The sequence below is a fragment of the Myotis yumanensis genome, unplaced genomic scaffold (genome assembly GCF_028538775.1).
Source record: "Myotis yumanensis isolate MYYU_CA2020_CCGP unplaced genomic scaffold, mMyoYum1.0.hap1 SCAF_12, whole genome shotgun sequence".
In the NCBI taxonomy this organism is placed as follows: domain Eukaryota; kingdom Metazoa; phylum Chordata; class Mammalia; order Chiroptera; family Vespertilionidae; genus Myotis; species Myotis yumanensis.
The window spans coordinates 10,939,451-11,083,629 of record NW_027223763.1 but is presented as its reverse complement, the minus strand read 5'-3'; positions in this window follow the sequence as shown (position 1 = coordinate 11,083,629).

The following is a 144,179-nucleotide window of genomic DNA, read 5'->3' as shown; positions in this document are numbered from 1 at the left end:
ATGACCGCTGCTTTAGAAAGTGCCACATTTCCATTGTTTCCATCTCATCATAGGTATGACCATTTTTGCAGGCTTAGTAATGGTCCTCCTTTTAAACTTTAGTCTCAGTGATGAGGCCCTTTTAGGAGAGAACCAAATGTCTTCATTTAACTCTTTAGCAAAAGAAAGTGAGGGGTGCGGGGGGGGGGCGGGGGGGAGGAGTTGAGCTTAATATATGGTCCAGAAACAGCTAATACTGCAGCAAAAACTAGGTTTGAGAGACTGTCAATAGTCTTAGAATTGGGAAGTAGGCATGTCAATAACTTAGGACTTTGCTTTTCCTTGATTATTTGGTTTAATAATTGCATCAGCCATTTTCTTTGTTTGATCTCTTTTAATTCATTTTGTGTTTCTTTCATATGTTATGACATTAAAAACCAAAATGTCAAAATGAACTATAGATGCCTTAGGCACAAGTTTTCCTTTTTTCATATTTTTCCTTGTTCTTGATTATGAAAGGAATAGAGGCTCAATGGAGAAAATGTAAAAACTAAAGAAAATAGTAAAAACAGTATAAAACATCTATATGCCATGAACCGGAACATACTATTATACATATTGTGGCTTATTTCTTTCTAGTTTTTAATTTGTGTGGTTTTTTTTATCATTCATACTCTTTGTATAAGTTTATATTCAGCATTTTTGTTTGTATTGCATTGCTTTTTTAAAATCTCAGATAAGGCATGTAATTGAGTCAATTATGACTCTTTATTTCATGGTAATTATCAGTGATTCTTTCAAGGCTTCACAGTTGTGTTATTTTACTTTGTATTTTATGTTCTATTCATTTCCTCTCCCTCCCCATATTCCCTTCCTTCCCCAAAGCATTCAGACTAGTGTATTTGATGTTTCCTTAGTTATACAGAAATATTTAAAAAGTATTTTACATATGTATATATTTTAACAGAAATAAAATTATACATTTTCTGCTTATTTTACTTTGTCTCTTAATTTACTCAATAAACACTGTTTTAAATGTCTAACAGTTTTCTTCTATGTGCATCTAATTTATTTCTTCTGACTGTAACTCTACTCTGTCATGAACATCCTCTTCTTTTTAACCTGTCCAGTCTGCTGTCATGCATAAAAGTGTCATGTATGTGCCTTAACAGACATGAGTACAACTTTTTCTGGAGTAGTTACAAGAACAGGAGTCCTGGGTCCCTGTACATATACATGTGCAATTTCACTTAGTCCTACCAAATTTGCTCTGCAGAATGGCAGCATCTCAAGCTCCCACCTGCAGTGCAGGAGGGCAGGTTCTCAATTCACCTCCCCCATCAGACACAGCAATATGCAATGCTTTCTGACTTTTAAAAACCTGCCAACTGCCCTAGATGGTTTGGCTCAGTGGATAGAGCGCCTCCCTGAGAACTGAAGGGTTCCAGGTTTGATTCCAGTCAAGGGCACATGCTCAGTTTGCAGGCTCAATCCCCAGTAGAGGGCATGCAGGAGTGCAGAAGACAGTTGATCCATGATTCTCTCATCATTGATGTTTCTATTTCCCTCTCACTTCCTCTCTGAAATCAATAAAAATATATATTTTTAAAAACACCTGCCAACCAACTAGGTATAAAATAGTATATGTTCTCTCTGCTTGCAATAATCTTTCCTAGACATTCACAAAACTCACTCCCTCTCCTTTAAATCTTTGTTTATATGTCAACTTGTAAGTGAAACCTTCATGGAGACCCTTTCAAGATTGTAACCCCCACATTTTCTATTGCTTTTCTACTTCTTATTGTTTAGTTGGATTTTGTAACCTCTTGTATGTTAATCTTTGCAACTATTTCATATGTCCTTGAAAAAATGTATATTCTTGGTTGGTCATAAAATTCTGTATGTACCTATTGATTTGCACCTACCATTTTATCTTTGCAGTTTTAAAAATAGTTTTACTTTTTAAGTCTACCTGATCTATTAGAGGAATGTGTTAGAACCTCAACCTACATATTGTTGCCATATGTATTTCTCTCTGTTGTCTTCCTAGCATTCCTTTATTAATTTTGAATCTATCTCCTTAGGCCCATATATATTTATGAACATTGTACCTTTTTGATATATTGTTCTTTTAATTATGCTGCTCTTTTACTCTTTATGCCACTTTTACCTCAAATTATATTTATCTGTTATGAAAACTGTTACCCCCGGCTCCTATGGTATACATCTTCCACAAGGCATGTTTCCATACCTTTGTGTACACTATGCATATTCCTTTGTTTTAAAATTTACTCTGAAAGGTAACCAATTAGTGGGCCTTGGCATAAGAAATACAATGTTAAAATCTCTGGCTTTTGAGAATTTAAGCCACACATTTAATGCATCATTGTTATATTGGTAACAAGCCACTTATTTCTGTAATTTTATTTTGTATTCTTTGCCATACTCTTTCTATTTTTATTTCTCCTTTTCTAATGTCCAATGGACAGAGTGAATTTTATTCTACTCTTCTGGAAGTTATGTTTCTATTGCTTTCTTTCAGAGAGTTAGAACGAATTCATTAAGAAAAATCATTGTTTTGTATTTATTTTCTCATCATTGTTAGGTCTCAGAATGTGTATATTTTCCACTGATCAAGGTCCCTTCACCCTCAGTATATTACGTTTGCTCTGAATTCCTATGTTTTCTTATCTTTTCCTTTTTTTTTTTAATGTGTAGGAGCATTATCACTAAGTTCCACAAATCTTCCTAGATAATTATCTACTTGTTATAATAATTCCTATACAAATATCACCAAACAGTATTTTTGTATTTAATCTATGACTCTTTGTATGCCTAGGACTGTTTATTTCAATTATGCATTCGAACTTGACACACAAGATCTTTTTAAATCTCTGAATATGTTTTTCCTACTCTCTTGTATCTAGTAATGCACACCAAAGAGTTGATTTCAACCTGATTTCCTATTTCCCTGCAAATTATGTATTTATCCTCTAGAACTGGATTGAATTCTTCTGGTCTTTAATTTTACTGTACTATGATTAGTTATTTGTTTATTTCTTTGTTTCTTGTTTGGTTTGCGTTCTTTATCCACATTATTTAGACTTTCCTATCTGAAATGCTACTTTTAAAAAAATGCTTTGGGGACATTTTCAATTGTTATTTCTTCAAATATGACCTCCTCTCCCCTTTTGACTCTATCCTGATACTTCTGTTACATGGATATTAATACTTCTGCTTTTCTCCCCTGTATTTCTTAACTTAAAAAACTATTTTTTATCTTTTTATCTCTTTGATGCCTTCTAGGAATCTTCTTTGACCTGATTTTCCAGTCAACTACTTTATTCTCGACTGTATCCATTATGTCATTCACTCTTGAGGACTTTATTTCAATTATTTCATTTTGCCTACCTGATACCTCCATTTTTAAAATTTATTTTCTTCCAAATAGACTTTCTTATTACTTTGGGTATGGCTATTTATGCTTTATGTCTTTCTTCTCAAGCAGATCCAAACTTCATGAAGGCAGAAGTCATGTTTTATTCACCCACTTCTACATCCCAGTGCCTGATAAATATAAGGAACTCAAATAATATCTCAAATTGGCCAAGTTAATGAATGAAAGAAAAGCTACACTGTATCTGTTCAATAACTTTTCAAATGATCTGATTATTAGTATTTTCAAAGCATATTTATTGGTCAGTGGCAAAGTTTTCTTAAGTTCATTCTGCCAAAATTTTATTTGTTGCTGAGTCTCTAGTACCTAGAATAGTGCTTGGCCTACTACAGCAGTGGTTCAAAGACATTTTTTGAGTGATATGGAACCTAAAAGATTAGTTCCATAAAAAATAGTTCCATGGAACAGTGAGCTAAATGGTGGCCCCGAAAAGTAAAGTCCCACCTTCTAACCCCTGGGACCTGGGAATATTACCTAATATGGTAAAATAAAAAATACGATCTTATATTGCAAAAGATGTGATGAAATGAAAGATTTGGAGAGGAGGACCTTGTCCTGGATTATTTTGGAGGGCCCTAAACCAGAGAGTCAAGGGAGTCAGAAGGAGATTCAGTAGACACACAGAGGAGGAGGCAACGTGACCATGATGCAGCCACACACCCACGAACGCCAACAGCCACCAGAAGCTAGAAGCTAGGAACAGAGTCTCCCTGAGCAGTTCTACAGGAAGGGTAGTCTTGCTGACACACAGATTTTGGACTTTTAGCTACCTGAACTGTGAGAATAACTGTTGTAAGCCACTAAGTTTGTGGTAATTTGTTACAGCAACCACAGGACACTAATAAATATGGTAAAATGTTTTGGGAACCTTTTATACAATGCTCTCTTACCCCACTCTTTTAAGATTTATAATATACTTTCATATATTAAAGGATCTATAAAGTCCAGTGCATTTATTTAGGTCAATGTTTCCAACACTTTTTTGAAATTGGCATTATTTTCTCCCCTTAGTCTTTATAGCCTATGTGTCCATGGTTTTGCAGACTACACTTTGAAGAATACTAATTAAATATTCTTCACCCTAAGGACAGGTCAAAAATAGCTGCAAAATCATGACATTCTTTTTAGTACTCTTAAAACAATCAGTATATTGTTAGTGATACTTCTAATAACCATATTACGGAATGCATGTTTTTTAACATCAAAATGAACTTTGTAAGACATCATTCATAGAATGGAATCAAATAAATTCTGAAAATTTTACATGAATTTTGTTATTACTATCTCTCATTTCATGAACATTAAAAACATTCTGTATAGCATATGGATCAGGGCATTTCTTATACACTGTTCCAATAAAAACTTCTATTACTGCCATTTACCTAGAGACATTGGATTGTTACTCCAATAAGCAGATAACTGAAAATTGTACTTGATTCACATATCCATCATAGTTCACAATAAATTAAGTCAGGGTATGTATTTAAGCGAGGACAAGAAATTCTAATCCCTAGTCTATTGCATTTTGGAAGGACGACATATGTATAATCCAGAAATGTAAAGGGTGAAATGGGGCACAGTTATGTTAAGCATCTCTTAAAATCTAAGCAATTATTAATTCACTTAATGTTTTTTGGACAAATATTTGTCGAGATGCTCTTATAACAGGCATCGTGCTAGGTGCTGGTATCATAAACAATAGTGAAAAGAACTTAAAGAAACATTGTCTAGTGAAGACCAAACATTAATGTTCAGGAAAACTGAGATTCAGGGATACAACGAAACATGCCAGTGGTCACACAATGAGTTAACAGGATAACACGTTTTAACTGTAATATTAATTTAATAGTTCTACTGACATAATGCATATACAATCAGTTTATGTTGAGGATAAGAACAGATTTTAATCCTATCCTCATTATTGTTGTTTTTAACCCAATCATTTATTGATACTTTTTTATTGCCCAGTAAATGATTTATCTTGGTGAACAGTTCATGTGCATGTGAAAGGAATGTGTTTTCTGCTGTTGTTGGGTGGAGTGTCCTATAAATGCCAATTATAATAAGTTTGTTAATAGTGTTATTTGGGTCTTCCACATTCTTATTGATTTTCTGTCTACATGTTCTATCAATTACTAAAAGAGGAATGTTGAAATCTCCAACATGGATTTGTATGTTTCCCTCTTTATCCCTATTAGGTTCTGTTCATGGATTTTGAAACTCCACTATTTTGTGCATGCACATTTAGGATTAAATTTTTCAGGCAAATTAACTGGACCACCTTTATTGTTATGAAATGCCCCTCTTCATCTCTAAAAATATTCATTTGTTTGATGCCTATTTTGACCAATATTAGTATGGCCACTCTAGTTTTCTTATAAAACTAGATATTGTTTGCATTGTACATATGTATTTTTTATACTTTTACTTGTACTTTTCAGCTTATATTTCTTTTAAACTTCAAATTTATTGCTGTTGTCAACAATTGATTGGGTCTTATTTTGATTCCCATGTGATAATCTCTGAATTTTTATTGGAGGTTTTTTTTTTATCTTTAGGTCATTCACATTTAATGCTAACTATTGATATAGTTGGGTTTAAATCCACTGTGTGAAAATTTGTCTATTTTGCTCTTTATTCCTTTTTCCCCACTTTCTGTCTTATCTTGTAATAAATGAGTACCTTTTATTTACAATATCAGCTACATCGTATCACTCACTATATTCTTTTTAGTCCATGCTCAGAGGTTATAATATGCCTTTTTTATTGTATTACAATCTACCATCAGATGATATACCAATGCAAAGTACCTAATATCCCTTTCCCTGCGTTACCTGGCTAACTCCTAGAAATCTCAGTTCAGGGATTACCTCTTTCTCCTAGGATAATACAGACATTTCTCCTTCTCTGATTACCCAAAGCCTGTTGTACTCGTAATCCTACTTCCATTATTTACTGGACATAACCTTAAGTAAATACTCAAACCTCTACATTCTTGATTCCTCTCACATATTTAAAACAAGCACAAATGAGCAATGCAAAGAAAGGGAGCTTTCATCAGGAATCAAAGATCCAGCGCTAAAGCTAACCTGCTGTGGGCTCTCAGGCAGGGCACTTACCTTTCTACAGATGACTCGACTGGAAGACGGTTAGGACTCCTTCAAATTATACGATGCTATTAAACCTATCAACTACAGGACGAAATACATTGGTGATTTTCATATTTCTCTTCAAAGAGTTTATTCTAACTTCAGGGTCTAGTGCCATCCAAGTACAGACTCTCAGAAGGTCCCTGGCAAATCTGGGAATCCCACATACTGAGCGGCGAGAAGGCCACTGAAGCTGATAACTCTTAGCCATGTGAGTCCTGACCACTTACCAGAGCAGCACTTGGGCACACAGAAGCCCCCTTATCCAAGGGGGACACGTTCCAAGGCCCCAGTGCATGCCTGAATCTGCAGATATTACTGTACCCTGTAGATACAGGAAGTCCTCCCTGAGGTCCGTGATAGGTTCTTGGAAGCTGCTACTTTAATTAAAACCACGTGTAACAAAACCAATGTTACCACAGTCTAATTGATATAAACAAGAGCTAAGCTCCTATGGCATAATTCTGCTCACAAAAACATCACCAAACTCTTAGAGACCCAAACGCTGCTAATGTTAAACATTGAAATACATGTGAGCTATGCATACATTTAAGAAAGATGAATGAAAAGAAGATAATTCGTTTAAAACCACTGATTCAGGGTAATGGGGGAGGGCGGAGCTTCTCCCAGCAGCTCACCTGTACCAGGCAGGACCCACCCTGGACAGGACGCCCTGCGCACACCCACACCTGCACTCACTCACCCCGGACAACGGAGCCACGCCCATTCCCTCACGTGCACCGCTTTGGGACGCGGAAGGAAACCCACGCAGACACGGGGAAAACGTGGACACTCCACACAGGCAGTGGTCTTGGCTTCCAGTGTTTTCCCCTCATCGAGGAGAGAAGGAAACGACGTTGACTAAAACGACGATATCCAGAGACCTGTTGTATGATGTTTTTTCCCTAGTCATAGCTACCTATGATGAAGTTTAACTTATAAATTAGGCACAGAAAAAGATTAACAAAAAGAATTAATTAAAAAAATCTCGGAGGGAAGGAGAAGGAGGGTGGGTGGGTGGGAGGGAGGGAAGTAATCAACCAAGACCTTGTGTGCATATATGCACGGCCCCTGGACACAGACAATAGGGGGTGAAGACCTAGGGCGGGGGATGGGGGCGGGCTGGAGGGGGTCAATGGGGGGAAAAGGGACATATGTTATACTTTCAACAATAAAGAACTATTTAAAAAAAAAGAATAAAATAGAACAATTATAATATACTGTAATAAAAGCTTAGTGAATGTGGGCCCTCTCTCTCTGTCTCCCTCAAAATACCTTGCTGTGCCCACCCTTCTGACTACGATGTGAAAAGATAAAATGTCACTGCGGCCATCACTCTCGCAGTGTGAGGTGCGGCAGCAAAGGGTTCCTTTTTCCCTTCCCAGTTTCAGAAATGAAAGTTTCAGCCTTACCGTGGGTCCCCGCAACCGCGCACACGACTTTTCCTTCCACGCCAAGGAAGCAGGTCCGAATGCCGTGGGGGCCCCGTGAAGTGCAAGCAGGGGACGTGCCTGCAAGCACCCCGACACCTGAACAGTCGCTCTGGTAACTGAGTTGACTACCAAGTGACCAAAGGGCGGAGCGTGGGGCCGTTGGGAGAATAAGGCGTGGGGACTTGGGGGTGTGGGGGGCTTGGGGCTTGGGAGGCATGGCTTGCGAGGGGGCGGGGGGCGTGGGGGACGTGGGCACGTGGGGGCGTGGGGAGCGTGGGCACGTGGGGCGTGGGCACGTGGGGCGTGGGCACGTGGGGCGTGGGCACGTGGGGGGCGTGGGGGCGTGTGAGGCATGGGGGAAAGGGAGCTTGCGAGGCATTGGTGGGGCGAGAGGGGCGTGGCGGGCATGGGAGGTGTGGTGGCTAGGGGAGCGTGGGGTCGTAAGGGGCGTGGCGGGCGTGGGGGCGTGAGTAGCGTGGGGTTGTGGGGAGCGTGGCGTCGTAGGGGGCGTGGCGGGCGTGGCGGCGTGAGGAGCGTGGGGAGCGTGAGGACGCAGCAAGAAGGACTGAGTCACGTGCAGCGCGCGCGAGCGCGCGTGAAGCTGGCCTGGGGATTTGCCATGCGACTGGGAACCGGCACGGCTGCAACTGAGCAGGTATGGACTGTTTATTTCTGGAGTTTTCCATGTGATATTTTCAGACCATGGTTGCCTGCAGGTAACAGAAACCGTGGAAAGCGAAACCGCGGAGAAGCGGGAGCGGCGGTCCATCGTTCCTGTCTTTCAGAAACACCCGGCAGGTGCGTCCATTGTTCAGTGTGTCCACGTCACACTCAGAGGCTGCTGTTTGTAACGCTCACATGGAAGGTGCCTACAAGTTGAGCTGACAGATGAATAAGGCCCTGTTTCTTATTTTGTGTCCCATCTCCAGAAACCTAATTTAAAAAAAAAAAAATTAAGACCGTCCCTGAACTAAAGCTGTTGGGGCCTGGATAACGCTGCAAGAAGTATTTCCCCGTGACAGGGGAGCCAAAGGTGAAATTGTCCCTCGGGGAAAATTACAAGAACGTGCGCTTGCTATTTGGGATTAAGCACACTTGAGTTCTGCATGACTGTGCTCTGTCATTCAATGGCTGGGAAATGTAGGGTCATCTCTATGCCTCAATTTCTGCATCTATAATGTCTACCTTGTATATTACTTGGAAGAGTTAAATATGACAAGTTCACAAGCTCTTGGGCAATTCTGTATTACCAGTGAACATAAGAGAAAGTCAGACTTGGGTTTGGCACACTTAGCAACATTTACAAACAACACAATTCCAGGTTTTATTCAGGGGATACAGATTATATTGAACGTTTATTTTATTTGAACATTTTAGATCTTACAGGGCTTTGAGAACTTTTATGTGAATGGAAATTTTCACTGTTCTGGAATGAAGAAGCAGAAGGAATTGGGTTTATTCTAACTTTGCTCCACTGTGTTTTTGAGAACTTGAAGTGGGGAGGGGAGTTGTGTTGATTAAACACACACACACACACACACACACAATTCCGTCCTTCAACTTTATACAATTGTCATATTTCTGCTAAATAGGAATAGAAAAAAGAAGAACAACAACAAAAACAAAGAAAGCTGTATACCTTGGTTTTAAACAGGGACACTCATACCAATCTCATATAGTTGTGAGGAATAAATGAGCTAGATTAATATGATTACTATTACTGCTTTCCAGATAGTCCCATTATGCACAAAGGTGCTTGTCTTGGAGGTTAATGTGGGACATGAAGAATCAGCAGGGGCTCTGTGGTCCAAATCCCTGATGTCAGGTTCAGCCTCTGCTTCTCTGCCTGGTCTTCCCTGCATGACGAGGACCTGCCTTTCAAATTCTGTTTCTGTCTCCTTGTGTATAAACTATGATACCCACACCTGCCTCGCAGGGCTGTCATGAGGAGGAAGCAAGAAGACAGACATGACCTTACTCTGTAATGGGCAGCATATTCTGCAAATGCATGGTGAAAGTGGGTTCTACTCTAATTACAAGAAGAGCGGAGGAGCCCTCCTGGTAGGTGGGGAATGGCTTCCCCCTCCACTGAAGCCTTGAAGAGCCTGCTGTTGCAGGACTCAGCCACCAAAGGCACAGAGGAGGAGGAGCTCATTACTATACAGCATTCACACCCTGTCTCCCTAGCTCTGTTTTTCAGACTAATGATCTCACATGTGCAATCAGCAACAAAGAAGAAACAAGCGTTTGCTGCAAAGATGAGTTCCTTTGCAAAACGGAATGCAGCCTGTTGGTTCACCCTGGGTTGCGTGCAAACACCCTTCTCGCCCTGAGTCTCAGCTGTGTGAATTCGCACAAAAGAAAGGGCTTAATGAAACGAAATTTCTGCTCAGAGTCCTTAGCTATCCCTGACTTAAAAGAGGAAAAACGGCAAACAAAAGGAATGATATAACGGGTCTGGACTCTGGGAATGCATCTATTTCCCTTTAATATTCACGTGGGTGGCATTCATTCGCAATAAATATAGACACCCATTTCATGAAATGTTAGGAACAGAATAAGAACATCCAGAAACTTGAGAATGCAAAAGATGTTCTAAGAACTCTATGTCTGCTATATGGGCTATATTCTGTCCTATCCATGAAAACTAATCTTCTTGCCTTTTGTTTCTGTTTGTGTGTTTATCTACCCGTGATAGCTTTGTTATGTAGAATGAGCTTTTCAAAGACAGGCCGTGTCTTTTTCAAGTCCATGTTGTCCTGCTTAGCACAGAAATGGCCACAAAGAAGTTGCACAGGGGCACCTGGAGACCAAGCAGTTCTGGTCACCACGGTCCAGAGAGGACACTACTGGAGAAGGGGCTGGACACCGTGTCACGTGAGGACCTAGTAAAAGAATGGAAAGGGCTGTAACCTAGGGGAATGGAAGGTGGGGCAGGGATGACAAGGCCACATGAGAACTGGTCAGTTGAAGAAGCCCCTTGTGACTTGAAAGACAAAACCTTGAGAGATGCAGTTACAGGCAGGGTTCTGTGCCCACGCTTGTAGATGTCTTAGTAACCCCTCCAATGTTGATGGTTCTGTATAGTGTGAGGATTTTTACTTTAGGGACTTACACTTTTTCATTCAGAAACTCTGATCTCTTCTTGAACGTTACATGTTCTTGTCTACTCTTAAACATCACTCCAAGAAATTCAGGGTCACCAGGGAGGCTGCTTGGCTTATATGAGCATTAAAATACAAAACAGTGACAAAGCTGCATCTGGGCACATGATCTGTTTTTCCATTTTTTCCTACCGAGAACCACTGGTTTTTTTCCTCTGATAGTAAAGACTTTTTTCTAAAACAGCATTGGCATTTCTTTTCCCTGAAGTCCCAACCTCAGAACTTTCCAAAGAATACACATTCCAGATTCAGTCTTCAGGGACCCCTCATTGGACAGCAGATGTTTTTGGTACAGAGGAACCCAAACAGAAGCAGTGCGGGAGATGGTCCAGTTGCTAACAAGGGGCACGAGAGGAGAGAGGATGGAGTTAGGTTTTCTACATCTATAGGAAGTTAGGCTTTCCTGAGGTGCCTCAGAGAGCGATGGACCTGGGACGAGAGGTAGTCCCTGTGGACTACAGCAGTAGAGTGCTGTCAGAAGGTCCATCCTCAGGACTGGACTTCGCCATTGGACTTCACTTGGCTATCCTAAAACTCAGAAACAAAGCTTGACCCTGAATTTTGTGGGGAAACCAGAGATGGCGAAAAGGGTAAGGAGAAAGGCATTAGAAACATCTGTGCTCACCCTGCATAATTTCCTAAGGTCAGTGAGCAAGTTAACAGTAAATCTGTCATAGCAGGACAGTGCCTCAGTGTCCCTCTGTCACCTCCCCAGGACCAAACCCAAGGCCAGATCCTCAGTAGGAACACAGACCAGCCCCTGGACCTAGTAGGGTCTCAAGGACTGCTTGTTAACTGAGAACACGAGGAGTAAAGGAGTAAATAATTTACATACTATTAATTTTTAGAAATATAGTCTGAATATGAAAAGGGAAAGAAAGATGACATGTAGTAGAAACCATAAATCAATACTCTCTTAACTAGCCCCAGGATCTTAGGGGGTAAGCAAAATCAGTACACTCTCTGCCCTCATGGTATTTGCATTCTAATATCTTGTGCACCCTTTAATAGAAGAAAATATAAAAAACACACACATTGATGTATTTCACACTATGCTAAATTGAGGGACAAGTTCCATTACCTGGGTACCAAATAATGGCTTTTTTCCTGTCTGATTAGTGCTTGGGACGTTTATGTTCTCCACTGTAACTCCCTTGGCAGGGCATGCCTTGTCTCTAAGCCTCAGTGTCACCATCTGTAAAATGAGTAGATTGGCCTAGACATCTTCTTAATTCCCAGGTGTGGGATACCAGAGCCTCACCTGGGAGCTGGAAGGAGGTTTGTGGTATTTCACTTTAATCTGCAATGCCACCTTGTGGTTACCAACAAGTACCGCACTAGGGACCCCGAGGCTGAGTGATGGTCTGTAACAGAGCAGCCAGGTCAGAAGGTAGCCAAAGGGAGTGCATGCTCATCCTTCCTTCCCTGGGGCTGGATCCAGTGAACGATGGGCACAGGAGTTTTCGTTCAAGTCCACATCCCACAGTCCTTGGAAGCCCAGTGCTGCATAGAAACACCCAAGAGTGTCCTCTGGTAACATGGTTTGGGGCTGCCCCCATCACTCCACACTCGTATGCCCTTTCTAAGTTTGCTGGATGGTGACAGATGGAAGGAGGCCAGAGCAAGACACTGGAGACAGAGATGGAAACAAGATGAGCCAGGTTTCCAGGCCAAACTCCTCTCAGGCTATGGGAAAAGTATGTCATCGTTTCCAGGGTCCAAGAGGTCTGAACATTTTCAGGCTTCTGGTTCCATTCATTTCTTCTTAGAACCACTTTCTCTTTCTCATGAATACACCATAATGAGGAATGGCCATGTCCTGGGGAGACCATAGACCAGGTCTCCCGCCTCAGTTACATACCAGGCAGCCCTACATCCATGATATTCTACCAAACACCTAGCTGCAGGTTAGAATTGACCATGTGAAGCTCTTAGTAGGGTGAGCGCACATGTATTTGCACTCTGATGTCAGAGAGACTAGGCTTACAGGAGAAAAGAGAGCCAATTTGAAATGATCTCATTCTTACAAACATCAAGAACTCTGGAAGTTCTTTGTTTTGGGATGAGGAGCAACATGGCACAACAAAGCAACAATGACAGTGACAAAAATGTCAACTAAGGAATCCTCACTGGGCACTGGGCACTAAGCTAAAATTTGATATCATCATTCATCCCCATAACAATGTTATAAAGTGAATAGTTTCATTATTCTAATTTTTATACTACAAAACAAACAAGGCTTAGTAAAGAAAAAGTAACTTAGCTGGGAGACTTCCCAGCTAAGCAGAGATGCCACCAGGATTTCCACCTCTCTCTACCTCCTGGTCTCATGCTCTGTCAACACTGAGAGGAACATGAGACCAGCATACAGAGACTTCTTTTCTGGTTCTCACTCTGTTACCCTGGGAGCTTGGACTGGTACTCAGCATCTCCAGCTTTTGGTTTCCTGAGACCTAGCAAGGAGATGATACAACAAAATCAGGCAAAAGGCAAAACTCTGCATCAGATCCTGCTATCAAGATCCTACTGCAGGGCCAGCACGGCTCAGTGGTTGAGCATCGACCTATGAAACAGAAGGTCACGGTTCAGTTCCCTGTCAGGGCTTATGCCCGGGTTGCGGGCTCTATCCTCAGTGTGGGGTGTGCAGGAGGCAGCCTGTCAATGATTTTCATTTTGGATGTTTCTATCTCCCTTCCTCTCTGAAATCAATATATATATATATGATCCTACTAAAATCTAGGACTATTTTTTGTGATATGTTGATGGGCCAGCACCCTATAAGGACATTCAGGTCACCAGTTTGTTTTGTTTGTTACAATCTCTTAAAATTTTGCATTTGAAAGATTGACCCTCTATTTCCTCCTGGCTTCCATCTCTCTACTGTATCATGCTAGGTCAGTGGCCGGCCTGAATATGGTAGTCATGAGAGTCTGTGACCTTGGTTTAAGCCAAACCCAAGGTTTGATAGATTGATAATCAGAGTGTCGGATCTTGTAGGGGCTAAGCTCACTGCCAAGCTGCGTCTGGGTGTGTTATTATTAAGGTATTGGTGTCTTCAGTTCTGTTTTCTGCTCTGGGTAGCTTAGGGGTAAACCAGGCTAAAATTATGATTGTAGAAAATATTCTGACCTAGATTTCAGGAGACCTGAATTCCACTCTAAATTGTGTGATTCTGGGCAAATTTAGGAAATTCCCTGGGCTTCAACTTCCTCATCTACAGGAAGAGTAAACCTTGCAAGTTTCTGAAAAACTGACCCTTCCATTCTAATTAGTTAAGCAGTACTTTTCTATCTGAACTTCACCTTTGGGTTGTATTTTTAAATACCTAGGTTCTACATATAGGTATTTATTATTATTGCCAATTCATGCATCTTTATATTTTTTAAGTTCCCAAGGCGATTCTCATATGCAGGTAAAATTGAGAGCCACTGCACTAAAGGATGAATTTTTAAGCAGATAGCCATTCTCATAACAGACACACAGAGGTTAAAAACTGCCCAAAGTTGTGTTGTTTTGTTTTAATTAAGTGATACAAAATCAAACCTATGACTAACTCCAAACCCAGGTTTTCTCCCATTATATACTCACTATGCCATAGCCCTTAAAGAACTCTATCCCTCTTTCCTTACTACAACAAAAATTAAAATACATGTTTAATGCTCAACAAATTCTTTCTTCAATGTGTACTTTTTAGAAATAGTTACAGTATGGCTCTCCCCAAGTTCTATAATTTTCAGCAAAAGCATACATGATGTTCTCTAGGTGAGTCTTTCTAGGCCATGGGGCCTCATGACCTTATGTCTGATGTGCAGCTACCAGCCGTGGGCAAACTACGGCCCGAGGGCCGGATCCAGCCCATTTGAAATGAATAAAACTAAAAAAAAAAAAAGACCGTACCCTTTTATGTAATGATGTTTACTTTGAATTTATATTAGTTCACACAAACACTCCATCCATGCTTTGTTCCGGCCCTCCGGTCCAGTTTAAGAACCCATTGTGGCCCTCGAGTCAAAAAGTTTGCCCACCCCTGATGCTAGACAGTCCTCGTTGGGAAGAGAGGAGCTAGAACTAGGTGGGAAGGATGAAGAGAAAACTTGCCAGATTCCCACAGTTAGCTGATTCTAATATACACAGGAAAACATATCAGGCAGCACTTGTGAGATTTTTCTAATCAGTTAAAAAGCCCAGATTACCACCGTCCAAGAAAAGAGCAATGGCTCAGAAGTCGGTTTCTGCCGACACCTGCAGCTTTCAGCAGCTCTGCTCCCCCGCTCTGGGTTCCAAACCCATCCGTCAAGTCACACCGGCCCATTTGCAGAGGCTATCTGGCTTCCCAAGGACTCTTTTATTCATCACACTTATTAAGTAATAGAAAATGAGTTATAGTCGCTAGAGAATATAAAAGTTATTTTCGTTCGGGTGTCCAAATGAGTCTCTTTGGCTAGAACATGAATAAGGAACCCTGGCTGACTTCTCCCTGTGCCCAGCCATTGTGCCAGGAGGTAGAGAGTGTTGGGCAGCCCTTTCTAGAAGATTAACTCTGCACTTAAGCGAATTAAGTTTCATTCCTTCAGATTTGTTTACTGAGTGTCAAATATATGCCTGGCCCTGTGCTAGACAGGGTGACTTTGGAACAGTACTTAATTGTTTTGAGCCTCTTTTTCCTCATTTGGAAATGGGCGCAATAATGTCTATATTATGGTGCTATAAATGACATAAGAAATAGTAAAGCTTTGTCAATTGTAAAACAACATTGGCAAAGCTTTATTTTCTTATTAACTTTTATTATCTAGAAGTACCTTTAAGATGGGGTCCTTTTTAATGCACTGGACAATTACCTGTCTGATGTAACTTGAGGTTCCTAACTCACTTGCCAGGGTACCTCATTCCATTTTGATTAATGTTCTATTTCCCTGATTGAGGCAATTAAACTTCTGGTTTTTTTACACAATCCCTCAAAATCTTGACCTCTTCTCTTGATCTCCTTATGTTAATTCTCAGTGCAACATTAATGAACCTTAGGGATATAAATCTCTCCAAGGTAGTGATTTATATTCCCAGGGAATTACAGATCTTACACTTGGATGATTCCTTAGAGTAAACTAGTGTAATTTTCCACCTAGTCTGGAAGGAATTTGGATTAGTTAGCTGGAGAAGAGGAGATCCAATGAGTCCATTGGAGTTATCTGAACATATTTCAAGTTTCGGCATGGGAGACAGATCACACCTATTGTTTGAGATGAAAGGAAGGAAGACACAGATGGCAGATGGTAATAATTAGAACTATGCCACATGGGCATGGGATGTCTGGGAATTCATTCAGTCCTCTGTCTCTGTTACTATCTAAGTAATAGCTATATTAAATAACCTTGGGCATGTTATATGCTGGGCTGAATTGATCCAGTTGTAATTCATAGCATTCAAGCTACAGGTGTGCTAGGAATCTTTGATTTCATCCCTCTAGGTATACTTCCTACCCTTCTCCAGATGGGAGGGAGAAACGTGAGATTAGAGAATTTATCTCACCAGCTCCCTGCCTACAGGTTTGCCCTGGGCTGGCCATGATTTTGGATGATGGTCACAGCTCCTCTCAGTCAGCTTTCCCCCTCTTTATGGGTATGTGTGTTTCCAGGACCCCTTAGGCACTCCTTCCTCTCACCCCTTTGGTTGTAGGTGTGATGCAAGCATCTTGCTGGCACCAGACCTAGAGGGCTGGTGGGGTTTCCCTTCACCCCACCCTTACCTTAGTCCATAGTTCCTTCATCCTTTTCTCTTCAAATTCCCACATCCTCCTTTCTTGTGGGACTCTGACTGGTAAAGTGGGGAAAATAAAATGTGACAATATATAGTATAGTACTTCTCCATTATTCATGGGGAATACCTTCAAAGACTCCCAGTAGATGCCTGAAAGCACAGATAGTACTGAACCCTATGTTTTCTTGTGTACCTTGATAAAGTTCAATTTATAAATTAGGCACAGTAAGAGATTAACAACTAATCATCAAATGGAACAATTACAACAGTATACTGTAACAAAAGTTACATGAATGTAGTCTCTCGCTCTCTCAATATCTGTGGTATGTACTCACCCTTCTTCTTATGATGACAATGTGAGATGATAAAATGCAAACCTTTTTCCTGGGTCTGTGTAACCATCCCTCACTGGCAGTAAGTAGCATGGTGTTACTCCTACCTGGGGATCCCTTGCTGAAGTCCCTGTATAGGCTCCATGCTGTCTGGTGTCATATGTTACTCTTCAGTTGGAACCCATTTTCTGTTCATTTGTCTTCCACCCACACATTTAATGCCTTTTCCATCTTAAGTACGCACTTCTCAGGCACTGAGGCCTTGACTTTTACAGTTTAAGGTGTGACACCAAAACTAGCATAAATTTCTTTTTCTTTCTTCATAATCTCACAGATAAAAGATTTGTTCCTACCATAAATCTTAGAAATTTTGCATACGAATGTTTTTCTTAAGTTGATTACTTTTACCATTTTACTTAACACTTGGAGTGGGGGAAACGAGTTAAGTCGGCTCGCGTGAATTGCGCGTACTCCGCGGGAGCCGTCTTAACTCGGTTCATATAGATTTGCGGTGGAGTGCGGGAAACGTGTAAACTCGGGCCGATTGTAACTGCGTATTACCAAATATTTGTTTGTTTGCCGTTCACAAAGATACCTACCTGCGTATGCGAACCGTTTCATACCCATTGGGGTAATAGGTATCATAAAAATCCCTGATTTTGCGCGGGAAACCTAAATAATTGCCCTCGCCATCTTATATTTTGGCGGGAAATTCACCCCACACCGGAGTGTTAAAGGAAGCACTTTGTGACTTCTCTGTGGCATATCTGAATTGCCAGCATCACATCTCTTATGTTTTGGGGGCATTGTGAAGTAAATTTAGGCTGACTTCACTATCAGCACTGCCATACCTCCACAGTGGATCTGATAACCCAAGGGGGAGCTAACTACTGGGTGGAGCTCCTACGGCATGGAGACACTGGACAAAGGGGATGAGTTGGTTCCAGGTCTTGCGAGATTTCATCATGCTGCTCAGCACAACACATGATTTGAACTTCTGAGTTGTTTATTGCTGGAATTTTCCATGTAATATTTTTAGGTTGAAGTTGACCCTGGGTACTGAAACCACAGAACACAAAACTGCAGTATGGGGGACTGCTGTGTGAGAAATAAGACCTCAGAAGATTCTCCTCCTATGTTTTCCCTGATCCCCATAGATTATAGGTGAAACCTGGAGAGTGAAGTGACTCGGGAAGTTAGTGTCGGGGCCAGGATTCGAAATTTCTATTTCCTGACTTGAGCTCAGACACCTCAAACCTTTTCCCTGTTGCCTCTCCGAATATTAAAGAGTTGGTTGAAGAGTAATCCATTTCCAGCCTGGCAAACGCTAGGAATGCCAGGTCATTAAGGTGGACACCCCTGTGATAAATCATGCTGACAACATGTGCCCTTAATGTGATGAGAATGCCCTTCAACTCTGAGGTCTTCCTCCCCACAAACCCCAAACCCCATGAGGAAAACATCAGACAAACCCACACGGAGGGACGTTCTACAAAATGCCCAACTAATATTCCTCAAAACTGTCAAGGTCATCAAAAACAAGGAAAGTCTGAGAAATTGTCACAGGGCAGAGTCATCTAAAGAGACTTGCCAACTGAACATGATGTGGTAACCTGGATGGGATTCTGGATCAGGAAAACTATATTAAGGAAAATCGGTGAAATCCAAATAAAGTGCGCATTTCATTAATAGTAATGTGCTTATGTTAGCTCCTTAATTGTGACAAATGTATCAGGGTAATGAAAGATGTTAATAGTAGGAGAAAATAGGTAAGGGATGTGCAGGAGCTCTCTGTCTTACCTTGAAAATTTTCACGTAAACCTAAACTATTCTAAAATAATAATAAAAAATGTTTTTAAAAAAGAAAGAAAGTAAGCTGCCACTGTCCTCTGAGAAAGGACCTGAGTGTGAAGTGCCTGAACTACACCCCCCACCTCAATTCTGAAAAAAATAAAAATAAAAACTAGAAACTTTTATGAAACACAAAAGAAAATAAGACTTTTCATGAGTTTACTGGCCACTTGTTTATCTTATTTAATAAAATGTCTCTTCATATATTTTACCTCTTTCAATTGGTTTGCTTTTCTTTTTATTATTGAGTTATATGAGTTTTTAATATAGTCCGGATAAAGGTCCTTTATCAGATATAAACTTTTGCAACTATTTTCTTCAAGTCTGTAACTTGCATTTTCATTTTTATAATTTGTTTCGCAGTAAAATATTTAGTTTTCTGAAGTCTAATTTATTGGGGGTTTTTTCTTTTATGGATTATGCTTTTGGTGTTATATCTAAGAACTCTTTACTCAATATCATGAAAATTGCCCCTGAGGTTTTCTTCTAGAAGTTTTATAGTTTTAGCTCTTACATTTAGGTATGTGATCTATTTCAACTTATTATTATTATTATTATTTGTATGTGTGTGATGTGAGATAAGGATTGGGCTGAAATTCATCATTTAATTGTTAGAGTTTATCCATTTTTTTTTCTTGAGTTAGTTTAGTTCTATTGTGTTGTCATTGTGGTTCAGACCTAAATATCTTGGTTTCCATTGTGTATTCTTAACTGATAATTTAATTTTAATCTCCCCAAGAATGTTGGTTATCTTTTTGTTATTGATTTTTATTTTGTTTGCAGCATGGTCATCTATGATGGTCTTTTGATATCAGGTCTTTGGGATTTGCTTGGAATCTTTGTGTGGCCTAGTTTATAAAATATTCTTTATGGACATTTCATATGCTTAGTCTTTTTACTTCTTTGCCTACCTGTTTCTGAGAGAAGTAAATTAAAATCTTTCACTGTAATTATAATATATAGTTCTCTCCTAATGATTATGATACTTAATGTAATTTAAGGTTATGATGTTAAGGGCACGCTCAGGAATCTTATCCTGGGGGATTATCATTTTATTGCTAATTAATGTGCTTTTTAATCTCTAAATATGCCATATGTCTTAAAGCTCTTTCTGTGCAAAACTAATTTTTTATTCCATCTTTCTTTTGGTTCTATGTGTCCTGTGTATCTCATTCTGTCTTTTTTTATTTTTTTGACATTTCTGTAAATGGTTTTTGTTTTACTCTCTTTAATATAACATTTAGCTCCCATTTTTAAATCCAGTCTGAGAATTTCTGTCTTTAATCAGATGAAATGAGTATTGTCACCTTTCTGATGATTAGTGACTTCTTGAATTTATTTCTGGTATTCTATTCTGTGTTCTCTGTTTAATATGATTTTCCAATTTTTTTCTCTTTTTGTCTTTATTTGGGTTATTGAAATTTTGTTTATTTTCTCTACCAGTTTTGGATGTATTATATGTATATAAAGTTATATATAGGGTATGTATATATACATGTTTATACATATGTATATGTAACATTTCTGTTTTTTAGTGTTTACTTTTAAAATGTTAAGATGCATACGTAACAATAAAGTCTAAGTTTTGTCAATAAATCTAAACTCCTACCAAACAATTCAAAGAGCCTAGAATATTTATCTTGTTCATATCATCAACCCAACTTTTCACATTTTTGTTTTAGAAATACTTTCTACTTCATTTTTATTTACCTCAATCATTTATTTTTGTTTCTGTTTTTTTAAGGTTATTAACAACATGTCTACTTTACTCATCGTTATTTTTGTGCATATCCAATTTCTCCTTGATAAAGTTTTCTCCTTTCTGACATAACATTTGTTACAACACTTTTTATGATGATCTATAAGTCTTCAGTATTTTCTGAAAATTATTCAGTTATCAGTCTGGAATGGCATTGAGGTCTTATATAGTCATCACTTAAAATTACTATCCTTTGGCTTGTGGAATATGTTATTTTATTTTAACCTCAGTTTTTGCTGATAAGAAGTCTACTGAATATCTAATTTCTAATTTTGTTTTTGATATTAATTTTTTCCTTTATTTCCTCTTTAGGAGTTTTACTATGTTTACAGTTTCACTATATTGTATCTAAGTGTATGTGTGTTTTGACTTTTCCTCTTCAGTATTTCCTATATTTCTTTTAACTGATGTCTCATATCTCACTCCAGTTTGGAAACATTCAAAGCTATTATCTCTTTAATTTTGATTTCTTTGTCTTCTTTTTCTGGGACATCTTTCCATTCATTCATTCATACTTTCAACAAATATTTCTAGGGTACTTTTTATGGGCCACATAATGTTTTAGGTAATTACTAATATATCACCAATATAAACTATTGAAACTTCTAACTTTCTGCTCCATGAGCCTTAACATCTTTCTTTCTTTTCTTTTCTTTTTTTTTTTTTTTTTTTTCATATCTCAGCCCTACAATCTAGGCAACTTCACCTTTAAAAAAAACAAAAACCAAAAACCCCCCACAAAAACAAACTTTATTGTTAAAAGTATTACACATGCCCCCCTTTCCCCCATTGACCTCTTCTAACCCCCTTCTGTCACCCCCCTCCCCCCCCCCCCCCCCCCCCCCCCGCCAGGCCTTCACCACCCTATTTTCTATGCCCATGGGTTATGTATATATGCATACAAGTTCTTTGGTTGATCTCTTCCCACCTTTGCTGGGGCTGACCTGCAGACCCTGAACAATGGTTGAATGATTAACACACGTTTCAGTGAAAGAGAGGGTTAAGGTACTACTTGGCTATCCCTGCCAAGTAGCCCTGTTCACCTGCTTCCTTTGGCTTTTGTAGTCTTAACAGCTTGAACTAAAATTAACCTCTAGTTACAATCAGCAAGGTAAGTATCCTCGAGAAAGTATATGCTTCTACAAGGTCAGGTCTTTAAAGACTAAACATAGAGATTCTAATAAAACACCCCAGGAGATCAGACCTGTTTGGAAAAGTCAAGGTAGGGGCTGCCACCTTCAGCAAAGTCCCCTCAGAGGCCCCTGACCTTTCAGAGAATCCTTACAGACAAACATTCCAACCAAATCCCGTGCTTCCTCACACCCATGCACCCACCCTCCCCCACCCTCCCTCTGAGATTCCACAGTCTATTCCATGCTTCTTTACCTCTGGATCTTCTTGGTTCATCAGTTTATTTTGTTCATTATATTCCACATATGAGTGAGATCATGTGATACTTGTCTTTCTCTAACTGGCTTATTTCGTTTAGTATAATACTCTCCAGGTTAACTTTACCTTTTTTATCTTCCAGTTCTTTACTTCTCTCTTCAACTATGAGTAATCTACCATTTAGTCCAGAAAATAATTTTTTACACTTTTTTTAAAGTATAAGATTATATACAATATTTTTCCTTTATATCTATTTTTCTAATTATTCATTTTTTAGTAACTTCTTGTTTAATTTTGTTTCTTGTATGTTCTCTTTAATCATTTAAAATATACTTATTTAATAGCCTCTTTCTTATGTTCTGTAATTTCAGTTTCTTGGAGGTATCAATTTTCTGCTTTGTTGTTTCTGTTGATCTCCCATGTGGTAGATCATTTCCTCAAGTAATTTGTATTTTTGGATTATGTGTTTCTTTTCCATGGTGGCCTTGCCTCCCTCCCCAACCCCTATTCTATCCCCTCTGGATTTTGGAAGTGTCTCCACAGTGTGGTTTCTTTCATTTGTTTCTGCCAAAATCATGGGGTTTACAATGGTCTTAGAGTATGTTTTGCATTATTTTCCTCACTTGTGATCCCTACTCCATGTGCATAACATAAATTTGGACCTGTCATGCGTGTGTAGCACATGCTAGATTTTTCAATTTCTCGCTGTAGATATATTTTCTTTTTCTCCTTGAGCACAGGCAGAAGCTTTCTCGCTATGTTATTGGACTTGTAGGAAAGCTTTTGTTTTTCTTATTACAAGGATTCTGCAATCTTTCAGGGACCTGACTTTATGTATAGCACCTAGTTTCCAATTTTCCACAGTCATAACTTTATACTCCTGCCCTACAGATTTCAATTATTATCTTGGTTACTGTTTTAAGACACCATTGCATCAACTTGAAAACACATGCATTTGGCTTATCTATCTCTTAATTCTCATGCTTCAGAATTTGTGTTTGCTTTCATTTTAGCTATGTATGACTATATTATTGTTACTATAATTGACACATCATTTCTCTGTGTTCAGAGTGAGAGTGGGCCTCTGAAGGCTCACCCCATGATTTTGCCAGAGATGTGAAGTCAGGCCAGAAAGAAAAACGTCTAACTGATGGTCTTAAGCATGCCTATCACAGAGCCAGGTCTCCTGACTCTTGGCTTAGTCCTCGTAATTCTACGACAGAGTGGATGAATATGCTTACTTTAATTGATACTTCCTTCCCCCATAGCTTACCTGCATTCGTGCTTTCCAGCTATTCTGCCGTTGTCACTGCATTCTTTCCAAAGATCGTTCGAAATAAACCTTTCTTAAGCCCATACTTTATGAAGTGCAGTGCATCATATTACATCTTTAAAGCAGTGGTCACGTCTCTGCACAGTACTATACACAGTATAACAATAAATCCCCCACCTCAGTACTGTGGTGGCGTGTAAAGAAGCCAGGAGAATGAACATGCAGGAGGCATAGACTGTTTGGTATGTAACTTTATAACAGGAGAACTGCATTGCTCAGTGTAGGAGCTATTACTGGAATGTTTGAAGTGTAACTACTAAGACTGAGGAAATACATGTTAAATGCTTAGGTAATTTTAATTAACTTAAATTTAAAGTTATAAATGGATGCTCAATTCAATTATAGAGAATATTTCAGGTATATTTGGAAGAACTTGATATGTGAATCTTCTCTTCTAACAACAGATTTGTTGGAATCTAATATAGATCAGTTCTTTCTGATGATGACAACTTAGTGTTCCAATTAAGATGAGCTCTAAGGGTGAGGTACCTAACTGCCTCAGTTTTCCAAGGACTGGGAGGTTCCCCAGGGTGAGAAAAATCCAGGCCTAAAACCTAGGAATCCAGATGTTTTTGTCACCCTATTTAAAGGCAAACACAAAATGCTTTTCAAGCGAATACAAAGTATTTCATTTATATTTGTATGAAAATTACATGTTGAAATGATAATATTTTAGATGTAATGTGTTAACGTATTATTAAAATTATTTCACCTGTTTATTTTTTGTTTTCACTTAATGTGGTTACTAGAAAAGTTAAAATGGCGTATGTAGTGCACATTATATTTATATTGGACAAATGTGATGTAGAACATAGACCACTCACAGTGATTTAATCTATCATCTCTTTCTCTCTCTCACTGTCTCACTCTTCTCTCCTCCCCCTCCCTCTCTCTTTCCATCTCTTTACTGTGAGCACTCATAGGTTAATATCCAGAGTTATAAAATTCTTGAGTAGAGCATACAAATCTGAATTGATTTTATATTCCCAGTGTCTGACATCTATTATTGTTCATAACTGTCATCTTTTGAGCAGTTATGTTCCAGCCACCATGCTTTCCTACACTCTTAAACTCTATGTATTCAAATAGAATTGGACCTTTAAAATAGCCACTGACATAGCCCAATGGCATCTTCACTATATTTCCTTTTTACATGTAAGAAAATTAAGGCACACATAGGAAAGAAACTTTCTAGTGGTCGTTTTTCTAATCATTGATAGAGCCTAGGTCTCCAATCCTGAATGATGATTCTCACCAAGGTGACTGACACACTTCAATACAGTTGTGGTCACCTGGGCTCTGCATGGGCATTTATGGGACTGGAGTTGGGAGTGGCACACAGGAGCAGAAGTAAGAACTAGGAGCATTGGATCATCTGGACATGTGATTCCAACCAATAAATGCCAATAATGAAAATAATGTCTTTTTCTTTTTTGTTTTGAGTTTTCTATTTGGTGTCTGTGGTGACCTAGCTTGTGTCTAGAGAAGACGTTGGTGTTTCTAACAGTTGGCTGCCTCCTCCCTCAGGGTTTGCTGTGATCAAGAACAGAAACAGTTAATATGTTCCTGGTACATAACATATGCCAAAAAATTACGCTAACTACTGAGTATGCATTATGGATTATTTTATCTCATGTTGGCCTAAGACATCTGAGTAAAGATATTATTGTTCCCTCTTATAGATCACAACATCCAGGGCCAGAGAAGTTAAGCAATGTGTTGAAGATTGTACCATTCTGGGTGGAGCCAGAATATTTACCTGGTTTCATCTATTTCCAGAACAGGAAGTTTCTGCCCTCTTATGTATTAAAGATGTAGCTGATGCTCTCAGGATTTTGGGTCCAGCGAGTCTGAATCTTGTTCGACAGAGTCTAGCCCAATGTTAGCTTCATAAATTGCACCTTCTGGGGGGATGTCACTAATGATTGGAAGTTCACACTGTATCAATTTCCTATTAATGCTGTTACAAGTGACTACAAAGTCGGTGGCTTAGAACAACACACATTTATTCTTTTACAATTCTGGAGGTCAGAAATCTGGAAGCAGTTCCTCTGGGCCAAAACCAAGGTGTCAGCATGGTGTTTTTCCTGAGGGCAGCTCTTGGGGGAGAATTCACTTTCTTAGTTATTTTACCTCTAGAATTGTGTTTCTTGCATTCCTTGGCTTATGCTCCTTCCTCCAGCTTCAAAGCCAGTAAGCTTAGCATCTTCATATCTCTCTGCTTTCTCATCACATCACTTCCTCCTTCTCTGTCTCTGTGGTCAGATCTCCTTCTGCCTCTCTTTTTTTGAGGACCATTGGGATTACATTTAGAGCCCACCTGGGGAATACAGAGTAATCTCTCCATTTCAAGATCCTTAACTTAGTCACATGTATAAAATCCTTGTTAGTGTATACAGTCACAGTCACAGATTTTGGGGCTTAGGAGGACTGGACTTCTTGGGGGAGCCATTGTTCAGCCTACCACATACACCTAAAACAGTACCTACCTATCCATGTCTATATTTCCACAGTAGTTATAAAAGTGAGCACAGATGGGTCTTTTAGAAAATGCTAGATTCTAAGCAGCTGTACAGAAGTCTTTTTATTAGCAGGTTCAAAATATTGCTAAACATTTCCTAGCCCGTTTTGCTCAGTGGTTAGAACGATGGACTGGAGGATCACGGGTTTGATTCCCAGTCAAGGGCATTACCTCGGTTGTAGGTTCAATCCCCGACCCCAGTTGGGATGCCTTCGGGAGGCAACCAATTGAAGTGTCTTACATCAATGTTTCTCTCTTTCTGTCTCTCCCCCTCCCTTCCACTCTTTCTAAATATCAATGGGGAAAAAATCCTCAGGTGAGAATTTATATATAATATATATATATTGCTAAACACCTATGCAAAGTTCAGTTTCACAGGGAAACTAGAGATGTTTTGATTCGGAATCTTTTTTTTGTCGGCTCTCTTTGATATATACAGTGTGGGGCAAAGGTAGGTTTACAGTTGTGAGTATGCAAAACAGAGTTTAATCTTGTATTATTATTTATTAACTCTTGCATTATTTTCTATACAAACAACTATAAACCTCCTTTTGGCCCATCCTCTCTATTCAAAGACATTTGCATTTTGGCTTTCTTCATCATAAAATGTTTGTAAAAATGTGCTACTTCAGAGTGCATATGACATAATCCAATAAAAAAGAATGGATGAAACTAACATGATTTAATGGGACGGTCTCCTCCACTGGTAGTGGAGATAGTATGCTTTTGTTCCAGTGCCAGCTTTGTGAGAAACCACGGAACGCATTCAATTTGAGAGTTCTTTAGTAGGGAAGCTTCTGTACTTGTAACAGTACATGTCCAAGACTGTCACTGAAAAGATGCAGGCTGCTCATAATATGTGAGGTCTTGAAATGCAAATAAAAACTTTTTATGCTCACAGTCTACGGAGCAATGCATACTATTTCTTCCCTCCCTGCTGCCAAACAGAACTTTTACATGTTTCAGAATGCATTTATGCTGTGCCCACATGGTCCTCACAGATCTCTGAGATAGATTGAATAGTTATTATCCCAGTTTGGTGGGGAGGGGAGGCTACTGAGAGAGAAGTTCAGGTTAGTTCTCACCTAAGGTTCCTGATCTCGTTATACTCAGAGAGTGACTGGATCACAGAGATCTTGCAGCTTCCTAATTCTACATGCTCTCTTTTATTTTATTATTATTATTTTTTTTTTGTTAATCCTGACCCGAGGATATTTTTCCATTGATTTTTAGGGAGAGTGGAAGAGAGAGGGAAAGATAGAGAGAAACATCAATGTGAGAGAAACACATCGATTGGTTGCCTCCTGCATGAGTCCCGACCAGGGCCCGGGCCAGGGAAGGAGCCTGCAACCGAGGTACATACCCTTGACAGGAATTGAACCTGGGACCCTTTGGTCTGCAGGCTGATGCTCTATCCACTGAGCTAAACCAGCTAGGGCTACATACTCTCTGTTAAAACTACCCTCCTGATTAAGCCATACTGGTATGGCTTTATTAGATATTTTCTCTGGAATCACTTAAACATTTGGTTTACTTGTCTCAAAGGAATTGAGAAGCTCTGTGATTAGATGGGTATAGAAACAAAGACAAATATATAAAGATGCTCAATACAGATATTCACTTCAACTTTTAGTCCATATCTTATTATATTCAAGGGATTCAACACATTTAAGTCTTGGCTCAAATATCACCTCATGAAATCTTTGTTCAGATTTTTTCCCAACTTATAGTACTATACACTATGTGGTTTGTAGGTGTACCAGTTACTAATGCGGATTTTGCAATCAAAGAAAACAGGATAATTTTAAAAGAAACATCAAAAGTGCTTTATTCAAAGTAATGTCCATTGCTAGCTACACATTTCCCCCATCTTTCAGGTAATTTGTGGATACCGTCCCAATAGAACTTTCCTTGTTTTGAGGCAAACCATTCAGAGAGCCATTTTTTACTTCTTTGTATGTCTTGAAGTGCTGCTCAGAAAGTGCGTGTGCCATCGATCAGAACAAATGGTAACCTGAAGAAGCAAGGTCTGGTGAATACAGTGGGTGGGTTAATATTTCCCAGGCAAGATCTTTTAATGTGTCTTTAACTGGTTTTGAAGTGTGTGATGGTGCGTTATCATAAAGCAAAATTACTTTGCCGTGTCTTCTGGCACATTCTGGTCATTTTACGATCAAAGCATGGTTCAAATTGATTATTTGTTGTTGGTAGCCATCAGTATTTACGGTTTTACCTAGTTTTACAAGCTCATAATACACTACACCTTCCTGATCCAACCAAACACAGATCATTGTCTTCTTTCCGAAGCAATTTGGCCTTACAGTCATGTTGATGGTTGACCTGGGTCAACCCATGATTTTGTGCATTTGGGATTCTCAAAATAAATCCACTTTTCATCACCAGTCACAATTCAATGCAAAAAAGACTTTTTTTGTGCCATTAAAGTAACATTTTACTGATGACTTTTCGGTTTTCCATTTGTCTTTCGTTCAGTTGATGTGGCACCTATTTTCCTTCCTTTAAAATATCTCCCATTGCTTGTAAACGATTGGAAATTGTTTGCTCAGCAACGTTTAATCTTTCTGCAAGTTGTTTTTGAGTTTGACATGCATCTTCATCCAATAATGCTTATAATTGTTGGTCTTCAAACTTTTTCGGTTCATCTGGACGTTCTTTGTCTTTCACATCAAAATCATCACTTTTAAAACTTTTAAACCAGCGTTCATAAGTATCTTGAGATGGAGCATGTTCACCATAAGCTTCCTGAAGTATTCAGCAGCACTTTCCTTCAAAATAAAGTAATAAATTAAAACGTCCTGCACGAAATTTGACATTTTTAAGCGTAAAAATATCTATGATGTTAACACCTTCAGAAAATTTGACATATGAAGTTTTGAAGCTTGTTGTTGTCAATACAACAAAATAGCATACATATCAAATCGCATATATATCAACATATGTGTAACTACACCTATTGAAAAAAATCTGCATTATTAACTGATACACCTATGTGTCCCTAATCTAGAATGTAAGCTCCATGAAGGCAGTAACTTTTATATCTTTGGTTCAATAATTTAACTCAAGTGATTATAATTTAACTTGATCTATAACAAATACTCAATAAAAATTTGTTGAAAAATATGAATTAAATTCAAATTCTTATCCAAATAAATGTTTCTTTAATAGTAATAGTTATGAAAGTAGTCTCTTAAATTTTAGAGTATTTTACCTAAAAATATTCTATATTTATAGTATTTTAAATACTTGTGGCAACTTTCATTTGGTTTATTCTTATTGCAAAAATCAGAGAACTTAGAAATAAAATGACTTTCCATGGTCACTCAATAGTTTGAATATCATATATATGTATTTGTGTGTTATACATTATTATACACACACACACACACACACACACACTGAGGCCTGGTGCACAAAAATCATGCACTTTGGGGGGTCCCTCAGCCTGGCCTGTGGCCTCTCGCAGTCCGGGACCCCTTGAGGGATGTCTGCCTGCCAGCTTAGGCCTGATCCTCCTTACCGCCCACCTGCAGCAGAGGCGGGAGAAGCTCCCACCCCCACCGCTGTGCTTGCCAGTGTGAGCCCAGCTTCTGGCTGAGCTGCACTCCCCCTGTGGGAGCTTACTGACCACCAGGGGGCAGCTCCTGCATTGAGCGTCTGCCTCCAGATGGCCAGTGCACGTCATAGCAACTGGTCATTTCGCGGTTCGGTCGATTTGCATATTAGGGTTTTATTATATAGAATGTGTGTGTGTGTGTGTGTGTGTGTGTGTGTATGAGTGTGTGTGTGTCTGACACACACAATAATGTATTTGGATTTAAACATAAATGTTCCCTCCTTGTCCAACCCTACTTGAACAATGAATAAAACATTCACAGGTGTAGAAGGGTCTTTTTCCCAATGTAGGATTCATGCTTTTATTGAAATCTAAGAGATAAAAGGTAATAGTAACCAAGGGGACTTACATTTTTTAAATATATTTTTATTTCAGAGAGGAAGGGAGTGGGAGAGAGAGATGGAAACACCAATGATGAGGGAGAATCATTGATCAGCTGCCTTCTGCACGCCCCCTGCTGGGGATCGAGCCGGCAACCCAGGCATATGTCCTTGACCGGAATCGAACCCGGGACCCTTCAGTCCACAGGCCGAGGCTCTATCCACTAAGCCAAACCAGCTAGGGCAGCAGGGGATTGATTTTGACTGATAGTGTAGGATGGTTATTTCTATTCATATATACCATGGAACAGTATGTGTTTATTAACTTTTCCTAAGCCACCCTCACCTCCAGCATTTTTCATTTATGCTTAACTGTTTAGATTCTTTTCGGGAGAATTATTTGAAATACATCAAAGATAATTCAGCCAGCCCACATTTTTCCCCACTTGTACAGCAGGAATGAGAGGAAATATTAGATGTTCATTCTTATTTCTCAGGAAGAACAGAAGGAAATGCTCTATTTTCCAATAGCGTCCACGTTGATTAATTTGCACTCATGTTGTGGTTTGGTCTGGAGAAAAGCATGTGGCCATATTTGCATAATTGTTTGAAAAATCATCCTACTCCTCAGTGGGTGCATATTTACACCAGGGGCTGTAGTCAGCCAAGATTAATGCTTTCCTGAGTGACAGCAGGACTGCAATCTTCTAGTAGGGCAGTTGCCTTCTTCAGGGGACATCAGAAACACCTAACGCCTTTGACTTCATTCCAAGTGAAGGCCATTATTGTGGCATATCATGGTTAATGAAGAGAACGGACATTTATTGAATGCCAAGGATTCAGTAAACTCATTTACTGGTATATCCTACAAGAACTAAGCAAAAAAAAAAAGCAAAGCAGGTGTTATGTGTCTTATTGTACTCATGAGGCAGTTGTAGCTCAGAGAGGTTAAGTCATTTGTCAGTGTCAAACAGCTTCTAGGTATTGAACCAGGATTTGAGTTCAGATCAAACTCCCAAATATTTATGCTACATTTCAAAGCCAACCTGTTGCTTTTTTCTAAACCCATGCTTGCTTTCAGGAAGGGGAGATAATCTGAAGGGAGCATCCTATGCAGTCTCTGTGTAAGTGGATGTTTGCAGAATAAATATTAAGTAAACATAGCACTGAAAAGTTTTAAAGAAAGTTCAAATTTGGGAGGTGCCTATATTTATTACGTACTGACAGTGCTTCTACGCACTTCCTACAATACACAGCAGCAATTTGTCATCTCTCAAGGCCATTGTTGGGAGTATTTGGGTTCTTTGGGAGGAAAATACAAACACAAATAAAACTAAATAAATACAAAATACAAAAGAAGATGTTTTTATGTCCATCCAAGACATATCATGCAAGAGAAACATTAGTCAGCTGGACCCCAGCTGCTGATGTTCATGTTAATATTCCAGAAACCTGCTCAGAATATTCTTCCTTTTTAAAGAGATCTTTGTGCAGATCATACTAAAGCCTGTAGAGAAAGAAGGAGGAAGCGGTAAGGTTTTCATTTTTAAACCAAGCCTGGAAAGTGGCTTGACCCAGTGAGTGGAAGCCAGTGAATGTGATCCATGTCAGAATCCAAGAGAAGAGGAATATGGCTGAGGCCACATTCCTCTTTTTACCCACACTCATTTTCCTGAGGATCATGGAGTTACTCAATTCAACCACAAGTAGGAGTAGTGAAAACCCAGACCACAGGAAGACCATTATTGATTAGCTACTCTCTGCACCACCAACATCCCTGGCATCAACTATAAATCACATTAACACCCCCACTCCAACATTTACACCTGTAAGCATGTAAACATGAGGGAAAATTAAGGCAGATAAATGAGATTTGTGAACATTGCTATAAAGAAAATACGGGGGGGAGGGCAAAGTAGGATTACAGTTCATATGGAAATAATAAAATATTACAAGAATCAACTCTGTGTTTTGTGTACTTACAGCTGTAAGGCTACTTTTGCCCCACCCTGGATACTAAGATGATGTGGCAGTAATTTGGGGCAAGGTAAAGATTACTTTAGCTGGGCTTAGGTAAAGCCTCTCTCAATAGGTGATACCTGGACTTGAATGTTGATAAGGAATTAGTCATGAAATATTCTTGGAGAAGAATTTATAATAGAGGGCTAGGCATGTACAAAGTTCCTGAAATGAATATAAGTGTAATGTATGTGAAAAACAGAAATAAGGCCATTGCAAGAAAGGGAGAGGAGTGTAGATAATTACTGAGAAGCATCATGGGAGACTGGTAGGTCATGGGGATGACTTAGGATTTACTCGAATTCGATTGGGCCATTGTTGAAGGGGTTTAAACAAAGAAGACATAGTACATGATTTATACTTTTTATAAAAATTGCTGAATGGTAAATGTAGTAAATTATTGCAAGGAGGGAAGCAGGGAAGGACAGTACTGCAACCAATAGAAAAAATAAAGGAGACACTTATTTAGGAGACTTGGCCCATCATGTTGGGAAGGGTGACCAAGACAGCGGGCTGACTGAGGAGTGGAGGATTTATAGTACTTGGTTCCCAATAGAACATGTCAAATTAGCCTTACCAATGTGTTACTACCTCTCTTTCCATGTTATGAAACATCTCTACCATGACACCATTGTGCCTTTTACCCAGGAATGATTCTGCATGGAATTATAATGTGTCCATACTAATGTGGCTATAGTCCCCATGATTATGCACATAGAAAACAGGAGAGTGAGAGATTGAGAGAGTAAGATGTCACGAGAAAATCTAGCCACTTCTTTTCTGTTTGGAAGGAATTTTGTCTGTTTGAGGGCCTTAGAGTGTCACAAAAAATACTCAAAAGAAACTTAAGATGGAAATATAGGGAAAAATGAATTAAGAAAAGGAGGGGAAAAAGAAAGGCAAGGAGGAAGGGAAGAAAAAAAGGACAAAAATGTATATGAGACCTTAACAGATTTGGGAATTCCTTTCTAATACTAGAATATTATACTTCAAGGAAACCCTGGATGTCAGAGTTTGGAATACTCATAACAAGAAAATACATTTTCATTGTTATTTTTTTTAATATAAAAGATGCTGTGTTAAGTGTGTTATGTGTCAAATGGGGAAATGGACTGAGAGATAATAAAATTTGTCTAAAGCCTGACAGCCATTAATTTGCACATTCAAGATTTCAATCCAGATCTGTCTAATCCCAAACCATTTCTCTCATAATTAGTTACTTTTGGGACTATTTTTGAATTGTACATAAATGGCATCATATAGTATTAACTCTTTTGTGCCTGGCACATTTCCTCAACAAGAAATTAAACCATAGTTTTTCATGTTTCTTTTCATTGATACATAATATTTTATTGTTGATGGACACTTGAGCTATTATCAGTTTTTATTATTTCAAGTCTTGCTGCTATGAACTCTGGTGTATGTGTGTGTCTGTGCTTTGGTGCACATGGTCACTTATTTCTGTTGGTATTTATTCAGCAGTAGTATTGCTGGGCCATAGGATATACATATCATCAGCTGTAGGAGATACTGCCAAAGAATGTTCCAAAGTGGTTGTACAAAATCCCTTTAGTTTTACAGATGGAAAAAATGAGACTTTGGAGAGGAAGAGCTTACCAAAAATGAGTGAGCTGAGTTTGGGCTTGAACCCAGGTTGCCAATTTTCCAAAGCTCAGTGCTCTCCAGCACAATGGCCCACTCTCCTTCGCTGTGCGGAACCATTCAAATAAGGACTTGCTCACCCATTTCTATCATGGGTCTCCTACCTAAAATGTTTCCTTCCTCTTCTCTAAAATCCAGGATAACATTCTGTAAGCAGAATTAATTTAAAAACAACACAACAAAACAGTGTCGCTACTTGTGGAAAGGCTGTTTAATGGGAAAAATAGAGGGTTACCCCCATAGGTCTTCAGTGTACCTTTGAGTCAGCTGGGATTCCTTAGTGAGTTTTGTTACAAAGATGAGTCATTGGCTTTTGACCACACTTGAGAATAAGTATCATTGTATTAAAGGAGGAGTGGCAACATTTTCCAAAATTATTATTTTCCCCCACTTTCTTTTTCCCTGAGTAACATTATTTCTGTATTCACCTAGATGTGAGAGAAGCAGCTAATTCCACTAATTGCCATAACAAGCCAAAACTTTTATTTAAGTACATTACAATATAATAAACATATATATATTTCAAAGCCTTACAGAAAGGAACAAAACACAGTGGACAATTTCATTTCCTGGTGTTTTATTAATTATGGAGAAAACAAAGTGTTTGTGTGTATACTTGCATTTTAGAGACTGTTCTAGGGATTATTCACAGTTAACAATCCACATAGACCATGTTGATTTTATGGACAAATAGGTAGAGAATTTTGTAGCATACCGCCTCTGCTCAATGTCACACTTTTTTTTTTTTTACTGATTTTAGAGACAGACAGAAATGAAGAGAGAGAGGGAGAAAAGGAGGAAGAGGAAAAGAAGAAGAGAGAGAGAAACGGAGAAACATCGATTTGTTGTTCCACCTATTTATGCATTCATTGGTTGGTTCTTGTATGTGCCCTGACTGGGGATGAAACCCAAAAGCTTGGCTTATGAGGATGAAACTCTAACCAATGAACTACCTGGCCAGGGCCCAATGTCTGATGTTTTTATTTTTCTTCATATGAAAAGTCTATGTATTGTTCATCTTTTAATACAGTCACCATCAAACACCTTGTCAAATTGTTCCCTATCTTTCTGAATCTCTGATATTCTATCTGATCATTAATGTACCTTTTATAGCTGAGATTTTCTAGGAGAATAATTGTTATTTGGGAACACTAATCTAGCATTTACCACATTTATTCAGTTGTTTCAGTCATCCATTCAACAAAGAATTATTGAGCCCCTACTGTGTGTCTAAGTCCTAGAGGCATTGTTATATTACAATTGTGTGTGTGTGTGTGTGTGTGTGTGTATGTTTGCTTTGAAGGAGAACCTTGTCTGATGGAGGCCCATCGCTTTGTCCATCTTTATGATGGCCCCTAAGTAGCTTTGGAATTGTTTTCTACATGTGTTAACTGCTTAGAGCAGTGGTCACCAACCGGTGGTCCTAAAGGTTGGCGACTGCTGGTTTAAGGAAACCTTTGGAACAGCAGTTGCCAACTGGTAGTCCGTGGACCACTATTGGTCCATGAGGTCCGAAAGGTTGGTGATCGCTGGCTTAGAGGGCTGTAACTTCCAGACTCAGTGAGAACAAGAGTGACCATTGAACAACATTATCTGTTAAGAGTAAGTGAGTGGATAGAAGTATGTATTTGCATCACGTCTAACTGAATTCTTGCAAAGAAGGATTCAAAAGATCACAGCAGATGGAGAGAGAAAAACCAGGAGTCATCAGTTTAGCAACTGGAGATCACACTGCCTTGTGTCCAGGAACTCAGGAAAATTCTCAGCATGTAAAGATACTGGGAGAGTCTCGAATGGATTTGAGACATGTTTACCATCACTCTATTTTTTGAATTTTATTTTTCCATTACAGTTGACATTCAATATTATTTATATTAGTTTCAGACGTATAATGTAATGGTTAGACAATGATATAATTTATGATGTTATCCCCCCCCCCATAATCTGAGTACCCACTGCTCACCATCACGTTCATTTCGTTTCTATCCTATATCTCCCAAGTAAAAACAAACAAATAAACAAACAATAACAACAACAAGAAAACCACTCCAACAAATGCCTTACTGAGCAGCACATTGCAAACTAGACATGTATCAGATTAAAGAAAAAGGGATCTGATGTGTGTCTGAGAGACCTTAGGAGAGTTGCACCCCACCCCCTCCCTGGAATCAGTTCTTGGTTTTGCTACAAGAGGGATTGGAACTTGATGAGCTCTAAAGATGCACAGAGAAACTTGACTGGTTCTTTAAAACAGCCTTCCAAATAATTGGAAAGAAGGCTTGACCTCATACACCTTAAGGTTGAACAGAGTTCCCTCTTTCCGAGAGAGGAGCTATAGAAGTCCTCCTGGGCTCCTTTTGGGTGGGGTGACTGGCCCTGTTCAGCAGATGGACCCAAATTGCACTCAGGGGTTGGTGAGTCATTTGCAACACACGTTAGTCATTCAGGTGCATTTGCATTGGACTCCGCAGCTGGGAACGGCCCCAGACCCAGAGTTTGTTTATTTCCATGGACGATGGATGTCCCAGAGCTTGTTGTGAAATAAGAAATTTATAAATTGTTATGTTCTGCTGACAGCCTTCTCCCTTCTCTTGATGATTAGCAGCCTCTCAGAGAGTCCCTTGCTCCATCCTAGAGGACTGAACAGTGACCAAGTTGTCTAGCCCTGGATTGGGAGCTTAAGTATTGATTTTGTCATTTTACCTTTGTACCAACCCTGTGGGTTATAATTATCCTTATCTTAGAGATGTGAAACTAGAGGCCAACAAAGTATAAGAGGATTGGCAGAGTTCCACAGTTAGGAAATGTGGAGCTAAGATTCAAACCCAGAATTCTATTTTTTCAAGCCATGTTTTTTATCCTGTATTTTACAGTTTTCATCCTGGAAAAGATCACACATTCGTACATTATTTCATTTTGGTTTTCACAGTTACCTTCTGAAATTGAGAGGCAATATGAAATTACCCCTGAAGGCTGGAGAGATTGCAGTGAGAGTTAATGTTCACGTTTTCTTTTCACTCCATTCCTTTTTGTGGAGAAAGACCCCAGAACTCTTTATGTTTGTAACTTAGGGCCAAAAATATAGCAGGGCTTCAAAAATGGTTGTGCAACTGAACTCAATTCACTTTGTGTCCAGCAAGAAGATCATTTTAGAGTTTTTGTTGATGTTTACTGTTGGGGTAAATTTGAATTGTGGCCATGGACAGAAGCAAGGATATGTCTGGGTGGTAATTCAAGGACAGAAGAAATGATAAAGGAAATACGAAGTAATGATAGCATTGCTGTAACATAATAAAAAACACATGCAATAACTCACATTTTCAATCTAACATTAGCAATTAGTTACAAAATAATAATAAAATATCAAGCTAATGGGTGAGAATTAAGTTCATTGGGAGACTTGCCAGGTTCTAGGAGCCGGGGAATCCTTACTCAGCTCTCACAAATGACAACTTTACAAACAATTAAATGCCGTTATCCCAAGATGGAAATATCTATGAATCTATCAGTCTATCTGTCTGCCTATCATCTATCTAACACTGAAGGTATCTACAATGTTTTCTAGCATTTTCCTGAATGAAAAAAAAAAAGAAAGAAAAGGACAATTTGAGGACAGAGTACTAGAACAAGGTTATATGTATTTGGAGACATGGAGTGTAACTTAGTGGCAGAAACTGCTATTGAAGAGGCCCCTGAAGGGAAACAGATGTCTCGATGGCTCTGGATCACGTGGACTCAAAAGAAGTAAGCTCTGAGGCAGAGCATTAGCAATATTTGCATTCTGAAAAAATGCCAATTTTATAACAAGTCCTAATTCTCAAGTAGATATTTGTCCTTCATAATTTTTTTCCCCAAAAAAATTCTTTGGGCTATTCTTGGCTTTTTGCATTGCCATTTGAATTTTAGAGTTTGTTAATTTCTAAAAAAAAAATCCCTACTAGGGTTTTGATTGGGATTCATTGATTCTATAGGTTAGTTTTGTAAGAATTATCTTCCTACCAGTATTGAGCTGAATGACTAAAGGGCACCCTCTGCATGTAAAGAGCACTCTCTCTGTGTGGCCCACTCTTCTCCATTACTTTATATTGCAAATTATGTCCACCTTGGTCTGGGATTCTCAGCGATCTTCAACTCTAGGAGTCTTTGTTTATTTTTGTATTATGTATTGTATTTATTTACTAGAGGCCTGGTGCATGAAATTCATGCACTTGGGGGGGTCCCTCAGCCAGCCTGTGCCCTCTCACAGACTGGGAGCCCCATAATCAACCCAAAGAGGTAGGCCCCAGGTGCCCACCCAGCCAGAGCTCCTCGATGGATCACACCAAAGAAGTAGGCCCTGCCCACCCACCGCAGCGCTGCAGTGGGGTAGCCTGGGCCTCCCTCTTTGGGTGATCGATTGCACCCCATAGAGGGAGGCCCTGCCCACCTGCCACAGCCTGCCCGTCAGTGGCCTGGGCCTCCCTCTTTGGGGCGATTGTGGAGCCCTCTGATTGATTGGTGGCCTGAGCCACTCTCTGCATGGTGATCATGGGGCAATGGCCAGGCCCCCGACCAATTGTATGGCACCCGCCTTAGCTGGCCTGGCACCAGTGGGTGTCATAGTGTGGTCATCTGGAAGGTCGCCTGGATGGTTGTTCTGCTGTTCGGTTGTTCGGTTGATTTGCTATTAAGCTTTAATTATTATAGATTGGTGACACTGTTACAGGTATTACCCATTTTCTCCCTCTTACACACCTCTACCCAGCTCCCAGCCCCTCCCTCCGACCATCACCACACGGTTTTTGTGTCCATGGACTATGAATATATGTTCTTTTTTAATCTCTACACCTCTTTCATCCATTCCACCCTTCTCCTTCTGAGATCTGTCAGTCTGTTCCATGTATCCATGCCTTTGGTTCTATTTTGTTTGTCAGTTTATTTTCATTAGTTTCCACATATAAATGAGATCATAAGGCATTTGTCTTTCTCTTGTCTGGTTTAGTTCACTTAGCCTAATATTATCCAGGTTCATCCATGCTGTCACAGCAGTTAAGAGATCCTTCTTTTTTGTAGCTGCATGGTATTCCATTGTGTAAATATACCACAGCTTTTTATCTACTCCTCGACTGATGGGCACTTGAGCTGTTTCCAGCTATGGTAAATAATGCTAGGAGTCTTTCATGGTTCAAGCTGTGTTCCATTTTCTTGCTGCATGGTCTAAAAACTCTCTTAAGGTGGTAAGCTGTGACAGTTACGATATAGAGTTCACCTTATTTGTTTTTTGTTTCTGAAGGACTGTTGTACTTCCTTGCCCGAGATAATCAAAACCATTGGTTCATATATTTTGTTTTTTTAGTTTCAGTAAGATAAGGTAAATATGATCTCTGCTATTCCTTCTTGGTGGGAAACCAGTTAATTATATTTTAATGGAATTTAATAAGTAGTATAAATGGATTTTATTATGTAAATAATACATATCAATTATACATATTTAATCTCCAGTGTTGTCTATTCCTTTGTATAGAGACATATTTCATTCTGGTATTATTTTCTGTCTGCTTGAAGGATTTAAAACAAAAAATACATGCCTTCTAGAGGTAGTTGGCTAGAGATGAGTTATTTCAGCTATCTTTTTGTAAATTTTTTTAGTTAGCTTTAAAATTTTAAATACATTTTTGCTGGTTATAAAATTCCAGGTTAAATATTGACTTTTTAATCATTCAGTAACTTAATCATGTTATGTTGTCCTCTGAGTTCCATTTCTCCCAAGGAGTAGTCAGTATTATTATTCTTATCTGTGACACACTGTGCCTGTGTTTTTACTCTCTTGTTCTTAAGGTGCTTTTCACACGGGTTTAAGAAATTTGATTAGCCCTAACCTGATTGGCTCAGTGGACAGAGCATTGACCTTCAGACTCAAAGGTCCCAAGTTCGATTCCGGTCAAGGGCATGTACCTTGGTTGCAGGCACATCCCCAGTAGGGAGTGTGCAGGAGGCAGCTGATCGATGCATCTCTCTCATCGATGTTTCTAACTCTCTATCCCTCTCCCTTCCTCTCTGTAAAAAATAAATAAAATATATTAAAAAAATTTTTTAAAGAAATTTGATTATGCTATGCCTTGATGTAGTTTTCCTCTACTTTCTTCTAGGGGTTGATTGTGCTCATTGAATGTGTGGATTTAGTTTTCATCAAATGTAGATAATATTCAGTCATAATTTTTTCAAATACCTTTTTGTTATTCCTCTTCTTTTACCTCTTCTTTGGGAACTCCAATTATGTATATATCTTCCAGTTGTCCCATAGATTGCTAATTACTTGATATGGCGTATCTGTCATGTTTATGCATGTGAAGTTTCTCCATTTGTAATTAGTAAGTATCATGTGGAGAGTTACTTTGAAACCAGTCAAATGTCCTGTTTCTCATTATCCCTAACTGTATTATTTATTAATGCAAAAATAACACAATAATTATTTTAATAGTGTTTGCCAAAGGGTAATTTTATATTTATATCATTCCTTTTACATTTATTGAGCATAATTCCATATGATGGGCAGAACAATGACCTCTACAGGAAGGACATTTACATACATACTGTGCCTCAGATTTCGTGAATATATAATGTTGCATGGCAAAGAAGGAATAATATTGCAGATGGGATTATGGCTGCTCATCAGCTGACCTTAAAATAAGGAGTTTATCCTAAATTGTTTTGGGGGTCCAACATAAACCCAAAGGTGCTTTAAGTGGGAAACAAAGAGGTAGGAGTAGTGTCAGAGTGATGTGATGTGCGAAAGATGCTACTGGACATTGCTGGGTGGGGAAGTTCCAGCCTAGGAATGCAGGAGGTCTATAGCAGCCAGGAAAGGCAAGGGTGTGGGTTCTCCCAGATAGCCTCCAGAAAAGAATGCGCTCCTGACAACATCTTGATGTCGGCCCACTGAAACCCATTTCAGACTTCTGACCTTCAGAATTGTAATTTAAAAACAAGTTTGCATGTTTTTTTGTGGTGTTTTTTTTTTTTTTTTTGAATCTGGTAAATTTGTGGTAATTTGTGATAATAGCAATAGAAAATGAATACATTCTACCATAAGGAAGAGGGTCCCTTTCCATTTATCTCATTCATTTATCCACTTGTCTATTTACTTTGTTTTATGGCTTAGGATTCAATACCATCATTTTCTACTTTGTTGCTTGACTCATTCCAGATTTGGCCTTGGGAATTTCTTCTTCAAATTGGCTCCTATATCCTTTCAACCAGTCTCCATTATTCTGATGGAACTCCCCTCCCCGCTCCAGTTCTTACTTGTACTTTCAACTTTTAACCCAATGTTACACTGACCTTCATGAAAAAGACTTTAAATATTTAGTTGTGTCTTAGGATTACTGGTGAAATAGATACTGCTAAAAAATAGTATAGTCATCAATAAAAGATATTAAGCATCATGTAAATTCTATCTTTAAAAGCCTGATTTAAAATGCTTACAGCCATTCATCTGTGATGTTTGGAATGGACATAAAAAGCAATCAGATGAGTTCTTGAAATGCCCTTACTCTTCACAATTGGAACCAACATCTTGCACCATGATTTTGTCTCATAATGCCTTCACATCAATATTTACTGATGGCTTTATATATCCTGAAGGGAATCAGAATATAAGTGCCCAGCATTGGTTTAAAAACTCACCATGGCCAAAGTGTGAGCTTTCAAAACTAACGAATGAAAAATTATTTATCCATATAATCCAAAGTATTTTTGTCTCATTGAAATGTATCTTCAAAAGATTTAGTTAAATATGAATTTAAAGTTTATTAATGACTTGACAAGGAGCTGGGATATTAGGAGACATTTGAAAATTGAAAAAACAGTTCATCCCTATGATTGCAATGTATGTGCATGAGAATATGACATTTGATTATAGTAATGACTTCTCACAATAGAGGCTGTGTGGAACAGGACTTACATGCAAATGTGAGAAAGCTATATACTGATACCTCAGGAGCAGGACAACGGCAAATTGTAACTTTTGTAGGCTGCCTTCCTTAGTTCTGTACACTTAAGTAGTATTAAATCCTAGGCTATAAAGTTGTAATTCTTTGAATATACCTTTGACAAAGTCAAAGTAGCCCTTCAGGTTTTTCGAAAATTCCAGCCCCCAAAATCTGACTCAGTGAAGTGAGGTATTTAAGTAAGAGATACTGATACCTTTTTAGATTAAAAAAAAAAAAAAAAAAAAAAGGAAGCCAGAGAAAGCAAGTTCTTGAATAAAAGGAGGACACTAAGCCTGCAGGGCGGGCTTACTCTGCCACTTGGTGAGTAAGGGATAGCTCCAGAAGTCGGGCCCAAACCCACTGACTGCATCTTCAGTGTTTTTCACTCTGCCATAGCTGAAGAGAGAGTTGGGGCCATATAGGACTCATGAGGAGAGAGCATTTGAGGTGCATCTTAAAGGAGAAGGTTTCCATGCCAGAGAAGAGCAGGTGGAAGAGAGAACTGAGGCACAGAGGCAGGAGCTTGGCCAGACATGGAAACTTTAGAGTGACGTAAGAAGAGAAATGAGGGAAACTGGAATCATAGGTCAGATCTAGATTGTGAAAAGCCTGAGATGACATCCTCAGGGTGAGGGGATTGTTGCTTGCTTTTCCAGAATCTATTGCACCCTCCATAATGGTTCATGTGTTTTGGCTAGAAATTCCTCTAACTCACACTTCTGGGGTTGGCACCCATTCACCTAAACCAGAGGTGGGGAACGTCCAGCCCCAGGGCCGTGTAAGACTTAATAAATTATTTGGTCTGGCCTTGCCAAGGCATTAGGGATGAGTTAATTAAATGTTTGGCCAAATATAGCAGGCTAATTTTAAGTTGATAATTTTGTATGGCCCACGAATGATGTTATAAATATCCAAATGCCCCATCCCTACTAAAGTAAGGAATTACATTAATCCCACATACCTTCCCACAGCATTCAACTCAGGGATGGCATAAAAACACACCTAAGGCAATCAGCTCTGACATCTCTGCAGATATAGGGACTGCTTCTGAGGCGGTGTACAGCAATGGGAAGAAACCTCTGACTCCTATTTGCCTATCTGTATCTGGATGGTGTGATGTGAAGATGGGATGCCTGAGACTGCTTTAAATATTTTCCAGAATAACAGAAGCCAGCTAGAGAAAAAGACTCCCGTTTGGAGGAGATCCAAGAGAATAACCAAGAATCAGAGCTAAAGTCCCCATCCAGTTGTGCCTGAAGCCGTAATTACCTTTGGATTTTTCAGGTAGGTAAAGCAATATTTTCTCATTACCGCTTCACCGGATATGAGTTTGTTATTGTTTCTTGCCATGAAAGGTATCTGTATAGACTTATGACTCAGGAAATAGGATATGTTTGAAGTTTTCCAATTATGGATCTAAGGCAATCAGTGTGGCTTGCTAGGGAGAACATGGTGATATCTTAGTGAGTGCTGGATTGGAGCAGAGAGAGAGAGAGCATTGGAGATGATATCACATTAGTATGTATGGGTGATAAATCCTAACTTCAGAAATGGTAGTATGAATATGGAAATGCAGAAAAACTGAGAAACATTATCAGAGTTTAATTGAAGAGTTTGCTCTGTTTATCCCATCTCCATAAGTGGTAGAGGAAGCCAACACAAATTTCCAAATGAGCTACATATAGGAATCATTCTTAACATGGTCCTGGCATGGAAGTCAGAATACCCGATACTCCATTGTTTTAGATTATCCGCTGTCCAGTTCCTGGGGCCCAGCTGGGAGTATCAACCGTAGGAATGAAATGGCAGGGGAAAGAAAAAGAGAGAGGGAGAGGGAAGGAGAGAAGATGGATAGAGAGGGAATCCAGAGTTGGGTGGCTTCCAGAAAGATGTTGTTTCCAAGTGACCTGACTGGGTTGGGTATGGGGGTTTGGGTGGGGCAAAAATGTAGAAAAGATAATAAGGACACGGTGAATATGAGATAAAAATGGGTGGTAATAAGAATAATGACAATAATCATAATACTAATAAAGCAAATAATGTGAGCTTCTAATTATTGAGAAGTTACCATGTGTCAGACACTGGGCAAACCAGTTATATGCTCAACCTTATTTAACCTTTATATTCAACCTGTGAAGTAGATGATGACAAAAAGCCTTGGAAAGGTAAGTAACTTACTCAAGACCAAACAGATACGAAGAGTTGCAGCTTGTGTGGAACACAAATATGTCTAACCATACTGTTGTAGATACAGGTTTTGTTTTTACATACTATTCACCTCCCCCTTCCTTCCTAGTGGAATTCTTACCAAATGACACTCCTGCTTCAACCTGGAACATTTCACCTTTCCCCCACCTTACTCTGGCCTTCTTCATCCATTCCTCTCTTTCCTCAGCTTGATTATCACTTCTCCTAGCATAATTTCCATGACTTCCTGGAATCATATAGCACCCCCTCCTATGGCATTCCCTTCCCACCCCCATGATGGTATTAACTGCTAAACTCTCTGCTTTCTGTGTCAGACTGTGGCCTCCCTGAGGGCAGAGCCTTGCCTGTTTAGCTCACTGATGGGCACCCAGATGCCCTGAATGTTCCCTATTGTGTTGAATGAATAAAAGAGGTCAGCAGGGAGTGAGTTGAGAACAGAATGTTATATGTCATAAGGAATATGTGTGCATATTGGTGTGGGGAGCTTGTTTTCAGAAATAAGCTCTGGGGAACAGCAAGAATGTGCCGGGGCTTTCCTTCCCTCGTCCTGAAGACTGGCGGACAGGGAGATTTTTGCATTGGGTGGCAAGGTATGCTTATTTATCATTATGATTCCCACACCTCCTTTCAAAGGCTGAGATTTAGCATGGCGATTCCAACTTCAGAGGGTCTCTAAAGAAATCCTGGGTGACCAGTGCAAGAACTTTGGTGGTGAAAGGGAGTGAATGAAAGCAAGACAAAAAGCGGTCAAGGAGAGAACAGGCCAGACAACCCAGTTCCTTTCCACAGGCATTCACATAATTAAAATAAAAACAATTACTCATATACATAGAGCAGGTCAGCACATTTTTTCACAGAATGAAGGAAATGCACAACTCCTAAGAGGCAGTGATATAAATATTTCAGCTGATAGTACATCCAGGACCAAGAAGGTAAAATAAACTAGATTTAAACAAACAATTTGACATAGAACTGCAAAAGGCATTGTGAAATTCTGCAAAATTGCAGATCCAATTTCCTTGGAATATACTTCTGCCTAGCAAAACCTTGACAATTATTCATGTTGGAGGACTAGGCAGAAATGCAGACAATGGGAAAACAAACACTCAATCTTCAGGTTTCAGAATGCCACAGTGTCCAGAGAATGCTATGTTCACCCCTCTTTTCCCTGAAATCTGGAACTGGCCACCTGATCTCTATACTTCCCAATTATATTAATCTTGCCATTAACAGTAAAATGCAGCTTCATGGATGAGAGGCTAAAAGGACTCACCAATTGCAATGAACTTTGTCTTCCTGCTGGTAAGAAGAGGGTCTCTGCATTTTTGGACCTCTTACTGAGTTTGCCTTCTGATTTTCTTTGTGGAGAAGTTACTATGTGGCAGGTTATGGGCCACTCCAAGTTTTTTTTTGTTTTGGTTTGTTTTGGTTCTTAATGAGATCCTGAGTTATGAAGTTGTATTCTTCCCTGTGTACTAGCCAGGCTTTCAGATTTTCATTCCGAAATCTCAGATCTGACTCCCTCCACTGCTCGCCACCCTTCTATGGCCTCCTGTTGTGATCAGGACAAAGTCCAAATTTCTGAGCCTGGCAAGAGAAGTTCTTATGCTCCATCCTCCCTAAGCCTTCCAACTCATTTTCTAGAACGATGTGGAGTTCCCAACTGGCTGGATTGTTGCTCACCTCAGGCATTGCTCTGACTGATTTCCCACCCATCACACCCTTAGCTTGCCAAGGAGGCACAACCAGAGAAGAAGCTAGCATTGTCCTTAGGACATAGGAAGTGCTCAAAAATATCTGTAGCTAGATGCTAAACTCCTGTTTATACTTACTGCAAGTACATAGTTGTAGTAAGTATGTTTTCCTGTATTGCTACATGAAAGCTATCAGAACATCAAGGGTCATGTGATAATTACAGTTCAAATTCTGGAGTTCCTTGGGCAGTAAACTAAACTCTGTGAATTTTGAAAAAACTCTTATCTCTCCTACAAATTGGAACAGAGAGGTATGTGTTCCTGGTTTGCTTCTCAATAAAGTCTGTCCAAAGTTATTTAGTGAGAGTTTTTAAGGACATATGCTCATGCCCATTGGGATCTAGTGAATCGGAATCTTCATGGGCTGGAGTTAAGTATTTGTATTTGGAGGTGGCCGGTCAGCCCTGGCAGAAAGCCACTAACAGGAGTATCTCTAAGGCATCTGTGTGATCGGCATGGAAGTCCACTAAGTTGTAGAGCTAACGGATGAAATAAGCACTTTTTTTTTTAAAGAATAAGACTGTGCTGGGGTATTTCTCAAAATTCCCAATTCGTTCAATATATTCATTTGGGAGGATCACTGCTATAAAATGCCACACTGAGCCCCGTCCAACCAGACAGAGGCTGCAGAATGGTGACTGCTTTAGTCCACAACTTAGTTAATGCCTCGAGTTTCTGTGTGCAGGTTGGGATACCTGTTAAAACTCTGTCCTTAACTGATTGTCATTTCATATTTGCTTCTCCGTCCCATGAATGTGGTGTTATTTCCCATAAGTTTCTGAGGTTGAAAAAAAAATATTTCCAGGAAATGGGAACATGCTAAAAAAAGTAAAATGCTATTGTTAGGAAAATGGGTAAACGGCAACTGAAAAATTATTGAGATTCTGGATCCTGTGGTTATTTGCTTAGTGTTTTGTGAAAAATCAATTTATCTTTCTGTGGGCATCAACTTTCCATCTGTGTACTATATGGATTAGCATCGTCTACACATTGTTAACTAAGGAATGAGGTTCAAGGTATTCACGAATTTAGTAAATTTTGTACATGATTTAATGAATAGTAATGCATGTGCTTCAGTATTTGTTTCTCTTCTGTCCTACCTGCAAGGAAAGCTCCATAGGTAAAGCCAGTTAAAGTTAGGGTCAATGGAGACAATGACCAATAAGTAAATAAGTTAAAATATCCCTCTTTCTATTATATTTTATAGCCTCATTGACCAACCTGACTGCTAATTCAGAAAAATCTCGTACTTTGGATACATTTGTAGCTATGCACTGCACAATGATGGGAAACTTTGGAAAATGTATGGGCATAGTCATTTTGAGATATTAAATTATACAATTCAAACCAAAAGACATCTTTGGTTCTGAAAGTATTTTATGGCTTTTTATTATCAATTTGTGTCACACCAACTATTTCAAGTTTTCATAGCCTTTGCTAAATTGGTGGTAACAGACCAGTGTCAATGGAATGAAGACTAAGTCAAAATATAAACCTTATTTTTATGATAATTCCACATTAAACTTGGAACATTCCCAATTCTTGGAAAAGTCTTAAAGACAGGGGGTCATGAGATGTTGCCTCCTTCTAGAATGAGGGAGCCTGAGGTATGGAGAAAAACACTGAAGCAGTTTCTGACTCCAAAGGACTAAGTCCAAAAGATTAATCCCATTCTCTACATCTTTTCCCATCATAGCTAGTAATGTCTCTTAGAAAGGTAACATGTAACATCTTTTAATGATTCATTATGTCATAGGCAGAAGAAATAACTAATTAATAAAACACTCCACCTCTACTCCTTTCTTCTAGATAGATTCTCTTAGAAACTTCAGTTCTTTCTTCCTGGATGAGTACCTTTATGCAAAATATTTACCCTCTCTGAAGTTCAGGTTTCCTTATTTATAAACTAGAGGCCTGTGCATGGATTCATGCACCGGTGGGGTCCCTCAGCCTGGCCTGCGGGGACTGGGCCAAAAATGGCAGTCCGACATCCCCCGAGGGGTCCTGGATTGTGAGAGGGCACAGGCCAGGCCGAGGGATCCCACCGGTGCACGAATTTGTGCATCGGGCCTCTAGTACGAATATGAGATCTTTGGCAAATCTCTTCCTGCCCTCCTCCCTCCCCCCTTCCCTCTGAGATTCATCCATCTGTTCCATGTTTCCTTGTCTGTGTGTTGAGCCCCCTGGTGGTCAGTGCACATCATTGAGAGCAGTCGAATGGTTGAACAGTCACTCAGGCTTTTATATATATATATAGATGGGAATGGCCATAACTACCTGAGATGGTATAGGGAAGTTCATTTAGGGCAAAGTCAGGTCTTCTACAGATTCATCTCCAGCACTGAGTATAGCAAGTGCCCAGTAAATGCTCTATTCTGACCACTCAGTTTCCCCATCCCACTGTCCTGTGGCATCTACGAGCCAGTAGCAACTCTAAAATGTTATAAGGTATCAAGTGAGAGAATATGCATTCATGAAATTTTTAAATTTCATGTCCAAATTGATTTTTCCTCCTGATTCTCCAAATTGTGTTACTCTCCTAGATAATTGCTCACCCCCCAACACACACACAATTTGAACCCTCTCTCAGGTTATTAGTACTTCCAACTGTTTCTCCTCATTTCCTATGGTATTCATGTTCTCCATTGGACCTGAAGGAGTCTCCAATTCACTGATCATAGAATTTCTCAGGTCATTAGTCCCAGTTTGTGAAGGGTTTCCCGCCCATTCTGGGGTTTGAGAACCCACTGTTTACCTGGGATGAGCCCAAGTAGCTCCCATGAGAGTCAGAAAGCTAGTGGGGGACAAACAGAAAACAGGTGGATTTCTTGGCTCCTCCAGGCTTGGCCCCAGTGAGTATCCAATCAAAGCACTTTCCAGCCACTTCATTAGCAACACTGTGAGTCAATTTCTCCCTAGGTATCAATAGTTATATGCATAGAGTTGATCAATATTAAAGCTGTCATACCAAATTTATATTTTTTAAAATAGGGAAACACATACTGGATGAGTAAGAGTCAGCAAAAGGACTTCTGTACCTTTCCAAGAAGCCAAAAATACTATTCTGCTCCAGAATACCAGACATGTGACTCTTTTGTCTACCTTGAACCTGATCCAATTTCTCTATTTTGACACATTCTTTTCATTTTTTATTGTTTATGTATTTGCTCATTAAAAAAATTGGGAGAAAGGGAGACATCTATTTAAACAGACACTGTACCAGGCCCCAGGCATTTACAAATAAATAAGATATAATTCCTGTTTCCAAGGACAGACTTAGTAGAGAAAGACAGATATGCACACAAAAGAGCAACACAATGAAGTAAGTGTACTAAGAGAAGTGTGTGCACCACAGGAAGGTGGTATTAAGACATGAGTCTGTGTTTCTTTCTTTTTTTTTTTAATCCTCACCCGAGGATATTTTTTTCTTGATATTTTTTAGAGAGAGTTGAAAAGAGAGAGAGAGAAACATTGATGTGAGAAAAACACATCGATTGGTTGCCTCCTGCATGACCCCCAAAGAAGGTCCAGGCTGGTGAGGAACCTGCAATCGAGGTACCTGCCCTTGACAGGAATCGAACCTGGGAACCTTCAGTCTACAGGCGGACATTCTAGCCACTGAACCAAACCAACTAGGGTGAGTCTGCAATTCTTAGAGTAGATTGTAAGGAAGGGATTATGATTCAGGTAATTTGATCAGCTTTCTGAAAATGCAATCTACACTAATAAAAGAGGAACATGGTAATTAGCGTACAACCACTACCCTTCCCATTGGCTAATCAGCATATCCTTATGCAAATTAACTGTCAGCCAAGATGGCGGCCGGCAGCCAGGCAGCTGGAAGCGAACATGAGGCTTGCTTGCTCCAGTGACTGCAGACTCCAACGTTCCCCGCCTGACTTGCTGGCCTCTGAGCTACAACTTTAAGAAACTATGTTGCAAATATAGAAGATAAACAAAACCCCAGAAAAAAGCTTTCAGCCAGCCGGGATCTCAGAGCTAGAGTTATACATTATTTTGATTATAGCAGCGGAAGCCTCAGAGCTAGAGCCAGAGCTAAAGCTGGCCCAGAATAAAAAAAAAAAAAAAAGAAAAGAAAAAGAAAAAAAGGAGTGGTTGGGAGCTTCAGTCAATTGCCAGCCTGAAAGCAGCCCTCAGCTCCTCACCCAGACTGGCCAGGCACCCCAGTGGGGACCCCCACCCTGATCCAGGACACCCTTCAGGGCAAACCAGCCGGCCCCAGGCCTCTATCCTATATAGTAAAAGGGTAATATGCCTCCCAGCACCGGGATCAGCGGAGCCGCGAGGCCTCCTGGCACCGGATCAGCGTGACAGGGGGCAGCACCCAAACCCCATGATCACCCTGCAGCTCTGTATGTGACAGGGGATGGTGCCCCAACCCCACTCCCCCCCCCCCCCCCCCCCCACACACACACACACACAGGCCCTGCTCTGTGTGTGACAGGGTAGAGCCATAACCTCCCCATCGGCCCTGCCCTGAGTGTGACAGTGGCGGCACCCCAACCCCCTGATCGGCCCTGCTCTATGTGTGACAGGGGGCGGCGCCCCAACCACCCCCCCCCCCCGCCCCACGGGCCCTGCTTTGTGTGTGATGGGGTAGAGCCATAACCTCCCCATCGGCCCTGCCCTGAGTGTGACAGTGGTGGCGCCCCAACCCCCTGATCAGCCCTGCTCTGTGGGTGATAGAGGGTGGCGCCCCAACCCCCCCCCCCCCACGGTCCCTGCTCTGTGTGTGATGGGGTAGAGCCATAACCTCCCCATTGGCCCTGCCCTGAGTGTGACAGTGGCAGCGCCCCACCCCCTGATCCACCCTGCTGTGTGTGTGACAGGGGGCGGTGCCCTAACTCCCCTATCGGCCCTGCTCTGTGCATGACAGGGGGGAGCTCCCCAACCCCCCGATGGACCCTGCTCTGTGCATGACAGGGGGGAGCTCCCCAACCCCCCAATGTACCCTGCTCTGTGCATGACAGGAGGGGAGCTCCCCAATCCCCTGATCGGCCCTGCTCTGTGCGTGACGGGGCAGCGCCCCAACCCCGTGATTGGCCCTGCAGTGTACGGAGCCCCAACCCCCCTGATGGGCCCTGCTGTGAGCCCAACCAGGGGCTGCACCTAGGGATTGGGCCTGCTATCTGCCACCCGGGAGTGGACCTAAGCCAGCAGGTCATTAACTCCCGAGGGGTCCCAGACTGCGAGAGGGCACAGGCCGGGCTGAGGGACCCCTCCGAGTGCACAAATTTTTGTGCACCGGGCCTCTAGTCCTATATAATAAAAGGCTAATATGCAAATCAACTTAAAGGCAGAACGACTGGTTGCTATGACGCTCACTGACCAGCAGGGGGAAGACACTCAACACAGGAGCTGCCCCCTGGTGTTCAGTGCACTCCCACAGGGGGAGCGCTGCTCAGCCAGAAGCCGGGCTCATGGCTGGCGAGTGCAGCAGCGGTGGCGGGAGCCTCTCCCACCTCTGCAGCAGCACTAAGGATGTCCAGCTGCCAGATTATGCACCCTCCCTGCGGGGAGTGGGTATAAGCCGGCAGTTGGACATCTCCTGAGGGCTCCTGGACTGTGAGAAGTTCAGGCTGGGTTGAGAGATCCCCCCTCCAGTGCATGAATTTCGTGCACCGAGCCTCTATTAACCAAACAACAGGGAATTGTGCTAGAGAAGTCGTTTGAGATGTCATTGTGGAATAGGGCACATTATGGAGCTTAGAATTCATCTTCTAGGTAATGGACAGCTATTGGGAAAGAATTAAACAGAAAGGAACTATTTAGATGTACACTCTGACAGCCGGTGGGGCATAGATTGGTGGGAAAGATATAGGAAGCAACAGAAATAGGTAAGGAGTGGTAGCCATAGTTCATGTCTGTGATGATGGGTATCTAACCAGGGAAATGGCAATAGGAATGAAGAAATGGTGGTATTTTTTAAAATCATTTAGGGGATGAAATGAATAGATTATGTTGATTAATATATATAAGAGGTGAGGCAAGGAAAAATAGAGTATGAATCCCATAGTTATTAAAATGTGATTCTTAGATACATGCATGGCTCAGTGAGTCATGTTATGCTGCTTATAGTGTCTGAAAATATTCCCCAACAAACAAGGTGGTCTGTTTTCTGACCTATAACCCCATATCTCCTCCTGCTTTTGTCATAAGTATCTCCCCAAAGTAAAATAAAATAAATCCCTGTTGTCAGATTTCTTCCATGTGAAAATTACTTCTTTGCCACTCTTTTGCTCTCAAAGTTAAGCCCAAACTCCTTAACATGGATTAGGCATTGCTTGATTTGGTGTCTGCTTGCCTTCCTAGCCTTCATTCCCCACTATTTCCCCACTTCCAATTCCGTTTCCCTTTACCTTATAGTCCAGCCTCCGTGAACATCCCTCTCAGTTTACCTCTATATCATTGAAAATGCAGTTTTCTTAGCCAAGAACCACCACAACCACCATCTCTCTCACACACACAAACACACATTATGGCCTGGTAACCACCTATTTATGTTCAAAGCCCAATTAAAATGTCAAATCCTTTGTGCATCCTCTACATTGCCACCCACCCCTTACATGCAAAGTTTATCCCACATCTTCTCTCCCTAGGCCCTTTGCATCTACTCAGTTATACTTGACACTCTTATTTCTGTTTAAAGATATTCATTAAGTCAGACACCATTGTTAGCATAAGAAAACATTCAAACCTGTAAATAATTTTTATGAGTTTATTTGAGCCAAACTGTTGACAATTGCCAGGAAGCAAAATCTCAACATATCGAGATAGTGCTCCAGAGCAGTGGTCGCCAATCTTTTGGACCTCATGGACCACCAGTGGTCTGCGGACCACCGGTTGGTGACTGCTGCTCCAGAGAACGGCAGTTTTTCACTTATTTTATACATTAATCAAAGGAGGAGACATAAGTGGGCTACATGAAATCTCTTGGTGATAGATTAGAGAGGTGGGAGAAAGCAAAGGGGGACCTCTAGGATTGGATAAAAAGATAGACATATACTTCTTTTACTTAGGTGGGTATAGGATAGTTAACAGTTAACAATTAACATGATAACAATAACAATGAATGAATTTGTGGTCTCAGTCCTGGCACCCAGGTGAATTTGCTTGTGCCCTAAGGGTCTGGAAAAAGGGAAGTTAGAAGTTACCTGGACATTTCATAGGTATGTTATCTTAGATGCAAAAAGACAGTAGGCTTAATAAAGATCGAAGTTGATCTTTGTCAGGGAAGATACTGGCCTAGGACATGACTACCCACTATAAACTGCTTTTTAATTGAAGGTTTTTAATTTCAGACCATTTTTTGTGGTTACGTTAGGTCTCTTGTGTTTGCAAGTCCACCATGGAAGCCTTCCCTGAGTTAGGTTAGCATGTGGCCCTTTTTTGTCTACATTATCCCAGTGACTAAGGCTACCATCTTAGAACTTACTCCCTAATAGTAAAGACAAATATTAAGTAATCACCAGTTGTGAGGGTTGTTAAGAAAAGTACTTTGTACTTTGAGAGTGTTGTCCTTGAGTGGAAGCAAGCTAGGGGTCATTTGTACTTGATTATAATACATATAATTATAACCATGGAGGAGGAGCTAGGGTAAACATTCTTCTTATGAAGGATCAATTGAAATGCTAAGGGATAACACAGCCACACCAAAGTCATGATTGAGACCTACTCATATGAGGCAGTGGCACTGTGATTTATTATGAGAAATACATGCTAGGTCTGGACCTCATTCCCAGCACAGAGCTCCTAAAACTTTAGGAATTTCCTGAGATAAGAGCCATAAAGGTATTTTTGTTATGTTAATAAGGTGACTAGGGAAAGCCCTCAGGGAACCTAAGGGTGGAGGCTGGTTGAAAGGGGAACCAACCATGTGATTAGAGGGGTGAAACTTTAGTACCTCCTGGCCCCCAACCACCCTGCAGAGGAGAGGGGCTGGAGGTTGAGTCAGTCGCCAATGGCTACCCATTTAATCAACCAGGGCTGTCATGAAGCGGCCATAAAAACCCAGAGGACTGGGTTTGAAGAGTTCTCAGGTTGGTGGGCACGCGGAGATTGGGGGAGGTCATGGGGATGCTCCTCACCCTATCCCCAGGCCTTGCCCTGTGTATCTCTTCCATCTGGCTGTTCCTGAGGTCTGGCCTTTTTTTTTTATTTTTTTAAAGTAATAAACTGATATTCTGGTAAGTAAACTGTTTCTCTGAGTTCTGTGAGGTGGGCTAGTAAATTAAGAGGGGATTATGGGAACCTCTGATTTATAGCCAGTCTGTCAGAAGCACAGGTGATAACCTAGGCTTTCAGTTGGTGTGTGAAATTGTGTGTGTGTGGGGGGGGGGGGGCGGGGGGGGCGGAGAGAGGGGGACAGTGCGGGCAGTAAGGGGATAGTCTTGTAGGACTGAGCTCTTAACCTGTGGGATCTGAAGCTATCTCCTGGCAGACAGTATCTGAATTGAATTAAATTGTAGGACATCCAGTTGGTATCTTAGAGAAAAGCATCCACATATTGGTGACCAGAAGTGTCAGAAGTGAAGAGTTTTATGTGAATAGTAAAGGAGTCTCTTGGGGAAAAAACACAGGAAAGAACTGGGTTTTCCCTACATAGGAAGGAAAAAATCTGAGATTTTCCCTTTACAGAGCCCTACATCTAAGTGGAAGTGTCTGGAAAAATGGCAGGATCTGTGGACTGGAGATACCAGGTGAGCTGCCCCTCATTAGGTATTAGACTCACAGACAGTATCTCACAAATGTACCAAGGTCTGTTTTGTTTGTTTGTTTTTCTAAAGCCAAGAAACCTGTTTCTAATTTTTCAATGTGTAATGTTATCTTAAAATGAATGCACACTTAAAAAATATGTATATTTTTTATTGATTTCAGAGGAAGGGAGGAGAGAGAGATAGAAACATCAATGATGAGAGAGAATCATTGATTAGCTGCCTCCTGCATGCCTCACACTGGGGATCAAGTCTGCAACCTGGGCATGTGCCCTGACTGGAATCTAACCAAGACCTCCTGATTCATAGGTCAACGCTCAACACTGAGCCACACTGGCTGGGCAAGTGCACACTTTTAAAAGCAATGTATTTTCCTCAATCTCTTCCAGAGATGAAGATATAAACCCAGTGACTTTGTATTGATTTGATTGAAAATTAGAACTGCCAAGGTGACAGTGCTAATCTCAAGCGGGATAGTGTCTCTCAAACCTGTGGTCTTTTCCTCCATTTGGGAACTACCAACAGAGGTTGATGTCCTTGGCTAGCCAAATTTTAACTGGAAGATTTACATGGGTTACATTCTGAAGGACTGGTCCTCAGCTAAGATAGCTTGGGAGTCTCACTGAACAGAATCTTTTCAACGGAAATATGTTGTTGAATGTGCTGTCTTCCTTGAAGGTTCTGGAATGGGGGTAAGTTCCTCTGTCTAGTTTTCCATTCACAACCCATCTTCCTTCTGCCTTACCCACTCTTTCTCTGGCCTGAGAATTGTACTCTCCTGTTGTGATAGATTTTGTTGTTGATTGATTGTTTGGTTTTGGGGATCTAAACATGTGTGCTCTAATTTAGTCTCATCTCACTCGTGTTGTAATTGTTGAAAAATACATATAATAACTGACAAGTCCCTCAGTTAACAGATAATTTTAATTCCCATGCTGAATAATAACATGGATTTAATATGTTTTTACTCTTCTCACTCTTCCCCAATGTATGTGTTAATGTTTTCTGCCGGGGTCCAGCCCCAGTGGTCCAGGGGTTCCCAAAGGTGTCGACGGAGTTTGTTTTACACGGCGAAGAATGTTTTACACGGAGACAGCATTCAGAACTCTCTAGCTCTCTCTAGTCTCCGTGGATCTTTCTCTGTAGAGCTAGAGAGTTCTGAATGCTGTCTCTGTGTAAAACATTCTTCGCTGACTCCATCCACACCTTTGGGAACCCCTGGACCACTGGGGCTGGACCCTGGCAGTTTTCCAGTGTTAAGGTTGCATCTTGGATGTTTTCTGTTTTTCAACTTCAGTTTGAGCACTATTCGTGGTTTTGGGCAGTCATTGTTTGTTTGGATACTCCCAAATGTTTGCTGTTTCTTTGCATCATAGATATCATTACAGGGCTATGTGTTTCCATAGTATATCCTCTATACATTTTTTTTGGTAATTCATTTATAATCTAGTCACTGTTTATTTGTATAAAGATGTCTTTATTTCAGCCTCATTTTAAAAAAATAGTTTTGCTGGCAGTACAATCCATCCAAGTTTCTTTGAGCACATTGGAAATATTTTTTTATCTTTTTTAATCACTGTAGCCCTAGTTTGTTTTTATTTATTTGTTATTATAATGTAACAGCCATCACCCATACATTTATTTCAATGTACATAAAACTACTTTTTTTTGATTGGGAAAAGGTTAAGATTTGGTTACATAATTTCTCTGACCTTGTAGGCTATGTCTATAAACTGGAGTTATTAATATCTCTTTGATAGAGTTGTGAGAGTTAAAGTAGGTGAGCTGTCATAGGTAAAGTGGGGAGCTTTGTTAGTTCCTCAACAAATTGTACTTACTATTTAATAGAGAACCTTGCATATTTCATTGTATTATTTCATAATGTCTCTGCAAGGGTGTGTTTATGTAAGGGAGCTCAATAAACACTCCATGATTTAATATTCAAGGAATCTTGAATTAGTATAAAAATATAAGCAATTTCAACTCTGAAGTGGCTGGAACTTCCAAATGCACAGACACAGAGCAAGAGGACAGGCAAGAATGATCCATGGAATGCTCAGAGCACTGTAAAAACTTGGCATTTTTGAGTAAGGACATCTGTCAGCTATTGGCTAACCTTTGGCATGGAAAATTACCCAGGAGTCCTCTCAAAAACACTACATGAATGCATTAGGTTGTGTTACAAATAGTAGATAAAATAAACAAGCTGGTATTTTTCTGAGGCCTTCTTTTTGTGTTTTGCTAAATCACAACATTCCTTTATTATTTTTAAATTTAGCAAGTGTAACTCCTCTTGGCTTTGGAGGATAATGATGCAATGGTTGTGATTAATGTTATAATTATATCTTAAATTTCTACAATTTCTTATCCCCTAAAGGTTGCTTGATATCGTCTACAAATATTCTGACTACCACATACTTCAAAGAACTCTAAGGTAGAATCCAGCTGCTAATAACTGAGTTTTAATAGGGGCCAGGAATTTAGGGTCAATATATAATTACCTATGGACTCCCAGCCCAGTGCTTAAGTTTCAGGAAGGATAAGTCTCTGTGCTTGTAAAACATAGAACATATTTATATGTTGGAAAGAGTCCATGGGAAAAATGCCATTCCAATCCTTAGATGGGGAATCGAAAACTTCGTGAAGAAAATGGGCTTTTCAAAGCTTTACATTACATTAGTGGCAAAGCTGGGAGGTGGAGCCTCAGTGATCCTGTTGTCTTCCTGTTTGGGGTTCTTCATTACGCTGGACTCCACGGAGAGCACCCCTCTCAACGACTCATGCTTTTCAAAGGTTGGTGCAAGGGATTAGAGAAGTCACTTATTCAGCTCACATTGACTGGTGCTTGCAATATTAATCAGAAAATATTCCCTTATTGGGGATCAGAGATGAACTGAACACAGACCCTGCCCTGGAGCATTGAAGTAATAATCACTGAAATATGTAGAGTTGTTACTGTATGCTGAGCAGGATTCTAAGTGCTTTACACATACACAAGCACACGCACATGCACAGGCACGTGTGCACACACACACAAATACACACGTGTATATATCCATTTAATGTTTACAACTACCCTGAAAAGGTGATGCACATACTGAGTACTCTGAGTACACAGTGAATATTTTCAGACTTAAATAATGTTACACCATTTCGCATATACTTTTTATTTTTAGATAATTTCAGATTCATATGCACTTGTAAGAAATAATGCAGAGATTCCATTAACTATTCACATCGACTCCCTCAATGATAGCATCTTGTAATACCACAACCAAGAAACTGACATTGGTACAATCTACCTGTAGTGTTTAAATTTCCAAAGTTTTATATAAATTCCTTGTGTGCAAGCTTTGTTTCATGTAATTTTATCACATATGCAGGCATGTGCATTCACTACCAAAGTCAAGACATGGCAGTTCTCATCATCTTAAGTGTCTCTTATACTGTCCTATCATAAACACTTTCCTCTCCTTCCCTCCAACATCATCTTCATCCCTGATCCCTGGGTATCAGTAACCAGGTCTTCATCTCTAATTTTGCCATTCACAAGTAGTAGATACATGTAATTACACAGTATATAGCCTTTAGAGATTAGTTTTTCTTTACTTTGAAATTCATCTAAGTTATTTCAGCAGTTATTTTTTAATTGCTGAGTAGTATTTCATGGTATGATGTACCACAGTTTGTTTAACCATACATCATGCAAGGACATCTGGATTGTTTTTAGTTTTTGGCTCTTAAAAATAAAGCTGTTATGAATATTTGTGTACAGTTTTTCATATGAACAGAAGTTTTCATTCTTAGTGATAAACTAGAGGCCCGGTAGATGAAAATTCATGCACTGGAGTGGGGGTGGTCCCTCAACTCGGCCTGCCCCCTCTCACAGTCTGGGAGCCCTCGGGGGGGGGGGGGGGGGAGGCGACCTGGCTATCAGGGGAAGGTGACGCCCCCATCACACCTCTGCTGCTGCCACTGCCAGCAGTGAAAGCCTTGGCCGGCCCTGGTTACCTGAGCCTCGGGTGGCCGTAGGCGGCTGGGCAGCTGCCATCCGAGGCTTGCCTGCCCTCGGGTGTTGGCTGGGCAGCCGCCATTCAAGGCTTGCATGCACCTGGGGCCGGCTCTGGGCGGCTGGGGGGTGAGGGGACTGGGGGACTCCGGAAGCAGGCGCGTGGAGCAGCCGGACCCGCCTGGGGGTGGGCCCGGCCGTGCCACGTGCCTGCCACCCCGGTGGGGCTGAGGGGACTGGATGCCGCCATCTTGTGAGGGTGTGAAGGTCAATTAGCATATTCCAGCTTTATTAGATAGGATGCCCAAAGATAAAATTGCTGGGTCAAATGATAAGTGCATGTTTAGTTTAATAAGAAGCTGTCGGACTTTTCCAAAGTGGCTGTATCATTTTAGATTCTCACCAAAATGTAGGCGTGATCAGTTTCACCACATCCTCACCAACATTTGTTTTTTATTATTGTGCTTTGATAATCACAGAACATATCACAGAGATACAGAACAGTCAGGTAACTCCAGATATTCATTCAGTAAGTATTTTTTTGAGCCAAATACCTCTCTTTAAACTAAGATCCAGCAGCACATAAAACAAAACTCTCTGGCCTTGTGGAACAGATATTCTAGTGAGGAAGATGGGCAACTTATATAAGAAAGGCAAATAGTGAAACCATAATATTACATAGTGACTAACTCAAAGGACAATTATCATGTGGGTAAAGGGGAGTGGAATGTTTTTGGGTAGTGTTTAGAGTTTAGAAGGGGTTGGCTGTGAAGGTGACTGTTTAGTACAGAGCAGAGGAAGTGAGGGGACCAGCCTTCTGAGCATCTGAAGGAAGCACATCCCAGGTAGGGGGACAGCAAGTGCATAGCTCTGACGCTGGAGCTCACCTTGGTGAGCAGACCCTTGAGGAGCCTCTAGAGCAGCAGTTCTCAACCTGTGGGTCACGACCCCTTTGGGAGTCGAACGACCCTTTCACAGGGGTCGCCTAAATACATCCTGCATATCAGATATTTACATTACCATTCATAACAGTAGCAAAATTACAGTTATGAAGTAGCAACAAAAATAATTTTATGGTTGGGGTCACCACAACACGAGGAACTATATTAAAGTGTCACGGCATCAGGAAGGTTGAGAACCACTGCTCTAGAGGCTGAAGTGAGGTGATAGGGTATGCACGGTGACATGGACAAATCACACAGTGCTGCGCAGGTTTGGGGAATGACTTCGGTTTTATTCTGAATGAGACTGAGAGCCACCGGTAGGTTTTGTGTTCAGAAATGACCTCATGTGACTGTGTTTTTATATGATTATGGTACTGTCTTCAGCCAAGATTCTATAACTAAGAAGCAAAGAGTCTGGAAGACTTCAGGCTCTGCTAGAGAAGAGACAAGTAGCATTAATTTATAATACTACATAGCAGTGAAGAGTTTATGAATAAGCTGAAAGAAAGAGGAGGAAGGGAACATCTCTACCTGCTTCTCAGCTTTCAGATGGAGACCAAAGCAGCCAGAGATCATCACAACTCCTCTCTCCTCCAGCCCTTGCCAGCCTCCCACTGCTCTCTGCCTCTCCTCTACTCTTCTGTCCTTCCTCCTGTCTTTTCTTTAAGAAAACGGTTAAGGGCAATCTGTAAATCTGTGCCCTAAAGGAGCCTCTCTCTTGCTTTTCTTCTTCTTAGAACTCTCTTAAAATGATAACATCCATGGCCCTGGCCAGATGGCTCGGTTGGAGTTTCCTCCTGCGCAACAAAAAGATTGTGGGTTTGATTTGGGGTCAGGGCACACACTTAGGTTGTGGGTTCCATCCCCAGTCAGGGCGCATACAGGAGGCAACTCAGTGTATGTCTTTCTCACATCAGTGTTTATCTCCATCTCCCTCTCACAAATCAATAAACATATCCTTGCCTGAAGGTTATAAAAAGGTTAATTGACTTCTCTGCCAACACTAGAAGCTCCAAGGACACCTCTTTAAAGATCAACTTTTCTCCATCAATTGTTTAATACAAAAACCCTTTTGCAACCTACTCAGACAGAGACTACTGGATTGTGAAATGAATCAATTAATAATTTCCTGCCTCACCTACCTTTCTAGAGTATAGTGAACATCAGAGGAGATAGCATATGTGAAAATGCTACTAGACAATTACATTAAAAGTGATAATTTATAAGTATTTTTAAAATGATTTATTTTGCAACAATTTTAAACTTATAGAAAAGTTCCAAAAACAATATAATTATTTACATGGCGTATTAGTTTGCTTGAAATCACGGTATAAGCAAGATGGTTCCTTCTGGGGGCTGTGAGGGTAAGATCGGCTCCAGGCCTCTCTCCTTAACTTGTAGATGGCAATCTTCTTATGTATCTTCACATTGTCTTCCTGCTCTATGTGTCTCTGTATCAACATTTCCTCTTCTTATGAGGACATCAGTCCTATTGGATTAACACACTGCTAACCTCACTTAATTTGATTATTTCTGTAAAGACACTATCTCCAAATAAGGACACACTCTGAATTACTGGGGGTTAGGATTTCAGCATATGAATGTGCAGGGCAGGGGGTGGGGCACAAAATTCAACCCACAGCACATGGATTCCCCACAATTACTCTCTGCTTTCTTCTCTCCTCTCTCTGCATTCATTGTCATTAGCTTTTTTCCTGAACCATCTGAGAGCAGCAGTAGATATGGTGTCACCATGACCCCTTAATTCTCCTTTGTATATTTCCTGCAGGCAAAGACACTCTTACATTACCATCAAGCAGTCCTCCAGATCATAACGTCAACCTTGACGCAGCACTACCATTCAATCTACATACCCCATGCCAATTTCACCAACTGTTCCAGCAGTGTCCTGTTTGCCCTTCTGGCTGAGAAGCCTGTTTAGGAATATGTTGATTTTTTTTAAAAATATATTTTATTGATTTTTTACAGAGAGGAAGGGAGAAGGAGAGGGATAGAGAGTTAGAAACATCGAAGAGAGAGAAACATCGATTCAGCTGCCTCTTGCACGCCCCCTACTGGGGATGTGCCCACAATCCAGGTGCATGCCCTTGACCGGAATCGAACCTGGGACCCTTCAGTCCGCAGGCCGATGCTCTATCCGCTGAGCCAAACCAGCTAGGGCGGAATATGTTGCTTTTAGTAGGTGGATCTCATCACTCTCCTTCACTCTGGAACAGTAGCTTGGCCTTTCTCTGTTCTTAACGTTCTTAACTGTTTTTAAGAGCCTAACTGTTTTGTTTTGTAGGACAACCTTCAACCAGAGTCTGGCTGATGTTTCCTTATGATCTAACTCAGACTATACCTTCTTGATAGGAACACCACAGAAATTACATTCTTTTCTTCCTAGTGACTCACCTCAGGGGACATGATGCTGACTGATCCCACCACTGGTCATGTTCACCACGATCCCCTGGCCACAGTGCTAACTGCCAGATTCCCCACAGTGAAGTCACTGTTTATCCATTGTAGCTGATGAGTATTTGGGGGGTAGCTATTCAGAGATTATGCTGATAGCTTGTTTTTTTTCCAGAACTCTTCCCCCTGCCTTGACTTCCATTGATAAACTGCCTAAGTCAGTGGTCAGCAAACTCATTAGTCAACAGAGCCAAATATCAACAGTACAACGATTGAAATTTCTTTTGAGAACCAAATTTTTTAAACAAACTATATAGGTAGGTACATTGTTATTAACTTAATTAGGGTACTCCTAAGGCTTAGGAAGAGCCACACTCAAGGGGCCAAAGAGCCACATGCGGCTCGCGAGCCGCAGTTTGCCGACCACGGGCCTAAATCAACTCCAGCTATGCTTGCCAATTGGTGATTTTTCTCTCTCCATAACTTATTCTACATTTATTAGGTAGCATCTTACTACAAGGAAGAAATATCCCTTCACTCTGTTTATTTATGTCTGTTTGCTTTTTGGGGGGTTGTTAACAATATAGACTCATGATTGCTAATTAATTCAATGGATTGTTATACTACCTTACTACTGCTATTTATTTTTATGCTTAAACGGTTCCATCTTTGGTGATTGGGAGCACCCTTACTCATCTTATATTTTGCTAAGAACTCATCATTCCTTTTAGTTGAGGACAATGTTTAGAAGCCAAGATCCCCTGGGGGTTCAGTGTGTTCATCTCTACTGCTCTGTCATTGCTGTAGGAACTCCCAGTAGACAGAGGTAGAAAATAATATACATTCATACACAAGAATACACACACACACACACACACACACACACACGTATACCAGTATGTGATAATCCCTCTGGTGGTTTGTTTCTTTTTTTAATATATTTTATTGATTTTTTACAGAGAGGAAGGGAGAGAGATAGAGAGTTAGAAACATCGATGAGAGAGAAACATCGATCAGCCGCCTCCTGCACATCTCCTACTGGAGATGTGCCCGCAACCCAGGTACATGCCCTTGACCGGAATCGAACCTGGGACCTTTCAGTCTGCAGGTCAATGCTCTATCCACTGAGCCAAACCGGTTTGGCCCTCTGGTGGTTTTTGAAAGTCCACAAATTTGCTGTCACTCTCCTATCAATACATAAATTTGGATATCCTTCCCTTGAATCTGGGTAAACTTGAGATTCATATGTAATCAGATGAGTATGGCAGAAATGATGTTACATGATCTCTGAGGCCAGATTAGAAAAGGCACTGCTGCCTTGGTGAGGTTCCTTAATTGGTTAGCAGCAATCACCAAACTTTCGGACCTCATGGACCACTAGTGGTCAACACTGCTCCAAAGGTTTCCTTAAACCAGTGATCGCCAGCCTTTCAGACCTCGAAGACCAGTGGTCACCAACCAGTGGGTTAGATCATCATCCTGATGCACCAAGGCTGTGGGTTCGATTCCCGGTCAGGGCACATACAAGAAGTAATCGATGAATCCATAAATAAGTGGGACAACAAATCCATGCTCTTCTCTCTCTCTCTCTCTCTCTCTTTCTCTCTCTCTCTCTCTCTCTCTCAATTTAAAAAAAGAAGAAGAAGACAAAAGGCTTTGTAGCTTCTATCTGGTTCACCAGCAGACTTCCATAGGCGCCCAGGGCCAGGATGTAAGAAGTTCAGCTACCCTGGGGATTCTAGATAATTTCAGGCCCTGTGATCAGGTTACCCCCAACCATCAAGTCTCTCCAGCTGAGGCCCCAGACAGCATGAGGCAGGGTCTGTCTCTGCCTTGTTGTGCTTGCCTAGATCACTGACCCATGGGATATGCACACATAAAAAAAGTGATGTTTTTAAGGCAACTATATTTCCTGATGGCTTGTCATATAGTAATGAATAACTGGAACAACATCCCATTCTAATACTTCAGGGTTCTTTCTAGATTTCTCCCTTTTTATGTTTGTAAATTATTTGTCCAACATTGAGACAACTAACTCTCCTTATTCTCAAACTATTTACTCATTTGCTCAGTCATTCAATTTATTTGTTTAAGGTAAGCAATCTCCCAACCACACTGGCTTTCTCTGTCCACCTCCTGTCCCCTTGGCCACTGAGCACATCACCACCTTCATGCTCTCCTTCTCCCCCCGCCCAAGGCACACACACATCAGTATCTCTGGGAAGCCAGATAGAATGATTTCATTGTGTCCCCCTCACTCTATGTCCTTAGCTGCAGGGCATGTGATACCTCTGTGAAGGAAAAGGAAGGAAAGAGATGGGAAGAGGGATGGGAAATTCTATTGTTATTTTTATTTTATTAGAGCCGTAAGGCATCTCAAGGTCCAGATTTAGATAGCAGTTGGCAAATGAGAGCTATGTAGACTTTGGTGTAGTGTCCACTCTGATCCAGTGCATAAGGGACATTTCACTGTAAAGCCAATCACAGTGGGTTTCTCTATACATTTCCCTAGCTGGGTCCTCAACCCTCTGACCTTAGCTCCTTGCTTATCCAAGGGTCTATTTTTTAAAATTTTACTGACATTCTGTTTCATTAGAGCTGCCTTTCATTATCTCGGGGGTTTTCAGTTTACGGGGCTGGTTTCAAACTGAAGGCAGACCTGGACGCCCTCCAGTCATACCTGGACGAGACTCTAGGAGGGACTGAGGATTGCACAACAGTGAGTGGGAGAGAGAGCCAGGGAATTCTTTTTATTACGCACAAAATGACCCTGTTTTTACAACCTTAAGAGCCACTCGTGTAATACATACGCACTTTGAAAAGGAGAGTGTTGTTTATCAAATGTGTAGTCTTTTTCTTCTTCAGTATAACAGAACTAGATCCAAATCCTGGTTTGCATTTCCTATCTTGTAGTTTTAGTGGAATCATTTGCTTCAATTAATCTCCGGTTCCTTTTTGACAAAATAAGGATAGCAACTCTTACCTTAAAGAATTGGAACCTAGAAAATTACAGAAGTGTTCTTAGACTTTCTAGTGAGTTTCTTTACAAAGAAGAGATCTTCATTAAACCATCTTCAGAAAATCATATGATCCCTGTAAGCTCTGAGTTTGTGTGGACTCTTAGTTGGTGTGCATGTGTGTTTCCCACTAGATGTTGCATCAAGAGATACAGGTTCTATTCTTACATAATAAATAAAATAAAGCAAGTTATCAGTGCTTGTCTTTGTTGGAGACCCTTTCCAGCAGAGGCCTTCAGCTTCCCACATTTATATTAAGACATTGGGCTGTATTAGATTCCAAGTCTGAATTCCCGTTAGAAACATCTGGTAAAATTTTCAAAATCACAGATCCCCCTGGTGTCATCTAGACTTAATGAATCAAAATATGCAGAGTTGAGGCCTCCTTCTAAAAGCTCTGATGTGATTTAGGATGTAGCCAGCACAGCTAACCCCCACCAGATGATCCAGAGAATCATCTTGGGGAGACAACATGACATGGTAACTAAGGGCTCTGAGTCTGGGGACTGACAGACACAGGTTCAAATATCAGTCCCTGTACATCCATAGCCTAGGTCAGTGGTCGGCAAACTGCGGCTCGCGAGCCACATGCGGCTCTTTGGCCCCTTGAGTGTGGCTCTTCCACAAAATACCAACTTCTGTGCATGGGCCACGAAGTTTCAATCGCACTGTACGTGCGCGCCCGCACGTGGTATTTTGTGGAAGAGCCACACTCAAGGGGCCAAAGAGCCGCATGTGGCTCGCAAGCCATGGTTTGCCAACCACTGGCCTAGGTGATCGTGGGAAAGCCATTCAAACATCTTCAAATCTTATCTGTAAAATAGAGACAATACTATGATGCATGTGTAACCTCTGGGTTTGCTCAGAGTCCACAGATCTGCACACTTGAAATGGATCAAATTGCTTCAGACTTCCAAACTGACCTGTAGAGGTCCAAGTCCTGCCCAAGGTTGATAGGAATCCCTGGAAGATACTTCGTTTCTCTTGGGATTGATGTTCCACCTACCACCTGCTCCCCTTGCTGCATTGACTTAGGCACCATGTTATCCTTTAGTTTACAAAGTAATAACAATGAAATCACGAACCCCAGCATGTGTAAGTTTGGGGACCTTTACTGGAGCATTTTGGGGGCTTCCCTGGAAGGCTGTGCAGAGACCTCTGTCATCATGAGGCTTCTATTTCTCTGTTTCTCTCTTTTCTTTTTCCTCCCATTCATCCTCTCCATCTTACAAAGTCCTGGGCACCCAAAAAGCAGGGCATTGCCACTTTTCTCAGGTTTTAATACCAAACATACATATCCAGAGCCATCCAAGTTTTCAAAAGAACAAAGCTCCTTGTATCTGACAGCTTCATCCTCCATTGAGCATAGTTGTGGTTCAGTGGTAGCAAGCAGACAGTCTTGGTTTGCAGTCTGCCTTTGTTTTGTTCTTGTTCCACATGTAAAGCTATTAGAGCTCTGGCAGCTGTGGCTTTCTGGTCACGTGTAACACAGCTACGCACATGCAGCCCAGCCACTGCCTCCTTCTGGAGATTCACCCCCTCCACATTCCCTCCACACCTGCACAGGGAACTCACAGTCCTTATGGAGAACCAGCTGGTACAACCACTTTCCTCAAATTCAATTTAGTATGTAGATACAAGCATAATCAGAGAATGGTCTCTGAGTAGTAGGGATTCGAAAGTCAAATCTGATTCTAAAACAACAATGAGCCTGGCCAGTGTGGCTCACAACAATGATTGCTAACATTGAGTGCCAACTCTTTTATTCTTGCAAGCTTCTCCATGTGTTTCTACCTCTCCCCTGCCCCTCATGGAAGGAAACTGAGGTTCCAGGAGATTAAGTGGCTGAGTCAGGGTTTTAATTCAGGACATGTTGCTACAAAGCCTTGGCTTGTTCTACTGCATCACACTGTCTTAAAAATAATTAACAGAGAGGTCTGTACTTGGTCACATTGCACAGATATTAACTGACCTAAAAGAGGTGTCATACATCGATAGATAGATCGAATGAAATAAGTGCCATTTAATGATAATAGTTTTCTTTGCTCTGATAGTTAAGCGGAATTGAATTTTATCTGTAACTTCCTACAGCATGCCCTTGTCAAAAACATAGACAATTTTTAAAAAGAAAATAAAAAGATGATTCAGTGTTTCCTTATATCTTAGTGACTAACTGTTTAATAGAACTGATTAACTCTGTGGAGATTTATCAGAAAAATTGAAGAAAAAATAGCATCTTGAGCAAAATGTAGTTTGTTATCATATTTCAGGCTGTGTGACTCAAGGAGATAGTTATAAATATTTGTGGCAATTCCTATCTTAATAATTCTTAATATGAGCTCATGATGACTAGCATTGTGCTTAGATACCTCACTTGTAAATTCAATTTGGAAAAATACTTGGTAGAGACAGGAATAAATTGGAGACAATACATAGGAAATGTATATCATGAAGACTTAGGTCATAGATACGACTGACATTTATATATTACTTAACAGTCTATAAAAATACACATTTATTGGCTCATTCCTTCCTCATAACACGAGGCATTAACGTCATTTAATGGATGAGAGAACTTAGGCTCAGAGAACTGTTGCTCATCATGACACATCAGTAAAGGACAGACTCACATTTTATGTTCTTGGAATTATACTATTTCAGAAGGAAGCAGATCAATAAGCATGTACAAGGTTTGGCTATAATCTATACACTTTTTAGTAGGCTAAACCACAGGTTAATCAATAACCAAAAAAATATATACATATATATGTGTGTGTGTGTGTATATATATATGAGTAGGAACTGTAGTTATATCACTCATTTGATTACTATTTATTTAGTTCCCACAATGTACCAGGCAGTGGGTATCGAGGAAGGGGTAAGACCCAAGGTCCCAAGCTGGATGAAGCTGCCAGACAAGCAGGGAAGGTAGCAGTTAACACATGAAGCGCTATGTCAGTCACCAGTGAATGAAACAGAAAGGAAGACAAAACAGGCTTGGCCCTTAACGTGTTAAGGAAGTACATGTAGGCACTGTCCAATGTAGATACATTAGGAAGACTAGAAAACTCATGTTTAGGTCTCTGTGAATGTCAGTTTCTTAGTGTTTTTATCAGAAAACTCCAGGATGAGAGGCATGGGCTACCCCAAGCTTCCCCAAGCCAGAGTCTATAGTGGTAGAATACACATCAGTGAAATGCGGAATCCAACCCCTCTTCTCCCACCCTTTGGTTTCCACAGTCTTGTGTCTGACAGTGGTACCTTTTGTTCAAACCCAGCAGACACTGATTTACCCGTGAAGACTTACTAGAGACTGCTGTCATATAGACACCTGACAATTTACTGTTTTATTTACTTACTAGAGTCCCAGTGCACGAAATTCGTGCACTGGTAGGGTCTCTAGCAGTTGCAGGCTGCCGGCCACCAGGCCCTGGTCAGCCCCGCCCCCTGGTTGAGCTCCAGGATGAACTCCCAGTGGATGGGACAATTTGCATACTACACTTATTATATAGGATTTATTTATTTATTTATTTATTTTTAAACCAAGGAAAAGAAGCTTATTAGTGAATGCAGCCAACAATTTCTAGACACTTAGGGAAATCCATTTTCCTGTTTTCAAAAATGTCAACATTTAGCACAGATGTGGTTGTCTGTTTTCAAGTTTTTCTTTTAATATTTTTCTTTAATAAACGGTTATATGTTAAAATATCTTCTTTGGTATTTAATGTGTACAAGATAATATATGTAGTTTGTTATCATATTTCAGGCTGTGTGACTCAAGGAGATAGTTATAAATATTTGTGGCAATTCCTATCTTAATAATTCTTAATATGAGCTCATGATGACTAGCATTGTGCTTAAATACCTCACTTGTAAATTCAATTTGGAAAAATACTTATACAAGATATAATAATGCTATGAAGCATTATAATAATACCAACACTTTTGAACTCAGCACCCAATTCAAGACAAGAACATCACCCTTGATTCACATCTACCTGTATGCTCCCATTGCATCCCACTGTTTCATTGTTTAAATGAAAATATTTTAAAAATTCAAATAATATCATAATACTTTTAACAAAACAACAGCATTACTATGATCCTTTTCATCACTAGTCTTACTTCCCTGAGGCTCAGGATTTCAACATTTTCAAATATTTCTTTGAGTATTTGCTTCCATTTTTCTAAATTATGTGCTCTGTAGTTTTAGAGTTCATAGACTCTGAACTATGTGTGATGGAGATTTGCCTGCTCTCCTACACTGTGCACCATGGTCCATTGCATGTGCCAAAACATATGCACACATGTTCTTTCTCTTAACTTTTCAAGATAGTTCCATCATACTTCTAATTAAATAAATGTTTAGTGTTTACAGTATTAGACTGTCAGTATTTTCAGAGCTGAGCATGAAATAGAGCATAATTCTTTCCTTTCTTTGTATAAATTTTCTTCTCTTTGGGTTTAAAATTGCCTTAATAATCCATTTGTTCAGGGACTATATTAAACCTCCAAATATACACCAGAACAGTATAACTTACTTTGTTTAAAAACAAAACAAAGAATCTGTCTATCATGTAACTATTTATTACCTGTGTATCTACCATCTATCATCTATAGGTGTGTGTGTGTGTGTGTGTGTGTGTGTATGTATATATATAATTTTTTCCCCTTACAGATTTCTTTCCTGGGACCCACTATCATGGGCTCCATCTCAACTATTTACTAACTGCTCTCCAGATGTTTCAAACAGCTGTTACCATGGGCCTTCCCTTCATCATCATTCTGGGGACTCCTTTTGTTTTCCCTTAAGTATGGAAGCTACTATTTTCTCAATCCCAGCCTTTTATTGTTTATATTTTGGTTCCATCTTTTATTGGGACACATTAGCTTCTTATGTAAATTTAATTTTTGAGTATTTGCATATATCCACCAGTCTTTATTTTACTTTTACATTTGAATAGATAGTAGATGTTAAAAATTCTTTATAATGGCTCTGACCAGTGTGGCCCAATTGGTTGAGCATTGTCCCATGAGCCAAAAGGTTATGGGTTCAGTTCCCAGTCAGGGCACATTCCCAGGTTGAGGGCTCAATCCCAATGTGGGGCATGCTGGAGGCAGCCAATTAATGCTTCTCTTTCATCACTGATGTTTCTGTCTCTCTTTTTCCCTCTTTCTTCCTCTCTGAAATTTATATATATATAAATTTAAAAAGAATAAAATTCTGGTGCCAGGAAGGAGGTTTGATGGTGGTTGATAATTGGATAATCTCTCATATGGATCTAATAGTGACCCCATTGTTCACTGGAATCCTTAAAAGTTATTACCTTCTGTTTATTCCTCTGGGCCATTCAGCCAGTCAGGATCCCCAGGTAGGATATCACACCCCTCCATCTCTAGTTTTAATTTTAGTTGACTAAAGCGATATGGAAGGTATTGTCATCATCCAGAATATTCACTTAATTTCCTCCTCTTCAAAGTGGCATCTTACCTCTACTCTCTGCTTTACTAGACTTCCCACTTTAAAGCATCCCTCATTCTACATCTCCACATAACAAAATTCTTGCCTCCTGCTTAGGGGCATGAAGGAACAGTTGCTTGGCTGCACAGGGTGCAGAAGAGCATCTGGGTGTCTAACTCCTTGCATAGGTTCTTCACCATTTTGGGCTTTGCACCCTATACTATCCTTCCAACCTACCTACTACCTCCAATTTTTGAGCTTCACCAGGATTCTGGGTTGCAGATCAGTTTGATTTTTATTATGATCTCTTTTGAAAAGCACTTGGGCCTCAGGATTTTCTGGTCTGTTAGCTCAGTTACTACTTATTCATCTGCTTTCTACCTTCCTAATATTTGTTAGTGCCACTTTTCCAGGTGATCTTTCATCTGGTTGTCTTCATTCTCATGCATTTATACATTTTAATAACAATATTATCATTTTCATGGTGATTCAGGAGAAAACATAAAAAACCACATATACTAGATTAGCATTTGAACTGAAATTCTTCTGTAGTATATTCACATAATATGAATTTTTAGAATGCAAAGTATATGAATACAGGTTATTTGATGGTTATGACAGTAGACTAAGAAAATATAAATGTAGTATCTCCAGAATTGTAATATGCAGTAGAATTCCTAGAATCCATTTCTTTGCTGTTATTTCTTATGGGAACTATTCTGTACAGGCATTTTAGGTTTTATGAACTTTTTCAAAAACATAACTTAAGCACATTGAAGAAGGAATACATGCTTTTACAAAAATGCTTGTGAATGTTATACCAGTGGAAGTTCAAGGACATATGAGAACACATGGAGAGGAGACCTTGGGAGCTGGAGAGGGGAGGCTTTCCCAAGGAAATGACTTTTAATTTAGACATGGAGGACAAGTAAGAACTGGTTAGGATAACTGTGTTGAGTGTGAGTGTGTTTGTGTGTGTGTGTGTATGCACGTACTTATGTGTGTGCACATGTATACATGCATGTATGTTTCCTGGAGTTTAGCGACGAGATGATTGGGGAATAAAGATGCTTCGGCCAATGGCCAGTATATTTTGAATAACTTTGAAATGTTAAGTATAGATGGAAAGCAAAAGAAAACACTGAAGGCTCTAGACTAAAAAGATCATACTTTAATTTTAGAAGTATATCTCTAGCTCTAGTATATAGCATAAGGCTGTATAGGGGCAAAAGTAAAGGTTTGAAGTTCAGATAGAAGGCTGCTATTGATACCCAAGCAGGAAAAGATTGTGCTTAAGTTGTGTTGGAGAGAAACTGATGGATTTAGGGGTATTAGTTATAAGCACTTGTTGACAGATTAGAGATAAAAGTTGAGGATTACTATTCATTCATTTATTCATTCATTCCTTTGGCTTAGAAGACTGAGTGAAATTTGTTTCAAAAGGGGACATATGAGGTAAAGCATATTGAGATAGATTATAACTAATTTTGAGATACCTACAGGTCATTCAAGTTGAAATTTTATGTAAGAAATTGGATGAAGCCATGGGTTCTTGGAGACTATATGTATATCTGGAATTATCAGCAGTAATTGAATCCATAAGAGTAGATGAAATCATTCAAGAAGAGCATGACTATTGAGAAGAATAGTCATGGATTCATCTCTGATAGGACAGCATAGAGGAAGGGAAACCTCTCTGTGAGTTTGAGACAATGTTGCTAGAGAAGTGGAAGGAAAACACGTCCAGTTCTTATCATTAAAGGAAAGGGAATAGAGTGTTTTAAGAAGAAAGGAATGGTTGATTAAGTAAATAATTGAAAGATGCCCAAAGATTCAGCAACCAAGAGGTCACTGATAATCTTAATCTTGTTGAAAGAGTTCCAGTGAAGTGTTGGGAGAAACCTAACTGGAGAGGTTTGACAAGGGACTGAGAAGTGAAGATATTTAGAAAGCCAGTGTAGATAAGATTTTCAAGAAGCTTGACTATGGAGTAGGAAGAGAGAATGGGAGGAGAAAAGGGGAGGGAAGAGGAAGGAGAAAGGATTGATCCTCATTGTTTGTAGGGAGAGAATTGAATATGATAAAAATGGTTGGAAAAATCCCAGGGGGAGGAATAGACAGAAAATGAGATAGGGATGTGGATAAAGGGAGGAATTTGAGAAGTCAAGAAAGGATTGAGGTATGTAGCACAAATGTGGAGACTTTATTTTATTCTTTCTTTCAGTTTTTCTTTTGAGAGAAACAGGGAAGGTGAGAGGAGGGGTACACATAATGGTAAATTTACAGGTTAGGGGCAGTTGAAGAGTTGAAGACACTTTTATCTAATGTTTTCATATACTTGGTTAAAAGAAAATGAAATAAGCTTCTGCAAGTAGGATGGCAGAGAAAATGTAGACATTTTGAAGTAGTTATTGTGGAGAAAAGAAAAAGCAAATTAAGAAAACAGTTGAACTAGCTTTTAAGAGTGAAGGGCTAAGCTGAAACTGATGATCATAATTTTATGACAAAACATGCCTGATGAACAAGAGTGTTGGCTCTAGAGACACAAATATATGAATTTGAATTCTGTTCAACAGTGTGATAGCAGGTAAATTAAATAAATTTCCTAAATCTCCATTTCATCGTCTGTACAGTGGGGTAATTTTATCTACTTTGCATAATCGGGCATTGGCATCCCTGGGCACTCAGTAGCTATTATTTTTATTAATACATTTTTTGATGAAGATCCAAGATTTATTTCGTTACAAGTTTTAAGAAAACATATTCTTGAGAAATCACTGAGGACATTTACTTTATTCCATATAATTTTTAAAAAGCTGTTATGTCAGTGTCTTCCAAAGCATGGAGATATTAATTTCTTAGTATGCTACTTAGTAGCTCAGCCAAAGCAGTGTTGGTAGTTAAATGTGTCTGAGAAACGTTTTTTACATTTACATTATAGTGAAGAAATGGGTATTTTTCTCATAGATTTAATGTCTTTGATATAATCATATGCATTATGACTTTTCACAAGAGATAAATAATATATGATAATACTGAAGGTTTTTGTATCAAGATTCGCTTTTTTCTTGGAATAACACAAGGAACCAGTGTTCTGTAGATATTGTCAGAAAATATTCCTACTAGTCAAAGGCCTCTTTTAAGAGGACTGACAAGATTATTGCAAAACCCAATAAATGGTAGTGAAGAGATATCTGCACACCTGTCATTGCAGCATTATTCATAGTAGCCAAAATATGGAAACAGCTGAAGTGTCCACTGTTTCATGAATGGGATATATATATATCTCATTTACTTTATCCATTCATGAAACAGTGGACACACACACATACACATACATACACACACACACACACACACACACATACACATACATACACACACACACACACACACACACACTCTTCCAAAAAGGAGGAAATTCTAATATTTGTAACAAGGATATTATGCTAAGTTAAATAAGCCAGAGACAGAAAGATATATACTGTATGATCTCAGTATATATGGAATCTAAAAAAGATGAACTCACATAAATGGAGAGTAGAATGGTGATTGCCAGGGCATGTGGGGATGGGGGAAATGGGAGATCTTAGGCAAAAAGTACAAACTTCCACTTGTAAAGTGAATAATTTCTGGGGACCTCATGTACAGCATGGTAACTAGAGTTAGTAATACTGTATTGCATACTTTAAATTTGCTAAGAAGGTAGATCTTAAGTGTTCTTACCATACTATAAAAAATAGTAACTATGTGAAGTAATGGATATTTTAATTACCTTCATGGTGGTAATTATTTCATAATGTATAGGTATATCAAAACATCATGTTGTATACCTTAAATGATATAATTTTTATTTGTAAATTATATCATAATAAAGCTGGGGGACAAACTCCAGCATGTGATGGCTCTGTCACCACTGAGAGAGAATCCCTGATGTGAGTCATTAATTTCCTCATTATATGTTTATTTTTTCACACCATCCTTTTTGTACCAGCATTCAGTGGTATACTGAAGCTGGCTTGTATTACTTCACAAGAGACCATTTTAAATTTTCAGGAATTCTGTGAATCAGTTGACGTCATGTTGATAGCTTGATAACCACCATGGTCAAGAGTATTTACACCACAGAAATTGGCAAACACTGTAAGTCTGAGCTTCTTTTTGGAGAGCTAGTTGAACATATACCAGCACACCACTGAAACTGAGTTGAGTCAGTATGAAATTAGGGTGAATTTGACATTTTTCTCTTCACTTTAAGGGCTTGCATTCTGGTGAGGAAAATGAGAAACAGGCCCAAATCAATATAAAACATGATGAAAAGCGATTCCTAATACTTGGAACAAATAACATTTATCAAGCATTTGCTATGTGTGTGTGTATTCTTCTCAGTTCTCCTTAGGTAATATCTATCAAACTCTCAAAACTAAGTGGATGATATTATTATCCTTGTGTATATAACAAAAAGGGAGGCACAGAGAGCATAAATAATTTTTTAGAAGTTATGTAATGAGTAGGTAGCAGAATCAGAATTCTAACTCAAGGTGTCAGACTCTGGGACCCCAGCCACAAGCATGTTTATCACGTCTTTCATGCATGAGGGGGTGGTCAGCTAAAGCAGTGGAGATGTTCCGATGTGGGGTAAAGAGGAGACATAGAGCTGATGAAAATGGCGGCCTTTTGCAAAGATTCATTTGTGATTCCAATGAGCAGACAAAACCTCCTTCCCCACCTGCACTTCCTACACAAGCACAGAGGGGTGAGCTGAGGTGAACCATGTCATTAGCAGCCTCAACTTCAATTGTCCTTCTCTTTGGCCCAGAGCCAGGCCCCCTGCTTTAGTCCGTGTCGTTTTTCTCTGAGGTATGCACAAAGTAGAGGTTACTGGTGTCACATCTGTTCCTGCTTTGTGGGGCCATTGGAAAAAAAAATCACTGATTTTATTTTCCAAGAGAGACCCTTTAAGAAATGCCGGATGCAGGGTGGCCAGGAGGGAAACCTGTGTAAGTCCTTAAAAGTGATCCTTTCAGCTTCAGCGTTCACAAAGCATACCTTGGCCTATGTGTTCAGGCTCTAATGATCCTGCCCGACCCTGTTCAGGTTTAGAATTTCAGAAACGTCACATGGCAACCTTCCTCCTCTGCAGAGGACATCGGGCCTCTGTGTCTGTGTTACACACCCCTATGCAGAACCTTCACAAGGAGGCTTGGCTTTTCTCTGGTTTTCTACCAGAGCAGATTCTAGCTCTAAAGCAGCCTTTCATTCGTAAGTCCTGATTTTCTAACTAAAAAAAGGCTTTTTCTGCTAAGAGCCTGTGTTTGAAATGAATAGTGTTTTTTAGGAAACCTTATTTCTATGATTCTGTAAATGTATAATTTTGCTTTCTCTTTTCAAACACTCATGATACACAGCTGGGTGTGGTTATAGGTAAATTCTGTGTCTACCTGGCAATTCACATTTGAAAGTAAACTGAATAAAACCTGGACAATTTTCAGGGCAATGTACACCCAACTCCTTGACATGGGGCATCCTGTCTGGCTGAGGGTTGATTTCAGGAAACCTGGATATTCTTGACCTCTTCTCTTATGGTGGCTTAGAAGTAATTTGATTAGTAATTACATGTGTAAAAACCTCGTGGGGGTGGAGAGCAAGGCCCCTTATCCTCAGGGGACTGAGGAAATACTCAGCTGTGATGTGTCATAGTGTGATCTGTGTTTTCAGCAGACCCTCTGATGACTCTGTTAGATGGGAAGAGCCTGAAAGTAAAGATCAGAGAAAGGGTGAGGAAGCAGGACATAATTCACATTCATCACCAAATTAATTAGAAATGAGGGCATGTCTTCCTTCCAGTCAGTCTTATCTGCTCTACATAAAACAGGCTCTGGACTCTGAACTCCCTGTGGCATAGATGTAGTGTTCCTACCTCATTGCCCAGAGTAGCTAATTTTTTAATGCAATTATGTCTTGTCTCCCCAGCATTATCCTGGAAATTCTTTATAAATACTTTGCAATTATACATGTCCTCCTGTTTAGGCCAATGCTTTTTATTCAGTATGTATATTAACAATGTGTATTTAGTTGCTTTGACATATAAAAAATGTGTATATTTAAGGTATATAACATGATGTTTTGATATATGTATACATTGGGAAATGATTACCACAATCAAGCTAATTAACATGTCTATCACCATCTATAGTTATCACGTTGTTGATTTTGTGGAGAACATTTGAGATTTACTCTTAGCAAATTTCAAGTATTCATTATTAACTATTGGAGGCCCAGTGCATGAAATTCGTGCACTGGCGGCAGGGGCTGGTGGGTGGTGTCCCTCAGCCCAGCCTGCACCCTCTCCAATCTGAGACACCTCAGGGGATGTCCGACTGCCGGTTTAGGGATTGGGCCTAAACCAGCAGTCGGACATTCCTCTCACAATCGGGGACTGCTGGCTCCCAACCGCTCTCCTGCCTGCCTGCCTGATTGCCCCTAACCGCTTCTGCCTGCCAGCCTGATCACCCCCTAACCACTACCGTGCCAGCCTGATTGCCCCCAACTGGCCTCCCCTGCCTGGCCCAGTCACCCCCAACTGCCCTCCCCTGCAGGCCTGGTCGCCAAAACTGCCCTCCCCTTCTGGCCTGATTGCCCACAACTTCCCTCCCCTACCGGCCATCTTGTGGCTGTGGGCGTTGCCATCTTTGAGGGCGTGGCAGTCAATAGCATATTCCCTCCTTATTGGCTGTGGGCACCGTCATCTTTGAGACCACGTGAGGGTCAATTAGCATATTCCCTCTTTATTAGATAGGACTAGAAGCCCAGTGCATGAAATTCATGCGGGGGGGGGGGTGGGTGTCCCTCAGCCAAGCCTGCACCCTCTTTAACCCGGCGGTCGAACATCCCTCTCGCAATCTGGGACTGCTGGCTTCTAACCACTCACCTGCCTGCCTGCCTGATGGCCCCTAAATGCCCTCCACTGCCAGCCTGATCTTGCCCCCAGCTGCCCTCCCTTGCCGGCTTGATCGCCCCTAACTGCCTCTGCCTTGGCCCCCACCACCATGGCTTTGTCCAGAAGGAAGTTGGATGTCCGGAAGATGGCCGGTCAACCTGGTCTAATTAGCATATTACCCTTTTATTAGTATAGATAAATTATATAGGATAGGATTGCTTAAATGGGAGCGGGGGGGGGGGGAGCCTTTTTCAGCAGGAGGAGATGCTCTTGGCAGACAAAAACACGTAATCCGTATATCTGGACTGATAGCCAGCCATATGCACTATACTACCAAAGCGATCATGTAAAAATTGAACCACTTTCTTACACCTTACACCAAACAGCTGTTGCCCTTAAAACCCCTCCTCAGCCCCCATATTAGGTTCTGCCTTCGCAGTTCACCCAGATTAGGTTCTGATGGGTCGATTTCTATGCCAGTCAGTCTCAAAAGCTCCGCATCCTAGGCAGCCATTGGCTCCTGGCACTTCACCCAGATTTGGTTCTGATTGGTCTGTTTCTATGCCAATCGGCATCTCTGGGCCTGATCAAAGAGGTGGGGCTGATCAGCAGCCCCTGTGAGGCCCTGAGAGAAACATAGGCGTGGCTGCTGGCAAATCTGGGAGAGAAAGAGAAAGGCAACGGCTGATCAACAGCTGCAACGGAGGCTGGGGATCAGACCCTGCCTCTCTCCGGGTCTGATCCGCAGCCCCCTTGGCAGTCATTGCTGGGTCGCTGCTCTGGCACCTGCTGCAGTCAGTGCTGGGTCGCCACAGCAATCCAGCACTGACTTCGGTGTTTGGTTGAGCCTTGGTCATTGTGGATGTTGCGGACCCTGGCTCTTTATATATCTAGATAGTCACCATGCTGTCCATTAGACCTCCAGAATTTATTCATCTTATAACTGAAAGTGTATACCCTTTGATCACTATCTCCCCATGCCCCAGGTTATCATTCTACTTTCTATTATATGAACTCTACTTTTTTTAAAAAAGATTCTGCCGAAACCGGTTTGGCTCAGTGGATAGAGCGTCGGCCTGCGGACTGAAAGGTACCAGGTTCGATTCCGGTCAAGGGCATGTACCTGGGTTGCGGGCACATCCCCAGTGGGAGATGTGCAGGAGGCAGCTGATCGATGTTTCTCTCTCATCGATGTTTCTAGCTCTCTATCTCTCTCCCTTCCTCTCTGTAAAAAATCAATAAAATATATTTAAAAAAAAATAAAAAGATTCTACATATAAGTGAGATCCGGATTATGTGATCACACTATTACAGCTAATTCTCTTTCTCTTCATTTATTTGTTGAGACAGATCCTCACATTGAAGACCAAATGCCTGAGCTTTTACATCCACCTTTGCGACCAGTCTTGTCGGACTCATGACAAATTGTTAACCAATCTGTACTAGCTTTCTTTTTAAAAAATATATTTTTATTGATTTTTTTACAGAGAGGAGGGAGAGGGATAAAGAGTTAGAAACATCGATCAGCTGTCTCCTGCACACCCCCTTCTGGGGATGTGCCCGCAACTACGGTACATGCCCTTGACCTAAATCAAACCTGGGACCCTGCAGTCTGCAGACCAACGCTCTATCCACTGAGCCAAACCAGTGAGGGCTGTACTAGCTTTCTTGTCTGTTAAATATAACTACTAAATTAAATACGTATGTTCTAAGGGCTTCAAACAGTGCCTGGTATGAATTAGGCACTTAATACATATAATTATATTTCCCTCCAAAATTTTCCTACCACCTTTTGGTCTGTTTTTTGCCACCTATATCATCATCTTTTGTATTTTGGCAGCTCTCATCTTTGCTTTCTTACAAGGAAATAAAATCTATATAAATAAAAATGTAAACGTTCATTTGTTCAAAATCTTAAATCTCCTAAAGTTCTTCACCGATTGCTTTGAAATTTTGACACAACGATGCATTCGAATACACGCGTGTTTTTATATACCTATATACCTACTATTATATAGATGTCACACCTGTGACAGGTAAAAACATGCTTTTTTTGAAAAACAGCTCCATCTGTTGGACGTAAAAGCAACACGCTATACTAAATATTTTACGATTCCATTTCAATGTTTCTGTTTACAATTATAAATTGTAGATAAAATTAACTACAAATATGCATGTCCAGCTGCAAAACAATCGATCACCTGAGATATTCTCACATCAATTGCTGGAAATTGGGAACGGAAAGGTGCCGGTTGATCTGACCTCAGGATGAATTTCATTGCCTCATAACTTCTGCAATTTAGTGACATCAAAAGAATTGATTGAAAAAGTATTTCCCAATATTCAAACCAATTATAAGAATCACGATTGGCTGAGTGAACAAGCTATTCTTGTGGCCAAGAACAAAGAGGTCTACGAACTTAACGATATTATTTAGTCTAACATTCAAAGCGTGGCAGTCACATACAAGTCCGTCGACACTGTTGTGGAAGCAGATGAAGCGGTTAGTTATCCAACAGAATTTTTGAATTCACTCGATCTGCCAGGGATGCCACAGCATGTACTGCAATTGAAAATCGGCATGCCAATTATCATGTTGCGAAATATCAACCAGCCAAAGTTTTGCAACGGCACGCGGCTTGCATTAAAAAAATTAATGAGCAACGTCGTAGAAGCAACAATCTTGACAGGACCTTTCAAAGGTGAAGATGTCCTCATTCCTCACATTCCTATGATTCCAACAGATATGCCATTTCAATTTAAGAGATTGCAATTCCCAATTAGATTGGCGTTTGTAATCACCATCAACAAAGCTCAGGGCCAATCTTTAGAATTGTGCAGTTTAGATCTAGACACGGATTGCTTCTCACATGGACAATTATATGTTGCGTGTTCTAGAGTCGGCAAACCAAACAATCTCTATATCTGCACAGACAATGGAACAACAAAAAATATTGTATACCCACAAGCATTGTGAAATTAAACGTATTGGAAACGTGCGCTTTCTCTTTTCTTTCTTTTCCATTTAACCAGACTGAGCCACAGCAATGCGTGGCCGGGTACAGCTAGTACATTAATACAAAGCAATTGTAGTTTCATTTAAAAAAACAACAAAACATGCTCATTCTTATAAACCAGAGGCACTTCATAATGTACGTGTCATGACCTTTTTGGAAAATTGCATGAATTTTCTTCCTGGAGGGAGGGGGACTTTGAAAACACACACACACACACACACACACACACACACACACACTTACACTCTCTTTTTGTTTGTTTGCAGGATGTATATACACCATAAAATGAGAACTCTTCACTTAAAAGACACTATGGTTAATAGTCTCCGTAATTCAGAAATCGAGCTGAGTGGGAATAATTTTTTGTGATTTGGCTCTTGGGTAGAGAATAGAATTGGCAGAGACTAGAGCAAATGAGTTGGGGAGCCACTGTAAGAGTCAGGGAAACTTGTATGAAAATTTCACATCTCTTCTATATTAGGAGAGGCTAATGTTCCTGGAATAATGAAATCATGGGCACTCAGAACAGAGCTTCTAATTTTAAAGCTAATCCATGTTCTGTTAGCTGCATATGTCAGAATGCTCTGATTCATAACTCTATGGGGCCCAGATCTGTCTGTCCCAGGGGACAGCAGAACTAGAGTAGAAAAAAAGGATGTTTTCTTATGACTTTGGCAAGGCCTAGACACATGGTAATATTTGTTACTTTTATATAACTCGCTGTTATTTTAGCTATCTTATTCTCTACATATAAATCTGCTATTATCACCTAAATACAACATATCTTTCTTTCCTTTCTTAAACTATTATGAGAACTTCTCAGTTCTAATTGTCTACCTCCCTGCCTCCAAGCCTCACACTTTCTCATATATTCTCCATATAAATCTTTTCTAACTTAGGATCTTCGACACAGAGAACTATTTATAGATTCCTTGGCCACAACACACACACACACACACACACACACACACACCAATTTAACATAAGGTTTGACCTCAAGCCTGGGCATCTGCATTTACAATGAGTTGCCTAATTGATTCTGGGGCTCAGTCATCTGAGAGAACATTCTCAAACATGACTACCACAGCCAGCATTTTTCATTTTTCAGATATTTTACTGAAGACTTATGAAAGGAAGGGAGTGATAGAGTATAGTTAACAGACTTTCACTTGAAATAAAGTCATTCCATGTATTTCCTCTCCCAAGAATTTTCTCCTCACCTTCAGTCCCATCTAAGTCACTCCCATCTCTTCCTTTAGTCTTTGCTCTAGTCTTCCTCTCACCTCACTTATGCAGAGCAAACTCTTCCTCATGCACCTGGCCAGGAACCAGGGCTGGCTTCCACTATAAAGGATATCCTTTAAATAGAAGGGTCTCTCCAAACTAGTTCATATATCAATTGTCAAGGAGCACATATCTCTCCAACTCATAATAAGACTATTACAGTTATGTCCTTCACCAGCCCCACACCTTAACCAAAGATTTAAAGATTGTGGCCCTACCATAATCCAAGATTGATTCGCACTGTAGCTACATGTTACAATTATCTGGAGAGTTTTAAAAAACACTCCACTCATGACACATCCCCAGGGATGGCAGTCATATTTAGGACAAGCACTAGTGTGCTTTAGTTTTAGCTGCACTAGCTACTTTTTCCTTAGTATATTGGATGCCTGGGCTCTAATATAGACCATTAAATAAATGTCTGAGAATGGCTCCCAGCATAGATATTTTTTAAATGTTCCCCATGTGATGCTGATGTACAGACAAGGTAATACCTACCAATTTAAGAACATACCTACACCTGACCCTGGGTGCCTTTCATGATCCAGCCTCTACTTTCATGCCCAGTGTTATGCCCTATTTGTTTTCATCACACTATGTATTAGTCATAACTCTAGGCAGTCTCCTTTTTAGAAACAAACCAAAAAGGAAAAACATGGATTCTTCAAGTAGTAATGAAAATGCTGCCACTTCCATCAAGTTGTGCCTGATTCCCACCATGGGAAAGCAGTCTCCTCTTCTGAACCCACCAGCCTGTTTATTTGACCTGGGCCACGCTCATCCCAACGAGCCTATTCTATCTCATGTGCAAGTTCATCTTCATGTGCCTTCCTCTCCATTAGCCCATTGCCAGTCCCTCTTATGAAGCATTAAAAGTAGCGTTTGTTCTATTTTAGTTGCTATATTAATACAACTTGTATTTGATGAATAGTCTTACTAATGGAAAATTTAAACATCCATCACACTACATTTATAACACTTAGCTTCCCATGCCTTACAGGAGACAGCAAAATTAAGTGTAAAAATGGTAAAACCCAAAATGGGTGATTTTGCAATTGATGGACATCTTTATATTTTTATTTTTTTTTAAAAAATATCTTTATTGTTGAACATATTATAAATGTCCCCTTTGGTTTTTTTCCCATTGACCCCCTCCTTTCTGCACCCGCCCCTCCCAAGTCTTCATCACACTATTGTCTGCGTCCATGGGCTATACATATAAGTTCCCCTGTTACTATCTTTAAATTTTAGAGCTGAAATGACCTTAGAGATCACTTATTTCTATCACCTTATTATACAAAACAATAGAACAAAAACCAATAAGGGAAAGAAATGTATTAAGCTCAGACAGGCAGCTACTAGATATCTGGGATGAACATGGCAAGCTCTCTGGTCCTCTACGGTCAAATGATTCCCATTAAAAATACCCATCAGTACAAAGTGTGGAATGCAAACATCTGAAAGGGAGCAGGGTGGTCCCTGAGATACTTTCAGGGGACTGTGAAGTCCAAATTGTTTTCTTAGTAATACTGAAGCATTACTTGCTCTTTTCACTGAGTTGACATTTTCACTGATGGTGCAGAGGCAGCAAGGGGCAAACTGTGGGTGCCTAACCATTATTCAAGGCCATGGCAGCGAACTTTACCAAGAGTCATGGTGTTCTTCATAACCATGCACTCATAGTGAAAGAAGATGCCAGTTTCCTCCCAAAAATTCCTTGATGAACCAGTAAACTGGATTGCTTATATTACATCTTGATGCCCAAGTAAACATCTTTTTAATAGTCTGTGTGAGGGAAGGGAAAGTAAGCAGAAAGCAGGTGTGCTGCATCCCCAGGTATGGGAGTCGTCTTTAGGACAAGCACTGGTGTGCTTGAGTTTAAGCTGCACTAGCTACTTTTTCCATGGAACACCATTTTTACTTGAAAGAATGACTAACAAACGTTGATTACTCAGACTTGTGTATTTAGTAGACACTTTGTCAAAAGCAAAGTGAGGCTGTCACTTCTTGGAAAACACATGACAATACTTATTGTGAATGATGATACAACTTGAGTTTTCAATTAGAATTTTATAAACATTTTGTATCAGTGTAATTAAAGTCTAACTCCACCCCTCTTTCTTTCTCTGTGGTCCCACATTTGGGCAAGCTGATAAGAAAGCCCCAGTGCTCTCCCCTTGGGTGTCAGCAGAGAAGTTCAAACCACACAGGCCCTGGCCATGCACTAGAATACTCACTGCTCTAGGATCCCAACTATAATAGAAACCAAAGCCACCCTCCCCTTGTTTTACCTGAGTCATTTCAGACCAGGGTGGGTGCAAGCTCTGCTCTTTCCCAAAAAACTTCATACATAAATAATGAATATTTTTATACCCTCAACAACAAAAAACATCCATAGATATAGTTATTTTGTAGCTCAAGAAAGTTTACTCTGAAAGCAACTTGGTTGCATCATTCTCTGCCATATGTGACTAGGAAAAAGTAGTCAGTTTTCTTATAGGGAACAGGTCCTTTATCCCTGGTATACCCATCATGGAACATCCCCATGCACTTTACATGAAATCCTGCCATTGATATAAAAGAATTCATCACAAACATATCTGAATACATCAAGTAAACATGAGTTAAAGCTCCAACTTAACCTGGTTTTTAAAAACCTTTTCTTAGAACCCAGATGAGTATGGGTTTTCACTTGCTGTGATCTAAGAACGTGTTGGCATGGAGAAAATAAGATCAGTTAGTGCTCTCTGTATACCAAGCATGATGCTCAACGCTTTAAGGAAAACTGAGATGTTTAGGCCATTGTACGTGCCATCTTAAAACTTCTGATCTAGATTGGGAAAACTAATACAAATGTCCAATTGCTCTAAAATAAAGCCAATTGACAAGTGTATGAATAAATTATTTATGGGTGTGGTAAAGAAAAACCTTTTTTATTTAAAATCAACGGTGCCTTCTTAAGAAGTAGGGCCTGCCAAAGGGGAGGCAATTGAATTGTTTGGAGCATCTTATTAGGTTTAGTTTCTCGAAGATGGCCTGGAGCTGAGTTCAGGGTAGGGACCATGAAGACCCAATTTACTCAGTCTTCTTAGAGAGCAGTGTTCTCACCTAAAACTCTTTACTTCACAATTCTCTTTTATATGAGCCTTATCAGAAGTCATAGAACCGGCTCTTTTCTTTTCCTTTAAGTATTTAGTTGTCATATGAACCAAGAAGGGCAACGTGGAAGCATTAGTTCAGGCCTTGGACAAAGCATTAACATTTGCAGATGAGATTGGCTCTATATTATGGATTCCATGGGCCAGATTATTGCTTGAAATGCCCTTTGCCTAAAGGATTTTTCAGGTATACCAACAGTGTCTCTTACAGGGAAAGGCCTTTCTTCCTCTCATGCTATTTGTCCTTTCTGAGGCTTGTTGGGTTTGTGATGCATTATCTGTTATGATCTCTCAATAAAAGCCTCTGCCTCATACACTGGGCTTTAGTTATGGCTGAAGCACTATGGAAATTGTATTTTTCCCCCTCCCATTATCATTTATCTTTTCCATTACTATCCTAAAGAAGTGCTAATGTGAGTCTTAGCAGCGAAGGGCCGTTTTTCTTATCTGGGTCTGGATTTCGGCATGCTAATGTGAGATATTAGGGTGACACTAAGTTATCCCATTTATTTTTTTAAATGACACATAAAAGGTATTTCACATGGTGGCACCAACCAAATCATATCTGACCCACCCTACTAGTGACATTTATGGGGAAACAGGGCTATCCTTGGCTGGTTGCAGAGAGGAAAGTGTCTTTGTCATATAATTGATAATTTCCAAATCCTATAAACATCATGCTCTCTGGAGAGCTATATTTTAGAGTCTAGTGAGCTCATGTTTTGTTCACAAATTTTGGGGACTTTGCAAAAGGATTTGGAGTTCTGATTGTGAGGCAGGTTTCTGAATACCAAATATGCAGGAACGGATGTTTGATTTTCTGTGTCTTTGTGAATGCAACTTCAAATGCCAAGATTTGAATCAGATATATAGAAAGATAGTTTCATCTCCTCAAATGATATAGAACAGTGATTCTTAATCTCCAGCTTGCATAAGAATCATGCAAAGAGCTTATTAAAACTTGGATTCCTGGACCCTCAACCAACAAGATTCTGATCCAGTGGGTCTTGTATTTCTCACAGCCTGTAGGTGATGTGAATGTGCTGGTTCACATATCCAAACAATGGCATAGTCTATTTAAGCTAGGTGACAAAATAGAAGGTGACCCTTCTTTCAGATGCATATTATTTTCCTAATTTCCACCAGAGCTAGAACCCTTTTGCAAGGTTTTCTTTTTTTTGTTTTGTTGTGTTTTTTTTTTTCAGTTGCTCAAACTAGTTAGTCAAAGCCTCTAGGGTTTTGCATCTGGTTTATTGTTTGGCATGTCTTTCATTATCTGTTGGTGTGGCTCATTTTTCAAGCCTCCTTTTAAAGTATATTTCCTATGAGAAGGCTTTCCTCACTTCTTTGTATTACTTTGTATTGCTGAGTTCCTGTGGTATCCTGAACTTTCTCTATAGTCACCACCTTTTCATATTATTTTTTAAAATTATGACTAACCACTTAGATTGTAATCTTCATGAAGTCATAGGCTTTTTCTAGCAAGCTCACTATTATGTCTTCAAAACCAAGCAGTAAGATTAGCACATGGTAGTTGCACTATAACTATTTGTCAAATGCATGAAATAGCTCATATAAAGGATATAGGAGGATAATGAATGAAATTCTGGGAGAAAAAGAAAAACAATGGTGTAAGGACAGAGCCACACAACCCTTCAGAAATTATCTGGTTCCACTGATGCATGGTATTGGTGGGAATTTGAGAGCCAGAGGTTAAACTAGGACTGGTCTAATATGTTCCAACTAGTGGGCACTCCATTCTTGTCTCTGCTCCCTGGCCACAATTTTATTAAATTTGAACATCCTTAAAGAGAAAATAAGAATTATATGCTCAAATAGAAACTGAATTGATTCCAGGTGACAGAGATTATTGAACACCTGTATTCTTCCAACTTTTCCACCTCAATAGAGTATAAAGTGAAGGCCCGTTGCTATTATTACCTGAAATCGGCTAGCTCATTGCTCCTTCTAACAAGACCTCAGTTCGCCACCTCCCTCCCAAATCCCTGTGTTATTTCTGAGTGTCATTGGTTGAGTGCCCTGATAGCCAGTCCCTCTTTGGAAATTTGCATGCAGGTGGTTTCATGGGGAGTGCGCTCAGAAACACCTATACAGGAGTGAGGGGAGCACAGCTGGATAGAGAAAGAAGTGAGACTGCAGCTTGGTAACATATAACATAGGAGGTCAACTGTACTCAATTTTCTGAAAGTGGTGAGAAATAGAGGGAAAAGTCAACTCCCTTGATAAGGCCCTCTAGTTTTACTTATTAACCAAATGTTCGAAAGGTAGCCCCAAATAATGCTCTTTAGAATAGATTCCTACAAATTAGCAAGACTCTGGGAATGAAGGTGCCAGGGTTAAATATATTGAATACTGTAGTATAGATCACACATGCATTCTCATTTATGTATCATCATAATTTATGGGGTTGATTTTACAAGTTATACAAGCAATAATACTTATTAGCTAGGGAAAAAATTGAGATTAATAAAGGTCATGCATTTTTTAAGACTCTCACACATCTACCAAGTGGAGTAGCTACAAACTGAACCTAGGTTTGTCTAATTGTATTAAAGGCCATGATTTTAACTGAAATCACTGGCCAGAATTGTATAGAGACTTGAAACCCTTCTTTATAAGAAGCAGTAAAAGAATTGAGGAATGTTTAACAAGGAGAGGTTCAAGCTTATGAAGAAGGGGAGAAATGATGGATGTTTTAAAATCTTGTAAGACTATCATCTGTATAGAGAAGGTCATTATTGAAGGGGACCAGGACTGCAGCAGGGCAGCTGGTGCTGAATATTAGGATTGGCATTCTGACGAATAGAATTGTTGAAACATTTGGCAGGGGTGCCTGTGGGAGCAATATCACATAATTAGGAAACCCTTGTTTTCATGCACAGGAAAGACAACTGGAAAGGGATCATAATCATCTGCTCAAAGAACTTACGGTTTGATATGGGAAAACAGGCAATAAGGTGTCTCATTATTATAGACACTCAAGCTGGACACTTATGTGGTGTTCCTGTTGGTGAGAAAACTAAGTATCCAGTGAGAATGGTCAAACCCAGCACTTCCAAACTATATTCTGCAAAATCCAAGCACTTTCCAGCATGCCAGTGGGTGGGCAGAAGAAAATGGTTCTGTAGTCAAATGAATTTGGGAAACACTTAATTAAAATCAAATTTCTTTTCTGGGGGACTTCTCAGAGCTTGGGAAATGGGCATTGTGGCTCTCTAAGAAATTAATAGAGTAGACACTAATTCATAAACTTTTATTTGATCAGGAAGTCCTTCTCCTGTGGAAACTTACCAATACCCAGTTGGGGGATTGTTGGTGAGGTGATGATCGCTGAAGTTCTGTCTCATTCTGAAATTTTGTAATTCGTCAAGTACCAAACAAGCTAAAGTTATAATTTAGTACTAATCTTGGAATAAAGTTTCTGTGTTTTCTTAAACAATTTCCTGGGCCTCAGTGTAGTGTCCCTGGCTGGAAAAAAAAATGATTGCTGAGACTTTTCACCACTAACATTTTGTGGTTTTCTGGAGGCTTGAGAACATCAAAGAGGAGTTTCACCTAGTAGACAGTTTGCTGCGGCTTGCCTCTTCTGATGCTAGCAAGTCTCCAGCCTGGTGGCTTTGAGTGTATATGTATTGTGTTCTGGTTCCTATTCTGCTAGATAGCTGCTTGAGGAAAGGAAGCCAAAAGGACCTCCCACCCTCAAAGTTTCCAAATTAGTTTTGCAGACCTCAGCAGTGTAGACTGCTTGAAGATACTGCGGAGATGTGCAGCTCTGCAGTTGACCCCTCTTAAACAGTACATAATTCTGAAAAACTTGGAGCTCCTCCATAAAGCCACATTTCAGTTGTACATTTTAGGCATGAGATTTCAGCCAACAGCCATAATATAACACTGCTGAGGATTTGTTTTCTTGCAAAAATGTGCATTTGGAGAAAACTTAAGAACCTAAAATTATAGGAATTAAATTCACCTTCTGTGTTAACTAGAGTGCTACAGATCAAATGATAAATCATAGAAATGTAGAGTTTGATATCCTCCAAGAGATTTCCTAGTCCCAAGTCCCCTATAAGACTTTGATCTTCCCGATTTCTCTGTGAAGTCATTGGTTAGCTCCTTGGTCACACTTAGTTTGAAGCCATGCGGTTTCTGAGGTGGATCAATGAAAATCGTACATCTCTTATCAGCAGTATGGCTGTTCTTCTCTTAAAAGTATGTCTTCTGTTATACCCATCTGTATTTCTTGCTCAGAATTCTGAAGTTACAAACAGAGAAAAATCTGTTCTCCCTTCTGTAGAGTGATCTTGAGTTTTGGAGACAAAACACATCTCCTCTGCCATCTCTGAACAGAGTTTCAATCTTTCAACATAAATAAACCCCTGTTCCTTTACTGGCAATAATGTGAACAACCAAAATAAAGCAGAGTCTTTGACTTCAGAAAGTCCCACATGTCCAGAACCTATTCTCCTACTTAACAAACTTATGATCTTGAACTCTCTACTTAATGACAGTGAGCCCCAGCTTCCTCATTTTAAAATAATAGGCAAAGATAGCTACATCATAGAATTGTTGTCAGGAATAAATGTGGCAGAGCACATCAGCCTTCTCCACAGTAAGCAATCAGTACCCTCCACTTCCCCCTACTCTGCATTGGCTTCACTTCCCTCTCTATACAAACCCAATATGATGTGACATGACTTCCACATACAGTGCTTCTTACTGTCTCCCAGGGAGCCCAGGGCTCGAGGTAGACATCATTCCAGATAAATTGCAGAGCTGGAGTCTCACATCCATGATTTTGGCCGTTATACTTCTATTAAATGAAACCACTCTGTAGTATTAAAACATCTCATTTCTCTTTATATGTTGCAATGTGGACCAAAGAAAGAAGGCCTTGAATATCATTCAATACAATATTAATATTGGTGAGAGTGCCTTTAAGAAGTCAAAGCAGCCAGTGTGCTTGGACAATAACTAATTTCCTTAAGGATTATTTTATTATGCACTCAGTGTTCTGAAATGCCAGTATCTGCAGATGCAGTGTGATTACTTTGCCTTTTTCATTTCAATTATTCTTTAGGAAGAGTGATCATTTTTCATTATGGAGAAAAGAACTTGTATGCTCTGGACTAACACAATAAAACAAAACAAAACATCATCTCTCCTAGAGGTCTGACGTCAGATTAATCCTGCTGGAGGCAATGCAGGTTACTGGCCTGGGATGCAGGTGCCTGGTTCTGGTCCCTGCTCTCCACTGAATTGACATGGGACTTTGGCAAACGAAAGCTTGTCCTTTTGTGATCATCAATATCTCTCATCTGATCATTAAGGGATAGGACTAGGTGATGTTTAAGGCCAAATTTACTTTTGTATTTCTAGTGTTTATAATATGATAGGACCTAATCGGTGGAGCTACACCCAGTGGTCAGTTCTAAGAGCTTCCCATATAAGGAAATAGAAAACACCCATTCAATCCTAGAGAAAGTATGGAAACTTCAGGTGGGGGCCTGAGGCCAGAGAGGCAAATGTTACCTCTTTTTCATCTGAGAGAGGGAAAAACAACTTGCCCAAGATCTTTGCAAAACAAATTACCTGCCAATCAGGGACCTGTTGCCTCTCTGCTTTTTTGTTCTATGCCTATGCCTAGCTGGAAACCACTCAGATATGGGCTTCCTCATTTTTCTTGTCTCCTCTGTCTACACTTCTTGCATCAATAGGTAATAAAGATGTAGGAAATGCTGGCATGGCATTAACAACAGGTCATCTTAAGTTGTTATGCCTAAAATTATCCTATAATACTATGAAAATGCTCTCTCCAAACAAAGTTTTCTGAATTATGTGATATAAACTACAAATCCACACTTTGAATTTCTCTTAACAAAACCTGTTTGATAAGAACAATGGAATAGTGTTGTATAATGAAAGAAACGTAAGAGTAAAGGGAATTCAGAGCTTGATTATTGATTCTGAAGGTTAGGAGTTCAGTGACCTTGAGGAAAAAATTCACTGCAAAAGCCTCAGTTTCCTGATATAAAAGGATAGAATTCCCATCTCAGAGAGTTATTGTAAGCCTCAAATTATATGGAATATTAAAATTTGTTGCCTAGTGCCCAGCATACAGATCTCAATAAATGCCCAATAGGTATAGTGAGATTTGAACCCAAGCAAAATTTTTTAAGCACTACTCCCCAGGCCCTACAGTGAGGTTTATTTGAACCATCTTTAGGTAGAGCTCCTAATTCCAAAGATGTATCTGAAAATAATCTTTAAATAACTTGAATTTATATTTGAAAAGGTGAATTATCACCAGGCTGCAAATCAAGTTCATCCACTTTTCCTATTTTAAGGTTCTTTCATATGATAGTTAAAATGCATATCATACACACACACACACATACATATATATATATAATTTTCATTATGAAAAAAATTGTGAAAACTGTACACTTCAATAACAGTATATTTATTCTTTAAATCTACAAAATAGACATCCACAGGGAGAGTAGGTAAGGGGATGGCAAAATCTGATTCATATCCCTTCAGTCTTTGTACCAATAGAGAAGAGGAAAGAAAGATATTCCTGATAGTCCTAAGTATAAGTGAATCCACCCATGACAATACTTGAGCAAGGACTTGAACATATGCCTGCCTGTGACAATGCAATTAAACAGGTGGATGGTGGCTTGCAGCTTTCAGGAACATTTGCACAATGTAGTGGTTTATTCAAAGCAAAACATTTACTGCTTCCTCCCCCTTAGTGCCAGAAAGTTGCAAGAGGATGGAGAAAAATAAACGTGTAGAGCTCCAATTCTCTGGCTCCTTGTCCGGTTCTTTACAATTATCATCTCATTATATCATTCCAAGAACTCAATGAGTTAAATACTATGATGCCCGTTCTATAAGAGGAGAAAACTGGAGCTCACAGAGGAAAAGTCACTTTTTTTTTCAAGTTCTCAGAGCTTAAAAATTTAAATCTGTCCTAAGCTTGAAATAGTTGTAGTAAGACTTGAGAAAAAACCAAGATGGCGGCATAGGTAAACACCGGAGTTTGCTGTCTCGAACAACCACTTCAAAAATACAACTAAAAGACGGAACGGACATCATCCAGAACCACAGGAAGGCTGGCTGAATGGAAATTCTACAACTAAAAGGAAAGAGAAAAGCATACCGAGACCCAGAGGAGGCGCAGTATGGAAGTAAAATACTAAGGTGCGGAGGTGCATGCAGAGCGGGCTGGCGGCTGAGGGCACGGTTGTTGTTTTCAGTCGGGAGGGAGTCTCAGGCTCTGAGCTCCAGTTCCGGGCGAGTCTCTAGGGACCCAGACTCATATGGGAGAAGCGGGACTGTCTGGCATCGGTCGGAAACAGAGGGCAGCTTTCTCTCTGAGGGGCTTGCAGCGATTACCTGGACACTGAGAAGCAGAGCCTCTGAGGGCAAGACTGAGAGCAGCCATAACTGCTAGCCCCACCCTGTTGATCCCGTGGGACCTGCCCCACCCAAGCCCTGCAGGGAGGCTTTTGCTGGATAGCCTCAGGTAAAGGCTAGATTAGCACCTCCCTAGAGATCCAGGAGCCAGGAAGCCCAGAGGTCAGAGTGGGACCATCCAGTTTGCAGCTCCGTGGAACCATAAAGGACACACTCGGGGCAGACTCAGTGAGCACCAAAGCCCCATTGAAGCAAGTCTTGCCCCATAAGGATGTCTCCAGCACAGAAGTTCTCCCACTGCAGACACAGCTGTTTCTCACAGCCAATTGGCCTGGAGGTCAATTCCTCCCAGTGATAACTACAACAATCAAGGCTTAACTACAACAAGACTGTGCACAAAGCCCCCAAGGGGGTGCACCAAGAGTGTCTACCTCAGGTAATTGGGACACTTAGCACAGAAAGTCACTCTGTCGACACAGTGAAGCATAAAAAATGCCGAGACAAAGAAACAGGACACAAATGACAGAAATGGAGGAAAGCAAACTGCTGGATATAGAGTTCAAAACCACACTTTTAAGGTCTTTAAAGAACTGTCTAGAAGCCGCTGATAAATTTAGTAAGGCCCTCAAAAAGACTGGTGAGACTGCTGATAAATGTAGTGAGATCCTCAAGAAATCTAGTGAGACCCTCGATGTTACGATAAAGGACCAACTAGAAATTAAGCATACACTGACTGAAATAAAGAATATTATACAGACTCCCAACAGCAGACCAGAGGATCGCAAGAATCAAGTCAAAGATTTGAAATACGAAGAAGCAAAAAACTCCCAACCGGAAAAGCAAAATGAAAAAAGAATCCAAAAATACGAAGATAGTGTAAGGAGCCTCTGGGACAGCTTCAAGCGTACCAACATCCGAATTATAGGGGTGCCAGAAGAAGAGAAAGAGCAAGATATTGAAAACGTATTTGAAGAAATAATGACAGAAAACTTCCCCTACCTGGTGACAGAAGTAGACTTCCACGTCCAGGAAGCACAGAGAACCCCAAACAAAAGGAATCCAAAGAGGACCACACCAAGACACATCATAATTAAAATGCCAAGAGCAAACGACAAAGAGAGTATCCTAAAAGCAGCAAGAGAAAGAAAGTCAGTTACCTACAAGGGAGTACCCATATGACTGTCAGCTGATTTGTCAACAGAAACTTTGCAGGCCAGAAGGGAGTGGCAAGAAATATTCAAAGTGATGAATACCAAGAACCTACAACCAAGATTACTTTATCCAGCAAAGCTATCATTCAGAAGTGAAGGCCAGATAAAGAGCTTCACAGATAAGAAAAAGCTAAAGGAGTTCATCACCACCAAACCAGTATTATATGAAATGCTGAAAGGTATCCTTTAAGAAGAGGAAGAAGAAGAAAAAGGTAAAGATACAAATTATGAACAACAAATACACATCTATCAACAAGTGAATCTAAAAATCAAGTGAATAAATAATCTGATGAACAGTATGAACTGGTGATTGTAATAGAATCAGGGACATAGAAAGGGAATGGACTGACTATTCTTGGGGGGAAAGGGGTGTGGGGGGTGCGGGAAGAGATTGGACAATAATCGTGCACCTATGGATGAGGACAGTGGGTGGGGAGTGAGGGCGGAGGGTGGGGTGGGAACTGGGTGGAGGGGAGTTAAAAAAGAGGAACCAATGTAATAATCTGAACAATAAAGATTTAATTAAAAAAAAAAAGACTTGCAATCATATTTTTTTTTTTTGTTTACTGGAATTCTACTAGTTAGTGATTTGTTTTACTGCCCATGTTGCTGTTTTGCTGTCTCATGTCCCACGATTCCCATATCCATGCTATTGAGTAACCCTTGGATATTCTTCAATGCTGCTTAAATGCCACCTTTTCAACAAGGTCCACATTGTCCACCATAATGGAACTTGAAACACCTCTTCCAGCTGCACAGCCCACTTACCCTGTCTACATTGCATCTTTTTTATGATGTCTAACAAACTATATTCTTTTATTTTTTATAATTGTTGTTCCTGTGTTTTCCCCCAGAATATCAGCAACAGAAGAGCAGGGACCAATGTTCACTTTTGGTCACTGAAAGGGCGAGGGCTAGGCCCTCCACCTTGCCCCAGGGTAAAGGCTAGGCCCTCTACCTTGCCCCAGGGTAAGGGCTAGGCCCTCCACCTTGCCCCAGGGTAAGGGCTACGCCCTCCACCTTGCCCCAGGGTAAGGGCTACGCCCTCCACCTTGCCCCAGGGTAAGGGGTACGCCCTCCACCTTGCCCCAGGGTAAGTGCTCCATCTTACCTTGGCCACGTGCTTGGCAAGGAGCTTCTTCCCGGAAGTCTAAGCCTCTGCTAGCCACACCCAGGAACAAGACACCGACTTGTGCCTGGCCAATCGGCAGAGCACAGTCCTTTCTCCTCCCCTTCCTCCAACTCCCCCTATATAACCCGTCTCCACACAGAGTTATCTCTCTCTGCTTCCTGCTGCTGTGTCAGCAAGGTGGGGGAGCCGAGCTAGCTCGAATAAAGACTCTTATGCTTTTGCATCGGACATGGCTGGCTCCCTGATGTGGTTTCTTGGGGATCCTGAAATCTGGGCATAACAGTCACCAATGTATCCCACTCATTTAAAACAATGTCTGGACTGTATAAAAAGTTCAGTAAAATTTGCTTTATGAATCCCTCAGTAAGCAGGCCATTCTATCATGGTTATCAAATGTGACTTTAGAATCCTTCTCAACATGCCCTTATCGTTGGCTGCTATCATTGGATCTGAGTTGTAATTTTAACTGAAATTCAAATATTGTACATCTGTTTCCTTTTCTGTAAAATGAAAATGAAGATAGTACCCTCTATCATAGGTTGTTAGGAGGACAAAATGAGTTGTGAGTACACAGACTGTGGTAGTCACTCAGTAATTCTTTCTTCTTTACTGCCTTTCATTTACCTGGCCTATAGCACATGTATCTACATAGTTTTAGTTAAAACACGTGTAAGAGTCTGTATTATGAAGAGAGTCATCTTGATTTTCCACATCATTCTGATATGTGAAATGTTATTACAACCTCATTCAAAAAGTATTCCTCAATCCTTCAAGGCAAAATTATTTGTTTTCTCATTTGAATTCCCATAGAACTTGGTATATACAAGCCTTCCTATCTTATTTTATGTGTTTATTGGCTGCTTTATTTATAAGATTTGAATTCTTCCAGAGCAGCATCTATATCTTATTACTCCCTTTACTCCGTTTCCTGAGATGACAGATGTCTTAGAGTATCCAATTTGTACATATTTATTATATGACTAATATCACTATAGCATGTGGGCACAGTAAGTGAACATGAAAATGACTAAATTCAATCTCTGTAGTGTATGTGAGGATACTAAGGCTCAGAGAAGTGAAATGAACCAAGAAAATCATATAGCTAGTTATTGTACAAATTAGGCGTAGAACCCAATTTTACAATCTCTAAGTTCTTTCTGGTATAACATTTTCACTTTTCAATTAGATATGCTTTGACATAATTCATTAACTTGCTTTTCTCTACTTTAATTTCATGCTTAACCTTTAGAATAAACCTCTATTAAAAGTCAAGTTTGCACAACCACTTTCTTTTGGAAACAAATGCCAACTGAATAATTCTCCATAAAAGGGTCAGAATAAATAGTACACAGAGTTGACGATTTAAACTATCTGGCCTGTGATTGAACTGACTAACCCTTGGGGAAGTCTGAGTCATTAAGTCTATCCCAGCATCAAAGAAGTTAGAGAAGGCTATGTGTGCTTAAGAGAAGAGACACTGTCTCCTTTGAATCTGTTTCTCTGCTGGGCCTTACATGAACTAGACCCTCATTCACTTTTGATGCCTTGAATTATATCTAATCCAACCTACCACCAAGTGTGGGTATCTGTACTCCTTTCTTAATTGTCCAATGTTCATTAACCTCAACTTCCGTATATCCAGTAACAGAGTACTTACTGCCTGCAGAAAGTCAATTGAACTGAGAAATGCCTCGTGGTAACTTTGACCCATTGGCCAGAGTTCTCTTGTCTGGACCACAAAGCACATCACTTTCTTTTTCCCCAGAGAAGACCATCTGATATTTGGAAATGGTGACCACTGCTTCACCACTACCACCCTCCCAACCCTACTATTCCCTTCACATGCATACCAATGGAAGTCATCTCTCCTTTAGGCTCAAGCTATTTTCAATGGGTAATAAACCAAAAATGTTTGGTCCTTTTCTTTTCTTTGATGGCAAAATCTCTTTGATTTACCATGAAAGATTGTTTTTGGACTCCCAAAATGAAAGGCTGAGTTGACCAACAACAAACACATCATTCAGTGGTGTCGTTCAGACACAGTCTCATTCCACATCATTTAAGTGGCATATGGGAAAGGAAAAGGAAATAGCATTTATGGAATGCTTACTATGTTTTGGCCACATTACAGTGATTAAGTCCCGAGACCTTTGCAGCAGTCCTTTGAAGTGCATATTATTATACCCCATTTTATAGGTGAGAAAACTGAGACTCGACAGTTTTAAGTAACTTTCTCCAAAGTAAACATCTCGGAAGTGGTAAAGCTGGAATTTGAACCCAACTCTGTAGAATTCCTGGCAATCTGCCTAGCTGTCTCCTGTCTCAGGGTGCACAACTGTGGTCAAAACCCTGCTTCCTTTACTTGTCCTGAATACCCCCCATGAACCATAAACCATATGGTCTTCCAGTAAATCTAATATAAATGTACTAAAAAGTCCACAACTGACCAATTGAGTGATGTGTCTTGCCTAGTGGTCTGTGTCTGAACGTGGTTCCGAAGGGCAGAACCCTGTGATCACTGATATTCTCTACAGGAGTAAGCCCAAAACTAAATACCTTACTCAACATTTTAAACTGATTACTCTTGTGTAGTTTTTTTGTGAATGATACAACTATTGTCTTGTCACACTCATCTTTTGGTATACTTCCTCCACACATCTAAGCTCTCACTGCCCATTCTGCCTATAAAAAAATCTCCTATTTGTACTCTTCATCTTTATTGCAATTGTCTTTATTAAGAGTAACCTCTGCATTACTTGTTTATCCTTATTACTATACTTCCTCTTGCCAGCTCAACCTAATTGTAGTCATATATACTCTAGTCCAGTGATGGCGAACCTTTTGAGCTCGGCGTGTCAGCATTTTGAAAAACCCTAACTTAACTCTGGTGCCGTGTCACATATAGAATTTTTTTGATATTTGCAACCATAGTAAAACAAAGACTTATATTTTTGATATTTATTTTATATATTTAAATGCCATTTAACAACCAAAAAAATGAGTTCGCGTGTCACCTCTGACATGTGTGTCATAGGTTTGCCATCACTGCTCTAGTCAATTCTCCAAAGTGTATCAAGAGAGATATTTCAGGGAGAGATCAGAGTATGCCATCTCTCTCTTCAAAAAGTCTTCAGGGCTGTTAGGGGGAGTAGTCATCATATTTCCTTTTTCAGGAAACTCTACTAAAGTAACATCACTTTGTCATTTAGTCTAACTCAGCCGTGGGCTAACTACGGCCCGCGGGCCGGATCCGGCCCGTTTGAAATGAATACAACTAAAAAAAAAAAGACCGTACCCTTTTATGTAATGGTGTTTACTTTGAATTTATATTAGTTCACACAAACACTCCATCCATGCTTTTGTTCCGGCCCTCTGGTCCAGTTTAAGAACCCATTGTGGCCCTCGAGTCAAAAAGTTTGCCCACCCCTGGTAACTCAACTCTTGTTCTTTAGAGGGGAAGGGAGTAAACCTATTTCTGGGTGATAGAACTTGACCTGCATTTCTTGATTGAGTGGAGCCAATATATTCAAAGTCCATGAACTTACTAAGAATTTACTCTTTCTTCCCTTTCTGCTAGGGACCAGTGTGACTTAGGACATTTTAAGGTAAGAATGTCTAATTTGCAGACTGAAGTTTTTCTTTATCCTGTGACTATCAATCAGCATGTTTTGCTGCAGTAACAAAAGACCCGCAAATCTTAGTGATGTAAAATCATAAGTATTTATTTCTCACTTATGGTGTGTGTCCCTGAAAGGTAAATAATAGCACAGCTTCATGTCTTCTTCCTCCCTGGGCCCAGACTAATGGATTAGTTTCTGTTTGGACCATAGCTGATCATCAGGGCAGAGAGAAAGAAAACACAGATGCAGTGAACCTCTCACTGGTTCTCAAAGCTACTCCTGGGACACATGTCCATTCTGCTTATATCTTACTGGACCCACAAGTATTTTGACCACACCTGAGTTAAAAAGTGTGGGGTGCCGTATCCTGTCACAGGTAGGGGTCCAACAGAGAAGGGCATAAAATGTGAGTGAATAGTGATACACAGCACCACCCATGGAGTACTCCCAAAGTCTAGACTGAAGGGTGAAACAGAGAGCATTAGCAAGCCCACTTACTCCTATAGCTCAGCCAAATTGTCTAATTTAATATTTAGGCATTAAAAAGAAAAAGCTGACATTTGAGCTGATGCTCAGAAAGAGGAAGCAATTTGCCTCCCTTCGCAAAGCTTGTGAGCCTCGAGCAAGGACTAGAAACGAAAGCTCTTTCCATTAAATCAGATTGCTTCTCAAGCTTCATTGCCCATGTCTGGCACAAAGGAGGTGTCGAGTACATGCATGTAGGATTGAGTCAGATTTATATGACCCACTGGTCAGTCTCTCCCTGACATGCATTTTTTTCTGTTCAATAAACACAGCTTCCACCTGTGTTCCGTGGACTAGGAAACTCCACCACAGCTCTAACACACAACTTCCACAGTAAATAAATCCTTTGCCCTTCAGCCAGCCTGTCCAGACACACATTTTGATTCCTATGTTGGTGTCATATCGCCAGACCCCAAAACAATAAATTAAAAACAGACAAATGTCTTAGGAACAGGAAAAGCTTCCACGTGCCACCCCTCATTCTTGGTTTAATGTTAATCCCATTTCCCTGCTTCTAGGCCAAGAATCTTCTCCCTCAAGCCCCAATCTTATTCCTCTCTGGAAGAAAGACTCAGTATTTCTTGAATTCATTTAGTGTGTTTTTCCTTCTCTTCAGTCATCTTCCCTAGTAAACGTCTTCCATATGTCTGCGAGCCATTGTGTTAAAGAGCTCTGCCCAAACTCCTTATTTATTCTGCGAGGGTCAGAATGGCAGTCTTAAGTCTGGTATTTCCTCACGTTTGACAGCTTGAATTACAGACTTCGGGTACATTTAACGTAATCCATTCATGTGGAATGGCTGTTGTTCCTCTCATAGTAGTTTGAAAATATAAATATTTACAAACCCTGAAGACAAAAGCTCTTACTGACAAAGTCTCTAAAGCAACAGCTCCATGTACAGGAACCTTTCCACTTAGAGTTTTCCACTGACAGTCTCAATTCTCCTGGGTCATGTGCATTCCATTTAATGCTAATGGAATCTTAGTGAAATCACTGGAACAGATCTCTATGTGTCCAAAGAGGCGGGGAACAGAGTGAGAAGACAGGGCACAGATTTTCTCAGCAGGATACATTCAGCTAGCTCCTGTAAGGCGAGTCAGAAATGAAGTTCCTGGAATTGAAGAGAGGGTCTGATCCGATGGGAATTCCTACTACTTGGGTGCCTTCTCTGCTCAGGGACTATGATAAACACTTTGCATACCATGATTTATTAATCACTCATCCATTTTACTGATGTAGAAACAAGGCTTTGAGAGAGAAATGAGTTTGTCCACTGTCAAAACACCTAGCAAATGAAGATCCTGGGAATTTGATCACAGACTTTGTTCTTTCAGGATTAGAGGGACTAGGAGGGTATAATATGTAAATTGTTTGAATGTAGATAAAACAGGTAATACCGCGTAGATCTACATTTCTGAACTATTTTCTTTTAACTATACATAGTGTATAATAGCAACATTTGGTTGCTTCTATTGTCAATTTTCTCCACGTTATCAATATATAACTCCATTTATTTATTTTAAAGGTCTACCCATCAATATTAGTTGGGATTGTTTTCAGCTGTACATAAGGGAAATAAATAATAATAATACCTTAAAGTAAAATTTAAAAAAGAGTTCTTCATTTTAAAGCTTATTGAGGAAGGAGGCAGGATATGGTATGGTGGCTCTATTTACATTAGTAAATACCTCTTCACTCCACCATCCCTTGAGTGTGTACTTCATCTTGCAGACTATATTGGCTGCTACAGTGGCACTCATTAAAACCTTGCCCCAATTATCAGGAAGAAAGAAAAGTAGGGAGAAAGAGCCCATAGCTCCCCCTTCAAGAAGACTACCTGGAAGTACTCTCTACATACTCCCTCATCTTACATCTCTTTAGCTAGAACGTCCTTGCATGATGACACAGTTGCATAAGAGAAAAAAGGACGGGGAATGTAATTATGGGTGGGTGATAGTATGCTCAGCTGAAGTTATGGCTCAGTGTTATTTACCGTGAATGGGGCTATGAAAATCGGCCCGTTTGCCAGACATTGTAACCAGAAGTAGAAATCCTAACTCTTGCTCTATAATTTTTGTCTTGACTAAAGAGAATTTTAGCAGAATGGATATTGGAAAGCAACAGGAAGTCTTTGGCTCACCATATTTCAAATCCCATCTTAAGTACCACCATCAGGTGGTGGAAAGAGTGCTGGCCTTGGCATCAAACAGTCCTGGATTCTATCCTGTGTCTCTCTAGATGGGAAATAAACAGGAATAGATGGCATAGACAGAAATATAGATATAATTGAGCTACCAGAAGAGTGGAGTCAGATGGGAAATCTCCATCTCATACAAATCCTGTCATAATATAGGGTAGAGAGTAAGAGAACAGCATTTTTAAAAATCTAAGTGAATCAAAGTGTATAACTGGCACAGTATGTTAGAAAGGGCTCAGAGTTTCAGAGATCCAAAATTTCAGGGCACAAGACCCCAAAGAAAGTGAAAATGCTAGAGCAAAGACTGAGTCAGTGTTTGCCTTGCTCTAGGGCCAAGATACCAACATGAGGAGCTTATCTAAGAAAGGTAGAAAGAAAAGTAGAATCTTTGGAGAAAATCAAAGGGCTTTGTACTTTTAAAGTATTCATGTAAAAACGGGGCAAAAGTGGCCCCAGCCAGGGACATGTCCAATCTCTATATACGGAGGCCAAGGCCACTCAAGGAGACTAGCTCTGAGACTTGGCAAGAGATGGTCCTAAGGGGCATCGGACAGGATGGGCTTAGATGGCAAACAACTGAGGAACCAGAGTTTGGCCACATCCTGGATAATCTGTGGTCAGTGATACATTAACCAGCCTTGGCCTCACAAAGTTTTAATTGGAGTCATTTCCCATGAATGTGGCCAAGAAAACTGTAAAAGAAAAGAAAGAGATGAAAATGAAGAAAACCCCAAACCATTCAGTGAGGTCCCAGTGGATTCCAGGACCAGAGCTGACAGAACGAAAGCCCAAGGGATTTTAACCCTTTCTCTACTTGGATTCTGGAATCAGAGGAATTCTGTCATGTCTCTGATCCTCATCTTGGGGATATGTAAAGAGGAATATCTGCTTCACGGTGTTGTGTGCGTTAAATGACAATAGAGATTTGGAAGATCTTTGTTTAGCTGCAAAACACAGTATTCATGTGAGCATCCAATGGACAGGACTTTCCTAATAACATTCCTTCTAATTCTGATGTTTTTGTATCCAGTCACTTTCTCTAAGTTGTCCTCATTCTAATATGGTCATTTTATATTTTGCACTTTTGGATGGTTTCATAATACTAACAACTTTTTTTTGAGCTAGGTGTAGACAAATCATAATGTGTTCTGGTTTTAACACCTTGCCTGTTGAACAACTTTTATGGGAATGTATTATGAAAGTTGGTTGAGGTGACAACCATTGAGATAAAAACTAGAAATCTAATTATTATTCTACACTTTCTGTTTTAGAGAAAAAGAGCTTTGGGCTACTCTGCTAAACTTGATTATGAATTACAACAGAGTATTTATATATACGAATGTACAGCTTACCAATAATAGAAATCAGCAGTCTTCATCCTGATTAGAATTTGAGTTTGTAACCAGTAAGCATTTCCTACGTTAGGGGAATATGATAATGTGTTAATGATTTTAAAACATTAATTTGATCATGAATGTGGTGAATTAAAAAGTATAGTAAACTTAAGAATGTAATAATAGATTATATTCATTAATTGGTATACAATTGAGTAAAAATCACATGTGTGTACCTGAAGTTCTTTCAACAATTTCCTTAAAAGTAGCATGAGCTTATGCTATAGGTAGGATCCGTGATTTACTTACTATGTAGCCTGACTTGCATGTCACTTACCTCTAGCTAAGGAGAATGCTGAAGAGGTAATTTGAAGAAAGAAATGGAAAGCTTTGAAATGGAGAGAAGGGGTGCATAAGAAAAATACTCTGGGAATTAAAGATTTTAAAAAATGGAGTCAAGTTATAAGTCTAGGCTCTTTTATTTTTATTTTATTTTTTTATTTTTTTTAAATATACTTTATTGATTTCCTCACAGAGAGGAAGGGAGAGAGATAGAGAGCCAGAAACATCGATGAGAGAGAAACATCGATCAGCTGCCTCCTGCACATCTACTGGGGATGTGCCCGCAACCCAGGCACATGCCCTTGACTGGAATCGAACCCGGGACCCTTCAGTCCGCAGGCCGACACTCTATCCACTGAGCCAAACCGGTTTCGGCAAGTCTAGGCTCTTTTATTAGTTACCTGAGTGACCTTGAGAAAGTTACACATACTCTGTAAGCCTTAATGTTTTAATCTGAAAAACTAGATGCCCGGTGCACGAATTCATGCACTAGTGGGGTCCCTCGACCTGGCCTGTGGGATTGGGCCAAAACCGGCTCTCCGACATCCTCCAAGGGGTCTCAGATTGCAAGAGGGTGCAGGCCAGGCTGAGGGACCCAACCAGTGCACAATCGGGGCTGGGGAGGGATGTGGGAGGTTGGTCAGGAGGGGAGGGACTGCGGGAGGGCTCCAGGATGTGTCTGGTCCGTCTCACTCAGTCCCAATCGGCCGGACCCTAGCAGCAAGCTAACCTACCGGTTGGAGCTCTGCCCCTTGGTGGTGAGTGCATATCATAGCAAGTGGTTGAGCAGCCTTAGCATATCATTAGCATATTACACTTTGATTGGTTGAACAGCTGACCGATCGACCGGACACTTAGCATATTAGGCTTTTATTATATAGGATGGTATTTAGCATACCTGGCTCTCAGTGTCATTGGGAAGAGTAAAAGTAATAGGATATCTGAAGAGTAGACTGCCCTCCTTTAATTCTTTACTCTGCCATGTTATCTGTGTGACCTTGGGCAAATTCTTCACATTTCCGAGCCTCGGTTTTTTCATCTATAAAATGGTAGTAATACTAGTATATATATTATTTGAAGTGTGTGAATATTAAGTATGTTAATAGACATCAATACTTAATGCCTGGTACATAAATATTATAACTACTAATATATAAACTATAGCACCTGACATATATTAGGAACACAGTCAATTGTGAATATTATTATTATATTTATTCAAGGATATTTTCCTTTCTATACTCATAACATAAAATAGGCATATTAAACCCACTTCATAGATGAAAAGACTAAAGTTTAGCAGCTGGGATCTATTGAGATTCCACAAATACCTGGAACCATAACCCAAGCTTTTTTAAATTCCGAAATTAAGTATCATTCCATATACAATATTTCAGAAATTAGGCAGACCACTTGGTTTCTCTAAGAACATACTATTTCCATTAGAGCTTTCTCACCTCAAATTGCAATCCCTAAATTGAAAAGTAGAGTTACTGTTATGAACTGACAGTTTAGAATTCATTCCACTTGTCTAAGTTCTTAAGTTTCATGTATATATATGTATAGGGAAGTTAAATATATTCTCTTGAATGTGATTTATGAGGCCATTCTGACAAGGTTCAAGAGGATCAGTTCTAATATACCCTTGGACTGCATGCCATAACCTAAACACTGAAAGGAAAGTTTAGGAAAGCAATTTTGCAAACAGGCTCACCATAGGTGAAATCATAGTATCTTGAATTGGAAGCATTGGCCCCAATGATTCAACTTGCCTTAGAATTGAAATTGACTAAAGTTATTATAAGTTTGTGGCTTATCTGGTTTATATTATCCAAAGAGAAACAGATACATTTATGGCGTCAGTGGAAGAGAGAAAAATGGTGTCAGTCTCCAAGCCCAGGGGAGGTGGCTCTTCCCAAGGAAAGACTTCAGTAGAATTACTTCCTTTCCTCTTTGGGGAGACAGAGGTAGAAGTTAAGTGACTAGGCAGGGAATGAGTGCAAAATAAGACTAATCTCAATTTAAAAGATTGGTTGACTTTCACAGCTTCTATTTTAGACTACCTTGATTTAATGGTGTATTGTCCAGTACCATGAAGGTTACTTTCCAGATTATGATAGTCTTGGGGCCACAAACATCAATAGATCCTGCCCTGGCCAGGGTGGCTCAGTTGGTAGGACATCGTTTGGTGCACCGAAAGTTTGCCGGTTCAATTCCCACTCGGGGCACATGCCCAGGTTTCGGACTCAGTCTTTATATCACACTCACATCAATGTTTCTCTCTCTCTCCATTCCTCTGTCTCTAAAAATCAATTAAAAAAAAAAAAAAGACCATAAGTAGATCCTGTTTGCCAACCCAAGCCTTAATGTGCCTTCCAAGGGTTCTGTATCAAGATTATATGAATGGCAAGTAGTAATAGCAAACTCAAGTCAAACTGCTTTAAACCATAAAGGGGGTTTATTGGCTCATGTAATATAAAAGTCCAGAAATAGCACTGATTTCATGTGAGGTTTGATCCACTGGCTCAAAAGAGAATGTTAGAACACAATTATTCTCCCTCCTCATTTTTCAGCCTTGCATTCTTAGTGCCAGATCTGTCTGTCTGTCTGTCTGTCTGTCTATCTATTTATCTATCTATCTATCTGACTTCTTTTTCCTCAGGCCCCAAGATGACTTCCAGAAGTTACCAGAGCTTTGGGTTCCTTTGTCCACATCCAGTGGGAAAAAGGAGAGCATTATTCCACAGTACATATTGAAGGTAAAGAGTTTTTTGGTTTTTTTTGCATACTCAGTAGCAGAGTATTTTTTTAAAAAAAAAACCCACCATCTAACTTCTCTGAACCAACCATCTATAATAATAATAAAAATATAATATGCTAATTAGACTGGATAGCCAAACGACCTTCCAGATGACCTTCTGGACAAAGCCGGGCTGTGAGGGCCAAGCCCCTCGTACAAATTTCGTGCATCGGGCCTCTAGTTTTGAATAAGAGAATAGCATACACTGATATGATACTGTACACTGATAGCTCAGAAATGTGGAGGTTGGCAGATTGGATAGTCTAGTAGCAGCCACCAAGTTTCTTCATCTTCTGGACCCAACCTGTCTTTTTAGCCATACCTTCTACTTTGGATTTCACTTTCCATGCGTAGTGAACTACTTGTAGATTGGCAGGCACACCATGATCTTGCAGCCTCTGTTCCATTCTACTTTCCTCCTGAAATGCCCTCTATTTCCATATTTTCTAAATTATATCCATTCCCCGAGGCCCAGTTCAGTTCAGATCCATATTATTCTCAGCTGGAGGTTCTCAGTCTGTTATCTTATATCCCACAGCAATTTCTATGTCCTGGCTTTCTGAGTCTGATAGCTTTCAGCCTTGTATTTTATTGTACTGCATTGTATCTCTTCTGAATTCTGCATGTTCTCTGAGAAGGAAGATTGGACCTCCCTTGCCATTGATTCCCCTTAGAGTACTAAGTACCTGCCTTGAATATTGTAGGGAAATAAGCCACTGGGTTTTGGAGGTCATTTTCCGAGTGATACTCGGTTTATATGTGGTAAGGGTTTAGCATTCTGGCAATTGGCTTATCTAATGGCCAATTCTTCATCCTTCCCAGCTACTTATATCAGTGAACCTGTCAGCTGGCAGCAGAAAAACAAACAAATAATAACAACAAAGACACGGCTTAGCAAGTATTTATTTTTTACTTTTCAAAAACATCCCTAAAACATCCCCATGGGCTATAAGCCCTTGATTCATGGATCATAACAAAGCAACATTTTCTTTCTTTCCACGTCTTCTTCCTCATAATATCATTTTATTTAGAAGACATGTACATGAGAGGGAAATATATTGCATGTTTTCAGAACTGAATGCTTTATAAAAAAAAGGGGACTGTCTGTAGTGTTGGAGCATAGGGTAAATAGAGATAATGGTAGGTGACACACCACAAAGAGACTTAAATACCAGGCTAAGAATCCAGACCCTTATCCAGGAGCCAAAGTGGGGCCATCCACAGGCTTAAACGAACAAGTGACCGGGTCACATCGTTGTTCACTTTGTTGGGAGTCCTGTCAACTTTCTTACCACAGGGAGAAGGGCTTTTTCACCTTCAAATTTTGCTCTTTTTATTTTTTACTGTATCATTCATAGATATCTCAGACTTAGCCCATATAAAATAGAATTTTGGATTTTCCTCCCAAAGCATGATGCTTCCCTTGTGTTCTCTTCATCTCAGCAGATGGCTCCACCATTCACCATGTGTTTCAACAACAATAACAAAAATCTAAGGCAGTGGTTCTCAACCTTCTGGCCCTTTAAATACAGTTCATGTTGTGACCCAACCATAAAATTATTTTCGTTGCTACTTCATAATTGTAATGTTGCTACTGTTATGAATCATAATGTAAATATCTGATATGCAGGATGGTCTTAGGCGACCCCTGTGAAAGGGTCGTTCGACCGCCAAAGGGGTCGCGACCCACAGGTTGAGAACCGCGGATCTAAGGAGATATCCATGATTCTGCCCTCTCTTTAGCTCTGCATACCAATCCATAGACAAGTCCTATATATTCTATCTTCACACCTACCACTGAATCTCTCTCTCTCTCTCTCTCTCTCTCTCTCCCCCTCTCTCCCCTCCCTCCCTCCCTCCCTCCTTCCCCCCACCCCCCACCTCCCCATCTCTCCATCTCCTTCCTTTCCTTTTTTCCTCATGTTAATGGTCAGTGTCTTAGTCCAGCAGCTCCTGATGGCTATGGTAGTTATCCCATGATAATTTGCAGGTCAGTTATTGTCCATCTTTAATCCATTCTCTATATAAGGCAATCATCTGTCCCCTGACTCCTCCCACTCCAATTCTTTTCACTCTTTCTCTCATTCAGAAAGTCCATAAATTTATCCATGTTTTCCTCCCTCAGAGCCTTTCTGTATGCCATGTTCTGTGTGGGAAATGTTCTCTCTTCAGCCTCTGCATAAGGCTGCAGTTTTCTTTATCTTTCAGGCCTCAGCTAAAAGGGTGTCTACTCAGAATGGCCTTCCCCCCAAACCTTCTCTCAACAGTGGGCTCCTGTTATTCCCTATTTGAGTTCCTTGTTCACAGAATTTATCACATTCTCTGTGTGCTTGTTTATAGTCTTTGTTGTTATGTTTTGTGTGTGTTTCTCTCATCAGAAGGTAAATTAATAAGGTAAGGATTGTTAGCCTTGTTCCCCATTTTATCCCAACCCCTAAGAAAGGATTTCTGTTCATTTCTGCCCATCTATTTTATTTCATAGATTGTTTATTGAGTCTAAGCTTCCCCTGTATATGAAACAGTTGGTAATTTAAACTCCTTTACTACCCAAATAACCAATGTCTTTTTTTAAAAAAAAGTCTCAAGATCGTGGGATTTATGATTCCCTCACCACAAGGAAGCATCCTTGATGGAATTGATGAATGCACTTGATGCATATCTTGAAGAAAAGAGGTTGGGATCTGTGAAAAATTACAATTTGTGCCCTTATAAGGCAAACCAGACGTTGCCAAACAAAGATTCTCAAACCCACAGAGTCCTTGTGGTCTGAGATGTGCCACTGCGATTCACCCAGTGGCAATGAACAATGTTTTCCAGGGGATGAAAACATACGCTTCCTTTTTTTGGTCCCTTTACTCCCAAACCTTCTCCCTAATGGGGCTTTTGCCAAGACCTAAGCCTATTCCCTCCTTTGCTTCTATTCTAAGGCCATCCCTGAGAGAAATTACTCCAGCTCATGCTTCCCAGCTATCAGATTTCTGTTGACAAATCTTAAACCCAAGTTTCTAATCTCCATCCCATCTTCTAATCAAGTCTGCTTTTCCATCAGCCTACACCATGGATTCCTTATCACTCTGTAGGACTAAATTCAAATTGGAGCCTGGCAAAACTGAGTGCAGCAGCTGTGCCTCTAAGCCTCAACTGTACAACTTGCTGCTTTCTCTCATCACTATTTTCTTTGCACACAGCCTTGTATTTGCACCTTATTAATGCCTTCTGTTAATATATAAGAATGTGGAAGTGGGAAATATTTCTCAGTCTTATCTTACACAGTTGTAAGATATAAAGGCTGAACACTGCATAACTATAGAGGGCGTCATTTATACTGCAGTGGTACCCTCTGAGTTGGGTCTGGTAGTATCTCTGGTTCTCTTCTACTTTTTCTGTCTTCTGTGCCAGACACAAGCCTCTCTACATTATGGGCACCAAGAAAACGCTATTGAAAGACAACTTTGGCCAATGGTGAGAAGCTAAATGTGTCAAAGAATGTCAGATCCACACCTTAAGTCTTCTTTCACTGGATTCTGTGAAACATTGCCATGGCTCTCTCCTCATGTAGGTTGATCCATTCTGAAAAGAACATGTTTATGTTAAGTGTTGTCAATTTATTTCTTACTTCCTTGTATAATCCTCCTATTGTGAGGGCATGGAGCTCAACAAAGAAATGCAAAGCAGAATAGCAGTTATTTCCTGCTGGCTCTGCACAGAGCCTGGTCATGGTGGTTACTCAATCAGACAGTTGGAACACGGGTTGCCTGTGCTGAGCACTTGGATAATAAATTTACAGTAGTGATTGGCAGAGGGCTCTCAACCAGAGTTCCGCAATGAGGAATCTAAAAAATAAAAAAGGGGGACCATCTGTGGTCTAGCTCAGGACCTGTCACTTGGTAGGGACTGAATGAGTTAACGTTAACCCTTGCAATGGTGGGATGTCCTTGGGTAATTGTCATGAATCTAATGTGGTTTAATAGAAGAGATCTGGCCAGGAGACTAACTAGATATAGGTCAATGAGCATGTTCTCTAATTTTTAAGAGCCTCAGGTCTCTTTAGTTACAATTTACATCCCCTTAGATTTTACACACTTAGATTTGTACCTTTTCACAACCGGAATCTTAATGAATTTATACTTATCACAAACATTTAAGGGTATCTGCAGTAAACAGGATATATCCGAGCACTCATTATAACCAATTTTTGAAATTATATATGTACACAATCTATCATCAGTAGATACATACTATTAAATAAATTATTAAAAGAATGAATGCTGAAAGCCTTTTTAATTTTTATGTATTTTTCTTCCTCAGTGCTCCTAGTAAAGATTCTGACACATGATAGATAGTAACTTCATGAGTTAGTGAATGAGTCAATGAGTAATAATTGCATGTCTCATTGCTGGCCAGAGCTCTTTGAGACTTAATATACAGCCCTCGCAGAGCCTTGGATAGCCTATACACCATTGTAGCTTTTCTGTATGCCTTGACGAGCAGGGGAGATATAGATATAATTGCAACATGATAGGTAGCAGCTATTTCAATTACATATTGAATTAAGCTCTGAGTTTCCTGAAGGTCAAAACAGAGCAATTGCACAATGGATAAAATGGATCTCTTTGTCTGCTAAAAACAACATTAAAAAAATGAATGTATGAAGTCATATGCAGGGATCAAGAAAAGGAGTTGTTCATACTGGATCATATCCAGGATCACTTCTTGTAGTTCTAGGCTGACTGACTCAATAGGTTAGTGTGTGTCTGCATCTATAATGAGGTCAACCTGAAGCAGCCCTATGTTTCAGGATGTTTGACTTTAAGTGATACTCTCAGTTTTCCCACAGAGAATAGCCCTAGTTCCCTGAGAACTCGCAGAGTTTTTCAGTGTTGGTCAGTCACCTGCCTGCATTCCAGCTGTGCTTCCAGACTGGCCTCTTCCTATCCTCCTTTTTTTTTCTCATTGCCTCCCTTGGCTCTTCTCTCCCCCTCTAATTATTTTCCACCAAAACTCATGGGACATCAACACTGCATCTGGTTCCACATCATGCAACATGTCAGATATTGGTGATATAAAAGTCCAGCATTTCCCTCTTCCTCCAGTATGTACTCAGCCTTTCACACCTGCTGCTACAAGGTTCAGGCTCATAAGATACACCATCCAGATGTGAGCTGTGTGAGAACAGGATGCAGAAATGCCTGGCACATCAGAGGTACTTGATTCTCATTTGTTGAAGAAATTAAGCTAATGTCTTAATCTAGTATTTTCTCAATTATTCTTTAGGACAGTACTCTGGGAATCTATTCTTAAAAAAAAAAAGAAATCTGTTGGTCTAATGCAGTGGTTCTCAACCTGTGGGTCGCGACCCCTTTGGCGGTCGAACGACCCTTTCACAGGGGTCGCCTAAGACCATCCTGCATATCAGATATTTACATTATGATTCATAACAGTAGCAACATTACAGTTATGAAGTAGCAACAAAAATAATTTTATGGTTGGGTTGCAACATGGGGAACTGTATTTAAAAGGCCAGAAGGTTGAGAACCACTGGTCTAATGTGTTTGGGCAATGCAACATCCCTATCCTCTGCTAAGAGAGTCACAAATCATATAAAAATGGTAAAGGCTCTGAGAAGTTCTGAAAGAATGAACTATGTTTCACCCAGTTTATACCAATTTTTCCAAGTTTATTTGACCACAGAAATATATGTTTTTAATATAATATCACATGGGACTAATAATCTGTGGGAAAGGCCTTCAGAGTTACTTTCTTCTCAAAAGAAGTGAAGGAAATGGTGGGAAGCTGATGGTAGACAGAGTGTGCTAAACCAGATCAAGGCCATTCAAGGAGTTACACTTGAACATTTTCCAGTCTTTATCATTTGTTTCTCTTCCAACACACTCCATTCCAGCCAATGCTCAAGGACAGAGCCACAATTCCTGTCTTCCTCCCTTTGCCTCTGTTGTTTCCTCCTGAAGTGGCCACCTTCTCCCGCATCTTGCTCCAGACTTCCTCTTGCCACTTTCTTTCCAGCAGTCATCACAATAAAAAATCCTCTTGCTAAGGCCTGGGTCAGATACCTCCACTTCTGACCATGTCCTCAGCAGTTTTCTTTTACAAAAGCTCCCGCCCCTGCCCAGTGCCCCCGAGAGGAACTCATTTCACCTACAGCAGGTGATTTAGCAGTGTTTATTTCTATTCTTAAATGTTCCCATGGCATACATCAGATTAGCTGTTTGTATAGAGACTCCCAAATAGGAGCTTGTCAATAAATGTGGATTTTGGATTGAAATCAATATTTTATTGTTGCTACATCACAGCTGCCTTGTATCGTGCACATTTCCTTGACCAATTCCCTTTTTATAGCATCACTACAAAATTGGGTGGTTGTACCAAATTGAAACATTCGGTCAGTGTGTATATGTTGGTGTGGCATTTTTAAGTATACTCTTATTCTCCTCTCATTGAGTGTTTTGCAAATGGCAGGAACAGCATGTAGCACCCATGCATTTTGCGTAGCACCAATGTGCTTCTAAAAGGAAAGGCATTTTCCCTTACCCCCAAGTTTATGGCTTAAGGGTATTATTTAAATATATAATTTATAGGGAGAAGTCATATGTGCAGTATAGATGATATATCTATTTCAAGTTAAAATATTTATAGATTAAAAATGGCTTTTTAATTTATGACTTTACGTTATTTGTTTATTCTACTTGTTTTTCTAACTTTGGAAGGAGGAGATATTTAAAATAATGCATTAAAAATCCAAAGTCTGCAAACTGATTCCAACAAAAGACATTTTGGAGAAAGTTTATTATAAAGTTAGCTTCGAAAAGGTTTCAGAAGCAAATTATGTCGCATAAATGGTATGGTCTTTTGAATTTCCTAGCTTATGATCCCAAAAGGATTTTGGAACAAGAGGGTACATCCTCCCCCCACCTCACCCCCAGTTTTAGAGAAAAAGGCATATTCATTTTACTAAGTATTTTCCATTAGTACTTTAAAGTTTACAAACTGTTCTCATTTGAACCTCTCAGGGGCTGAGTGGCACAGAAGTAAAAGTAGCTACTATTTACAAGAGAGGCTGATCTCAGAGATTTGCGTCACGGATGCTCAAGCCCTCCTATGAGATAAAAACTATTATTTCAATCTTGCAGGTGGGGAGAGGAGGCATGGAGAAGGAAAGCAACTTTCCTAAGGCCACACAGCTAGTTTGGGGTTAGAGCTGAGGTACAGACAGAGGCAGTCTGGCCCCAGACATCGTGTTCTTAATCAGTGCAGTAGATAGTCTCCTGGTACCACAGCAACACTCTTTCTTCACAACTTGCATAAAGAAAGATGTGTTGACCGCCAGCATGACAGAATGGCTTCTTGATGAGAAAAAGCAATGTAGCCCTAACCGGTTTGGCTCAGTGGATAGAGTGTCAGACTGCGGACTGAAGGGTCCTGGGTTCGATTCCTGTCAAGGGCATGTACCTTGGTTGCGGGCACATCCTCGGTGGGAAGTGTGCAGGAGACAGCTGGATCGATGTTTCTCTCTCATCAATGTTTCTAACTCTCTATCCCTCTCTCTCCCTTCCTGTCTGTAAAATATCAATAAAATATATTTTAAAAAAAGAAAAAAAAAGCAATGTAGAAGACCAAATCTCTAACAGTTCAGACACATTGGGGCCTCTTAGCCTCACAGAATGGGACCTCCACTATAGGCACAGTGCACCGAAATATGTAATTTCTCAAGGAGTCAAATTTTAAAGTGTATATGTCCCCAGAAATCCCATATGTAGATCTATAAATAGGAAATAGAAGCCTACAAAACCAAATGGCTTACATAAGACCACTGACCTCCTAGATGGGAGAGCTGGGATCAGAGAGTAAGTCTTCAGATCTCCAAGTCTGCTATACTCACTGTCTCTTTCCCATGGGTTTCTCTTCCAGCTTCCACCCAACCTTGCACAGAAATAAGTTATCATCCTGCCCTGGCTAGACTTGATCTCTTCCAACTCAGTTTTCTCATCAGAAAAATGGGGAGAGCCAAACTCATTCTGTCAATTGGGTTTTGAGAATTAACGATGTAGAAAAAACACTGTAAGGTAGCACTGTGAAAATGTACACATAGCAGGATTTTATTTGTCCAGACTCACAGTGGCGTGCTATATTCCACAGAAGTAGACTTTCCATATGACTGAATTATTTATCATATATATGTATCCCAACATTTACTAAAACGTTTCACTTACCATCTTTCTGAACTATATCTCTATACTTCTAAGAATAATAGATTCCCTACCTTTGAAAGGTTTCCACTGAGGCAGTAGCTGAAGCAGGTTACTAAGAGAATAACTTAAAAAGTACAATGTGAAGACAAAAAAGGAATTAGGAATTTTCAGCTGGAAGATTTGGGAAAGTTTTCAAGGAAGAGGAGGCACTTATATGGATGTGGGAGATAGAGTTTCAGCAGGCTTTGATGAAGGCTAAGGATATTCATTCCAGGTGGAAGAATCTATGTGGAGAAAGGCAGGGCAGTGAGAAATGTTAGGCGTGTTCAAGGAACAGATGTTAATTTAATGAAAAGAGACCCAGGGTAGTTGTAGTGTCTAGTGACAATGAGGTCATAAACCAGATCTCAGAAGACCTTGTAGGACAGGGTAAGCCATGTGGGCTATTGAGGACCGAGCAGACTTGTTTTGCTGAGCAGGGCACAGTAAGATCCCAGTAGGAAATGCTCTGTAGGAGGCAGTAAGTCAGCCAGACCTGGGCAGGGAGGCCAGGAACATAAGATTGCATGTGAGTAAATGTGGGCAAACTTAAGGCAAAGGGAGTGGGCTTAGGAATGAGGGAAGGGGTGAATGGGTCTACCTTTCAGGACTCCCTGAATAGATAAATAGCAACATGATAAGACTATCTGTGAGAGAGTCTCAATAAACAGATGTGTGTGTGTGTGTGTGTGTGTGTGTGTGTGTGTGTGTGTGTGTGTGTGTGTAGGGAAAAAGAGGGGGTCACTTATAGTTCATTTTGGCAAAATGGTCATTTCATGGGAAAGATCTAGACACTTCAGAGCATTGTCAAGTATTTACCTGGTTTCTGGAAACCTTTCAGAACATCATATAGGTTTGTACAGGGTGGGGCAAAAGTGGGTTTACAGTTGTGAGTATGCAAAACACAGAGTTTATTCTTGTATTATTATTTATTGTATTTTTTTCCATACAAACAAATGTAACCTACTTCTGCCCCACCCTGTATATTATTTACTCTTTTGCCCAAATGCATTTCTCCTCCTCTGTTATTCCTGCCTCGATCCTGAAATAAAACAAAACTCTAATTAATTTTATAGCATGTAAAAAAATAAAGTTCAGAGAAACGCTCCTCATTTCCTGGAGGGCGATGACTCTCGCCTGCCTGAAGAAATGGAAAATGATTTTTACCATCGTAGGAAGAAGAAAAACAGCAATGTTCAATTAAGCTGTTTGCTCTCTGTGTCCAGAAGGAGGAATGGACTAGTTTGGACTTTTTTCTATAAAACAGAGTTAAAATTATGGTACAAGGTAGAGGACATGAAAAGGACATGATGCAAAATTATGAATAACACAGAGATGCACACAAAGTGGCCAGCACAGGGCCTGGCACAATGTGTGTTGCTGTTTTGTTGTTCTTATCACCCCAAGATTCTGAGCATGAATTTATTATTTATGGACTATCGAGGAGGTCAGACAGATAATCCCATTGAATTATAGGGACCACAAAATACTTTCTCAGGATTCTGGCAACACATCTTATGACTACTTTTTTCTAACTTCAGGGACCTGGTAGCATGAATGAAGCATCTATTTCTTTTTTAAATTTGAAAAAAAAATTAGACTTACAAAAAAGTTGAAAAAGTAGCACAAAATGTTCCTGTCTAGCTTTCAGCAGACCTTTACAGATGTTAACATCTTCCATAACTATGGCACAGTGACCAAAACTATAAAATTAACATGGCTACCATTCTATTCAATACATCCTATGAACTAACTTACAGACTTTATATGACGTTTTCCAGTGGTTCCACAGATGTCCTTTCTCAGGCCCAGGATTCAACCTGGATTGATTATGTGTTGCTTTTAGTTGTATCTTTTAGTCTTTCCTAATCTGGGACAAGTTTTCTGTCTTTTTGTTTGTTTTGTTATTTACAACTGTGCCACTTTGGAAGAATATGGGTCAGTTACATGGTAAAATGTCTGTCATTAGTTCTTTCCTCATAGTTTAATTTAGAGCCTGCATTTCTAGCAAGAATATTATAAAAGTGGTGCTGTGTCCATCTCATTACATCATGTTAGGCAGTAATGGTGTCTGCATGTTTCATGGCTGGCCATGTTGAATTTGATCATTGGTTCAAGTTGTTTCTGCCTGGTTTACCAATGTAAAGTTAATATTGGTTTTATTTTGTCATGAATTAGCCATTGGAAGTGCCTCCCAGTTGGTTCCTTTGTTCTTTTCACATGTCTGTGTCATTTTTGGTACATTCTATAGTATTGTGTACAGTTCTTTTTGTTATTACCTTTACAATTTATAGTCAAAATACTGTCTTCCAAAATTATTTAGTTAGTTCTTACCTTTCTCATCCCCTTATATGTTATGTCATTTACTTTTAAAAAATACATTTTTATTGATTTCAGAGAAGGAGAGAGAGAGATAAAAACATCAGTGATGAGAGAGAATCATTGATTGGCTTCCTTCTGCATGCCCCCTACTGGGGATAGAGCCCACAAGTCGGGCACATGCCCTTGATCAGAATCGAACCCAGGACCCTTCACGTAGTCTGATGCTCTATCCACTGAGCCAAACTGTGTAGGGCTCATTTACCTTTAATGCAGTTGGTTCATTTGCTACTTTTTGTATTCCACTTTAGATTTACCTCCCTCACAAGTCCTAGTATGGTATGCATGTATATATGTTCGTATTTGGTATGTGATATGCTATCATGTTCTAAAAGTCAGAATTTTACAAAGAGATATGCTCAAGGATATGTCATTTGTCCTTCATTCCTTCCAGCCCGTTTCCATGATCTCATTTTTTCCTACCTACCCTCTAGGCAGTCAGTCTCATTAGTATATAGTTTACTTTCCTGTACTCCTTTTTAAATAAATATGCAAGTTTATGTGTATTAATATATGTCACCTGCTTTGTTACATAAAGTATTATGTACTAGAGATATTATAGGAGAACCAAACCCTGATTTTTAAATGTGTGCAACTTTAGTGAGTTGTATGAAGATAGAGAACTAGAGAATAAGAGTAGACAATTAGTAAAGCCACATAAATATAAGTTTATAAGAGAGGCAATCTCTAAAAATAAAGTTACTCAAATTTCAGCTCAGACACCTTCTGATGGCATATATAGTAAGTTTTTATACTTTCTTGAATGATCAGAAATCCAGATAAATTAGAATAAAGAGTCAACCTTCTATAAAATTTTAACTTAGCTTGCATATGAAGATATTTTATAACTTATAAAGTATTTTTGATGCATATTTTACTGGGCATTCTCATTATCCTGTGAAGAAGTAGGAAACGGTTTTCTCATCTCCATTTCACAGATAGATACACTGAAGTTCAGTAACTTGCATATTTATCTGTTATCCCCACCCGATAGTAAGGCTCCTGGTCAGCAGAGCACTGTGTCTTATCCACCCCTCTGGTGCCTGGCAGATCTACCTGGTACACAGGGAGTGACAAGGATCTGTGACTCTTTCACCTGACTGCCCCCAATTTTACTTCTAGATTGTGGCTCAGTGTCTGTCTTCTACTTCTCCCCAGAAAGTCTGATTCCAGGATTCTGCTTAAGTCATCTCCATTCTATTATCCTGGCCATGAGAACAATGAAAACGAAGATCTGATTAAATTGGAGCATCCTTTGGATTTTGAGAGCAAGTTTCTATGTCAGAGGGAACACAAATGCCAATCCATTTGTCTCAGATCTCCTGGATATCAGAGTGGGAAGACTCCAGAGAGAAAGCCTCATGTGACAGACGGAAAAAGCTGAGGTCATGAAGCAGATCAGTAATATTTCCAAGATTAGAACTTAATCTGCTCTTTCTAAAAATTGAATTCTTTCCAACCCATAAATGGGCACATGAAAAGAACAAATCAGATCACCGAATGTACCCTTTTCAGATGAATTATTCCAAATTTTCTCCTAGAATATAGATATGCAAATCCTTGGGAAATATGAGCCCAATTTGATTACTCTTTTGGGACAACTCTCTGAGGATTGAGGAGTTAAATATTAAATAATGAACATTTTGGAAATCCCTGTGCTAAGTACTGAATTGTGTTCCCCTCCACCCAGCCAAAATGTATGTTTTAAAGCCCTAATCCTCAATGTACTTATATCTAAAGACAAGGTCTTTTAGGAGGTAATGAAGATTATTACCTCTAGTCCTATTCTAATAAGGACTATGGCCTTATTAGAATAGGAAAGGCTCTCTCTCTCTCTCTCTCTCTCTCTCTCCCCCCCCCCCCCCCCCCCGTCTCCTCCCACCCCCACCCAGTGAAGAGTCAGTGACAAGGCAGCTGTTTGCAAGCCAGGAATGTGTCTCTCACCAGAATCTGATACCTGACCATGCTAGCAGCCTGATTTTGGGCTTTTAGCATACAGAAACATGAAAAAATAAATGTATATTACTTAAGCCACCTAGTCTATGGTATTTTGTAATGGCATCCTGAGCTGATTGATATACCCAGGATTATATCCTATATGCAACATGGGTACATTTTAAATCTTTAACAAATATAATCTATAGCTGACTTCTTAGAGACTAGGGAATTGGGCGTGAATTTGCAATGCCATATATTTTCCCCAATAAGTGCTCTCCAGTTCTGCTAGAATTAATATCAATGAATCCAAAATGGAAATGTGAGGTGAGAGCTGGGAGGGGGAAGGGGGAAGTCAGAAGGAATATTATAGCATGTTCTCATTGAAAGGGTCTGTGATTGAATTGACAATCACCGGCATTGGGAAGACATGTGAGGCAAGGATAGATAGCCCTTGTTGTGTTCCAGTAGCAAATGGGCATGTCTGTCCTCCTCTACTCCCGCCCGTATAGAGCTGCTCCCAGTGGGACACTGGGATTCCTCACTCTGGTCTAATTTTAAGTGAACAAAATGAGTGGCACTCTGCCACATCCCTCTGGAAACTATTCGAAAATTGAGCAGATCTCATCTTTTGAAAATGTTCCCTGAGTAATGGAAACATGAGGAAGGGGAATATACTACAGACCCCGGATGCAACTTTCAACCACAGTGGAATGCAACACGCCAGACACTCTTTTATAGTGGTCAGGATGGACATGGGAAAGATTTGGGGGAACAGAACAATCAGCTCTGCTATCATCTTAGATCACTTTCACTGCTAGATGCCCTGAAGGATTAAGTGACACAGTGCTGGGCACATTGGGTGGGGCTCAATCCAATGAAAATCCAAGACATGTAGATATGGTTATATGGCAGCTACCATCTATGTAACAGACTATTTTTCTACTTCTCTTTAGAAACGAGAAGAGATGAATTTGGTTATGAATCATTCTACCCATCACCTTGTGTAGAACTGTAGCTGAGATTTCAGTAGAGCTGCTCTGAATCTTTTTTTTTTATTTTTTAATTAAATCTTTATTGTTCAGATTATTACACTGGTTCCTCTTTTTTCCCACCATAACTCCCCTCCACCCAGTTCCCACCCCACCCTCAGCCCTCACTCCCCACCCACTGTCCTCATCCATAGGTGCACGATTATTGTCCAATCTCTTCCCGCACCCCCCCCACCCCTTTCCCCCCCAAAAAATAGTCAGTCCATTCCCTTTCTATGTCCCTGATTCTATTATAATCACCAGTTCATACTGTTCATCAGATTATTTATTCACTTGATTCTTAGATTCACTTGTTGATAGATGTGTATTTGTTGTTCATACTTTGTATCTTTACCTTTTTCTTCTTCTTCCTCTTCTTAAAGGATACCTTTCAGCATTTCATATAATACTGGTTTGGTGGTGATGAACTCCTTTAGCTTTTTCTTATCTGTGAAGCTCTTTATCTGGCCTTCACTTCTGAATGATAGCTTTGCTGGATAAAGTAATCTTGGTTGTAGGTTCTTGGTATTCATCACTTTGAATATTTCTTGCCACTCCCTTCTGGCCTGCAAAGTTTCTGTTGACAAATCAGCTGACAGTCATATGGGTACTCCCTTGTAGGTAACTGACTTTCTTTCTCTTGCTGCTTTTAGGATACTCTCTTTGTCGTTTGCTCTTGGCATTTTAATTATGATGTGTCTTGGTGTGGTCCTCTTTGGATTCCTTTTGTTTGGGGTTCTCTGTGCTTCCTGGACGTGGAAGTCTATTTCTTTCACCAGGTAGGGGAAGTTTTCTGTCATTATTTCTTCAAATAGGTTTTCAATATCTTGCTCTCTCTCTTCTTCTGGCACCCCTATAATTCGGATGTTGGTACGCTTGAAGCTGTCCCAGAGGCTCCTTACACTATCTTCATATTTTTGGATTCTTTTTTCTTTTTGCTTTTCCGGTTGGGTGTTTTTTGCTTCTTCGTATTTCAAATCTTTGACTTGATTCTTGTGGTCCTCTGGTCTGCTGTAGGGAGTCTGTATAATATTCTTTATTTCAGTCAGTGTATGCTTAATTTCTAGTTGGTCCTTTATCACAACATTGAGGGTCTCACTAGATTTCTTGAGGATAGTGATCATATTTATTTCAGCCCCAGGATTTACACTCAAATTCATAGCTGATTCCAAGATTTCTGTGAGTTCCAAGCAAAATTTTGTTCTCAGTATCATCTCTGTCTCCTGGAATTTGCATCTTTGGATGCTTCTTTCTTCCATATCTTGTTAACTCAATTATTTTTACTTTGCCCCCAAACCCATTATACAAGTCCCTCCAAAGTTGGTATATAACTATTTAGGGTGTGAAGCCACAGCCCGTGTGGCCTCAGGTTCAGAGACTTGGAGAAAGGGCTGACGTGCAAATTAAAACACAAGACAAGAAATATAAATTTGAAATTATCGGGGAAGCCAGTTGTGAGCCTGGTACAAGAGACCAAGTTCCACTGAATCTTCCTTCCCATCTGCTTTTATTTACTAGAATACACAATTGCCTTTTAGGAATGCAAACAGATATATCAAAGGTGATTGTTTAGTAAACAGTAAGATTATCAGGTTGGGGGAGTTTGCTTTAGGCCATTGAGTCAGCAGTAGGTAATAAAATGCAAATATTCACCCTGTGAATATCAAAGAGCCCAATTCAGCTTTCTGAGGGGACTTCTTACATTTATATTAATTACTGTTGATCTTGCTTCTCAGCATAGGGGAAAGACAAAAAATGTATTTAAAAGGCACCAAAGCAAATGATTTTCAAAAGTATTACTAGTTTGAATTTTGCTGAAAATATTTTCAGTTATTCCACCACCGAAATATTTTAACTAACCCTCTACCTTATAGGTTCTAAGAGTTCACTTAGTTCTAGGTTAACTTGCTCATTTAAAAGATGAGAAAACTGCCTGGCTGGCATGGTTGAGCATCCACCTATGAACCAGGAGGTCATAGTTCGATTCCAGGTCAGGGCATATGCCTGGGTTGTGGGCTCAATCCCCAGTAAGGAGTGTGCAGGACGTGGTTGATGAATGATTCTCCCATCATTGATGTTTCTATCTCTCTCCCTCTCCCCGCCTCTCTGAAATGAATAAGTTATACACACACACACACACACACACACTCACAAACTCACACACTAGAGACCTGGTGCATGAGATTCTTGCACTGGGGGATAGGGGTCCCTCAGCCCAGTCTGTGCCCTCTCATAGTCCAGGACCCCTCACTCCAGCACAGCAGCAGTGACAGGAGTGCTAAGGAGCAGCAAGCCCAGCTTCTGATTGAGCGGCACTCCCCCTGTGGGAGCGCACTGACCACCGGGGGGCAGCTCCTGCATTGAGCGTCTGCCCCCTGGTGGTCAGTGCACATCATAGCGATGGACCTGTCGTTCCGCTGGTCATTCTGCTGTTTGGTCAATTTGCATATTAGGGTTTTATTATATAGGATATATATATATATACCCCCAGTAAGGGTCCACAGTACATTCTCACAGGTAGACAGTGTCAGGGCCCAGATGAGAATAAACAACATTTAATCTACATTCCAGCTCCCTCTTTACATCTGTGCTTCTTCTTTTCCAAGAAAATTTCAAGTATCAAGTTAATTCTTCAGAGTAAGAGTTTGCTTTTCTGTTTTTTTCTTTGTTTTTATAAGTGGATATTGAAGGGACTGAAACATGGTTAAAAATTGAAAGCTTTTATATTTGAGATTTTATATTTCTATTAGAAAAACTTGGGCAACACTTTATGCCTTCTCTTTCTCTGACAACTCTGAAGTTGGAATAAGATTTCTGAGCTTGGAGGCAAGCAGAACATTCTCATTTCATCCTAAGCAAATGACTCACAGAATCATGAAAGCTCCAGCTTGGAAGGCATTAGAAAGGTCATCTTATTCACCACCACACCCCACATACTCGAAGGGTAGCAGTGTCCTTTTAAATATCAACATAGTAGCTGTCCAACTTGAATATCTCAGGAAAAGGAAACTGCCACCCATTTTCTGAACACTTGGACTCTTCATATTGTAAAACCAGCATGTCAATATGTTACTGATTTAATTCCAACAACCACCCTATGAAGCAATTATTACTATCTACACTTTACAGGTAAGAAAATTGTTCCTGCATGAAATGAGATATTTCACCCCAAATTCAGGACAAGTTAGTTAGGAAACTGCTCTTTAACCCAGGAATGTTTATTTCCAATCTGCTTATAGAGAGTCCTTAAGGGCACAGATTTTGTTATCAGTTTGAGTTGGGATCCCAAGTCTTCACTTTTTAAAAAAATTCTCATCCAAGGATATGTTTTTTATTGATTTTTTGGGGGGGGCGGGGGGGGGGTGGGGGAGAGAGAGGAGAGAGGAGAGAGAGAAAGAAAGAGATGAGAGAGAAATATTTATTGGTTGCCTCCCAAACACACCTTGACTGGGGATCAAATCTGCAGCATAGGTATGTGCCCTGACCAGGAATTGAACTCGTGACCTTTTGGTCTATGGGACAATGCTCCAACCAACTGAGCCACCTGGCTGGGGCCTGAGTCTTTACTTTTTTAATTGTGTAACCCTGGCCTTACAGCCTGTGTCCTCATCTGAAAATAAATAAAGTAAAATAAAGAAATAAAAATAGTACTAAACTTTGAAAGTTTTCATGAGAACTGAGTCTTTGTGAAGTGCTTTACATGGTACCTAACATAGTAAATTATCTGAAAATGATAGATGTTGTTAGTGATATTATACTAATCTATTCATCTGGTCCATGTTGACCCATTTATGAATGAATATTTCTGGACCAGACATCTCCAAACTTTCCAGCTCTGACAATCTATGACCATAGGCTCAACTCTCAGTAACTGTGTTGGTACGGTTGTCAAGCCTAAATCTAATGAAGCGACCTTGACTGACCAGCATCTCCAGCCTTCGTTCACTTTGAGAACTCACGATGGGAGCAGCTCTTTCCTCCTTTCTCTTTTAGCCCCTCCTCAGGCAGCATATATGAAATCCACACTACACTGCCTCATAGACAGCCCAGGCTTTAGAAAAACAAACAGAGGCTTTAGTGTTCAACTCATCAAGATTTCTGCCACTCCTGAATCGTGTGGGATAGACATTCCTAATCAGAGTGAGTGACGGGCACATCCGTTCAGTGGATGAGAAAAGCAAGCTCCATCTGGTGCATTTTCTTCATTTGCCTCCAAGAAGAGAATCCCAGTCAAAGGTAAAAATAATTCTACCTCTAGTTGTACTTAATTATCCAGCAGCAGAAAGGCACGTGATGAAGGCGCCTGCCCAGGGTCCGAAAGCAGAGCAGATGTTTTCAATTGCTCCCTCCTTTGTAATTCTACCCTGGAAATAAAGAATTTAAAACCTAGAAAATAATAAGAATACATGAACCTCACAAAGGGACATACACAGCAGAAGACAAAAAGTATGGGATAAGAGAGTGGATGCATTGAAAGTCACCTCATGGGAGCATTTAGGAATTCTTTTTCCAATTGGATCAGTACCCAGGAACACAATTGCGCCTAAAAGTATCTTTTAATTGAGGGGAACGTATAGCAGTTTCTGTTGAACCTATTTTTTTAACAATAAAAACAGGATTTCTTTATGATGTCAGGATTGATCTCTGGGCCAACACTTGTTGAAGAAGCTCTAGTATTCCAACAGGTTTTGTTTATAAGCAGAAATATTGATAAATCCTCAATAGCATAGGAGTTTTTGATGCCATATATTAAGCTTTAGTAGAGTTATAAAAGAATTCCGAAGGTAACTTAGAATTGGTGTCACCAAAGGTAAGAGCTAGAAAATACCTGCCAATCTGAGTGATCAAGAATTCTGACACAGTAATTTTACAGATAGGGAAACTGAGACAAAGGAGATAATTTGCCTAAGAGAAGAGAATGTATTGAAGACAAAATAGAACTGTTCCATCAAATTTAAGGAAAATTGAAATATATGGGCAGATAATCTACCATAAGTTAAGTTGGTGGACTTGAAGGGTGATTACAGCAATTGCAATCCCAATTCCAATTTTTAAGTTTATACAGGATGGGTCAAAGTAGGTTTATAGTTGTGATTATGCAAGACAGTTTATTCTTGTATTATTATTTACTAACTAGAGGCCTGGTGCACGAAATTTGTGCCTGGACGGGAGTTCCTCAGCCTGGCCTGCACCCTCTCCAATCTGGGACCCCTTGGGGGATGTCTGACTGCTGGTTTAGGCCCAATCCCTGTGGGTGTGGGATCGGGCCTAAACCGGCAGTCGGACATCCCTCTCACAATCCAGGATGACTGGCTCCCTGCCTGATTGCCCCTAACCCCTCTGCCTGCCAGCCTGTTAGCCCCTACCTTGCCCCCCTATCTGCCTGATTGCCCCTACCTTGCCCCCCTGCTGGCCTGATCGCTCCTACCTTGCCCCCCTGCCTACCTGATTGTCCCTAACTTCTCTACCTGCCTGCCTGTTCACCCCTAACTGTCTCTGCCTACCTGCCTGATCTTGACCTCAACTGCCCTCTCCTGCTGGCCTGGTCGCCCCTAACTGCCTCTGCCTTGGCCCCAACCACATTGCTTTTTCCAGAAGGAAGTTGGACGTCTGGAAGATGGCCGGTTGACCCAGTCTAATTAGCATATTACCCTTTTATTAGTATAGATAAATTATATAGGTTAGGATTGATTAAATGGGTGGGGGGAGAAAGTCTTTTTCAGCAGGAGGAGATGCACTTGGCAGACAAAAACACATAATCCATATATCTGGACTGATAGCCATATGCACTATATTGCCAAACAGTTCATTAAAAAATTGAATCACTTTCTTACACCTTACACCAAATAGCTGTTGCCCTTAAAATCCCTCCTCAGCCCCCACCTTAGGTTCTGCCTTCATAGTTCACCCAGAGTAGGGTCTGATTGGTCAGTTTCTATGCCAATCAGAGTCAAAAGCTCTGCCTTCTAGGCAGCCATTGGCTCCTTGTAATTCACCCAGATTTGGTTCTGATTGGTCAGTTTCTATTCCAGCCAGCATCTCCAGGCCTATCTCTGGGCCTGATCATAGAAGCGGGGCTGTCCAGCAGCTGCCCCAGGCTGTTGGCGAACAGGCTGAACTGCTGACCTCTGGGAGAGAGAGGAGAGAGCCTTGGCTGCTGGCGAGGCCTGGAGAGAGAAGCAGGGTCTGATCACCCTGCTGCTTCTCTCTCCGGGCTTCACCAGCAGCCACTGCCACTGCTGATCAACCCCCCCCCCCCCCGCCCCTCTCTCTCTCAGAGGTCAGTAGTTCAGCCCGCTCACCTGCTGCACGTGCAGCCCGGTGTTCGGTTGAGACTTTGGTCGTTTTGGATGTTACGACCCTGGCTCTTTATATAGATAGGTAGGTAGGTAGGTAGGTAGGTAGGTAGATAGATAGATAGATAGATAGATAGATAGATAGATTATTATATTATTTTCTATATGAACAACCGTAAACTTACCTTTGCCCCACGCTGTATAGTAAATTATCAGTATACCAAAGAAAGAGAATGTTAATTCAAGAGTATAATTCCATCTTTTATTTTCTCCAGCCTTGTTCTGGCATAATATTGAGAAAACAATCAGCCTAAAATAAGTCTTATGTCAGATAGGAATCAGCACCTTTGAAAAAACGTTACCCTGATAAATTTAATTTAACAAATGCCAACAGGGCAAAGCAAAACCTTAAATCAATGAAATGCTTCTATTTGCTTCTTAAAAGGAGGCAATCTGTGGCTCCATAAAAGGAAGTACCTAATGCAGAAATGAACTGCAGTTTGAAAATTGCTCTAAGTGATGCAGAATACCTGTTTGGCATCATGCAGTTCCACATTTTAGGAGGACTATGGATGCTACCTGGTGCCATCACATTTGACTTAGGTTCTTCAAAGTAGAAGGAATTCGCAAGATTGCCTGAGTTTCCAGCTTGCTCTTCTGTAGACTTTGGATTCACTACTCTATCACCAATGTCATCCCTTCCTTGAATTCCCAGCTTGTCAGCTTGCCTCCATATTCACTAAGCAAATTCCTAACATAAATCTCTCTCTTTCTTATTTTCCCTCCCTCTCCATCCTCTCTCTTTTTCTTTCTCTGCAGTACAAGACATGTTTATAGTCATTTCTAACTTGTTGCCCACATTGTGGATAAGACAATGTTAGAAATTGTATTAGGTTGAAAGATTTCTCTTATGATGAAAATGGCAAAAATAAAAAGCCCCCAATGTATAAAGATTTAACATTTATAAACTATTCTCACAACTGTTTTCTCAGGGGATCCCTACTTCAATCCCATAAGCTAGACATTGATTCCAATTTATAGATGAGAAATGAAGGCCTGGGGATATAAAATAATTTACCTAAGACCCCTAAGCTTGAAAGTGGTAGAACTCCAAGTCTGATATTCTCCCTACCACCCCTTTCCATGGCTTCCTCTCAATAAGTAGACAGAGGGGCTATAGATGAGATTCTTCTGTGGATGTGCTGCTCAGTCATGGGAATCTGACCCATGGCGACCAGGGAAGGCTAAAGAAAAAACTGCCAAGGTCAGACCATTGCCTGGGGTTATTGTTCTCCATTCCAGCCTCGAGGACTCCAAGAGATCAATGAAAGCATACATTGGGAAATAGAAGAGGCATGAGAAAATTTTGTAAATTGGCTAGTTTTTGTTTCCTGTTGGCTTTTCCAGCACATTCTTGGCACCAAATGAAAGTAATGTGGTAATGCGGTAAAATGTCTCCACGAGAGGCTGTCCAATTAGAGACAGAGGGCAGTGAGATACCCTCACCCTCGATGCCCTAAGGGCTCGTCTGGACATCCTGAGGTTTTCATAGTAACCGATATGGATGTGGTCAACTGTTTGTCATATCAAATAGGTTTGCATATTAGAGAATCTCAAGGCATCAATATTATGGCACAATGTATATTTCCGCTGCTGGCTCTGATTTGGAAATGCCACTAAAGAAGGTTGCTTCATGCTGACTTGATGTCTAAAGAAATACGCAAGCTCGATCTTGTCTTGGCCTAACTGGCATAATTATCCATCATGGTATGTGTTTCACAGGATTAGAATTAATAACAGGAAGTCACATTGTGCCCTATTTTAAAGAAAACAACTGCCGAGGTTCCAAACTGGGAAAACATAGTCAATAAGGGAGTTAACCTTCACATTTGAAAAGGATTCTTATGTTATGATATAATAGCAGCAGTGATGATTTATTGAGTACCTACTATGGGCCAGGTATTTTAGAGACATTATTTATAATTCTCAATTCTCATAACAACCCTGGAAGGCATGTAGGGGAAAATTGATACTTGGTGAAGGGAAGTAACTTGCTGAAGGTCACATAGCTAGAAAATATCTAACCCAGGCAGGCGTGTCCAGCAGATGTTTCTGCTACTACACTGAAGCATTTATCTTCAGATCATATATAAAGCACACTATTTGCAAAGGAGAAATTCCCTCCCTCCTTCCCTCCCTCCCTCCCTCCCTCCCTCCCTCCCTCCCTCCCTCCTTCCCTTCCTCTTCCGCCGCCTCCTCCTCCTCCTCCTCCTCCTCCTCTTCCTTCTAAAATGGAATTTAAAGAAAATCCTGACCAAAACAGTCATTCCATCAAACAATGTATACTTTTCTTTTAGGATGTGGCATGTGGCTACAGTTATGTTATGTGTTCAGTTAATATTTGTGAAATGAAAAATGCATGTTTATTCCAACTGATCCAAAGCATTTCAGCTAAGACCTTTTTTCCATACCACCCCATCAGATGTACATCTAAAAAGAAAGTCACTAATTCTTTCAGTAAGCATGCACAGAGCACATGCTCTGGTGGGAGAGGTAGTTCTAGGAGCTACACACAGATTTATAGGAGACAGCATGCTAGCTTCTAGAGAAGGGACAGTTGTTAGATGACACCGACTTTTAAACTGACAATATCAGATGGTGTAACTAGTCCTAGGTATGTGCACATGAGGTCTAAGATGGCATAGTGAATTTTCTAAAGACGGCATAGAAAGATTTTCCATAGATAGCCATAGACAGAGGTGAAAACCTGGAGTGCTTCCAGTGGTTGGCCGAATGCAGGGTTCCTTTGTTCTCTCATATTTATTCTCATTCAAGGATTCTGGGTGCTTGTGATTCTGGGTTCTTCTCAGAGCCATAGGACCATAGGATTGGCAAATGTGTAGATCATTTCAAAATCAGATTTTTGGTTTTGGCCATAGGATGGGCTAGAGCAGTGGTTGGCAAACTTATTAGTCAGCAGAGCCAAATATCAACAGTACAACGATTGAAATTTCTTTTGAGAGCCAAATTTTTTAAATTTAAACTATATAGGTAGGTACACTGTTATTAACTTAATTAGGGTACTCCTAAGCTGGCCTTTGCTAAAAACGTCCTCAATCTGATTGAGGTACGTTCGCTGAGGGTGACTCCTTCCACCTCTCCCACACTCATCTTGTATACTTGTTTAGTCTATCTCCTTTAGTTCATCCTCTCTATATGTCCAAACCATCTCAACATACCTTTCTCAATCCTCGACACTCCATCTTCTTTCACTCCACAGCGTTCCCTAAAATTAACTTAATAAACTTTACTTAAAGTTTTAAGTCTACTTCGCACTGTATGTGTGCACCCGCACATGGTATTTTGTGGAAGAGCCACACTCAAGGGGCCAAAGAGCCGCATATGGCTCGCGAGCGCAGTTTGCCGACCAAAGGGCTAGAGAATTGAAAAGCTCCACAACTATACAAACCTGAGAAACCATAGCTATAATAGCAGATGTCCTTTTATTTATTTATTTTTTATTTTTATTTTTATTTTTATTTTTTTATTTTTGTTAATCCTCACCCAAGGATATTTTTCCATTGATTTTTAGAGAGAGTGGAAAGGAGAGGTAGAGACAGAGAGAAACATCAATGTGAGAGAGACACATCGATTGGTTGCCTCCTGCATGCACCCCAACCATGGCCAGGGAACATGCAACGAAGGTACTTGCCCTTGACCACAATTGAACCCAAGTCCCTTCAGTCTGTGGGCTGCCACTCTATCCAGTGGGCGAAACCTGGTAGGGCAGGAGATGTCCTTTTAAATACAGATCCAAATAATGAGCAAATAGGATGCTGCAGCAGCCTAGGAAGGTGGGCCATGGGGTGGGGAAGAATGTGAGGGGCTGTTGTTAGGGTCTTGATAACATAAGGGTTGGGATTTAATGCCCCAGAGGGTCAGGAGAGGAGGGCTTGGACCTGTTCATAGATGGGAGTTGAAATTTGGACTTCTTCACCAAGCCGGGGCTCTCAAAATTCTACACCTCAATTAAAGGTAGACTCAATGTGAATCTTTCCTCCTGAGCATTGATATCAGATCTGACCCTATGGAAACTGGGACGTTATAGCGTTATAGCCCAGTCTAAAGTATACTGTTATCTCCTTTTTATGTAAACACCTCTACATGTTCTGTATCATTTTCCATGAAAGAAAACTTATCTTTCTCATCCTTGGCTCTGAGACAAAAAATAATATGGGAAACTTCCTAATGATATAAAATACTTCTTGATAAATTTGTCCAAATGCTCATTACAAGGGTTTGTTCCCATTTATAGTCTCTCCAACTATGTGTGACAGAGACCATGGCCATCTCTCCTTATCAACCTCTGGTAAAACACAAAAAATATTTTAATCTTTGCCAACCTGATAGAAACACAAGAAACATAACTTTTTAAATTTAAGGTGCATGCAACTTTCTCTGTGAAGTCATATATCCCTCTGTATGTTTCAACCTTGGCTGTGTCACTTGTGAGTTATTATTCCATGTCTGTGTTTCAAACCCCATTTTTCAGTCCAGATGCTGTTCTTTTTCTTCCTTGTTGATAGTTAATTATACTTAATATTTACACAGCATGCATGTCTCAGTGTCTGGCACCAGTTTCTAAGCTGGACTTACTATTATCCATTTAATCTTTACAATAAATTCTATAGGGTGTGCATTATTATTGTCCACATTAAACAGGTTCAGAGAGGTTAACTAACTGATAGAGCCAAAATTAAGATCTTGAGGATTCAACCCTCTGTTTGATATGTTTGCTGATTCTCCTTCATGTTAAATGATTTCATGATGTGTTTTGTAATTAAAGATTGTGAGCTCATTTTTAGTGAAGTTTTCCCTGATAGAATCCAGTGGGACCTAGAATAAAGGATGCCCTCCCAGAAATTTTTATTTGCCTATATTAGACATTCTGGATATTTCATTGGTGATTTTAAATAACATTATTTATATATAAGTTATATGCTATAAAATTTACCTGTTTAAATCAGTGGTTTTTAGTATATTTAGAGTTGTGCACATATCACTGTAATCTCATTTTAAAACATGTTTATCACACCCAAGAGGAGACTTGTATCCATTAGTAGTCATTTCCCATCCTCCCTAACCCACTAATCTACTTGCTGTCTCCATAGATTTGTCTACTTGGAACATTTCATATAAATGGTATGATACAGTATGTGTTTTTTGTGACAGTCTTCTTTCACTTAACAAAATATTTTTATATTAATTTCTAATCATGAGGATTGATGGACAAGTTATATAAATTAAAACCTCAAACCCACATGATGTTCAGGTCTATATTTATGGGGTATTGGGTTGTTTCTAGTTCCAGTCTCTTATACCTAAAGGGAAGGCTATTGCTTAGCTAAGTATCCAAGATGGTTGGAAGGTAATTAGGGGGCACAAAACTCCATAAAAATAGAAAAGGAGACTTCTTATACTTGCCATCATCCCCATTCTAAGCAGTGGTGTCATTCATAGCAGTTTGTTCCTGTGGAGAACTTGGGGGCTGGAAACTTACACCCTCCACCCTCCTCTAGGGTATAGTGTGTTATCTTCTACTTTTTAAAAAATGTATTTTTATTGATTTCAGAGAGGGAAGGAGAGGGAGAGAGAGATAGAAACATCAATGATGAGAGAGAATCATTGGTTGGCTGCCTCCTGCATGCTCCTGCTGGGGTTGAGCTTGCAACCAGGCATATGCCCTTGTCTGGAATGGAACCCGGGACCCTTCAGTCTACAGGCCGACGCCCTATCCACTGAGCCAAACGGGCTAAGGCAGTGGTTGGCAAACTGTGGCTTGCGAGCCACATGCGGCTCTTTGGCCCTTTTGAGTGTGGCTCTTTTTAAGCCTTAGGAGTACCCTAATTAAGTTAATAACAGTGTACCTACCTATATAGTTTAAGTTTAAAAAATTTGGCTCTCAAAAGAAATTTCAATCGTTGTACTGTTGATATTTGGCTCTGTTGACTAATGAGTTTGCCAACCACTGGACTAGGGCAAGTGTGTTATCTTCTTTAAGGAAATTTCTCTGTATGTTTCTGTCATTTTTTATTAAAATAACTTTACATTCTCTGGGTCCACTGGTGTCCTTTCAATAATTACAGCCATATGATATGTGTGGCAAACACATTGTAAGAATACAGACCATTTCAATGCTATAATTAGCAGATTAATTATAGTGATATAATGATAGTCATGAGTATAACCCTTATCAAACAGTTGGTGAATACTCATTTGTTTCATTATCCATTCTTTGTTACATAGTCATTTATCTCCTTCTATAACAAATCACTCTTGTAGGGGTATGAACTATGTTATTGAATGAAATCAAGATCCTTGGCCCCCAAATCTTAAGTTCTAGTGGGAGGAACTTATGTGTTGTTTTTTGTGTGCATTTTTTTCAATTACATGTGGAGCAGCTATACAAATTATAGTTGTAAAATATAGCTGACCAATTTAAAGATAGGGAAATAAAATATCAACATGTAATGTCATATGCACAATCTCAGAGTACTCCACCCAGATCCTCTTAGGCCTGCCTCACCTCTGGCCACTGCCCAGCACAAACGGAGAGCCAGAAGTACCTGGGAGTTCCTGTCCTTCTCAGGGCAGCTCTTATCAATGACAGATGGGCGTAGCCATGTGCAAACCCAGCTCCCCTGCCTTGTAGACAAACTCTGAGGAGGAACATGCCCCTGAGTGCCCTGTGGGATCAGACTGGAGATGGGGACTTCATTTGAAATCTTTGATTTCATTTCACCCCTCTCCAGCTTCTCCCTTATCAGTCTCTCTTGGGAGCATTTCTTTAATAAATAGCATGTGTATGAATCCTCATTCCAGACGTTGCTTTTGGGAAAGGTAACCTAAGACACAACATTAGTAAATGGTGGAGCCAGAATTTCTGTCTCTCATTGCTGTATCCAGAGTTCATCCATCCTCTTTTATATCACAGAGGGGAGAAAAATAAGATCAAGACAGGTTCATATTTTTTCTTAAGTTCATGCATCTTGCAAGGGACTCAAATCCAGTGCTGTAAGCTGTACCACATTGCCTTTTAAACCTTATCAGAGGAAAGTAAACTTACATCAATGAACTGCAGAGATTTCTTACAACCTCCCAATTAGAAATGTATTTATACTCTCAATCTTGGGTTCTCCGCCTATGAAATTAGTACACTGCTATTTTCTTCAATATCGTTTTTATGTCTTTATTAAAAGTTAAGCAGGATAACACATGCAACATGAATAGTGTTTGACACAGCTAGATGCTCGGTGTGTGCTGTCCTTCATTAAAGAGCCAGGGTAAAGATAATTAAACTGAATAAGGGTTCCTGAAATCAGCCTTGTTTTGACCACAGGATTCTCTTGCAGTAAAGCCTCCATTTCTGGAAAAATAAAAAAAAACCAAACACCCCACAGACAATCCTCTCAGTTTCCCATACATAATGGACTACATAACATCTCTGTGGGTCCTGGTGGATAAATAAAGGAGGCTGTTACGTTCAAAAGGTTTCTTAATAAAGTCTAGCCCCTTCCCAAAGAAGAAAAGCCACAGAAGACAAGTGTGCCACCTTAAACTGCAGGGAAACAGCCAGCCCTTCCTCACTGCTAAGGAGGCAGTTCTAGGGGCCCAGGAAGGACATCCAGAAGGATACACACAAGAAATGAACCAAGTATGCAATGGATTTTTCTGTCTCCCCCCCTCCCCTCCCTTTCTGTTTTGTTTTGATGTGTGTGTGTGTGTGAGAGAGAGAGAGAGAGAGGAGAGAGGTATTTATTTTTATTTTTTGTCATCATCAGGACATTAGTACACAGAGGGAGGAAAATGCCTCTTGAATGAGATGTTTGTAGGGAAATTACAAGGGAGAGGATGCTAACTTTGACCTAGCAATGCCCTCTGAGGATTGGGGTGGTTTAGAATGGCTTCTCATGTTTTTTTCTGCTCCCCTAATGGAAGTAAAATAACAACATGAAATGGGATAGAACAGCCAGCAGGAGGATAAATACCAAGGAAGCGATGTAAACACAGCCCCCAATTTCCCCAGCGAGTAAGAGAATGAGGAATGTGTTATTTATCTGTCTTTGCAATCTGTACGGCAGAGTATGGAGCTGCCCTCCTTGGGGAATCTCTTCTATAAATAATCAGCGAATTGCAGGATGGGAGCTTGAGATGAGTGAAAGGAACCCAGGAGACTGAGGATTTCTTCAAACTCCAGGTCTTCTTCAGCTATTCCAGGAATCCTCTCCATCCTTCCAGGCAGAGAAAAAACAGGAAGGGCAGGCCCTTTTAAACAGACACTTTAGAAGTACTTGACGGTGCTCACTCCCCTTTTATTTTAGGTTAGAAAAATGGATGCAAACTATAGTTAATTAACTTATTAAGATTGCCCTGTACTTGCAAGTGAGGGTGCTGTGTGGGATCTGAAATTAAACCATCTAGGTTGAACTCTACCTTTACTACTCATTAAGTGTATTACTTTGGTAAAATTACTTCTCCATGCTTCAGTTTCCTCATCTGTAAAATGGGAGTAAAATCAATAATAATTTCTATTTTAATATTACTCTAAGACACAAATGTGGTAATGTACATGAAGTTGTTAACACAATGCCTAGATATATTACTTACATATCTAGAATATCTATATATCTAATATATCTATATATCTTAATAGATCTAGAATATATTAAGAACTCCATAAGGCCTAGAGATTAATCTTTCTGTTGACAGTGTTGTTACTCATGAAATAGTAGAAGTTAAATTTATGTCTTCAAATCCACCCTTCTTTCTCCTCCACTCTTTCATTTCTAATTTTTCAATTAAGATTTCATATTTTTTCCAGTAAATTTCATTGTTCCAATATATACCACCTCATGACACATATTTAATGCAGTTAGATAATAGGTTGTGTGTGGAACTTCTCAGCCCAGGTCTCAGCTCCAATACTCTTCCATCAGTGTTAGCCAGGTAAACATGGACCTCGTTCATCAGGTATAAAGGAGACTGATGGATTTGCCTGGACCCATGGAGTCAACCATCTTTGATAAAGTGTTTGTTGAATATAAATTGAGCAAATCTTCATCTTTTTTTTAAGAAAGGGTGGGGCTAAGATGATAAGGGAAGGACTTGAGAGGGCTTTCCAGGTGGGCCAACCACATAAGCAATGGTGGACTAGCAGAACTTACTCACTGAATGATCTTTAATACTTAGGTTTCCTATGAAAAGTCACTTTTTCAAGCTTTCCCCAATGTTCCAGTTCAAAAGAATCCACCTTTTTATCCTCTCTTGTAACATCCCCCAGTTTTCTTTTCTTATTTTAAACTGAATATAAGTTATTGGGAATGGAGTGGGATGTATATGTTTTCAACTAACAGCAATCTCCTTCATTAGGCTGTGTTTGCCCTGTGAGGGTGGAAATCAAGCTTGTTTATACCTGTAATGGTCCTCAGTGCCTAGCACCATGCCTATCTGACACATTGTCAGTGCTATTAAATTTTCTTCGGTGAATGGGACAATCAGGAGTCCCACTGGTCTAGAGGGAAGTGTTGTAAGAGATAAGGGAGATGGATGAGACGTTAGACATATTCCTCTGCCCCTGCCCCTCATGAGGACCATGGATAAGTTCCTACTCTTCTCTGGGCCTCCTTTGCCTTTTCTGTAAAAGGGTAGAACTGAGGCCACTTATGGGTTGATTCTCTAATTCTTTAGTTGGAAGTTTTGCATTATATTAACTAGTACCTATTGGTAAGAACACAGATAATTGCGCTTTTTAACATGCAGAAAGAGGATAGAGGGGTTTGTTTCTTTCTTCCTTTTATAAGTATCCATTGAACACCTGCTGTTTACTAGTACAAGGACTTAGGGAGGCAGAGATGAGTAACAAGTGGCCCCTGACTTTGAGCAGTAGAGATGGAGAAGGACAGAGGAAGAAAAGGATGAGGATTAAGAAGGACAAAGAAAAAGACGAAAGAGAAGTAGAATAAGAACAAGGAGGAGGCAAAAACGGGCATTTTGTTGAGCATGGTGCCAAGTATTTTACATATCCTATCCCATTTTACAAATGTTAAGACTGAGGTTCCAACAAATTAACTATAAAACTATTGGTAAGGCCCAGGTTTAGACTAAGTCTGACTGCTCATGGCCCAGATAGCCCCCTGCCATTGAAACATCACAGGTAGAGAGACAGCTGCAATGATGTGATGAGAACCTTCACTATATGTTTTGCATTTTCAGTCTGGGACCAAGGGCCTGCTCTTGTGTTCCCCTGAGTTCTCCCTTTCAGGGTCTTAGTGTGCTCACTCTTCCTCTGCACTTGCCCATACTGCAAACTGTTGAAAGAAAGAATTTTCCCCCAAAAGGCCCAGACAGAGAAGAAGCTTGCAGAGGCATGGGCAGAAGACAGGGTGGGGAGGTGGCAGGAAAGGATCACCCTAAAGCCTGCAGCGTTTGGCTCCTTGCCTTCATTTTTTTCTTGTAGCTTTTAAGTTTCATTCACTACTTCAGTGGGATTTGGGGATTGGATTGAAGTTGCAGTAAAAGAGGTGCTGGAGGCAAACCGATTTTTCAGCTTCCAAGGAAAACAATTATCCTAATCTGGCCTGCCATCCCTGCTTCTCCCCGAACAGTGGAAATTCACTGGGTTCAGAGAGCGTTCTGTGGAGAAGACATGTCACTTTGTGAATATACTTTAGCCCCACTCAATTAGTTTCCTACTATTTATTAAGCATCTACCCATCCTTTATACAACCTGCATCCACAGAGCTCTTACCACGAGTGTCTTGCTCAGCCAAGTGTATTACATACATTTTTTTTAGTTAGTCTTCCTAGTGACCCGCAAGGCACATGCCGTCATATCCTTATTTATGCTGGAAAGTTAAGTAACATGCTCAAAGTCACAGCTGTGACGAAGAGGAATCAGTATTTGAACACAGGTGTCCAACTTCAGAGCCTGTGCTCTTAACATGATATTACACAATCTCTCAACCACAAACCCTGTGTGCTCATTACCATGCTGTCCTATTGATAAATCTTGAAACCAAGGCACAGCAAACTGAAGCCATTGGCCCCAGGTTACTGAGCTTGAGGTGTGAAAGGAAGGATTTGAATTTCATCCCATGGGATGCGGCCACCCCAAGCTCTGTGTGTGGGGTTCTGTGTCTGGGTGGAGGGTGACCAGGGGAGGTTTGTCTTCCTAAAACACCATTCAGGCTAGCATGTGGAGCACTGCCCAGCGCACGCAGTGTGGTCCCTAGAAGGTCAGTGCTCCTCATAGCCATACCAGGGCAGGGCTGCAAGTTTCTCTTTTCCGATTTCTTGCCCTTTCGGGCCTCTACATGTTTGTGTCAGCCTGATTTCCGTTGCTGGATAAGAAGGTGAAAAGGTGTGATTTGCATGCAAGCACTCTATTACCCTAGGGAATGCCAGAACCTGCCTTCTGAAGGGCTTTCAAGTAGAAATCATCACCAGACATGGACTTTTCTTCTTCACAATTGCTATCAAATCCACACTGTTTTTTAAGGAGGTTACTTCCTCTTTCTGGGTTTCAGTTTCTGAGAACCATTAGGTAAGGGGATTAGATGGGATTTGAGCAACTTTTTTAAGAGTAGGTACCTGAATCGTGTGTGTGTGTGTGTGTGTGTGTGTGTGTGTATTTTTACATGTTTTCTATTTTTTTCCTACTTTTTTTCTTTTTTAATTTAAAATTTTTTTCAATTACAGTTTACATTTATTACTATTTTGTATTAGCCTCAGGTGTACAGCATAGTGGTTAGACCAGGGGTGGGCAAACTTTTTGACTCTCGAGGGCCACAATGGGTTCTTAAACTGGACCGGAGGGCCGGAACAAAAGCATGGATGGAGTGTTTGTGTGAACTAATATAAATTCAAAGTAAACATCATTACATAAAAGGGTACGGTCTTTTTTTTAGTTTTATTCATTTCAAACGGGCCAGATCCGGCCCGCGGGCCGTAGTTTGCCCACGGCTGGGTTAGACAGTCATTTGTGCATGCTTTCAATGCATCTTCCTGCAGTCCCAACCCAGACCTGTTGATATGAATTTAGAGTGGATGTGTAAAAATCTGCATTTGAAACAAGCAGCCCAGTGATACTCACTGAAGTTGGACTAGAGGATTTAAGTCATTGATCCTCATTTAAGTTAGCAAACAGGAAGAAAGCAGAAAAGATTGCAGGGCTGAGGTCTGGTAAGAAATAGTCAGAGGGCATTGGAATCAGAGATTATTGAAAGGGAGGGTTCTGGTAATGATGGGCTTAGAGTGAGAGGACGCCTATTACCTTTCAGAGTACCTCAGTAAGACAAGTGCCAGGCTTTGAACATCTGCCACCTTCAGTCCAATGCCAATTTTAAGTTGTACTGGTCAACAGGGCTGCCTCTATCCCTAAATTGCCTTGTAAAAAGTTTACTGAAAGGCACACCTTCCTTTTGGAGGTAAAAAGAACTAGGTGATAATTTACAAAAATGCTCCCTTTGCCCAGGTAGATGTAGTTCCACATCCAAAGCACATAGCTCCCCTAGCAGAGTGAGCTAGATTCCTTGCTCCTTTGGCTTCGTATCCTTGTGCAGTATGTAACCTACACAACTGTATGTGGCAACCCTGGTGGCAAGTAAGATACCCTTTGCTTCTTTCCTTTATAACCTCACTCTGATCCTCTCTCCATTCTGGGAGGAGTCAAAGGGAATGAGTGGAGGAGGAGAAATAGAAGAGCATGGTGTGGAAATGAAGAAGCCGATGAGAAGTCTCTTTACTTCTGCCTAGATTTTCCAGTTATGTGGACCAAAGCTTGGGAAAGGAAATTGTTTTCAATTGACTGAGATTGACTCTAGTTCTACACTGAGCTGGGAAACAAGATTATCTATAATAATAAAAGCGTAATATGCTAATTAGACCGGACAGCCGAACAACCTTTCAGATGTCCTTCCGGAAGAAGCCACGGCAGCAGGGGCCAAGGCAGAGGCAGTTAGGGGTGATCAGGCAGGCAGAGGCAGTTAGGGGCGATCAGGCAGGCAGAGGCAGTTAGGGGCGATCAGGCAGGCAGAGTGGTTAGGGCGGTCAGGCAGGCAGGCAAAGTGGTTAGGGGCGATCAGGCAGGCAGGCAAGTGGTTAGGGGTGATCAGGCAGGCAGGCGAGTGGTTAGGGGCAATGAGGCAGGCAGGCAGAGTGGTTAAGATCGATCAGACAGGCAGTCAGGTGAGCAGTTAGGGGCGATGAGGCAGGCAGGTGAGCAGTTAGGGGCGATGAAGCAGGCAGGCGGAGTGGTTAGGGGCGATGAGGCAGGCAGGCGAGTGGTTAGGGACGATGAGGCAGGCAGGCAGAGTGGTTAGGGGCAATGAGACAGGCAGGCAGGCCAGCAGTTAGGAGCCAGCAGTCCCAGATTACGAGAAGAATGTCTGACTGCTGGTTTAGGCCCGATCTAGTAGGATGGGCAGTTGGACATCCCTTGAGGAGTACCGGATTGCAAAAGAGTACAGGCCAGGCTGAGGACCCCCTTCCCGTGCACGAATTGCGTCCACCGGGCCTCTAGTGTATTAATACTTGAGAAGAACCAGAGAAACTATGGGTTTGCTGTGAGATACAAGCCAGGAGTACGGAAAAAGTCAAGCTATAGAATAAGTTAAAAAGGTGTGATGCAAAATAAAAGAATTATTTTTTACTTGAACCTACAGATCAATGCATTCAATAAGCCAGTTACAGATACTGCAAACTTATGACTTTTAAACATATGATAAACTCTTTCAGAAACTACAGAGTGTTCATGAGAGGGTAGGAGGAGAGGTACTTGCTTAATGGTGAGGTCTTCAGGTCTCCTATTCCCACTTCAGCCACAACAGGCCCCTATCATCAGTTTTAGTTAATGGACTTTCTGTGACATTTCACCTAAATGAAGATTTCACAGCCAATAATATTTGAATACCACCAATTTAAGATACAATTTAAAAAAAATCCTTATTGTTGAAAGTATTACATATGTCCCTGTATTTCTCCCATTGATCCCTTCTAGCCTGCCTCCAGCCCCTTCCCCCCACCCTAGAACTTCACCACCCTATTATCTGTGTCCATGGGTTATGCATATATGTATACAAGTTCTTTGGTTGATCTCTTCCCACCCCCATCTTCCCTCTGAGATTTGATAGTCTGTTCCATGTTTCTATGTCTCTGGATCTGTTTTTGTTCATTAGATTCTATATATGTGTGACAGTCTGTCTCAGTGGATAGAGCATTGACCCGAGGGCAGAAGGGTTCTGGGTTCGATTCTGGTCAGGGGGCATGTACCTCAGTTGCAGGCTTGATCCCCAGACCTGGTTGGGGTGCATGCAGGAAGCAATCAATTGATGTGTCTCTCTTACATTGATGTTTCTCTCTGTTTGTGTCTCCCCCTCTTCCTTCTACTCTCTCTAAAAGTCAGTGGAAAAATATCCTTGGGTGAGGATGAACAACAACAAAAAAATAAGATACAGTTTTTAGCAGCTGCATATAACTAAACCTATTAATATGGTTGACTGGTATACAATTAACTTTCCCTGCTGGACTGTAAGATTCTTTTCATAGATGGTACTTCTACTTATTTATTTTCATGTCTGCAAGAGTTCTCTACAGGCTTACCAAATGAGTGAGTGAATCTCTTTGGCCTGCCCCATTGAAGTTACAAGCTCAATGACAATTTTTCATTTGTCTTCAGATGGTGATAAGATTCCAACTTGATAGGAAGATGGGTTATATTTTAATCTTTATATGTAGTTACAGGAATGTAGAGCTTAGATCTGTATTCTCTCTTGATAAAAGGTTTGGCTTCACAAAGGCAAACAGCAAACGGTGTGGGTGATGCTAACTTATGATTCCGAGTGCCTCCCAGCACTATGTGTCACTTAGAGCAGGAAATCAGTGATTTTTGACATGAGGTGGAAAATTATATTATGTGAATTGATGCTGGATGGCTCCATTTTTACTAAGCGAATGCAAAGTGCCTCGGTGCACAGGAAGCATTTAGTGCTAAGTGAACTGCCATCCTTTGGGCTGTAGGCAGAGGTTCATCGAGGAATGTGGAGACTGAAAAGGCCAGAGGAAGACCAAGGTTGTCACATCAGATGAAGCCCACATGCCTGCTTTTGAGTCTCTAATTCCTGTGGGATGCCCTGGTGGGAGGGAACCCAGAGCCTCAGCCCCTGGGCTGGTTGTGGAATGTTGTAGAAAGCAGGTGTGGAATTCTGTTCCTGTCATTACTTTCCCTCCAAATTCTCGTGCCTTGGTGTAATCTGGCCTGAGGTTTGCCATTAACCCGCATTGTGACCTTGTGCCAGTTGCTCCTCCTCTTGGGCCTGGTTTTTCATCTGTGCAATATAAGGATTCAAACTGGTTCTTTTAGTGATTTATTAGAATATAAACGCTGTGCTGAGTGCTCAAAAATGTTTTATTAAATTCTCGCTGAACCCCTGCAGCACAGATCCTATCCTTTTCATTTTATGGATGAGAACACGGTGGCTGAGAGGGGCAAACTGATTTGCTCGATGTTGAGTGATTATGGCATGAATAAGCTTCTGAACATATATGTGCCTTACATTCTACTATAAGGAGATAGTACCGATCTTCATTCTGAAGCTGCATACATTTTTTCATAGTGGAAAGAATAAGAAGTTATAAATCTCATGCCTGGATTCAAATTTAAACTGATATTTATACATCATGGATTGGGCATGACAGTATTTTGGGTTTCAGTTTTCTCAGCTGTGGTAGGCAGAATAATGCCCCTCAAAGATGCCCAGGCCCTAATTCCAAAACCTATGAACATATTACAAGGTAATATGGCAAAAGAGACTTACTGATGTGGTTATGGTTAAAGACCATTAGATGGGGAGATTATTCTAGATTACCCATGTGAGCTCAGTCTCTAAGCACATGAGGTTTTAAGAGGAAAAGAGGAAAGTGTGGAAGAGCAGGCAATGGAGATGAAATAAGAGAAGGATATGACACCTGGTTGATGCCTCTGAGATGTAGGGGGCTAAGAGAGTTCCCCAGCAAGTAGACAGAGATCCAGGACTTCAGCCACATGAGACTGAATTGGATTCTCACCTACAACTGTCCAGAAAGGAACACCAGCTTCCAAAACCTTAATTTCCACTCTGTGAGACTCATACTAAACTTCTGACCTATACACTGTAAGAGAATAAATTTGAATTGTTTTAAGCTACTAAATTTATAGTAACTTGTTACAGCAATAGAAAATTAATGCATCACCTCTAAAGTGAAAATAACAGATGAGGCATCAGTGTGCTTTATTACTAGGTGAAAGGTGAGTGGAGGTGTGGTGGTAAGAGCAGATGAACTCGGGAAAGAGAGAGACCAAAGGGAGTGAGTACTCTGCTTGCACAATACAAGGATTCTGAGAACATCCTGAGATACTGAAACCCAAGGTAACGTGGGGCTAGAGCCGTGGTCGGCAAACTGCGGCTCGCGAGCCACATGCGGCTCTTTGGTCCCTCGAGTGTGGCTCTTCCTAAGCCTTAGGAGTACCCTAATTAAGTTAATAACAATGTACCTACCTATATAGTTTAAGTTTAAAAAATTTGGCTCTCAAAAGAAATTTCAGTCGTTGTACTGTTGGTATTTGGCTCTGTTGACTTTGCCGACCACTGGGCTAGAGCGTTCCTTGAAGCTAGTGTTATAAGAACACTTTCTGGAACTGATTTAAAAGGAAAGGCTCAGAAATAAACTCAAAATCCCTGGCCAAAGACAAATTAAATGCGACAAGGAATCTCTAAATTGCATATAATCCATCCTAGCCTCTTGGGTAGTGACATGAAGTCTGAACTGAATTACACTGGATGAGGTTGCCAGACTTGGGAGAGACAGACACTAATGAAGTCAATATTATTCAGGGAAAAGGAAAAAAAAAAGAGGAAATTTTCTCTAATTTTTGGGAAAAAGAAATCACCTGTAGGATCTATTATTATCCTTAAGCTAACTGCTCTCATCTGTAATCCTTTATTGGCTTTGAACCTAAGTATCCAAGGATCTAAGATGACTAGTGGATGTTTCTAAGACAGTGTTGCTTTTACAGAAAGTAATGTTCAATGGTCTGAGACCTGGCAGTGAGAGCCCCGTGGACTTTGGCCTGACCATTTCTGCATTTTCTCACTCAGTTCCCTTTGCATTTACTCCCTTTGTCCACATTCTCAATTGGTAAAACCCTACTCATCCTACAAGAATCAGTTCAAATGGCAACCCCCTCTGAAGCTTATCAAGTATAATCTAAATTTTTACCACTCTCAAATTTCATCTTAAATTTAGCCAAACTCATATACCCAATATTCTGTTTAATATCTGTACTTGGAAGTTGGAAAATGTTCATGTCCGAAATCCTGACCTCCATTGCCCCTCAGCATACTAGTATTCTACTCACAGTCTCTGCCAACTCAGTAAATGGGAACAAAACTAGGTCAGTTTTTAAAGCCAGAATTATTGAATTGTTATTTGTCTTATTTTTTTCTTCACTAGCTACCATCAAGCCATTGGTAAGCTCTAATAATTCCCCATTTCTTATATACTTCAAATTGACTGCATTTTGAATGCTTTCACCATAGTTCAATTGGCCATCATATCTTACCTGGACTATTGGTTAGCCGCCCAGGTGCCCCCTCCCTGCTTCCTCTACTGTCTACTATAAATCATTATCTACACAAAAGCTAGAGAGACCTCTTAAAATAAAAAAAATTAGGTTCTTTCACTCTCATGCATAAATATTTTCTTGAATGAATAAACCCACCAAGCAGAATTAAGTGATCTCTCTTCTGTTTCTTCTTTAGTTCTTTTCTTTTATTGATCATCTAGACTTTGTGTCAAAAGCTGACTTTTTGCAATTCCTTTCCAATTTCTATCCAAATTATATATGCCTGAACCCCTGCAATAAGAATTTCTAAGTTTATAGACCTAGCTTAGTGAAATCAAGACTTAGGAGGGAAGGACTTAGAGTATAAATAAGGAATCCAACAAAGGAGAGAGGAAGCAACATAGACAGAGGCAAACAGAGAGGTAGCAGCTACAAAGTAATTCCAGCTACTGGAATCTGGGCCTCCTGACTCCTGGTCCAGTGCTCTCTCCACCACACCTCACTAATCCTCAGCCTGAAAGGCATCAGGCAACAGAGTCCTCATCTTAGTGAGTGACATCACCTTTTAGTTCTAAGAGGTCCACATGTCATTTCCTTTACCAAACACTTAGTTCTGTGCTAGTTTCCATTCCAATTAGACACTGTCTGGAAAACATGAAAGAGTGGAATGTTTTCACACAAGACCAGAACTCCAAGTTGGTTAAGGAGAATGTGTGTCCAAAGTGTTTAGGTTGTCTGGAAAACACATGCAGGTGCTCAAAAGGGTGTGTTTTCATGGAGAAGGATGGAGGTTATGGAGGTTGGTTTAGTACAATGGACATTTTTCCAAAAAGCTTGGGGAAGGTGATGATCTATGAAGTATCAGAATGAGATCCAGAAGAGGTCTGTGTTATAAGACTTTTGGTAATAAGAGAGTACTAATTTCGTATTTCTTAGTGATCACATGATGATGTTTCCAATGGTGAAACCTGTTACTGAGCTTCTGACAGGACCAATGCCTGATATATGTCAGCTCCACATGACCCTACAGAATGGATTGAATATGAAAAGGATGAATATAGACAAAACGCAAGGAACTTAAAGTAGCAGGAAAAATCATACTCCTGTGGTGTGTGTTGTTAAAAGGTAAACTAAGTAATATTATAATTGTTAAGAGTTTGAGCAAAAAATGGATTCAAATTGGGCAGCACCAAACCAGAAGTAGTTAAGAGCATTCTATCAGCAGGATCTTGGGGAGAGATTTTTATAGAGAAAAGGTAGAGGCAAAATAGGGCAATTATTGACTGGCTGTAGTTTACAGCCTACTTGGCAGTTAGTCATTGGCTGTCCTTAATAGTTTCTATTTCTCAACATTGAGTCAT